This window comes from Ctenopharyngodon idella, chromosome 1 (genome assembly GCF_019924925.1).
Source record: "Ctenopharyngodon idella isolate HZGC_01 chromosome 1, HZGC01, whole genome shotgun sequence".
NCBI lineage: Eukaryota > Metazoa > Chordata > Actinopteri > Cypriniformes > Xenocyprididae > Ctenopharyngodon > Ctenopharyngodon idella.
The window spans coordinates 20,290,822-20,413,103 of record NC_067220.1 but is presented as its reverse complement, the minus strand read 5'-3'; the positions used below and the strand labels follow the sequence as shown (position 1 = coordinate 20,413,103).

The window sequence follows — 122,282 nt, the reverse complement described above, 5'->3', positions numbered from 1 at the left end:
TAGAAATAAAAGGCATTGTTCCTACCCTGATTTTAGCCCTCTTATTTGAACACTCTGTTTTAAGGGGCGTGTCTGCTGTGAGACTTCAGTGTAAACGCCCACTGCTGTGATTGGCTGACATCTTTGCATATGAAATAGCTAAGTATTACTCTCTCGAAAACTTTTAGCACATTTTTACTATTACATCTCTCAAATTTAACTAATCATGAAAAGTTTTGATTATAGTATTATAGTATTAGGTTGCAGTGATGAACATTGTAGCCGTTTAAAGCCATGTTGTTGAGCCCAGGAAAGCAGTAATCTCGTCACTGCAGCAACTTCTGCACACTAACAAATGCTTTCATCATAACTAACAGTGCAAACTCAATGTAACAAAGCGATTCGTTGAATAAAACGGGAGTTTTGACGCAAGTCCAGAACTGATAAACTGGTGCTGTTTGATTGACAGCTCCAGCACGCCCTGTTTGATTGACAGCTCCAGCGATTGTAAAGGGAGCGTTCTTTGGTCGCTTTCTAATCACCATTTAAATAACAGATTATTTTCATCCTACTAAGAGAAACAACGTGAAGTTGACCGTTTAATCACTGGTTTGATTTACTGACAAAGAACATCTGACTGTACATGTATCATTACATATCAGATCAGGCATTAGAATTAACACACTTACTTACATGTTGTTGCACTACTGCCGAGTCCATATCGTAAAAGTCTGTTTGCAAAGCCTGCGCCAAAATGCGATTGATTTACCAAAGAATCCACAGTGAAATGTGCCAAATACAAATAAATAATGCTCAACTGAGACATTCACATTGTTGAAAATTATTAACTATATTCCTAGCATTAGGATCCTCTGAAAGGTAATTTTATTTTTAGTCCTGTATCTCTCTTCTCTCCTCATCATCTCACCAACATGCCAGTGGGCGGGGCTAACATTGCAATGATGAAGCAGGCGTTGATTTCTTCTATGGAGGCAGTGTTTCACCTACTTATGACGTCATAGATAGGCACATTCCAGTTCATTCGCTGGGCCTGGTGTCAGTAAAAGCTTTTATTGGGCTAACAAGGAAGTTTTCAGTTCTGAAACTTACAGGATATTCTTATAGTATGATGATATATCAAAAGATATATATTTCAATTCATGACCCCTTTAAATGATCATTTCTTTCTTTTTTTTCTTTTTTTGACAAGAGCTATTATTGTTTACAATAAAACAGTTGGGTTTATGGACGAAGACAGGAAGAATATAATCATGATTTTGTCCTATATTATCAAAGCTCTCTTTCTCTTCCTCTGCAATGTCTCTCTGTGTGTGTGTGTGTGTGTGTGTGTGTGTGTGTTGTGATTTATGAGGACACAAATTTGTATAATGACATGGGTATAACACTGGTATTATGATGTAAACATGAAATATGAGGACATTTCATGAGTCCTCATATTTAAAATAGCTTTAAAAGCATACTAAACAATGTTTTATTAAAAATGTAAAAATGCAGAATGTTTCCTGTGATGGGTAGGTTTAGGAGTAGGGGTAGTGTAGGGGGTAGAATGTACAGTTTGTGCAGTATAAAAACCATTACGGCTATGGAATGTCCTCATTTTGATAGCAAAACAAACCTGTGTGTGTGTGTGTGTGTGTGTGTGTGTGTATGTCGAATTTGGTTGTGATGTCTGACATAATACAAATTGTGGCCTCTTTCTCTGTCTGTCTTTCTCTCACTTTCTGTTCTGTTTGTTGGTATTCATGTCCATGCACACACAACCGCACAGAGGCTTTTCAGCTGTTCCAAATGTAGCTGTGGGACATTTCAGGGCAGAGGACCATCAGCTAGTGTCTTGGCAGAGTCTGGAGTTGCTGCTTTTCAACTCATTTGACTTTTTGACCATACTTAAAGTGAATAGGACCAAGTATTTATGTGAAAAGGAATGGTAGTTAAGCACAGACTGTTCAAGGACACCTCAGTCATCTCCTGCCAGTATTGAGTATCAAACCCACAACCTTCAGGTTACCAGTCTGACTCTCTAACCATTAGGCCATGACTGTCTAAGGATTAATTATATGCATGTGATATAATGTATAACATCCAATAAAATGTATATGATCTAATAATCTAATCTATCTGGAAAGAAAATAAAATGCATTTATTTGATAGCTAGCTAAATAGATAGTTGCTAAAAACTACTTTGACTTGCCTTGACTCATCTAGACATGATTTCCCTCTAAAACCATCTCCAGTGCGCGTGCACAGAGACTTCTCTGGCCATCAGACAGAAGTGGAGCGCGCAGCGGGAGGCGCAGGTCAGACAAACACTCAGCTCATCCTGAGCTATCCAGACCGCAGGGATGTTTACCATGATGCCATCAGAAGGAAAGGGGGAATAAACGCATAAGTTGGAATATCTTTTTTCATTATTAGTTTTCTTTTTCTTTTTTATGTGTCCCGGGTTAATTTTTTAAAATTTTTATTTTTAATGTCGAGGACTAGAGAGCATTCCAAACAAATATACTTTTCTCTTACTTAATCGATCCTTCCCTTCACTTTACCTACTGTTATTAATCAAAATCATGCCGCGAAAAGGACTGATGGACATGTGGTGGAAAGTAGGGCTCGTGCTGGTGATGTGCTGGGGTCTCACGAGCAGCGAAGCCCGGGAAGAGCACTATAACTCGTCTTCGCGCACCTCGATGTTCAGAGCGCCATTGGATTTTGGCTTCGTGCCGTCGGTGGTGTACGAAACGCACGCGTATTATGAACCGGGTCCCATCGGTGTTCTTTTCCACATGGTCCACGCATTTCTGTACGTGGTTCAACCCAACCCTTTCCCCAAAGGTGAGATGCACACCGGCTTGGAAACACGCAAAAGTTCTCCACATTCTTGCGCGTGTATCAGATTCACATGGAAAACTTCCACATATACTTACATAAGTGTACATGACTTTTAGATAAATTAATATTGAAAGTGCCTGCTTTAGGTTAGTATCAAATGGAAGTCTTGGGTATATCGTATGGCAAGCCGTTTAAAACTTGAATCACTATCGTTGGTAACGTTTAATTGTAAGGAGTCCTTGTTACAGTGTAATTACACAAATATGTACTGAGTAATATTAATTAACAACAGCATGTACTTACTATAGGGTTAATGTTAGGGTTTGGCATAAAGTTCAGTTGCTTGTAATTATGCATAATTTACCGTTGTTACTACAGTAAGTACATGTGTAACAAGGACACTGCAAAATATAGTGTTATAGTCTATCCAATTTAGTTGTACTTGCTAGTCATCTAATAGTGTCTAGTATGTTTTTAAATTTCATTCTTGCTTTTCATTAGATGATAGAAGGCCTACTTATTCTAGCAGTGTATTCAAATAGTCAGTAGTACTTAATTCCTCGCTACTAATCATTATTCCAGTAGTAATAAATATTCTATTGTTCCTGGTAACAAATTACTAATAATACCTGACTAATATTTATTTGATATTAGCAAATTAAATTAGATTGTAAATTAGTAGATATGAGACACTATCTATCCCATTTGTTACATGTAACATATTGTAACTGACTAATTGAATAGATGTTGATTGCTATCGGAATAAGTACTAGTATGTATCTAATTAATGGTAGGTGCCATGTATGACGTTACTATTTAATTCAAAAATCAGTATCATTGAATTATTATTATTTTTTTTTTTTCATTTTGTGAGTGGTTACAGTGTAATTTTGAGCAGTCCTATTCATCAGACAGCATTTACACTGCAAATCATGAGGATTAGTCAGGGGCAGCAACAGTTCTCAACACTTTTGAAGAGCTGCACACATGTAGCACGTTCTTCCTGAATGGACCAGAACACAGGGTCTTTAACTACAGTATTTTTAACCTGACACGCAATGGTTAGCAATGGCGAATTCGGTCAAGCCAGTCGCAGTTAAGATAATTACAGTAATCTGCAGGAAGAGCAGAGAGACAAAACCTGATGCCTTATGTTTTGATTTTGCCAGGTCAATAATAACTATTAATATGCAATAACAGTGAGGCAAAATGGTCTGATTTACACAGACACATATTTTTAGATGATCTGCACTACTAACATAACTAATAGAAGTGAGTTTTAAGGAATAAATGTCAAAACAGCTTGCCATAAATAAATTCATTGAAATAATGTGTTATGATGTTTATTGTTATGCCTGGATGCGCTCAGTGATCTGCTCATGAATCATCATCATCATCCTTTTGCTTTCTGAACCTGCAGAACCTATGTTGTTTTGGAAATTATTCACTGGATAAGTTTGCACTTGTTTATACTGTTTGTAGTAAGCTGGAGATAGGGAGTCTGGCCACTATAATAGCTCTGGAGACTTCATTAATGTACAGATTACCAGGTGTAATTCAAAAAAGTGATGTTTTAATTAGTGAGTTAATGAGTAGTGCATAGACTGGAATTGTGTGCAACATACTGTACCACTGTAATGCAACTGTTACAGGCTACATTACAGTGTATAGTTAGACATGGGTTAGCTGACACACAGAGAATTTGGCAGAAGTCACATTTTTATTGGGGTTGATATTTTTGTACATATCAGCAATATTAATTGTAATGAACTGATTTGTGCAATTCTTTTAGTTTTTGAAAGCCTGTGATAGACTGTTTTAATGGCAGGTTTCACTGTGACAACTTACCCCATATCATATGACAACATGCTATATATATTTCAATCATGACAACTCTCGGAAGATGCTGCTTCTGAATTGCTGTTGTTGTAGATTATTGCTGCTGCTGCAGAGCAAGTACAGGAACTTGCTACTGCCAATACATACGACGATACGCTGCTGCGAGTAAGACAAAATGCTGCTGCACAAATAGCATATATCAATAACTCATAGCAGATCTATACAGGTGGAGCTGGGGAAGGTGGAGGGTTTTAGAGGAACTCTGAAGCGCGCTGCAAACTGCTATAGTGAATGTAACCGGCCATTTAAATGTGTGAGCAAAAAGCTCATTGGCTGCAGATGTGACATAGACCAATCAGCTTGTGCCAGTAGTTAACGCTGTAATTATCCTCAGCCTGCGCCATCAGAGTTTCATGACTGAACTATGTATAGATATAGATATATATTTTAATTAGACTTTATAGTATGTGCCTTCACAGTAATGAAATTTCAAAAATACCTAACCTGAGGTATATTCACTGGAGTAAAAAGTGTGACAAACCTACTACAGTATGTTTAAGGTCAGGCTGTTGGCAGGTGGATTTCTTTGTGAGGTCAGCATGTTGAGCATAGAGGAGCTCTTGTGTGTGTGTGTGTGTATGTGTGTTTTTGAGTAGAATAGGATTGCGCGGTTAAGTCCCTGCAGCCTAACCAATTAGCCGATCTGCTCTATGAGTCACCTGCCCAATCAGGTAAGCTGATAATCTGAGTGCCATATGCTCCAAAGGTACATGCAATGCAAATGCCTGCTCCATGCCTGCAAGAGAACAACCCTCAAACAACCCCAAAATAACCATTTCATAACATTTCTGATTTTAAACCACCGCTTACTTAAAAATAGCACATTTTAAGAAATGGGATGCTGTTTTTAACCTGTAAACATGTGGGTGTGGATTTACAGACAGAAATAGATCAAACACAAGCCACTGACTAACAGATATTATTCCTTCCGCAATCTCTTTGCGAAAGCATTCTTTGCAGTTTTGTAACTTCTGATCTTATAGAAAGGTACTTCTGATGTAGAATTAAGGCTGGATTACTGGATTAAACAGCAGTAACATTGAGCACATGGTTCAGGTTAAAGGCCACTATATTTCTCCATTCCGTCTGTCTGCAACTCATTTTCCAGATAAGTCACAGCTCACAGATTTGAACACAGTTGGAGCATTTTGTCTTTGAAGGAAGAGGTGGATTTATGCTTGATAGACATAATGCAGCTTAATCTAACCGCATTTACGCTGTTTGAGGAATGGACAGATGAAAGAAAAGAGGGATGTGAATATAAACAGTCTAAGTCTAAGGTTTAATCCAGGGACTCCCTCTGTCTCAGCCCAGATAAAGCTTAATATCTCTGATCACTGGATTTAAAAATCTGCACTGTAATTGAAGGACAGGGAGATCAACACCCAGATATGACCCACTTATACTGGCATTGTCTGTGTGTGTATGTGAATTGAATTCTCTCTGTTAGTCAATGGTTTAGTCAATGTTTATGTATTTGTCATTGTGTCATATAATATCATACTATATTGCTGTCAAAGTGGGTCACATTTCTAGTCATAGACATTGCATATGTGCTTCATTTGCTTCATTTGTTTAATGTTTTTGAGTAGCTTGTTGTATCTGTGAGAAAGGAGGGTAGGAAGTGAGAGTGTGTAAAAAAAAGGGGGTGAGGATTAAATAAGAGAGAAATAGGGTTTGGTAGAAGAAGGGAGAAAAGGGGAAAGAAAGCATTAGAGAGGGAGAGGGACCACTTAACTGCCCAACAGCAACACTGTAAGAGGATTAACCATATGCCATTATAACCAGTGATACCCTTTCTTGTTCACCCAGGATTTCTCTTGTTCTCTCGCTCTCTCTTATACACAAATGCACAGTTTGAGATAAAGAGTTGCCATATCTCACATACATATATCTGCCTGCATAATTCTATAGTATATAAACACTTAGATTCTCAACCAACACATGAACCCCCTAAAATTTAAATGCTTGATTTTCATGGTAACACTGTGTATAATATAATATAAGAGGTATAATATAATTAAAAAGCTACAGAGATCAACATTGAACACATTTAAATAAATACATTTGCAATATACTGTATTACATATACTAAAACTGTAGAGATTCTGCTTTGTTCGCAGAGTTATGCCTCTGAAATATTTAAATCTTACTGTTTTTGGATGTAAAAACAATAATATTGTGAAATATGATTACATTTTGTTTTCTGTGTATAATATGGTGTATATTCTGCTTTGTTTGCAGAGTTATGCCTATTAAATATTCAAATCTTTATTATCGCTCAAAAATCATTTTAATATGCTAATTTGCTGCTCAAGAAACCTTTCTTATTATTATCAATGTTGAAAACAATTGTGCAGCTTAATATTTTTGTGGAAACCAAGAACATTTTTTTTTTTTTTTTTTTAAATTTCTTGATTAATTGAAAGTTTTAAAGAGCAGCATTTATTTGAAATATAAATCTTTATAACATTATTAATATCTGTACTGTCACTTTTGATCAATTTAATGAATCCTTGCTGAATAAAAGTATTGATTCCCTCCCCAAGAAAAAAAATCTTATTTAACCCAAAACTTTTGAATGGTAATATATTATAATTGTATCTATAATATATTGTATCTACAGCCTTTTACAAAAACTGCTGAGTCTTTCAGTTTAGTCTTACCTACCCTTACGCAATAAAAAAAAGCTGTGGTTGGTCAATGGTCAGATGTCCTCTTTCTAAGTGGACAGTTCTTCACTACAATAAGCTAGTCAGTGAAACTCATACATATAAGATCAGCCAACTTTAAAGGGTTAGTTCACCCAATAATGAAAATTCTGTCATTAATAACTCACCCTCATGTCGTTCCACATCCATAACACCTTCGTTCATCTTTGGTACACAAATTAAGATATTTTTGATAAAATCCGATGGCTCAGTGACAGTGAGGCCTGCATTGAAAGCAAGTTAATTTACACTTTAAAACGCCCAGAAAGGTACTAAAGTTATATTTAAAACAGTTCATGTGATTACAGTGGTTCAACCTTAATGTTATGGAATGACGAGAATACTTTTTGTGAGCCAGAAAAACAAAATAATGACTTTATTCATCAATATCTAGTGATGGGAGATTTCAAAACACTGCTTCATGAAGCTTCGAAGCTTTACAAATCTTTTGTTTCGAATCAGTGGTTCGGTATTAACTTGCTTTCAATGCAGGCCTCACTGAGCCATCAGATTTTATCAAAAATATCTTAATTTGTGTTCCGAAGATGAATGAAGGTCTTACGTGTGTGGAACGATATGAGGGTGAGTAATTAATGACAGAATTTTCAATTTTGGGTGACCTAACCCTTTAATACTATACAGGTATTGCTTGTGTGTAGCTTGAAAATCGTATAAAATGTGTTTACATGCATAACTTAAACTATCAGGAAAGACCTACTGGGTCAATTCAGTAATTAGCAGAATGAATTCTGCTTTGTAATAACGTTATATTGTTTTGAGCGGGCAGGTATCAGTGACCTGTAGTAAAGCAGTGCTGTTAGTGTTTTAAAGCAGTCTTGGCAATGGCGTTTTGGATCATGTTCTGTTGATCTCCCTGCAAGGTGTAAGGCCAGAAAAAAATACCTGCTAAATTTAGTACAACTGTAAAGAAGTTTATCCTTTTATGCAAAGGTGTTTTAGGGTTAAGTGTTTGTTTATGTTCGTGTGTGAGCATTACAGTGAGCAGTTCACTTCTGCAGTACTTTGCAGAATCGCCACTAGGGGAGGAGACGTTTCATAAAGAATGCTGTAACATATTCATTCACTCATTATATTATTAGATGAATATGGAAATATTGTGTATTACTTATTATATTAGTGTATACTACAGTATATAGAATTCTATATACTAGCATTCTATGTTTGCTATACTCTCTGAACCTAAACTTTCTGCATTTTTATGTTTTCATTAAGATGTTATTTAGTATGTTTATCAAATCATTGTCCTTTTTATTTTATTTTTTATTTATGTAAAATGGTTTGATAAAGATATAATGTCTTAATGAAAACATACAAATCCAGAAAGTCCACTATTGCTATCAGTAACACCCTCACCTGAAAGAGGTGAGGTAAAGACTATGGTTAGTTCAGATCAGGTAAAACGTGATAGATGAGGCTGTGCTGTAGGATATTAGGGTAAGTCTCTTATAGCTTTAAAAAATATGTTATATATAGTACATTATTGTAATATATTGATCTAAATTAATAGCTTTTTATTAGTAGCATTTTATTGCTTTTTTTTTTTTTAAGTCGGCATGAAATGGAAGTTGCAATAGTCCTTTGTTCCCCATTGTGACGTGAGTGAACAGCTTCTTTATCAATAAAACTTAGGGCGGGATCGATTTTGCCCATTGTGAATTGATGTGCACAGATGAATCACTCATAATAAATACTGCAATATTCCATATAAAAATTGAATCCTCAATTTTGAATTTGTGGTGACTTTAAGTGCTTTTTTCACTATGGTCTACTTAAAATACCAAAGTTTGTGTGTGTGTGTGTGTGTGTGTGTGTGTAGATGACTTCTAATGGCAGTCATGTGGTGTATAACCTGGATGGGAGACCTCCTGGGAAAATTAGGTTGCTGCTGGAAGAAGTGTTAGGCCAGTAGGGGGTGCTCACCCTATAGTCTGTGTGGGTCCTAATGCCCCAGTATAGTGATGGGGAAACTATACTGTCCTTCGGATGAGACGTTAAACCGAGGTCCCGACTCTCTGTGGTCATTAAAAATCCCAGGATGTCCTGTAGGGGTGTAACCCTGGCATCCTGGCCAAATTTGCCCATTGGCTTCTGTCCATCATCATGGCCTCCTAATCATCCCCATATATATACTGATTGTCTTCATCACTCTGTCTCCTCTCCACCCCAAAGCTGCTGTGTAGTGGGTGTTTTATGGGAGCATTCCATAGACATACTGTATATTCTATTCCCTAACCCTAAATCTACACATTATTTCTCCATTTTTACATTTTCAAAAAACATCACTTAGTATTTATAAGCTGTTTTCCTCATGGAGACCGGATTTCGGATATTGCCATCTGTATGGGGACATTTTGTCTGCATAACGTAGGGTTTACCATGATAACATGACCACACACACACACACACACACACATCACAATGAAATGTAGGTTGAGCAGATGGTTTGAAACAGATGCTAATGTAGCATTAGCACTGACAATAAGACTCATGTCATTGCCACTGCACTGTTAACATAGCATTTAACAGACACCTGCAGCGCTTTACGCAGGTCTGTAATTAACATTAATCTGTTGTTTTGGCATAACGATGCATGACCAATAGATCAGATAAAGAATAAATAACTATTTGTTTCTTAGAGTTAAACTTTCAACAGCAAACATTTCACTAAGTCTTACTTGCTTTCTCACAAATGTTACACCTGTGGAAGTAAGATGCACAGGGCAGTAGAACTTTCTTGTACTTTGAAAAAAAAAACATCTCCATGAAAATGTTATTTTTTGAAAGTTTCTCGAATTTCCAGTTTATAGTAACCATAACATTTTATTTTCTTCTGCTAAATTTGTTGTTACAGATCTCATTGTTAAGATGGTCCAGCAGAACATGGGAGGAATCAAAGGGGATGATTACAAGAAGGTGTGTGTGTTTGGTTCCTCTAAGGATTTATGTGCTTATATAATGGCCATACTGTATATAATACAATACAATAAAGTAAGATTTCTTTCTCTTTATCTTCGCCATGCTCACTGATGTCTCTTCAACTCTACGACAATGCAGCCAGAGAATGTTGTATTACTATTACAGGTACTGTTTAAAAATGGAAAATTCTAGTGACTTGTCCATGTCCATTACACACTCACTTACGCACTGCCACTCTTTCCATTTTAACTACAAATTATTATTTTTTTTATAGATTTTACTTCAGCTTTCATTTTATTTATTTTTTTAAATGCAAACATTTGAAGTAAAAGTTACTGATATTTGTAAAGAAATAAATAATTTGATAAAAAATTACATTAATTAATTAACAAATAATTTGTACCTGACACATATATATGACATAATAAAACATTTGTCTATTATTGCAGCAATTCAAGCTTTGTTATCTTTATTTGGGGGCTTTGCTCAGCAAATATTAAGACTGATTACAATTAAATGCTCTCCTCTCCTCTCCAGGCTATCTACTATGAGCTCGGCTTCATAGTCCTGACAGTACTGGGAGTGTTGTTTGTGCTGTTCATGCCGATAGTGGGTCTATGTTTCTGCGTGTGTCGATGCTGTGAGAACTGTGGGGGTGAGATGCATCAGAGACAGAAGAAGAACGGCGACTGCTTACGAGGCTTTTACATGGCCACACTCATCGCTACCTCTGTCTTCCTTGCGTGAGTCTTCCTCACCTTCAAAGAGTGTTTGTGACCCTTTATAACTATATATTCCACATGCTTGTAAAGTGACTTGATATGCATAATGTTATAATGCAAGTGCCTAGTTTTGAATTGTACAAATTATATATTTGGTCATTTTGAGATTATTGGCACCATCCAATAATCTGTGCCAGTTAACAGTAGTGGTACTTGTGTCAGTTGGACAGCCTTCTCAGTGGATAATTATGGATTATGGATTTTTTTTTTGTGAATTTCGTAAAAACATATACTTTCAAAAAGTTCTCATTGAATTAATAATTAAATATTATGTATACATTGAATGCTGAATATTCAGACATCTTACTCATTTGACATATGACTTTTTACATGCTTTATAATAGACAACTACACATATTTGAATGCAGGGTTAGTCATGTGGCAGTGGCATTTACAGCTCAGGTGACTGGGAAAACTGTACTTCAAACATACAATTATAAGAGCAGTCAACTATACACTATCTTGCTAAAAGTATTAAGACACCCCTCCAAATCATTGAATTCAGATGTTCCAATCACTTAAATGGCCACAGGTGTATAAAATCAAGTACCTAGGCATGCAGACTGCTTCTACAAACATTTGTGAAAGAATGGGTCACTCTCAGGAGCTCAGTGAATTCAAGCGTGATACCGTGATAGGTTGCCACCTGTGCAATAAGTCCGTATGTGAAATTTCCTCACTACTAAATATTCCACGGTCAACTGTTAGTGGTATCATAACAAAGCGGAAGCAATTGGGAACAACAGCAACTCAACCACGAAGTGTTAGGCCACGTAAAATCACAGAGTGGGGTCAGCGCATGCTGAGGTGCACAGTGGGCATAAGTCGCCAACTTTCTGCAGAGTCAATAGCTACAGACCTCCAAACTTCGTGTGGCCTTCAGATTAGCTCAAGAACAGTGCGTAGAGAGCTTCATGGAATGGGTTTCCATGGCCGAGCAGCTGCATCCAAGCCTTGCATCACCAAGTGCAATGCAAAGCGTTGGATGCAGTGGTGTAAAGTACGACTTCACTGGACTCTAGAGCAGTGGAGACGTGTTCTCTGGAGTGACAAATCACGCTTCTCTGTCTGGCAATCCGATGGACAAGTCTGGGTTTGCCGGTTGCCAGGAGAACGGTACTTGCCTGACTGCATTGTGCCAAGTGTAAAGTTTGGTGGAGGGGGGATTATGGTGTGGGGTTGTTTTTCAGGGGTTGGGCTTGGCCCCTTAGTTCCAGTGAAAGGAACTCTTAATGCTTCAGCACACCAAGACATTTTGGACAATTTCATGCTCACAACTTTGTGGGAACAGTTTGGGGATGGCCTCTTCCTGTTCCAACATGACTGCGCACCAGTGCACAAAGCAAGGTCCATAAAGACATGGATGAGTGAGTTTGGTGTGGAGGAACTTGTCTAACCTGCACAGAGTCCTGACCTCAACCCGATAGAACACCTTTGGGATGAATTAGAACGGAGACTGCAAGCCAGGCCTCCAGTGCCTGACCTCACAATTGCGCTTCTAGAAGAATGGTCAAAAATTCCAGTAAACACACTCCTAAACCTTGTGGAAAGCCTTCCCAGAAGAGTTAAAGCTGTTATAGCTGCAAAGGATGGGCCAACTCCATATTAAACCCTACAGATTAAGAATGGGATGTCATTAAAGTTCATGTGCGCATAAAGGCAGGCGTCCCAAAACTTTTGGCAATATAGTGTATATATTTACTTTTTCAAGTAGATATATACAGTATATTTAAGAAATGTTTAAAAACAAGCAGATCAGTAAATAAATGTGTCAGTCTGTCTGTGGGCCAGTTTGCGTGCAAATGTGAACAGGGATTCTGGTAAAGTACATTATACTTATTAATGTCTAGAAAAAGAACAGAGGTCACAGCACAGGTACACTGAACCACCATCATCCTATCACTGCTCTCTCTCTCTGTGTAATAAACACAAGCTGCTCCACACTAATCTAGTCAAGGCTAGTTACTGGGTCTCTGTGTGCGCTTGAGTTTAACAATCATTAAGGATCCAAATCTGACAGAAAAGAATACATTAGAAAACACCAGTGGTGTTTTCTAATGTATTCTTTCCTGTCAGATTTGGATCCTTAATGATTGTTAAACTGACACTGAAATTTTAGGAAATAGGAAAGATAATTGGAAAAAAGAGACAAATTGTGCATATTGTCAATTAATTTAGTGGTTTGTTCTAACTAGGGTTGCCCCCTAATAGTCGACTAACCATTAGTCTACGAGACAGGGCCGTCGCCAGAACATATAGAATGGGGGGGCATTTTGTTTTCATAGGGGGGCACACATTTGTATGATCTAAGAAACAGACTTTCACCAAAACAATAACATCCTGTATTTATTATTAATGAAATAGACCAAGTTCTACACAAAACACAAGATAGTCGATCCTAATTAGACCAAACTACACCAAAAACGAAACCCTTTTGCATTATGCCTATATACTTTGCAAACACGAGGCACAAAAGCTTTTCAATTCCTCGAACAACACAATAATAAAAACGATACATACCACATAGCAATAAAAATATGTAGCCTACATCTTACCATATTATTGTGTAACAAAGACTTTGGGTGTACTCACCATTAAAATAGTTGAAGGTGGAGAGTCTCCGAGTGATACTAGTCATACTAGCCTACTTTTATTTGTGTGCACTCACAATAACAAAAAAAAATGTGCTTTCGTAAAATAATGAAAGCAAACAAGGTGTGCTTTCTGCCATCTCTGTGAACTTGAGCATGCCCCAAAAAAGAAAAAAAGAACCGAAACTCCATGTAAACTTGCTTCACAGACATGAAAATTATATCTATAGAAAGCGAAATGCCTACTTTTAAATGAATCAATTCAAATGGAAAACATATATTCTCTGATTATGTAATCCGTATGAAACATGTGTAACGGACGTAGGCCAGTAAGAGCTGTGCTTGTGAACCTCACTCCCCTGATCTCATGAGGCGGTCTAGCGACTAACGCTAGAGACTGCGGTCTTTAGCCTCCTTAGAGCACCCGACTCCCGGGTTTCGGCACCAATGTAACCCCTCCTGTTCGAACCACCTGCTCTAAGCAGGACTCGAACCCGGGTCCGCCAGCATTGGTGCCGTGACCCTGATGGGAATGAGGTTTAGGGGGTGAGTGTAATGGACATAGGCCAGTAAGAGCTCCCCTGATCTCAAGAGGCACTCTAGCGACCAACACTAGAGACTGCGCTCTTTAGCCTCCTTGTTAGAGTGCCCGACTCCCATGCTGGCGGACCAGGGTTCGAGTCCTGCTTAGAGCGGGAGGTTCGAACAGGAAGGGTTACACGTGCATATAGGCGCGTCCACAACTGTGGAGATGACGAGTCAGCATCGTCAACTATCAATTAATTATTAAAATGTTAAAGCAATCTCCTTGCTGTTTTCCCCCAAACATTCATAATCATTACTTCTGCCAGAGCACTGTGGCAAGCTTTATGCATGTGCTTCAATGTTGAGTAGGCTGTAGGCATTAAAGGCTCTTTATTTTGATTTATATGGTTTATTCATAAACGTGCGATTAGTCGACTAATCGCTTAAGATGAACGACAACGAGGGCAGCCCTAGTTCTAACCAGTTGATTTGCACCATTGCTAGAGAGTGTAGTGAACACACCTGCAGTGGTCTAGAATGACACACACACAGACACATTCACACATGTGACATTGATAGCCCTGAGTGTGTCCAGAGAGAAAGTCCCCTCTTTATTTCTATACCCCATCCACCTCTTTCTTTTTGCCTCTCTTTTTTCTTTACTTTCTGTTTTTTTTTTCTTCTTTTTTTTTTTTCTGTGACAGTGCTGACAGCAGTTGCTTGGGTCTCAATGGGCATTTGTGAGGCATAGACTGTACTGTGTGTGTGTGTGTGTCTGTGTCTTGATGGACTTTCAATGACTTACTGAGAGGTTTGCAGTAATTGTGCTGGACGAGGCCTGGGAGCAGAGAACATGACTGTGCAAATCTCCTCTGTTTCTTTCTTCACTCTTTTCTTTTTCTCTCTCTATGGCTTCCTTTGTTGAATCACATTTCCCCTTTATTAAATCTTTTTTTTTTTTTTTTTAACTGAGAGAGGAGTGAGAGAGACAGTGAAAGAGGAAACAAGAGAATGGTGGAATGTGGAAAGAGGTTTTTCTGACAATAATCTGTAATCAGATGCCACGATTTAATATGTATCTGCACCACTCAATTAGTAAAGTGTTATCTCTAGATTGTGGCTATGTGAGCACCAGTGAAGTTGAGCATGTGCATTTGCTGATTCATCTCGTTTTGTGTCTCAATGTGACATTATAATTTAATAAACACTTTTGTAAATATTGAACTATTATTTAATAAAACAATTATTTAAATTATTTTTATATTATTATTATTATTTATTTATTTTATTTATTTATTTTGAGTGAGATAGTCTGGAAACAGTACCTTGCTCTACTGTCTCCAAGGAGTTCTATAATACCTGGAGAAGGCTATCTGTTAGCATTCCCATTCATAGCAATGCTGTTGTTTGGCTAGTGGAGGACACTGTGTACAGAAATCTGCCATCTTTGTTCCAGGTTTTTTTAACCAGTCACCTGAGCTGTAAATGTCTCTTGACTAACCCTGAGTTCAAATAACTTTTAGCTACAAAGTATGCAAAAAGTCATATGTCAAATGAGTTTTTGATATCCCAGTGCCTATTCACGATACAGTAGTCAAATAAATACCTGACTTTCTGCATCTGCTAAGATTTGGAAGTGTGCAACCAATGGATACTTGCTTTCCAATTAGGGTCATGAGGGTTAAGAAGCCATCAGATTTGTAGGATCTTTTCAGTAATGCTGACTGGGAAATACCTATCAAAAAAGAAAAAGATTTAAACGTTCTATAATATAATGAAATATTTACAATTTAGGTGTTGCTTGAGAAAAATATTATTTAATGAGAACCCGAAGCAACTTTTGAATGGTGAGAAATATGCTATTTTTGTCCAAATGGTGTAGTTTCTACCATGGGCAAAAAGGCTAAGCTAACTGTGCCATAAACTTTAACCCCTTGAATCACATTACTCAGAAAAGGGTGCGTGTCCTAAAGCTAACTATGGTCGCAAGTTCTGTCGTTACCGACACAATTCAACGGAATTTGTGACCATAGTTGGCTAATGATGCTTTTGGGACGCACCCCAGTTTGGCTGTTCTTAGCATGACAACAGCACCACACTGAGGACGTCTGATATTACTGCATGTCACAGACATCAATATATAGAGCAGGCATACGTGAATTATAAATATTTGTAAAATAAATAAATAACATATATATTTATATAATAAAACAACCATACAACAACAATTCACAAACTGCCTCCCTCAGAGTCATAGGTTAGACCAGACTGTCTAATTTACTTTATTTTTTATTTTTTACTATCTTATTTCTAATTTACTAATTCCTAAATTTGTTATATGTTTCACCAACATAACAGAGTGTCAAATAACAATACCTGCAAGCATATTATTTCCCAAAATATGTATGTGTTGCTTTGTTTACAGAGCGGGAGTGACAGTCGCCTATGCAGCAAACCAGAACATCACATCTCAGATCAAGAGCACCAGACGTCTCGTCAACACCAACATAAGAGACCTGAAATCTTTTGCCAACTACACACCAGCGGTAAGCTGTTAACAGATGGAATGGTAAAAGTGGTACAATTTGTGAACAATGCCAAGAGTATTACATTGTTATTGTTAGCTGAAAAGCTAATAATCAGATTAGCTAAAAAATTGAAATCTGTTGATTCTGTGGGTGCAGATTCTATGACAAACATAGACATATTTTCAAACATTAAGTTTAAGTCTGTTTGTCTTTATACTTTTTTCTTTTGTTTTATTTTCTAGCAAATAGACTACCTGGCTGCACAGTACACAACAGCCAAGAACAAAGTATTATCAGACTTAGACAGTAAGTATTCTCTCTTTCTTCCTCTGGTGTCTCAATGTGAACATACACTAAAGCTCAAAAGTTTGGAGTTGGTAAGGATTTTTTAATTTTTTGAAAGAAGTCTCTTATGCTCACCCAGGCTGCATTTATTTGATCAACAATATAGTAAAAAGAGTAATACTGTGACATTTTATTACAATTCAAAATAACTGTTCTCTATTTTAATATATTTAAAATGTAATTTCCTCCTGTTAAGCAGCCATTACTCCAGTCTTCAGTGACATGATCCTTCAGAAATCATTTTAATATGCTGATTTGCTCCTGAGGACACATTTCTAATTATTATCATTGTTGACAGTTGTGCTGCTTAATGTTTTTGTGGAAACCACAATACTTTTAAAGAATTGAAAATTCAAAAGAACAGAATTTATTTGAAATAGAAATCTTTTGTAACATTGTAAATGTCCCCAACCTTTTGAACTGTAGTGAACTTTATGCTGGAGCTGCATTTAATATATATTTTTAAATTTATTATCAATGTGTTTTTATCAGATATTGGGACTCTGCTGGGCGGACAGATTCATAATCAACTGGAGCGAGAAGTGGTACCTGCTTTAGACAACGCTCTTCGCATGACAGCAGGTGCAAAAACAAATATACATACACACAGAGGCTGAATTTTCTAAGTTCTGTGTATTTAAGCAAGTTGACCAAGACTTGAGATTCAGGATTAAAATCTCTTTTGCAAGAGTGACCTGGTTTAACCCATGATCTTTATGTTGCTAGTATCTTGCTCTACTGTTTGAGCTACAGGAACACCACAAGACACACTCATGCTGATATTATTCTTATTAATTTGTTCCCTTCTGTTTCTGTTGCTTGTGATTTTGGATAAAAGTTAAAGTGGAGGGTGCTATTAAAGGTAAAAGTCAGCGGTTTCACCCATGTGTTTTGTGAACATAGAGATTGTGGTTGTTGTTGTTCGTTCTGTTGTTTTTTTTAAGTATTGTTGATTTAAGCAGTCTTGTGTATCTATATGTAATGCTGCCATATTTTTACCTTTCATCGTATTTTTGTTTTATGATGAAATGAGAAACTAAATTGCTACAGAAAAATCTGAATAGTGGGAAAAACACAAATTTATGTGAATGAGAAAATGGCATATACATAAAACTGTTTTGTGATCAGTTGTGTTATGGGAGTTGTAGTCAGTAGTGTAATCCCTCCCAATGGTTCATTTATTTATTTTCTGCATGTGAGTGTGTTATAATGAAGGTGTTCTGTGTGTGTACAGCCATGCGGGAGGCCAAAGAGTCATTAGAGAGTGTGACCACATCACTGGAGACACTACAGGAAGGGACGGGCAGACTCCAGAACTCTCTTCAGTCTGAACGTGCATCTCTCTCAAACACACTCAACGACCCGGCCTGCTCTAACGGAGACGTAACACACACCTGCGTCACCATCCGTGGAACACTCAGCCAGCTCGCTCTCAGCGCAAACTTTAATGGGGTAATGATTTAGGACTCTTCAGGTGAAATGTCCACTGTGTGGCACTAAAAGCAAGGTTTATTTAGTTCAGTACAGATGAGGCTTCTAATTCTATACCTGAATTTTAAATTTAGTAATTTGTGAATTAATATATAGTCATAGTTTTTCCCATGAGACCTGGTAAAGACTGTATCTCTAAGTGTATCAGTTTGCTTAGTTTAGACAGGACATATTGAGGGCTCATGCATTCACCATGAAATCATTGGGTCTTTAGGAACAATATGTTGGTCTGTGTGGTTTATTTGTGACTCCTGTGTGTCATCCAACAGTTGCCTGAGGTTGAGGCGCCTTTGGCCAATCTGGACGCTGTGCTTGAAACAGACCTCAGCAATATTGTACAGAAGGTCAGATGGGTCTATCTCTATCACGCACCCACTGTTAGTCCACCGTAATGTACTGTGACAGTTTTTTCACCACCTTTTCTTTTTGTTTATCTCTTCAGGGCTACTCTTCCTTTAACGACACACCAAGGTTGGTCAGGGAACAGACAAAAGATATTGTGTCAGGTCAGGGCATTCTCTTTGTTCATCTATCTAGATTTCTACCAAAATGTGTTTCCTTGCTGCCTACATAGGAAGTGTTACCTATGATGCCTTAATGTGGTGCCTTTATAGGTGACTCATTAGGATTTGCAACAGAGCATCTGTCTGTACTCAACATGTTAACTTCATTTGTTCTCTGAAACTAAAGAAATTACAAAAAAACTAAATATTATTCTGTTCTCGTATCTATTCCTATGCATTCTGGAACCTGTCTGTCTGTCTTTTTTTTTTTTTTTTTTTTAAATGAAGCTCTACCCAGTAAGTGTGCCTCCCTTCAACATTAATCCTCACAGAGATGTTTCAGAGCTAGACATGTTAGTCATGTTATGGGAATACTGGGAAAAAATATGTTTCTGTCTCGTTTTACATATTCATATATCTCATCTACATATTCTCTCAAACACATATTCACTTTATCTTTCTCTGTCTCTGTCTGTTAAAGAAGTGAAAGGGCTGCTGGATAGGTCATGTGGGGAGATAATTGGTTTCACAAAGATGTTCCCGGTAGAACCAGCACTTGAGAACTTTACTAAGTTCCTGACGGAGAGCCAGAAGAACATTGAAGCGTACTACCCCCAGATCGACCAGCTGGACTTCTACAGGTAGCTTACTAATTTGAAGCTGACACCACATACACATTACAGATAATTTCAGCTGTCACTCCTTTTCTGAGATGTTATTTATGTGAGTGACAACCACATGATGCAGCCTAATTCAGCATAAAAAAAAATCAAGTTGAGACAATTTCATTTACAGTAAATGCAAATAGTGTGTGCAGAACCAAACTCAACTAAATATTAATGACATATTTAAAAGTTAAAAATATTTAATTTATACACTACCACTCAAACCTTTTAGGTCAGTAAGATTTTTTAAATGTTTTTGAAAGAAATCTCATGCTTAGCTAGGCTGCATTTATTTGATCAAAACTGGTAAAAAAATCAAACAAACAAACAAACAAAAACAGTAATATTGTGAAATAATATTATAATTTAGAAATATCTCTACTGTCAATTCACTTTTTCAAAACTTTTCACACACTGAGCACAACAGCAGTCTATGTAAACGTGCAAATTGGCTTGTAGGTACCTGTAGTTTTGTTGGTGTTTGTGAAAAGAATTTATGTAAATTGAAAGATGTCGTTATTGAATGCATTTTGTGCCAAAGCAATAATAAACAGTGTTGGGGAAAGTTACTTTTAAAAGTAATGCATTACAATATTGCGTTACTCCCCAAAAAAGTAACTAATTGCATTACTTAGTTACTTTTTATGAAAAGTAATATGTTAAATTACTTTTGCGTTACTTTTTCTCACCTGGGCTGGGCTTGTTTGTTTATTTTTTTAATAACAACTAAAAAATTCTATTTTTGGCAAATGTTAAGGCCCTTTTACACCAAAAGTGAAATGAATAAGCACAGACAGCACAGCTCAAACAAACCTTTCAGCTGTGCTGCCATTCTAGATTAAGAAAGAATAGGATAAAGGAGAAGGAAGTCCAACACTCTTATTTCTAAACCTAATCGAAAGTAATTTTTGCTTATTAGTATGGTTGAATTAGATCAATGAAGGTCAGCAGCAAAGACTTTGGTTAATAAAGTGAGATTAAATACATAAAGTAGGCCTATATTTGTGTTATTTAATATGGTTAATTATTACAGGTTTGCATAAAATTCTGAGATTGCATTTCAATGTTTTTATTCATTTTGAGGAATACTGAATGTTTTTGTGCAAGTGAGATGAGTAAATGCATGTTCACATTTAGTCTAGAACTACAATAACCATCATGTTTACACAGCGCACACAACACCTCTGCACTTTATTTCTCTCAACATGGGGACTTCTCTCATTTATTGAGAGCTGTCAGTCAATAAATGTGAAAAGTAACTTCAGTTACTTATTTAAAAAAGTAAATTAGATATTTTGTTGTAAATTGAAAAAGTAATGTTACTTTACTAGTTACTTGAAAAAGTAATCTGTTTACGTAACTCAAGTTACTTGTAATTCGTTACCCCCAACATTGATAATAAATAATCCACAGTTTAGCCTACATAGACTGCTGTTGTGCTCAATGTGTGAAGAGTTATGAAAAAGTGACCTAAGTATTGAGAAATGTGTCTAAACGATTGTAAAAAAAATTCTTTAAAGTATTAATTTCTTTAAAAAAATAAATAAAAATCTTGCAGTGTACACTTTCACTTTCACTCAATATCTCTTTTATCTCTGTCTTTGTGTCTGTAGATGGATAGGGTGTGTAGTGATCTGCTGTATGGTCGTGTTGATTCTGACCTTTAATTTCCTGGGTTTGCTGTGTGGATCATGTGGCTATGATAAAAATGCAACGCCCACCACACGTGGCTGTCTGTCCAACACCGGAGGAAACCTACTGATGGCGTGAGTTACAATGGAAACACCAAAACAACATATACGATAATACTTATCTACACAATACCTTCCCAGAAAGTGCATATCAAAATATATTATTATAGTTAAAAGTTAGATACTAACTTTCTTTTTCTTTTTTTTGGCTCTGTTGGTGATCAGTTCTGTTGGCTTCAGCTTCATCTTCTCTTGGGTGCTCATGGGAGTTGTAGTCACCACATTTGTTGTTGGAGGAAACATAGAGAAGCTTGTGTGTGAACCGCTGGCTAACAGACAGATTTTTAAGGTACTGGCACACTACCCTGTGAGAGACAATTAACAAAAATTGAACAATTTGAGGTCCCACTTTATATTAAGTGTCTGTACCTACTATGTACTAACATTTAAATTAAACATCGATTGTGTACATAAATTTTTTACATTGTACTTATATTTAAAAATAGCTGCATGTAATTACACCTGTAATGAATTTCCCTAATTGCATCTATAATTACACAGTTGACCCTTCCCTTACACCTTAACTCACCCTTAAACATAACCATACCACCAAACCTGTCCCAAACCTAACTTGTGTCTCACTTCAATAGCAGCAACATGAACACAACAAGTACTCTGTACTAAACATTTATTTTTATGTAAGTACATAGCAGTAAAAAGACACCAAATAAAAAGTGTGACCCAGTTTGATTTCCAGTTTAATAATAGATATTAATAGCTTATATGTACAGACACACACACACACACAAAATAAATAAATAAATAAAACTGTACATAAGTAAATCAACTATCTCGGGTCAAATCTTACACGCATGTAAGTTCAGGTGTAAGTACAAACCCTGTGTAGGTTTTGGAAGGGAGAAGAGAAACAGACCGGTATAATCTTACATAACGTATACAACACTGGAGCCCTTGTATTTATGTTAAACTGTGGTTTAGCTAGGAGAGTAAGTGTGTGTGTGTGTGTGTGTGTGTGTGTGCGCTTGAGCAAAAGTTTTAAAAAGGGGGTTGAAAAATCATGGGTAATTCTGCGTTAGTTTCAGATCAAATCATGTACACACGCACGCACACACACACACACGCACACACACACAGGTTTGTTTTGCTATCTTAGTGAGGACATTCCATAGGCGTAATGGTTTTTATACTGTACAAACTGTACATTCTACCCCCCTACACTACCCCTACTCCTAAACCTACCCATCACAGAAAACATTCTGCATTTTTACATTTTTAATAAAACAATGTTTAGTATGTTTTTAAAGCTATTTTAAATATGAGGAATCATGAAATGTCAATCATGAAAACAAGCACACACACACACTTCCATACCTTAAACGGATTTAGAAAAACCTACCTGTGGCTAATGTCCCCCCTAATGTTTAAGGTTATTTGCATGTACTTTTTTTCTATTATTACTATAGTAAGTACATGTTTCATGTTTAACAAGGACAATGTGGTAACACTTTATTTTAAGGTGTCCTTGTTACGTTTTAATTATACAAATAAGTACTGAGTAATATTAAGTAACAACATGTACCTACTATATAATTAGGATTAGGGTTTGTTGCTTATAATTGTGCATAATTTACTCTTATTACTATAGTAAGTACATGTAAGATGTGTAACAGGGACACAGTAAAATAAAGTGTTGCCAAAATATATAATTTTGTTACTTGACAGTCGACAGTTTGTATGCGTTTAATATTAAATGAATAGTTCTTCTTTGGTGGTCACAGAATAAGGAAAGTCATACGAGTTTGCAACAATGCAAAGGTGAAATGAAACTGAAGATAATCTCAGATGTACTGATTAGCATATAGAAAATTGACTCTTTTGAATTTAATTTGGATTTTTTTAATGCTGTGCAGATTATTGACACACCATACATGGTCCATCCTGCCAAAAAGAACTTCCTTCCTGGCATGCTGTTTCAAGATCCAAACATCGACCTTACTATGGGCAGTATGTACAGGTAAGTGAGCAAAGATCAATGCTAAAGATCAATTAGAAGTAGTTATTTTAAATGTTTACTTCACCCAAAACTGAAGATGCTGTCATTAACCTTGTGTCATTCCAAACCCATAAGACTTTCGTTCATCTTTGAAATACAATGAAGATATTTTTATGAAAGATATTTTTTATTTTTATGAAGAGATTTCTGTTTCTCTGCTGAAAGTCCACACAACCGATACTTTGACACAGTTCATAAAGACATCGTAAAAGTAATGAATTGAGCAGTTTAAGTCTTCTAAAGAGACACGATCACTTTATATGATGAGGGTTTTATTAAAAAATATCTTCATTTGTGTTTCGAAGATAAGTATTTGATGACAGAATTTTCATTTGGGGTGAACTATCTCTTTAATTAATAATTTATTTGACACTGGTGACTGTTTGCTCTATGAGAATATTAACATACTGTGTTGATTTACTTCTCTCTTTTTTTTTTTTTTTTTCTCTTGCTCAGAGATTGTTATGAGAATAATGGTTTATATTCAGCACTACAACTGGAGACCAAGTTCAACTTCAACAAGTTTCTCAATGCCACAGTGGTGCGTGAAAAGACAAAAAGCATTTCACATATTTTTGTGTATATCTACGTACTGAGCATGACATCAGTACTCTAACCATGTGTTTGTGATTTCTTAACAGTATAACTTGGAACTGGCCAAGATATTTAATAGTGTGAATGTGGATCTCCAGGGAATGCTTCTTCTGGAACAGGAGGGCAAAGATAACCTCATCGACTTTGCCAACACAGGCATTGGAGAAATCGACTATCAGGTGTATCTAACTGAGGTAACCCTCACACTCTCATAGACACTTACAGGCACAATGGTAGAACACACTTTAAGGATAATTTCATTGACAGGTGAATAAAGGAGTTACAGTTGTGGATCTTTTGTCCTACGCAAATGAACTTGAAGCTCAAGCAGACCAACTGGTGAGTCAAATACAAATGAATCACTTTCAAATGCCAGCCAGTTCATGTCTTGTTTTATAACACGTGAAGATATTGGCAGTTCATTAGATCAGATATTATTTACACTATGTATCAAAGTGAGTCATGTCAGTTAACACTGGGAGGTCAGTCTCTGGAACATTTTGAAACTTTATATGGCAGTCTCCCCTCCAGTGTAGAGGGACACAGGCACTGCATTCATGAGGTGAAAACACACATCTACAGGATGTGTGGTGCTGCAGTGTGTGCATGTGCTTATGGGAATATGACTGAGGGCCTTTTACAGCACTTAAAATGGGCATAAAAAGTTAGTCTGAGAAGTGAGTCTACTTGTTAATAGATATTATTGTTTATAGTTAATAAATCAGTCAAACTCCTTCTCTAGTATTGCAAGTCATTTCCAACACAAAATGATGTTAAAGATGTGGTGAAAATGTTTATTTTTATTATAAAGTATACTGAAAGATAAATGTGTTTTAGGGAGGGACAGTTCTATACATTTTCAATGTATCTCTCTTTCACTTTCTTTCTTAGCCACGTGGGGCTCTTGAAAATGCGCTCAAGGGTCATGCCAGCAGTATCAGACAGATCCACAAAGATCAAGTGGTGCCAATGGAACAGGCTATGGTAAAACACACACACACACACACACACACACACACACACACACACACACACACACACACACACACACACACACAACCATTTACTTAGACTTCTACTGTTTTTATTTTACAGCTAGTTACAAATTCTGTAACCTAACTCTAACCCACATTCTAACACTAACAGAAAACTAAACTGCATTTTTACAATTAAAAAAAATATTTATTTTATACAATTTTACATATGGGGACATCCTCAAAAGGAAGTTTTGTCAGATTTAGCACACTTACGGGTGCAAATTTGTCTCAGAAATATGGTACTTTAGGTACACAAACACAAGCTGGCATATATGGTTTATGGGAAACATAAGCTTGTAATTTTTTGAAATTACAAAAGTTTTAAGCCATTTGGTTTATGAGAACACAGAAAGTTTTATTCTAAGTTTTATTTTTTATTCTATTTTTTATTTGTTTTTCAAATGGAACCAAAGAAATTTGTGAAAGCAAGGGTAAGCCAACAGCTGGTATCATGTGACGTGACAAAACAAAAATAAATGTACTTCTAAAAACGTGTTTTAATAAATGTGGACAGTTTTAGTAGTTCAGAAGTGTTTTGTAAATGTTTGTGTTTGTAAGTCTGTGTAAGTGTCTTCTTTTTGAGTCATTGTGTTTGTACTGTGTGATTTGTCAGCAATTTTTGGTGTGAACTTGTATTGCAACGACTAAAGAATTGTGTTTAAAAAAACACGCTTGAGCCTGACTTACTAAAAAGATTTAATTGAATAAGATTCATAGGAGAAACCAGTGACTCATTGAGGGGTTGACTAGATTGTAAGAGATTTATATAGTATTTATTTATATATTTATTTAAGTAGAATGTGTTTTATTTTCTTGTAGGGCACTCTAAGTCAAAGCATCAAACTGCTTCAGAAAACATCCAGAGAACTACCTGTAAGTCCAGTAAATGCACGCAATTTCATGTACATCTTTCTATAAAATAAATGCCACTTGGTTTTAATATTTAGATAATGCAATGACATTTATACATGGTTAGGAGTGGATAAAGTGTCCAAATAGATTTTAGGGACTTATTAGGGGAATTTTAGGGAATTATTATGTGAATAATTATGTAATATGTCTCATGGTTTTTCCTCTAGATTAAAGTGACAAATGTCCTGAATGCCATCGAGGCAGCAGAGTATCTCATCTCCAACAATGTCTCACATGTGGTCAAACAGGTACAAATATGTTTGTTTCATTTTTTTTTTAAATCTATGAATTTATTAATTTACTTATTATTAATCTTGATCAATAGAAACATAGACTGCAAACAAATCTTATTGATTACTTGTTTTCCAATAAAATAAAATAAAATCTAAACATCATTAAAACAAGATACATTTACTTGAGAAGCCAATTGTATGAGACATTAAGCCTTGTTTTTAGAAAACATTATCTTGGATAGGGTTATTTTTCTTGTTTTAAGAATAAACCAATTGAACCAACATTGTAACAAACGTTGTAATGTGGGAAAAATCATATTAAAATATATTCTCTGAAAACTATGGAAGCCCGTTTCCGCCACAATTGAGTAAAAAAATGATAATTCTGTAAGTCATAATAATGAGAAACTTCTACGCATGCGCAGAGCAGCGGAGTAGAAGGGCGTGGCACGCTAGCGACATACGCTGGTCAAAGTCTCGTAAATGCGAGAACAGCAAACATGGCACGTTATGCAAAACAGTTGTTTTCGTCAAAGTAATCTACAAAGTGCAGTCTATCTATAGTATCATTAAATAACATCAGTTATTATAAATTATCAGTATATCTTCAAAACTTTTCCATGCGCACGAGAAGGTGGAACGCAAAGTGGTTTCCGTGGTAACGGTGGAAACTGTTGCATGAACGCGACGGCTTACAAAACTATCAGATTAACGAAGGAATATGACATGTATTCGTTAAGTTTAAGTGCAACGTCTTCATAAAATGTGTGGGTTTATGTGATAACGTTAACACGTATTTCGCGGATGAGTCTAGGCTATTTGATGCGCAGGTTTGCCTAGACAAGGCGCTGGAAGCGTTCTTTAACAGACTTGGATATGTAGGTGTGTGCTGTCTTATCATTCCTCTATCTGATTGAAATCCATGGATCACCACTCTGTGTTTCTGCTTGTTCATACACAAAAATACAAATGAATGTTACAAATGCATAAACGACTATATCCCGTCTCATAGGCTACTGATAATGTATCAATAATGTTATTTATTTAATGATATTATAGATTACACTTTTGCAGAACGGAGGTTGCGGAATTATCGCATTTGACCAGCGGATGTCGCTAGCGTGTCACTGCTCCGCTGCTTTGCGCATGCGTAGAAGTTTCTCATTATTATGAGAAACTAAGTTATAATTACGAGAAAGTTTCTCATTATTATGAGAAACTAAGTCATTATTACGAGAAAGTTTCTCATTATTATGAGAAACTAAGTCATTATTATGAGAAACTAAGTCATTATTACGAGAAAGTTTCTCATTATTATGAGATACTAAGTCATTATTACGAGAAACTTTCTCAATATAATGAGATACTAAGTCATAATTATGAGAAAGTTTCTCATTATGACTTACAGAATTATATTTTTTTACTCAATTGTGGCGGAAACGGGCTTCCATAGGAAAACAAATCTTACCTTGCACAGTTTTGTTTCTCAAGTGAATTCATCTTGTTTTAAAGACATTTAGATTTTTTTATTGGACAAAATACTAATGAAGAAAAAAAGTATATATTTTTAATAGTTCAGTTTTAAATGCTCTGTTATGTATGTTTTTTAAACAATTTTTGTATTGTTAAAATGTCACAGGAGACTGAAAAATTCATCAAGAACATTATGGGATACTTTTCACAATATACGGAGTGGGTCAAGCACTCAGTGAGTATGCTAAGATATGACAAAGTCCAGCATATTCCTTAAGAGCATAACTTTGTCATGTTACACTGCAACTAAATCAGTTATATACTAATGTATGTCTCTTTATGTGCAGCTGGCAACGGAGGTTGCCCAGTGCAAGCCCATCAGCAACATTGTGGACTCGCTAGAGATCGTAGCCTGCAGCTTCATTGTTGACTCAGTGGTAAGATATACAAAAACGTTTTAAAACACATAGCACATGCAAGAACCCGCACTCACGAGACATCCTGGATATACCCGTGAACATGTGCAGCATATGCATGAATATTCCCTAACACACACACACACACACACTCGGAGAGAGAGAGAGAGCAGAACAAGATTGTCGCTGTTCACACTCTGAGCCCCCAGACGCAGCGGAAGAGAGATGTTATTGTAGTGTGAATGAGTGTGTGTGTGAATGTGAACAAAAACTATGAACTTACAGAAATATACAATCCAAAGGCAAATACACACACACTCACAGAGCTATGTAACTGGGGACTTCCCAAGTTCTGATTTCTGCTGTTAAATTAAAGGGATAGTTCACCCAAAAATTTAAATTGTCATCATTTACTCTTTCAATTTGTTCCAAACCCATATGACTTTCTTTTTTTTCTTTTCTTTTTTTGATCGAAAACACAACTACTCGGCTTGGCTCGGCTCGCTTTACTTTCGGTTTGCTTTTCCATTAGTTAGTACCGCTTTAAAGTGGGTGGGATTATAGACTGTTATACATTATAGACATTATAGTTGTGCCGCCTCTACTGCCGTGGATCCACTCCCCGTCTACCATTGAGTCTGCACCTCATCTACTGACCACGATACAGCCATTTCTTTTTCCAAGTTGCGCGCGTCAGTTGTTTAAAGCAAGTTGTTCCGTGAACAAATGATACTGCAGTGGCTGTTACTGACTATTTAAATCTATCGGGTTTGGTGTCTCGTGTTTCAAATCCAATAGAGTACCTCAGGGATGACGTGTTTTTGTAGGCAAAACCCGGAAGTGAGTTAGCATTTTAGGACTTCCGTTCCAAGCCTCTAAATATTTTCACGTTTTGTGTGACATAAATCTATGACATAAAACACACCAGTTATAACCCACTTGTGATTTTTTAAACCTTTATTGTGTCTTAAAAACGGTGGTTGCTAACAAATTGCTAAAAGGGACTACTTCCTTTGGCGGGGACTTTAGACGTCATCATGACAAACAGGACATTTACACAGCGCAGATCATAATCAGCGAGCATGTTTTTAAATAAAGTTGTTTTTTAAATAAAGTTTGAGGAAGCTTGGTGATGGTGACGTTGATCCGCGACCATGGTGTGCTGTAGTCCGTTTATAGCATACTGTTAGCTTTTTATATCTGACGACTTTATTTAGGCTTCAAAATGTATAAATGTTGTGTTAACTTGTAAAGATTATCTTGATAGACAAAACATGTAAGTGTCATAACCCTTTGTTAAACACAGAGCTTATTTTTTGTGATTTTCCAAAAGTCTATGGGAAAAATGCATAGGCTTTCGATCGAGGGAACCCGTGCGCCACTAACTTCCGGGTTGGCCTACAAAAACACGTCATCCCTGAGGTACTCTATGATGCTGGTAGTGACAATACTCTCTCTGACCTATCAGTGATCTGCAGTGTTTACACGTCACATTTAGTATCGGTACATCTTGCTTAAATAGTACCATCTCAGTTGAATTTCCAAGCGAGCCATACCAATACTAAATGTGACGTGTAAACACTGCAGATACCGTTCCGTACCAAGCCGTCCCATGCAGTGGAAAAGCGCCAAAAAGTGAGCCGTATCGAGCCGTACCATGCAGTGGAAAAGCGCCTTTAGACAGGAAGTTCACAATGCTCTTTTTGATACTTGGAATATAGCACATTAGTCATATGGACTACTTCTATGGTGCTTTTATGTCATGTTTTGAGCTTGACAGACACTGTCAGTGATATTAACATTCTGAAATATGTATTGACATTTATGTGGTAACACTTTACAATAAGGTTCCATTTGTTCGCATTGTTAACATGAACTAAACACGAAAAAAATACTTCTAAAGCACTAATTAATCTTAATGTTAATTTATACATTTACTAATACATTATTAACATCAAAAAGTGTATCTGTTAATATTATTTAATTGACCTGAGCTAACATATACTAACAATGAATAGTTGTATTCTTTTAAATAACATTAATAAACAACAAATGTATTGCTCGTTGTTAGGTAATGCATTAACTAACGTTAATGAGTGTGACCTTATTGTAAAGTGTTGCCATTACTTTCAACAGTATTAAGTTTGGTAGATGGATGTTTACTACCATACACAGAACATCCCTGCAGACTGGGTCAATCCATTTAACACAGAGATTTATCACACCAAGTCAACAAGATGAGCGTTAGATGAGGATAGAAAAAGCATTCACACAAGTTATTTTAATGTTTTTGAAAGAAGTTCCTATTATTAAACAAGGCTGCAAGGCTTTATTTGATCAAACATACAGTAAAAAGAGTTACAGTGTGAAATATTATTACAATTTAAAATAACTGTTGTCTATTTTAATATATTTTAAAATGTAACTTATTCGTGTGATGACAAAGCTGAATTTTCATTCTAATATGCTGATTTGGTGCTCATTATCAATTTTGAAAACAGTTGTGCTGCTTAGTATTTTTGTGGAAACTGTGAAACTGTGATTTTTCGTCATTATTTGATAAATAGAAAGTTCAAAAGAACAGCATTTATTTAAAATAGAAATCTTTTTTAACACTATAAATGTCTCTACTGTCACTTTTGATCAATTTAATGCATCCTTGCCTGAATATATATATTTTTTTAATCTTACTGCCCTCAAGCTTTTGAACAGTAATGTAATGTACTGGCACATATTCTTTTTTCATAAGACACTTTTTATATATGTGTTTAAGTTTTTTTAAGAAACTTATTTATGTTTATGGACATTGAGCTGTTTATGGACATGTATGCTAATGTGTTCTCTTGTGCATTTGTGTGTTTTAGAACACATTCTGGTTTGGTCTGGGAGGATGTTGTGTGCTCCTCATTCCCAGCATTATCATGTCGGTAAAACTTGCCAAATTCTACCGCAGGATGGACACTGAGGACGTCTATGATGAGTGAGTTAACACTTGCTGATTTAGGTCCACCACCACAAGATTTCACTACCTGTCATATGTGAAGTGAAATATGGCCTTATAAAATTTTTCTAAAAACCTGCAACTAAACTGAAAATCTTTTACCAAAATTCAAAAATGATGTTCACTCCACAGGTGTTTGAAACAACCTTATTTCCTTCTTTTAAGAGTCATCTTCTGTCTCTTATATCCTCAACTTCCACTCTTAATTTCCATATTCATCATTTGTTCACATTCTGATGACGAACCACTTCTTTCTATTTTCTTATCTTTTCATCTATCTCATCTTTTCAATTTTTCTTTTTACTTTTCATCTTATAATTGCACCTTCAATACTACATTGAAACCTTCAATATATCTTTATATTCACTCTGTGAACTATTCCCTTTCATTCATACAGCTCATGTTCATTTTACAAGCAGTTGATGTTTACATTTATATTCACTGTTTTACAGTAGTATGGATGTTGTTGTCAGTGGTTATCATAGTGAGCCTTTATATGGCATAAACAACCCCGTGATGTGCAGGTAGAGTTCATTCCACCTCTTCATCTCTATGCATGCTGAAATCAAGTCTTAGCTGAGTGTCTATAGAAATCAATTGTGTGCATGGATGTTTTTATGAGTATGTACTGAATGGACCCTTTTCACAGACTGTGATGAACTTCCATAATTATTAACATCGTGAATCTTGCATCGTTTTTTTTTTTAATATTTAAAATTTTCCTTTTTAAATTAAATGTACATTTATAATAGCATAGATGTGTATAATCGTATTGTTTCACTGGCCAAAGCAAGAAAACAGATGTCATGTTACTATCAGCATTGTTTTTATTGTTGGTGGATCCCTACTTTTTTGATTGATCTGTTATAATTCATTATGAAATCTTATTAAATCAATCAAAATACATTTCATACATACAAAGTCAAATTGATTTATGAGTACATGAAATACTTGCAAATATTGAATAGTGTAATAGCATGACATTCGTTTCACAGCATGCATCTCTATCTATATATCGGCTGCGTCCGAAACTTATTCAGCTGACTTGTTGCCTCGCTACCCTATCAGACAATGACTTTGCAGGCAGCATTTGTACATACACATTTGCATACGAAGGTACCTCACCAAACTGTTTTCGGACAGACTTCAGACTTCTGAGCGTAACAGTTTATTGATCTGCAGCAAAAGAGTGAGCAATAGAATTTTCTCGCTAGAAATGACATCAAAAGAGGGAAATGTTAGTCAAAAACATACATTTACACACAAACTGACCTCCAACCGCGACTTTCAGACGCCATCCTTTTTTTTTAGCTCAACTGTCACAGAATGGAAAGCACAGGATTTGTGGGATATCATAAGCAGGGAATGATACATCTATGCTGCTGTTAAAAATCAGTCAGATGAATGTATCTCAGGAGACAGGAAGTGAAGCTAACATTGGAAAGGGACATACCTTGATGCCTTCCTACCTTGCACTGCATCCTCTGAAGGCAGCATTTTTAAGTTTTCGGACGCAGCCATACTCTGCATGACAGTTTTCTGTGCTTTTTTGGAGCTAAACTAAAGACTCCACTTTATTTTTTCTTTCCAAATTATACTGCCATTCAAAACTCAAAAGGTTTATTCACATATTAACCTGTATTTTTTTCAGTTATCCATCTTATGACACAATGAGGTGGTATCCTCGGGCCTCAGCCCCCCCGAGACAGCCTGACTGGTGACACAAATTCACACACACTTTACACACTTTCACACGGGGTATACAACCGCACATGCAGCCTACAGGTACAAAACCTTTCAACAGTTCATCTGTTCATCCATTATTTATCTTTTCATTGTCCATACATCTCCTCTACAAACACATTTGTTCATGTCAGTGTTCCTCTTGTTGATTCTGCTTCTTTTATTGCTGATGTCTAAACCTTTTTCTCACTTTGTGTTCATTCATTCTTTCCATCTTTCCACTTTTCTTTGCCACACATATTGTACCTATCAAGAATTCACAATTATTTCATGTTCTACAGTCATGTGCATGTGCAGTTACTTACGGATTCTGTTCTGCCACTGGTGTGACACATTCATGTTTCACCGAAATCATTTATGTTGTCACTGATCTTTCACAGTTCTTCCCGAAACATATCACACTGTTTATGTAGCATTGCATGACTTCCTGTCACTCCTGCACCTTTGATAAGTGTTTGCCTGACTCTTCATCTTTGTATAAATTAACTAGAATACTGTCATTTTTGTGGAGTCTTAGTGAATTTTTCTTCTTTTTTTTCTACAGTGGTGCTGAGAACTGGAGCTAAATAGAGCTTAGCAAGGTAAAACAATCACATTTTGTCACAGGTTACAGTATCTCAAGCTTTTAAGGCTTGAATGTTTTTTTTTTTTTTTGTCTAAATTAATGTTTGTTTGTTTTGTTTTTTTATCAGGGATTGTCAAGTCAGATTCTGAGGACGACAAATGAAGACAGGAAAAAAGGGAAATAGTTTTTTCCAGTTTCTAACAGTAAAACATACTCAGACCTTAACCGAAGAATTTCAAGCATATTCTACATACAATTCATCATACATGGTAAACAACGATGTGTTCTTTTTATACACTTTCAACAAGTTTTTGAAAGTTTTGTATGTATTTTGTTAATATCTTATTTTATAAAATGTCCTTTAGACATAATTGTGGGTACATCTAGATTTTGTACTGGTCTACTGTACAGACGATATAAAGGGACAAGAAAGGTCTGCGATATCTGTCTGCGCACTGTGATATTGTATTGATTCTTGATTATGAATCCATGAAATGGTGTTTCTGAACCAAACATCCCAAGTCTGATGGTCAAAGAAGATTCGGAAGCATTTACACTAGAAAATTAAGTACTACATTTATCAAGTTACCTTTTCCATTCTTTTGTGAAATGTTACTTTTTTCTACGTTTTATTGTTCAATGAATAAATCAAGTATTAGTTTCAGAAACGTTTCTTCTTAGTAAAAGAAAAACTATTTGCTAACGTTATGTTAAATGCACTGAAAAAGGCTCAATGTCTTTAAAGACAAATTATCTGAAGCCAATGTCCTAAAAGACTGATTGATCCTGTATGTTTGAAATGTCAGTACTTTTGATACAAGATAATTACACAGCTAAAAACAAAGGTAACACTTTATTTTAGTGTCCTTGTTACACATTACATGTACTCACTGTAGTAACAACAGTAAATTATGCATTTACTCATTTGGCAGAATGCATAATGACATGCAGCTAACCCTAAACCCAATCGTTAACCCTATAGTAAGTACATGTTATTTAATATTACTCAATACTTAAATGTATAATTACACTGTAACAAGGACACCTTAAAATAAAGTGTAACCAAAACAAATTACTATTATAGATCAGTTAATCTTGAGCAAAGATTTTTGTTTCTGTTGTATTTCTGTTTTATTCTTTTGAGTGTCTTACACATTTTTTTGTCCACATCAAAATAATGAAAATAGTTTAATATGTCCAGTGTGTGTAATTTCTTAAAATGCATGTCTCAGTAAAGCATTCAGTGTTCATACAATTCTACATAGTTCTATGTTGTACAAACCAAATGTTTTTCTTATATTCTAACAGGGTTTGTGAATGAAATTCAAACTGCTAAGTTCCATATCTGTTACATCTTTAATTGATACCCAAAAACCCAAACATCTCTCTCATGGCCTTTGTGTGACATGACAGGGCAACATGGGATCCCACTGTAAAATGGAGGCTGTGTGAAATTTATAAAAAAAAAACAAAAAAACAATCAGCTTAGAATGGTTTGTGGTGTCCTTTATAAAAGGCACAAATATAACAACTGGTCTTGGAATTTATTGTGCTTTTGCATCCATTTTAAGAAAGGATTAAAGTATGTTTAAAAGCTCCAGACACCATTCATTGTAACCACATGGAAAATAGTGGCAAAGACATTGTTCAAAGTTTCTTCTTTTTGTGTTCCACGAAATATTATTACAACAAATGCAATAAAGTTGAGTCAGTAAAAATCAAAGTGACTGGATCTCAAATGTATTTTAATTACATTAAGTATAATGGTTATATTTTAACAATTATCAATCAATCAATTTAATTGTGTGCAAATAATAGTTTTATGTCAAATATAACCATGTTCATGTGCATGCATTTACAAAGAACATGTACTATATATGAATGATTTCATCAGGAATGATTTAATTACTTTCTTTGAACACAATATACAAACAAGAGCAGCTAATGAAAGAAGACTGTCAGGAACAGTTTCTTGTATCTTTTTTCCCCTTTCCATTAGTGTCCATATAAATATCCATAGTGAATGTGTTCTTATGCACTTCTGAATCCCACAGCATCACTCTCTCCATCCCTTTCATTTAGCAGTGCTGTAATTCAGCTGCTGATGTTCAGTTCCTCCTGTAGTCTTTGTATGGCTTCTGCCGTAAGTTTGCATGCAGGCTTGTGCTTGGACCAGTGTTTCACCTGACACTCTCTACAGAGAAACACCAGACAAACAGAATTATTAACAATCATATAATCCTGAACAAATACTGACAAAGCCAAAACATGAAAGAGCGATTCTAATGTATTACTCTGCACTTCATCTAGTTTATACATTTAGGACATTAGTATAGTAAAGAACTAATTAGTCACATAAAGGGGTAAAATCTAAAAACAAACAAAACAATACATTTTGTCAGAAAGCCAGCATGTGTTGCTTCACCTGTTGCAGTACCACTCCCCCTGACAGCGGGAGCAGCGTTTTGCACCCGTTCTTCCACAGGCTCCACATTTGGGTTTGTCTGGGATTAGATTCTCCATCACATCCAGATTATATGTTTGCGCCAACCTAATCAGAAGGGCGCAGATAAACAATTCTATCATGACAACTCTCAGAAGATTTTTAGCATGGTAATGGATATGACAATGTTAATGTATTTGGCCTTGGCGGAATAAATCGGCTACGCTGCTCCTGTTGATTATTGCTGTTGTTGAAGATTATTGTTGCTGCTTCAGAGCAAGTACAGGAACTTGCTACTGCCAATAGAAACACAGATATGCTGCTGTGGCATGTAAGACATATGCTGCTTCACAAAGAGCATATATAAAATTAGCCATAACAGATCTATACAGGTGGAGTTGAGGAAGGTATAGGGTTTCAGAGGAACTGCTTTAGTAAAAGCTAACCAGCTATTTAAATGTTAAGCAGCAAGCTCATTGGCTGCAGATATGACAGGAACCAATGAGAATGTAAAAGTTAAACGATTTAAATGTCATCAGGTTGCATCAAGGACCCATCAGCCTGCACCATCTAGAGTTTCATGACAGAACTTGGTATTTATACAGAATATACGCATACTGTTAGACTAAAATTTTATAACTGTACCTCATCTTCTCATCCCTTACAATAGGGATTTCCAGATACACATCAATTCTCACCTGCTAGCTTGTTCTCTTAATTCACTTTCAGAGGGGTTAAAAACATGCGTCACTTGGAATTTGGCTATGGCTTTCCACTTGTTGCTGTTCTCCATCACAATATTATTCCATATCTCTGGCACCTAAATAAATGAGAAAGGTGTTTTGTTTTTGTTCATTTTGCCTTAGGTAACCAAATAGACATGTTCCGATCTACTGTTCAAAAGTTAGGATTGGTGATATTTTTTTAATTGTAACAATGTAAAAGTCTTAACTGTCACTTTTGAACAATTTAATGCATCTATGCTGAATATAAGTATTAATTTATTTTAAAAATATTACTGACCCCAAACTTTTGATCAGTAGTGTACTGTATGTGTGCATTAGCTGGAGTACCTGTTCCAAGATTAGATCTTTTTTAGGGGCCACTGGATCTGTGAGAGCAAGCTGACTGAGGAACTGCTTGAGATCAAGTAGATTTGGTAACTGATCTATCACAACCTCTGTCAAAAACCCACAAAGCTGCACACAGAGTCATATAAAGAAACATAAAGATAGATAACTGGAATTAAATAAATCATATACGGTGTCAAAGAACACGTACATATCCAGAGACTGTATAAGACCTTTAAGGCTATGAGAAAATGTATAATTCAGCATGGAATAAAGTGCCTCTTCTTCCAATATTTTGTGTTTCACATGTATATATGTTTACATATACCCATTTAAAACACTACAGGAACCCTATAATGGCTCAGCCAGCAATGATACTGCCCCAACTATGTAAAGTCTTACCTTTAAAAGTTGTGCTTTGTTAAAGCTATTGAAATCATATTTTCTTTGGCAGTCTGGTTTGAGCATCAGGTTCAGTAAAGCCATCCACACCTGGCCATCATGTTTATTTAACTTTAGCTGATCTTCAGGCAGGACGGGCCTCCATTTCCCCTCTGTGTATTTCTCCAGTGTACCTACATGGGAGAAAAAGACTATGCAGTCAAAAATGTTACTGACCAATCCTACCTTAACAAATGTTGCTGTCCGTCATATTATCAGACAAGTATGGAAGCTTGTTTCCACCATGGAATAAAAAATAAAAAAGGTAATTGCAACACAATTCTGACTTTTTTTTCCTCGCAATTGCATATTATATCTCACAATTCGGACTTCCGGCGATTTGAGTTATATTTCTGCAATTGTGAGAAAAAAGTCAGAATTGTGAGAAATAAACTTGCAATTGTGAGTTATAAAGTCTAAATCTCAAGATATTAACTTTCAATTGCAAGAAATAAAATCACAGTTGCGAGATATACACTTGCAATTGCAAGAAAAAAGTTAGAATTGCAAGTTATAAACATGGAATTGCAAGAAATTCAGAATTGCAAGCTGCAGTTACCTTTTTATTTTTTATTCCGTGGCAGAAATTAGCTTCCATAGACAAGCCTTTGCTCTTTTCTAATGTAAATCTATGGAAGTGTTTGGACAGATTTAAGCACACAATAATTCCAGCCTATATCTGTGCATATGATTTTTGTCAATTAAATTGTGTCCCATTTTATGAGCACTTTTCCTGAAAAAAGTGCTGCTCATAAAACTATTTGATCCATTCCTATCCTATGTGACATTGTGTAAAGCTTGTCTGAGGGAGCACAAAGGGGGATGGAGCTTAGGGTCAATTGCTGGTGTTCTGTAATTTGATCCCTATGTATTCTGATTGTGAGAGGTTCTTGAATGAAAAAGAAAATAAATATATGATCACATATACGCTCAAAACACAAGGGTGAATCTAACCTCTGTTCCAGGGGCAATGTTCCACCAACTGTACCAGCACACAGGGCATATTATGAGTGCACAGCATCCTCGACAGCACACTCAAACTCAAACTACATTAAAAGGGGAAATTTCAACATTCATTAGTAGGCGCATGTATTTAGAGTGTAAATATATTTCATCATTTATTTGTATTTAAATACGTATTTTTAACATTTGTTTTATGTAAAATGTTTACTGTTGTCTCTTTAAGTAACCAGTATTTACCTCTCAATGTGATCAGTGATGTAGCACAGTACTGACAGAGCCTTGATAGAGATTTCAAACTCTAACATGTCACTTTGTCTTTGCAGATCCTGCAACAAACATTGTACAAGTTCTGCTAAATCTAATGTAAATTATGCTTTTGATAATGAGTTTAAATAACATTTGCTGTAATGCTCAAAATGTTAGACGCACATTTTGGTAAAAAGATAACAGCTACGGTTAACTTTTAAGAGTAAAAGCCCGTTAACACCAAGAATAATAACTATAACAATAACTATATTATCGTGCACACGAGCGGACGATAATGTTCTGTTTATTATAAGCGCTTTGTCATCCGCCACTTTAAATGCTCGAGCCCTTTAAAGTAGGATGGATTCTGATTGGCTGTCATTGTATTTATTATTCATCAAAATTGTTCTGAAAGTGTTATAGTTGTGGTATGAACTGCTATTCTTCTATATTTCAAATGATTTTTTCCACCATATCTTTATCGTTTTAGAACCATATCTTTATCGTTATCATTATAGTTATCGTCCTTGGTGTGAACGGGTCTTAAGAGTGTTCTTTACCTGCACAGATGCCGTGTCTGACAGCTCTGTGTGTGTAATTCGGTCCTCAGTTGGGATCTCTCCAGAGACAGAACGTCCTGCCAGCAGTGTGAGTTTGCGATGACAGTAATCAACTAAATCAAGCACACTATCACCAGCAGCTTCACTGGACTCCTGAATGTGTAACACACAAACACACATTAACATTTAGGTTAACATGTATAATGCGGTCTTAATTTCTAGGCCATCTACTTTAGGTGCAAACAATACAATTCTTTTTGTAAAAAAAATAAAAATCTAGATATAAGAAAACCTTACTTTGTGGTACATAATTGTCTCCAGCAGGTTTATAATGGTGGCTTCATGGTGAATCTGAAATTAGGAGAAAATGTAATGACCCAAAGAGACTGGAAGAAAATGTATTTAAATAAGAGCCTGGCATGGTTTTGAAAACTAGGTCATTGGAAGCTGAGTCCACTTACCACCATATAGAGTAGAAATGTGCTTTTTGGATTAAAGTCCTGGAGTTTGCAAATTATGGGTAACACTTTATGTTTCCAGACTTCTGTAAGTATCATTGCATGTATCAGTGTGGGTATCTGAGAAAAGTCCAAAAACAGCAGCTGTCATTCATTTATTCATTTACATGTTTTCATCGGTGTATGCAAAAAAAAAAAAAAAAAAAGTGGGAAAGTGGGAAAGTTGATCAATGATCAAGAGATGATTGAGCACCCTCACACACATATACTTATTGCCATTCATAAATTTGGGGGCAGTAAAATTTATATTATCGAAAGAATCTCTTGCTCACCTAGGCTGCACTTATTTGATCTAAAGTACAGTAAAAACAGTAATATTGTGAAATATTATTACAATTTAAAATACTTTATAATTTATTTAATATTATAACAATAATAACTAATATAATTATTATATATGATACATATATATATAATAAATTATATATATATATATACATATATATATATATATATATATATGTATATGTATATACACACTATGTGAATTTATTATTAACTTAGAAAAATCAATATCATTAGAAAATCAATAATAATAAATACAGTAAAATATTTGGAATTAATAGTCCATTTTTATAATTTATTTGTAATTATGCTCAGTACTTTGCATGAAATTGGTACATTAACCCACTTTCCCAACAAATTACACCGATAAACAATCAATTACCTTTCCAAGAGAAACAAAGAGGTCTTTTATGAATTCCTCCTGATTGGAACTGGCATTCAGAATAGCTTGCATATTCAGCTTCTCAATGAATTCATGTTGGCGAAACCACCTACACACACATACACACACACACACACACACACGACAGTAGTAATGGCATTGGTATCCTAGATCAACGTGTTTATCTTAGTTTACCGTTACTTTTATATTAGATATTCACGTACCTTGGGCTTCCGATATCACGAAGTGACATATTCTCCAGACTTTGAATATATCCTTCAGCTTCTCCGTGTAGAAGTACTGAATCCATCGGTTTTTAAATGTTAAAAATGTGTCGAATGTGAACAATCAGGTTTAAACCTGTCGGCCACCGCTCTATTAATTCTACTACAACAATCAGCGCGGATAACGCCTTCCGTTTCGTCACTATGGTTACAGGTACACACTGAGTGCGGAAGTGACGGAGTTCTAATTACACTGATGTTGGTTGGTTATTTGTATGCCAGAGTTCAATAGAAGATGGTGAAAATTGTATTTCAATAAAAACATTTAGGAATACAAATGCGTTTTCTTAGTTTGTTATTCATAGGCCTAACAACTAAGGTTTTATTATCCCTGAAAAACGTTTATCATTTCACTGATCATTTCAGCCTATTTCTGTTTACTTTTTTTTGTGTGTGTCTTTGACATTTTTTAAGTCTGCTAAATATCAGCCAAAATCATTCAACCAAAATCATTAAATTATATGGTCCTCTTCACCTCTTCACTCTTGTTCAGCGTTTTCATTTTTTTCTCTCAGATGCTAAAAGAGCGCATGATTTCCTGTTATACAAAATGAATGAATAACCTATTTAATGAGGTGAGCATTATTTACTTCATGACTGGCTGTACAGCATTTTAGCAAAATATTGTCCCAAACCTCTTATAAATGCGTTAAATGTTTACTAAGTCTGACTAAAGGTGCCAACAGGCATTAGAGCTGGAGTGACCACCCAGAAACAGTAGGCTAAACACACTTTGTCTTAAATGGGGAGTCCACATCAAACACATGATTATATCAGTATTATTAGGTTATTATTATTATTATCTGTGAAAGATTCTCTTAGTAAATAAAAACTGACCATAAATTCATTTAGTCTAACTGTTTATATTAAACTCATGGTGCCAGATGTACAAAGTGTAAAAAGAATGACCAACTATAGCCTGGCAAGCTTTCTTTTATTCCTACAAAATTCCTACAAAATGATTGCTCTGGTGGACAAAAAAGACATCTGCCTTGCTACATTTTGTTTAAAAAGTTTATTTGAAGTGCAGAAAACTACTCACATGCTGTTAAAAGTTATGATTTACAGCATATGTGTATTGTAAGATAATATGTATGAGTTTCTTCCTTTCCTTTTAGCTTCTAATGTTTATATAACTGATCTCTGCAGTAGCTAAAAGTAGGCAGCCATATTCATTGACTGTCTTTGTTTAAAAATAAAAATTTCCCATGACTCCTCATAAACCATACTACATTTAATTCTTCACGTAAACCAGACACTAACCACAGTGAAGTCGACAAAACATAAATGGGTTCCAGGTGAATTACTCCCCTTGTCTCTTCTTGTGAAACTAAAATGTCTTTGACATCAATAGTCAATAGCCCGCTTATGTTAGCACGTATAAGGCCATGAAGGTTCCATGAGTCTAACCACACCCATGTCCCTCCCTCAAACCATCAACACACACTCAGAGAAGAAACCGAACCACAAAACCACCTACACAAAACACACAAATACCTACACAGTCTCATAGCAATTCGTATCTATTTTATGTTTTGGCAAATTAGAGGCTAAATCGTATGATCTCATTTATACATTTTCGGTTTGCTTACACCTGATTGATTTAAGGGTGGACCTTCAGGCTTACTTTTTTTCATGATTCAGATTGTGAAAATTAATATGAAACTATTTTGTAAAATAGTTACGTTTGTAGTGAGATCAGGTTGCAAATACTGTACCAGACAGTGGACCATGCATTTATTATATTACAGGCATACACTCTTGAAACCACTTACACACTGATCCCACATAGAATAAATTGCTCATATACACACACACACTTCTCTAAAGATTCCTACAATTAGTTCTTTCAGGCACCTCCTGACTGGAGACTAGAGGCCCCCCAGTCTTGATGGATGTGTGCACTCTGCCCTGCTCAAAGACCCCTTTGTGGGACTTATATTTATAAAGCCAGCCTGCACCTTCTGTTCAGTCCCTTCTTACACTTCCATCATGAGAGCCATATGCAGTGCCGCTCTCCTTCTGGTCTGCTTCATTTGGGCCATCAACGCTCAGGCTCAGAACAGCAGCAACCAGGGGAACAGCATTAACCACATCGAGAGCACCCAACACAGCCGACAGCAGCAGCAGCCGAAAGGAAACATCTGGGATGAGCCCATTCGTTTCAGCACCAAAGCAAAAGATACCTGCACCATGGTGATCTCTGGCCAGACCAACTTCACCAAGCTGCGTGTCTCCTGCAAGAGCAAGGGCAAGTCATACTGGTGCGACTTCCTGGGCAAACCGAACCTCTGCAGATCGTACAACAGCAACCCTCAGCACTTCTTCACTCAGATCATGTGGGATATGAGGAAGCTCCACAATGCCTGCCAGGGACCACGAGTGTACAAGCCACAGATGTGCCGCTCTGCTTCGGATGAGGTCCAAATGGCATTCCACGCCTCTTGGCCCAAAATCTCCTTTCCAAAACCAACCCAGGCTTCTCAGAACCAACAAAAGCAACAGCAGCAGGTCAAGTCCAGCATCACCCCTACCAAACCTCCCAGCCACAAGCAGCAGCCTAAACCACAACAACCAGCCAAACCAGCCTCCAAACCAGTCAAGCCCGCCGTTTCCAAGCCTGTTCCACCACGTAAACCTGCAAAGACCATCACAGCGAGACCCACTGTGGCAGAGGAGAGTCAAGCAACCAAGATGGCAGAGGAATACTGCTGGAAAAGTCTCCAGGGCGTCTGCGCATACTTCATTAGCTGGTTTCAGAATTAATTCATCACCACCTTTGGTAAGCACATTGTTTTATAGTATAACTAGTCAATGCTTGTAGGATTGTATGCAGAAACTCTAAATAAAGATATACTAACTATATGAAGTAACTGTATCGGTAAATAAACTGGCTTGAAGCAACTACAGTACATCACTCAGATGCACAAACTGCAGGTATTTTACATAAAACTAACTCCTGTAATTGTTAACTTTGGTTTGAGGACTAGTATTACATTAGTTTAGTGCATCATATAAAAGACTGTGATTCAGAAGCTTTTTAGTACAAAAAGCTGCAACTGTATGCAGTGGAAAGTGAACAGAAAGAGGGGTAGCCACAAAGCTAACTCAATGAAATATTGACTGCTGCTTTACACACACCTGAAGCCTTTCTAATCAAATATGAACAACATATTTATGTTACACCTCCTCAGTTTTCCTAAATAACCCCAATAAAATTTGTTGGAGAAGTAAATACTAATTTCTATTTATTTTTGTTCATATTTTCATCTTTTCTATCACTCTTTTTCTATTCTTTGTAGGTTAACAGTGTCAGAGACTTTCAGATTGTCTGATCACCGGCCAAGTGTTTTCTCAAGGGACCTGTGTGTGTGTTTGTGTGTGTGTGTGTGTGTGTGTGTGTGTGTGTGTGTGTGTGTGTGTGTGTGTGTGTGTGTGTGTGTGTGTGCGCGTGTATGAGATAATGTGATTATGACTGCACTTGTGTGCTTATGTTTGTTTTTCTATGTGAGTCAATGTGTGTGCTAATTGAAAACAAAAATGAAAAAAGAAACTTAAAACGTTGAAAATGTTAAAATGTTGTTTAATAAAAACATATTTCATAATTCTCTGTATATGGTGTCTGAACAAAATCAATGTTACAATTTTTTTTATTTGCCTGCTTACTTTCATATCTAGACACAAAGTACAATACAAACTAAAGGTTCTTTATTGACATCTATGGTTTAAAAGGTTCTTTAGATTATTATCTTATTAGATTATTTTTTCCTAAGAAAAAAATTGTTCTTTTAAGAAGTTTACTTTCTTAATTTTTATTTTGTGTGTGCAGTAGACATGCATTGATGCTCATGAGAACAATAATTTTGATAGGATACATTTTTCACAATATAGTCTCAAGAATAACATGTAAATCTGAATCTAAAAATTGAAATAGCCTCAGTAATCTCATGCAGCAAATAGTTACATCAATTTCCAACTAAATTATTTTGAGAAAAAATCTGGTGCAGATCTAACCTGATTAGCAAAGGTTCTAATAAATTGACCTAAATTAATGCATAGTGCTAAACAAAAATCAAATGTCATTAAAAAAGATCAGCTTTTTCTAGAACAGAGAAAAATAAGGGGTGGGGTGGGGAGTTTCAACGCAAGTATGATTTTTGTTTTACACGACATGTTAGAGCACATCAACAACACTAGGGGGCAATGTTACATGTAATTTAAAAAGACTCAAATAAACTGTTTACAAAACCCATGTGATTAATGGTTGTTTCATGGAAGTGAAGCAATCTGTTAGCATTGCCATTCATCTGACTGGCAGTTAGTCTACTTGGTCAAACAGAATATTTTGAGTCAATCTCCTGAGCTGAGTAATCACTCTCAAGCATCTGATCTGGAAAGTTACCGCTGACCGGCCAGTGGCATCACAAGAACATTCACAGTCACAAACCTTTTATTATTGACTATTCTGAACTGTATCATCAAAGGCAGCAGTCTGGGAAAAATGTCATTTTAAAAGGCCTCCAAAAAGAACCAGACTCTGTGAAACATCTATTGTACTATAATAAAATATTAGCAATTTATTTAAATGTTGCTTGTAATATATATATATATATATATATATAGTGTAATTAAAGGGACAGTCCACCCAATACAGTCAATGGAAACGGAAACTGTTTGGTAACCAACATTCGTCAAAATATCTTCTTTTGTGTTCAGCTTAAGAAAGAAATAATAAGTTTTTTTTTTTCATTTTTGTTTGGACTATCCCTTTGTGACAATAGAAACGGTTGTTTCTATTACTGTTGCAATAGGAGCCTGTCAATGGGGCACTACTGATTAAACCCATGTGAGTAAGTGTAGCATTTGAGTTCAAATAAAGCATAAGAGACCAGATAAAACACCCTTTAAGTCAGGGGTGTCTAAACTCGGTCTTGGAGAGCCACTGGCCTGCAGAGTTTAGCTCCAGCTTACTTCAACACACCTGCCTGGAAGTTTCTAGTATGCCTAGTAAGACCTTGATTAACTGGTTCAGGTGTGTTTAAAAGATTAGTTCACTCCGGAATTAAAATTTCCTGATAATTTACTCACCCCCACAAGCATTTGTGGTGAAAAAGTATATACATATTTTTTTTTTTTTAGAAAATGACTGATCATTTCACTAGATAAGACCCTCGGCTGGGATCATGTAGAGCCCTTTGAAGCTGCACTGAAACTGTAATTTGGACCTTCAACCCACTGGTCCTTGGTGAAGTCCACTATATGGAGAAAAATCCTGGAATGTTTCCTCAAAAACCTTAATTTCTTTTCGACTGAAGAAAGAAACACATGAACATCTTGGATGACATGGGGGAAAGTAAATTATTAGGAAATTTTAATTCTGGAGTGAACTAATCCTTTAATTGAGGTTGGAGCTAAATATGCAGGACACTGGCCCTTTAGGAGCAGGATTGGACGACCCTGCTTTAAGTCATCTGCTATAGCAGGGACTAATGGGGCCATGCTAACAAGAAGCCAAAGCTAAAACCCTAGGGTTACAAAAACAGACTGGATTTTCTAAATTTCACACTGCCATGTCGATCTGTAGACAGCTTCTTTTTTATAGTATATTCTATAAGCCTTTGGCAAACTTCTAACCAAAAGAAAGAAGAATGCTTGTATTTGCATTACAAAGAGCTCAAATCCCTCCAGATCCCTGTAATCAATCTGTTATGTTTTGAATATGTTGCTCAGCTGGAAGATGACATACCTGTCTAACACAACTGGTCCTGTATGTCAGTGTTGCACAATTTTTTTCTGCCTTAAAGTCACCATGAAATCAAAATTGGCAATTCTTTTTATGGAATATTGCAGTTTATTATAAATGATTTATCAGTGCACTTTCATGTGCCCTCATAATATTAAATCAAAATAACTTTCCCTTCCTCTTGCAACCACATCTCTTCTCTTCTCTGATGACGTGTTTAGGGGCGCGAGTGCGGGACAATCTGTCACTCACATGAGATCACAGCAATAGCAAACCTACAACCATCCAACAATCCAATCAATTCCCGATAGACAAATTCCCGATAGTCCTGCACTACATTTTTTCTTGTTTGAGAAGCCGTTTAAAATCTGATTTATGTCACAATAGAAAAGTAGAGACTATCACAACTTCCGCTTCATGCCGATCCCCACAGTGAGGCTCAAGTGCCACTTCAATGACCAAACAATAATTCATACTATGATATATCATTTAGCATTTTCGCTAATATTATTAGTCAAAACCATATATTTTCTGTTTAACAGAGCAACTTTCCAAATACCCCTGGAACCTGGTACACCCTTGGGTACACAAGTACATTGGATATCACTACTCTGTCTTAACTCTTTAACACAGCCCATTCCCTTCCTGTAAATTGGGTCATAGTAAAATGATGTCATGTGAAGATGAGCTCATATCAGTAAAAACAATCACACTCAAGTTCACTGACACAAACTTACCTTTATCAATGTGTGTGTGTGTGTGTGTGTGTGTGTTACATTTACTGATAACCAGCACTGATCTAGAGATAGCTATAACAACAAAGAAATATTCCTTGGTTGTACAATTTCTTCTTTTGATCCTTTGGTAAATAAGTAATGAAGAAGCACAATGAAACTGGACTTTTATGAATGACTCATTGTCATAACTCAAAAACTGCAGCTTGCATATTCCACACAAAACATGCAACTGTAAAGACTTACACATGTAAATGATATTTTAGTTATTTTAGTTAATATACTGTTAATGTTTTTTATTAATTTTTTGAATTTATTTTTATTTTATATTTTCTGTTTTCATTTTAAATATATTTATATAATTTTATTCATTTTTATTTTAATGTTAATTTTAGTACTTCAACTTAATGAAAATAGAAATCTTGCCTTGTAAACTAACTAATAAATAAATAAAATTTATTTTATTTCTGTTAATGCTTATTTTTTTCAAGTAACTAAAATCTTTTAATTAATGATTTTATTTGTAGTTAATGATAATAACCCTGAGTAAACACGTGTAAAGACTAAATGTCTGAAGGACGTGAAAATACAGTACAATGCAAATACATCTTAAATTCTTGGTCATGTTTTTTGTCTCTCTGTACCCATATTTCTCTTCCTCTAGCCCTCAAAAGTGGCCTCCATTCATTAAACTCCAGCAAACATTCCACGAGTTTCTACAGATACACAACACCCTAGGAAGACAAAGAGTCTTTGCACTAGTGTTGTTGCACTAACACTCATTTTACACTAATTGTGTGCAAACAAGATGAAAATGCAACATGAATGTACAGTTAATCATTTTAAAGTACTTTCATTTGATATAGAGAGGAGGAAGCATGGTGGTATGGTCATATACTATATGTTCTGCTATAAACATTTTGTAAGTGGGTCATTGTGAGTGTGCACTCATGTGATGAGGGTGAGGGGTCCCTGTGATTGTGTTTTTGTGGCCTAATTTATAACTGAAATAGCATAAGCATTAGCCCAATATAGCATGTCTAACCATTGTTACATGGAATTCAGGAACAGGTTAGGGTCTTGTGAGGCTCCAGGGAACCAGCTGCTTGGAGGCCCTAGGTTTTACATACTTTTGCATACTTTCATATTTTATTAAAAAAAAAAAAAAAAAAAAAAAAATGCCCGAGGACATAACAGCTTTAGCAATCTTTTAGTTCAGCCCCCTATAAAAATGCAAATATATGAATGACGCAAGCAGTGGATTCATGCACGTATGCAGGAGCACATTTAAGGGCTTTTCTCGTGCATGAGAGAATCTGATTGTGCTGTAGTAAGTGGGTGTGTCACTCAACATATAAATACGACGCGTGACTTCATTTTGACGTAAACTAGTCAGGGAACCTCATCACCATCTGTCCTCATAACTGTTATTGGTAAGATCAATTAACTTTTTGATGTAAATTTAAATCTATTTACTATAAGCCTGTTGCATCATTTTAAATGCAATAAATGACATGTTATTGTATCTCATAATTAATGTTTCTTAGGTCGTTGGAAATGAAGGCAATATCTCTTCGTGGGTCTTTCGCGCTCGTGCTGTTCCTCGCGTGTCTTTCACAGCTCATCTTTACTGCTGATAGCATTAGAGGAGAGAAAGGGAAAGGAAAGAGACAAGAGCGTCGAGGTGATGATAACATCTCGGTATTCAAAGGAAAGTTCACACCTAAGGACAAGGCGCGGTGCTCGTGGTTGGCGCGCGGAGAGAAGGACAAGTACACCATGAATGTTACATGTAAGCCTGGAAAAGGGGATGGATTCACCTGTAAATACACTGCCAAGCCTTCGACGTGCACCGAATATGGGTCTAATTCAGAGGGCTACTGGAAACAGATCGCCAGATCACTTAAAAAGCAGAAGAAACTTTGCAAGGATCCTCGCGCACTGATCCGGGCGGGCATGTGTAAGCGCGCGCCACTGGATGCGCATTTCAAACTCGCCGAAACGTCACAAGCAAAACCCCCCAAGACAGATAAGACACCTATAACCACGAACACAACGCTTCCGGACAATAAGCGCCAGTGCACGGAACGCACTGACCACAGTGAGAACGCCAAAGAGAAGTGTGGAGATTCCTGGGCGAGTTTTTGCGCGTTTATCTTTACTATGATCCAGAGCGGAGACTGCTGAGAGCGCGCGCTTTTACTGACAGCCCCCGGTGTATGTATGTATGTATGTATACGTTTGTTGGTACTTTTGTTATAGGCTACTACTGATATTCAAGTTTTTTTAAAAGATGTAAAACATCATGTTTTTTTTTTTATTGTAAAAACAGAAAAAGTCTACTGATTCTGACAAAGGGGCATGTGGGTCAAGATGCCACCTGGCGTAAGACGGTTCCACCACTTTTAGTTTTTGCCTTGACCACAGTGGCACTAAATGTAATGTCTGAAAGATACCGTTTTTAATGCTGACATTTATTCTAAACAAATCATAATGATGTGTGTATTTATATTATATTAGATATTAAAAGTTGTTATTTATATTTATTAAATGGGAATTTGGTATGAGTAAATTTGTGAGAAGAAAACTTTGTTTGGTTACATTTTATTTTGATGGTCCCCTTTAGATATTCTGTTGACACATAACGCTGCACCTACATATCAACTAACTCTCATTAGAGTATTAGTTTTAGTGTTAGTAGACTTTTAGGGGTATGATTAGGGTTAGTAAAATAAAGGGTTAAGGGTTAGTAGAATAAGCATGTACTTGCAAAGTTACTTAGTAGAATGTCTGTTGGGGGTCCATCGCTATAAAGGGTTAGCAGATATTAAGCAGACATACTATACTCTAATGAGAGTTAGTTGTCATTTAGGTGCAAAGCCAACAGAATGTCTAAAGGGGACCATCAAAATAATGTTATTTTTTGTTTTTATTCTGAGGTGAAAAGTTTAAATAGACCCTTGGAGCACAATGACCCCCTCAGTGGTGTAAGGCCCCCAGTGGCATTTCGTTGCTGGTATTATTCATGATTATCATAAATAAGATATTTTATATAATTCCATGAATTTACATTTTAACAAGTGGCAAGATGTACCCTAACATAATTTTGTGCTTTAATAATAATAATTTGGATCATCCTTCATCATCAACATCATCTTCATCATCATCTTGTACTTATATCCAAATATGGTACACTCTTAAATGTTTGTTTTTTTCATTCAACTTCATTCCACCCATTGTATTGCATTGTACTGTATTTATTACATGCAAAATAAACGTGTTGAGAGACACCCTGCTCCTGTGATATGGCCACAAGATATTTCGTGACGATACAAGCTTTAAATACAGCTTTGAGGCAGAAGTGATTAACAAATATAAACCTTAATTTTAAATGTATCTTCCTGAATTGTTGGGAAGCCTCTGGGGATGTTCTCAGATCTCAATGTTCTTTTTTCTCAGGCTCTCCAAAAACCCTCCTCATACACGCTTCATAAACTTTAATTGTCCATGAAGCAGCAGAAGAGATAAGATTCCAAACAGGTGTCTGTGTGTGTGACATCTGGTGCACCTCACAAAGTGTGTGTGTGGTTCACAAAATGTCCCCACAAAGATGGCAATATCCGAAATCCCATGAGGAAAACAGCATGTTTTTTGAAAATGTAAAAATGCAGAAAGTTCTCTGTAATGGGTAGGTTAGGGGATAGAATATAGTTTGTGCAGTATAAAGCCATTATGAATATATGGAAAGTCCTCATAAAACATCAGTTTCTTCATCAGTTTCACCTCCAGTCTTACACACAGACTCTTTCATGAATCCACACACTTCTGCAAAGATGTCTTTTATCAAGTCCTTGGAAATGTGCTTATGTGTTTTAAAGGCTTGGCTATTGATAGGGTGGTCAGATTCAGTTTAGTATTTAATATGATATGTTATCTAAAGGAACAATGTTTTAGAATAAAAGTATCTTTCTAAAATCAGAATGAATCAAGTTAGATTTGAAAAAGGGGGAAACATAAACCATTTTTACACTAATGCACTGCAGTAATGAGTAATAAGTGTGTGATTGGTTGACAATATTTTGTTCTTATATATTATGTATATAATATATTGTTTATTGTTTTCAATATTTAGTTTTTATATATTTAATTTTTATAGTGTCATATCACCATTTTCTATGACATCTTATGGTAATCTCCTCCGTAAGGAACGCTTACATATTACATATTCGAAGATTACATATTAACCGGGCAGGGAGTCAAATTATGAATACACAAAGTGACAAAGTGTTACTTTGTCTCTAAAACAAATGTACACACATTATAGTCTTAAACTAACCCTTGGCTTTTTGACCCCAAATGATGATTTGTCACATGTGTTGATATGCTGTCATATAATTGGAATGTACTATTTTTTATCTCATAAATCATGGTGACATGATTATGGTCAAGGTTCCCCTTGACAGGAAAAAGGGGGTTTGCAATAATAATAATAATAATTAATACCTACTTTTATTCAGGAAGAATGACTTAAACTGATCAGATTGACATTACAGATTTTTTACATTGTTACTAATGATTTCTTTTTCCAAAAATGCTGTTCTTTTGAACTTTCTATTCATCAAAGAATCCTGAAATGAATCACATTTTCCACAAAACAAAAAACAGACTCAGGCTCAGTTTATGGTCAAGCCCCTCTCTGTTCGTAACAGGGGACAAAGGTTTGCTACATTTTGACTGGATCTTGGTGGACTAACACCATCAAAAAAGATGCTAGGACAACACCCAGACACCTTTTAGAGGGCAAGAAGAAGACCTCTGGTACCAAGCCTGGGAAGGACAGGACTTCTCATTGATTCTCATTGTTCAGTTTCTGCTCTTCACCCATCTATAGACTAACTCCTAAGGTCTTGGTCTGTGACTGCCATAAAAAATTCCTCAGGACCTCCAGATGCAGCAGTAGTGGGTGAAAGAAAAAGATCACAATGATTCATCCAAATCCATTCATAATCATAACTATGTTTGGAAACCTTAAAACTGATGTAAATTACACACATCCATTTCATACTTATTCAGAGAAATAAGTATTCTCAGTGACAGCTATTTGTAATGCAACATCTTACACAAATTCAGCTGTTAATGTACAAATGAATGAATGCATGGCAGTTCAATCTTTTTCCATCATGTTTGGTCTTTATTTGTTTAGAATATTGCCAAAGGTATTCTGGTGGTGGTTTGGAAAGTGGCAAATGCATTGGTAAACTTTAAAGACACTTTAAAGACTTCCAACTGTGTGCTTTATGCAAATGAGTTCCACAGGGGAAAGAAGGGTGGGTCACACTGTGTGTGCCCCCTCTGATGCCAGCAGCCAATTGCAGCACTGGAATGGAGAAGCACCAAACTGCAATCTCCTCCTCATTGGAAAGGGATAAAGTACTCTTTCAACAGACACTCCTTGTTCTGAGTCTCAGGCCTGCGAAGGTGAGACATAACAGATACACTGCAACATTCAGAGCCTCTGGTTCATCTATAGAGACAACAACTGATTCCATGATCTGATCTCTAGAGCTTGTAACAGCAACAGATATGACCACGTACTGAGTCTCCAGCCTGTGAGGAAAGAGACATTAACAAACACTACGTTCAGAGTTTTCGTCCAGTGAGACAGTAACGACTACTCCCATCCCAAGTCTCCATGCCAGAGAGACAAAAACGGGCTGACCAAGTTCTGAGTGTCTGGCCCAGAGAGGCAGAAGATACACAGAGACATTTGCAATAAGGTTAAGCTCAGGAGAGCAAACCTTCACTTCAAGGTTCCTTTTTCTGCATGTTCCAGATTTTAGGACCCATTGGTGCTCCAGGATATCAGCATCCCACAGAGCTTTGTGTTCAAGTTGTTGAAACGGATTCAGCTCCTCTCCCCACTGCATTGTCACCCAGCACAACCAGGGGAAAACATCGCAGCCATCAGACTGCTCAGTCAACAAACGTGGAACATAAATATCACTTTACCAAAACTCTTTCCATTATCAGTATCAGATTTTCTAATTTACATTAGAGGTAATATAGCTGATGCTAGATGCATAATAAGGTTCTTCACCTTATTAGTTTCAGAGAAACAACAATTAATCTTTCCATAAGATAACATAACTCTTCCATAGCCACACCCAACTTAATCACTTGTAATTTATGTATCTTATGCACTTTATTCCTTCATCATTCATAGTATTCATAGTTGGATGATGACATCACTGTTTACTCCAGTGCTGATATAGATAAATTAACTAAATTAATAACTATTGATTTTTACATCTGAATGTTACCATTTCCTGAGGTAAACTGTAATTTATTTTCACTAATTAGTCTATTTTTTATTATTTGCTTCTCTTTTTGTTTGTTAAATAAAAGATTGTTATGGTTATAAATTTTTGAACAGCAAAGAGGTGTTGTGTCATGATTCTGGGTCTGGAGACGGGCAAATCAACGTCTCCCCTAGTTTTTAATGTTCGTTTCTATTTCTGCCCCTAGACCATAAAAATGGAAACGTAACATAATAAAATGTATTTTATTACACTTGTGTCTTCCTTGAGATAATAACACAGAAGAGGCTCTACAAGTCATAAATCTCACCAATCATTCTGATAAATCAGCTGACCAACTCCAGTTTACATTAATTCTAAATAAATGAAAAGCACCTGTTGGGAGTGTTCTCATACTGCCAAAGTAAAAGACATTGACTGGTGCTCTAAACTAAGAGAGGGGGAAGGTGGTCATCTGATGTACTCATCATAACCACACCTTAAGTGACGTGTGATCCAAAAATCACAATGTTAGAAGTGGCGTGAGTACCAAACACTACATTACTTAATGTCCTTGGATGGGCAAAAGTAAAATCACTACAGATGAATGGCATCCACTATCCAGTGGGGCAATCTTTGTTTGGAGACAGCCTTCCCCTTCTGCAGACAAAGAGCTGATCAGATCTTCTGAAGCTCTGTGTGCAGCCAAAGTATATGCACAAAGTTCACACTGGGCACAGCAGAGACAGGGCCGGGTCTCCCTCGTCACAAGAGAGGGCTTGCAGGTTCACTACTTGGTCCCTGAGGGGCGTAGTGGGAACGTTGGGTACCATTTGGGTCCCTAAGGACCTGCCACCCACTGTGTCGTGGTTTGCTGCTATTGCAGTCACATACAGCTTGAGGGTAGAAGCGGACAGCTGCTTCTCTAGGCCTTCTTGGAAGAATGAAAGCACTGACCTGACTGTGCACCTTCATGGATCCTCCCCCCGAAAGGAACACCACATAGCGAAAAGAGGCCACTTTTTAGGCATATAGCTACCTGGTAGAGGGGGCTCTAGCCTGTGTGATAGTGTCTACGAAGGCTGGTGGCAGACCTCTTAATTCCTCTTCATCCCATCCAGGGACCAGAAATGGAGGTCTGGGCATAGGTGCTAGATTGTGCCTGCCCCTGAGAAAGAAGATCCTTCCTCAGGGAGATTCGCCAGGGAGTGGCCAATGCCATCAGCATGAGCTCTGAGAACCAAGACATGTTGGGCCAAAAGGACACAACCATCAGGACTTATTTTTCTTATCTTGCACAGTGTCTGTGCAACGAGGCTCACTGGGTGAAATGCGTACTTGCGCAGGCCCTTCAACGAATTCAACGAAGCTTCTAGGCAGAGGTGAATGGAGAAAGAAGCACAGACACATCCTCTCGGCTCTAAAGAATAAATCTGATTGAGTGGATGCATGCGACTCCTTATACCCATATGACGAGGGAGTGGCATTCAAATTCCACTAGCCAATTCTCAGTGGCTTTTTTTGAAGTATCAGATGTGTTTTATGGGGACTTTCCACAGACATAATGATTTGTATACTGTACAAACTGTATATTCTATCCCCTAACCCTAATCCTACCCCTAAACACAACCTTTTGCAAAACTTTAGCAAATTTTGCATTTTTACATTTTCAAAAAACATCACTTAGTATGGTATTGTTACGTACAGAAGGGAGCGGAGACACTGGTAAGTGTAAACAGAGTTTATTGAAAGACAACAGAGCGTGCAGGCAGAGTGCAGGTGAGTTGAAGCAGGTGGATATGTTGACTGGACGTGATACTGGATCTGATACTTGTCTTTGTTTTCTCAGGGAGCGTGGATGCAGATTGACGTAGAGCAGACGAACACACTGAAACTCACAGGAGATGTGGAGACACAAGGAATCACAGAGGACGCTGGAGTAAGTAGTCGTATAAAGGAGTCCTGAAGGTAAGCATAACAGGTCAGTATGCATTAACGAGACCGGACAGAGAGTGAGTGTTCAGGAGTGTGTTTTATGCTGCTGTGGTGATGAGTGCTGATGAGTGTCAGGTGTGGCTGGTTAATACTCAGGAGAGGGAGTGCGTTGTGATTGGGTGAGTGTAGAGCCTGGCGTGTCTGTGACATTACCCCCCCCTCCACGGTCCGCTCCTGAGGACCGCAGACCCCGACGTCGTGGTGGTCGACCTCTGCCACGAGGAGCTGGTCTGTTGGGATGTCTGGCATGGAAGTCATCAAGGAGACTTGGATCAAGAATATCATTCCTAGGAACCCATGATCGTTCTTCGGGACCGTATCCTTCCCAGTCCACCAAGTACTCTAGGAACCCACCACGACGCCGGGAGTCCAGAATGTCTTTGACTTGGTAGGCCACGCCGTCATCTACGATGAGTGGAGGAGGGGGATCTTCGGTGTCGCCAGGCTCTGTGGAGGGAAGAACAGAGGGATGGTGAGGCTTCAGAAGTGAAACGTGGAACACTGGGTGAATGCGATACTCAGGAGGGAGTTGCAGGTGATAGGTGACAGGGTTGAGTTGCCGGATGATGGTGAAGGGGCCAACGAATCTAGGACTCAGCTTCCTACAGGGCAAGCGCATCTTGATATCCCGGGTTGACAACCAAACCTTCTGTCCTGGTTGGTAGTTGTGTGCGCGGGAACGTCGAAGGTCGGCTGTCAACCTGCGCCTGCGTAGGGCTCGTTGGAGTTGCAGATGCGTCCCAGACCCTCCCAGACCCTCTCGCTCTCCCGGAACCAGTAATCCACCGCCGGGACGTCTGATGGTTCCCCATCCCAGGGGAACAGTGGGGGCTGATAGCCGAGCATGCATTGAAAAGGAGTAAGACCTGTGGTGGGCTGACGGAGAGAGTTCTGGGCGTACTCGGCCCAGCCCAGGAACTGGTTCCAGGAGTCCTGGTGACCGTGACAGAAGGTACGTAGGAAACGGCCGATCTCCTGTATCTTCCTCTCCGTCTGCCCGTTCGTCTGTGGATGGTAGCCAGAGGAGAGACTTATGGCCACACCTAGGAGTTTGAAGAAAGCCTTCCAGACTCAGGAAGTGAATTGTGATCCACGGTCAGATACAATATCTTCAGGTAATCCATAGTATCTAAACACATAGTTGAACATTAGCTCAGCGGTTTCCATAGCTGTGGGCAGTCCAGGCATGGGAATTAGTCGACAGGACTTGGAGAACCTATCTACTATAACCAGCACGCAGGTACATCCGTTGGAGACTGAAAGGTCAGTGATAAAGTCCACTCCTAGGTGTGACCAAGGACGAGTGGGAACGGGCAGAGGTTGGAGTTTACCGGAGGGAAGATGGCGTGGACTTTTGGAGATGGCACATTCCCTGCACCCCTGTACGTACCTCCTGACGTCGGATGTCATATTTGGCCACCAGAAGCGCTGTTTTAACAGCGAGAGGGTCTCGTTGACCCCTTGGGTGGCCAGTGCCCAGTGAAGTATGTGAAGAGTGAATCAAGGGGGTGCGTCGTGCTCGTGGAACATACTTCAATCCAGGGGGGCAACCCGGCGGGATGTTGGCGGAGGCATTGGACTCGGGGGGCGTCTCTTCTGACCAGGAAATGGGACTAACAAAGAGTTTTTCGGGGATGATGGGCTCTGGGTCATCGTTGCTTTCTTCAAGACTGTGAATGCGGGACAGGGCATTGGCTTTTACATTCTTTGATCCAGGACGATAAGAGATGGTAAAATTGAATCTCATGAAAAACAGAGCCCATCTTGCTTGGCGGGGATTCAATCTCTTGGCATCCCGTAAATACCCCAGGTTCTTATGGTCAGTCAGGACCACAAATGGATGTTTCGTTCCCTCAAGCCAATGCCTCCACTCCTCCAGGGCGAGCTTGATGGCGAGAAGTTCTCGGTTGCCGATGTCATAATTTACCTCTGCCGGGTTGAGTTTCCGGGAGAAGAAAGCACATGGATGGAGTTTCCTAGGATTCCCCTGCTGCTGTGATAACACCGCTCCCACTCCGGTGGTTGAGGCGTCGACCTCGACGACGAAGGGGAGATCTGGGTCAGGGTGAGCCAGGAGGGGAGCGGTTGTGAACGCCGTCTTGAGGGCTTCAAAAGCTTGAGTGGCGGCTGGAGTCCAGGACAGAGACTTGGGCTTATTACGGAGGAGGTTGGTGAGTGGACTGGTGATGGAACTGTAGCCTTGGATGAAACGTTGATAGAAGTTTGCAAACCCCAGGAATCTTTGTAATTCTTTTACAGATGTGGGAATGGGCCATTCTTTTACTGCAGTAACCTTCCTCTCGTCCATGCGGACGCCACTGCGATCGATGTTATATCTGAGAAATTGCATTGAGGGCTGATGGAAAGTGCATTTCTCGGCCTTTAGGAAAAGGTGGTAGTCCCTCAGGCGTTGGAGGACCTCCTCAACGTGCTGGCGATGTTCGGCCATGCTCCGGGAGTAGATCAAAATGTCGTCAATGTAGACCAGGACGGACTTGTGCAGGAACTCCCAGAGCACCTCATGCATGAAGTCTTGGAATACGGAGGGGGCGTTGACCAGTCCGTACGGCATGACAAGATATTCATAATGGCCAGTAGGTGTCACAAAAGCTGTCTTCCATTCGTCCCCCTCACGTATTCTGATGAGGTTGTACGCGCTGCGGAGGTCCAACTTGGTGAACACAGTGGTGCCGCGTAGATGTTCCAGAGCTGATGGGACGAGAGGAAGGGGGTAACGGAACTTGATAGTGATTTGATTGAGAGCTCTGTAATCGATGCAGGGCCGCAAGCCTCCGTCCTTCTTCGCCACGAAGAAAAAGCTTGAAGCAGCAGGGGAAGTGGACGGTCGGATGTAGCCTTGTTTTAGAGCCTCGTCGATATATTCCTCCATGGCTTTCTTCTCCGGGACGGATAGGGAATATATTTTCCCCCTGGGCACTGGCTCACCTGGGATGAGGTCGATGGCACAGTCCCATGGCCAATGGGGAGGCAGCTTGGAGGCTTGTTTCGGACAGAAGACATCACTGAAGTGGGAATAACAGGCAGGAATGTCAGTAGAGCGTTTTTCAAGTGGACTTTCCACTGTAGTAGCACAGACTTGGATTTCTTTGGAACTTGGAGAACTGAAAACTGGGAACTCAGGAAAACAGTCTTGGAAACATTGATTACCCCACTTCAGGATCTCTCCTGTCCTCCAGGAGATGGTGGGGTTGTGCTGCTCAAGCCATGGGCACCCTAGAATCACGTCAGCTGTTGAATCCTCCAGAACCAGCACCTGGATCTCCTCCATGTGGAGAACTCCAACTTGGAGAAGAAGTGGTCCCACGCTGTAACGTACTTTCCGCAAGGGTTTTCCAGTTACAGCGTGGATCTGGTAGATCTTCGGCGTGGGGGTTGTCTTGAGGTTAAGCTGGCGACAGAGGGCTCCGGAGATAAAGTTTCCAGCTGACCCAGAATCGAGGAGCGCACTGACTGGAAGACAGAAATCAGCAGCAGTAAGTTTTACAACAATTGTGAGTGGTTTCATCTTATTCATTGTGGGCAGAATGACACTCACCATTGGCCGAACTGGACGAGTGGGGCATTCAGAGATGTAATGCCCAGCACGGCCACAATATAAACAAAGATTCTGGGTCAGCCTCCTCTGTCTAATCTCTCACCAATTGATGAATCCCAAGCGGGTCTTCCAAAAACTTCCTTGAAGTGGGAAATGAAACTCGACAAGGATAATACAACAGGATTATTCAGATTCCAGAGAGGTTCAGCCCATCGAAGCGCCTTTCCATCGAGTTGAGAGATTATGAAGGCCACCTTTGATTTATCATCCGGGTATAAGTGCAGTTGCATCTCCAGGACCAGCGTGCACTGCAAGAGGAATCCATTGCAGTCCTCCGCCAGACCAGTGAAGGGCGCCGGTTTGGCCATGGGACTGGCGGCCGCAGATGGTGAAGGAGATGCAGCGGTGAATGCGGAAGTGCTCGCTGGTGTTGTTACCGTGGAAGTGCTGGTGAATGTGCGTCATAGTGCATCAACCGGGTCTTGAAACGGGTCCGGATTGCTCATGTTGGTTGTTCAGACGGTGTAGGTCCGGTCTTCTGTTACGTACAGAAGGGAGCGGAGACACTGGTAAGTGTAAACAGAGTTTATTGAAAGACAACAGAGCGTGCAGGCAGAGTGCAGGTGAGTTGAAGCAGGTGGATATGTTGACTGGACGTGATACTGGATCTGATACTTGTCTTTGTTTTCTCAGGGAGCGTGGATGCAGATTGACGTAGAGCAGACGAACACACTGAAACTCACAGGAGACGTGGAGACACAAGGAATCACAGAGGACGCTGGAGACAGGTAAGTAGTCGTATAAAGGAGTCCTGAAGGTAAGCATAACAGGTCAGTATGCATTAACGAGACCGGACAGAGAGTGAGTGTTCAGGAGTGTGTTTTATGCTGCTGTGGTGATGAGTGCTGATGAGTGTCAGGTGTGGCTGGTTAATACTCAGGAGAGGGAGTGCGTTGTGATTGGGTGAGTGTAGAGCCTGGCGTGTCTGTGAAAGATATATAATCTGTTTTTTTTATGGTGACCAAAATGTCCCCACAAGGATAAGGATTTCAGATATTACCATCTCTGTGGGGATATTTTGATCCCATAACCTAGGGTTACACACACACACACACACACACACACACACACACACACACACACCTATGATATTGCCAAGAATGCTATTACAAAAGCAAAGCATAAATGACTATTTCCAGCCTCTACTCTGATTACTTAAATCACACACACACCTTTCCTGAAGATCTCATGAAATGTTCCACTCCCACTGAAGTATGAAACACTTAACATTATATAACTAAACCCATAATGAAACTCATTCTTTTCACCAAAAGGCCAAATAATTGCTCTGTCACATGACCGTCTATGACATTTCCTCTAGCAGCAATACTTTTTCTTTCATTTTAATTTCCCATGACCACTTAGACAGACACACACAAAAACTGAACATGCATGTCCATTCTGTGATAAATCCTCAAATCTGGGTGGTCGAGCATGTGTGCCGTAGTGCATGTGTGAACATGTGTAAGACAGCAGATGTGCTCATGATTAGCAGGCAACATAAACAGCACTAAATTGAAAGAGGATCTGTGGAAATCACATACTTAATCTTGTACACATTTACTTCCTATTGACTTAACTTTTATGTTAAAGCACTTTTATATTATGACTTGGCTTTTATATTAAATTATATGAAATATTATCTTAAAAACTGAATTTCTTCTATTATTGAAACTTAAGCTCTGATAGTCTAATCTCCCCTATTGTGATGTATATATCTGAGTGAAATAGCTTCTCGAACAATAATTTATTTTATTTTATTTTTTTTTGGCATATTTCGATTTTTTTAATATTTAGTTTAGAAAGAAACATTTGATCTACAAGAGTATAATCTTTGAATATGATGAAGGTAAACAGATTTGACTTGCTGTCCAAGATAGAGGGCTCAAACTTAAGTGTTAAAGTAACCCAGCTTTATAATTAATAAATGTACACTAACATCAGTTTAACAAAAGTCTAATATGAATACTACCATTTATTAGAATGACCCAAGAACAAATAAATCTTGTGACTATTCGCCTACACAAGAACATGTGAGCATGTTTCTGATTGGCTAATATTATAGATCATATCATGTTCACAACCAATAAGAAATACCCAAAATCTGATAACAGTTACTGCCATCTTCCTCTCTATCTTTCTCACACACACCCAAAACAATATTTATATTGTGCATATACTTTAGTTTGTGCGATCACACCACATTCCAACACACACACACGTAATGTTTACACAGTTAATGGTCAAAGATCACATTGATGTCACCATACAGTTAAGATCAGAGGTTTTTGGACTTTGCCATTTTTATAATTATTATTATTATTTTTAATATTTCTTATCTGTCTGCCAGTGACATTTTATAGTTCAAGAGTTTAGGGGTGGTAAGATTTTAATATTTTTGAAAGAAGTCTCTTATGCTCACCAAGGATGCATTTATTTCATAATTGTATTCATAATTTTGACAAACATTTAGTGCAATTATTATTAGGGAGATCACTGGTTAATGTTTTAAATGATTAAATATTAAGGAGAATCTTTAAGCTGTATATAATATAGAAGTACAGACTCTAATAACATTAGGATCAATTTATAATCTCTTCAAACCAAAAGAACAAACAGTTAGAGAGAAACACAGCGCACCTCTCACAGTATCAAATTCAGTTCAGTGTGTGGGTGTGTGTGTGTGTTAAGGGAATGTTCAAGTCTATTCAAGTTGCAGCTCAAACAGACCCAGGCATTCACTGGAATGGAAAAGACTCTTTGCACACACATTTTTTTGCAAATACGTGTGTGTGTGTGTGTGTGTGTGTGTGTGTATGTTCACTAGTAGAATATCCCTTCCATTCAAAGATCATGTTCTTACATGACTACTGTTGCACCTGGGCTCCGGAAGAGCTGAGAGATCAAAGTCATACAATTTCCGTAAAGGGAGGGGTTTACCTTCACACAAACAAACACAGGCATGAGGACACAACCACATTTTCCACAAATATAAAAAACTAACCCCTGGTTTCACAGATGAGGCTTAAGCCTAGTCCCAGACTATATCTGAAAATATGTCAGTACCATTGTTTTGTCTCAAGATGCACACCAGTAATGTTTTTTTTTTTTCTCTCTCTCTCTCAAAGGCACGTTTATGAAAGCTACTTAAATGTAAACTGAACTAAGGCCTAATCCTGGCTTAATCTAACCAGTCTCATAAAACATGTAGGCCTGGTGTCTGTGAAACCAGGCCTAAATGTTTTATGAGACTGGTTACTATTGCTATACACCTATAGCAAAAAAAGGTTCAGTGGGGTTCTATATAGAACCCTTAGGGTTTTAATGAACCCTTTATGCTAAAAAGGTTGTACACAAGGAGAAAAATATTTTTTCTAGTGATAAAGTATGTTCACAAGCTGCTTAATTCATAAAATTATATCAAAATAAAATGAATTGAAACTAAATCTGTAAAATGATCCCATGATTCACTCAGAAAAAAAGGTACAAAAGCTGTCACTACCCTTTCAAAAGGTATTCCTTTGTATCTAAAGAGTGCATATTAGTACCTCAAAGGTGTATTGGTACCAAAAGTGTACATATTAGTACCTAAATGGTACATATTAGAACCTTTTGAAAGAGTACCGCCCCAGTGACAGCTTTTGTACCTTTTTATCTGAGTGTGGGAACCCATAAAAGGTTCCATACAGTATATGAAGAGCCTGAAAGAACCCTTTAAGATACAACCTTTTCTTCAGAAAGTGTATACTAAAATGTCAAGGTAGTACAATATTGCTTACACCTGAATCTTTGTGCTTCTTTATAATAGTGCTGGGTAAATAGATATGTCCATAATAAACTTTATAAGGATTGCACTTTCACCTTTAAAAAGAAATGAGTAGGACTTTCTTTTTCTGTAATAGATTTTTTTTTATCTTTACAGGCTTAATTTATCATGTGTCTTCATTTTCATTCACTCACACACATATTGTTTGGTGGGCTGGGTTTAACATTCATTGTTCTTTTGTGTTGCTTGAGGTGGCCTGATAGTCCCACCCCTGAATTCAGACAGTCCTATTGGCCGATATGCTCTGAATTCACAACATTTGCTCCTCTCTAATATTGGCTGAGGGTGGCAGTGACATACATAAGGATGATCAAAACTAGGTTCCATGAAACTGATTCAGTGGACAAACTCTGAAGTACACATACACAACCTGAACTAAAGAATCACTATCACCACCGTTTCTTTGAAGACATGTGTGTGAATATAGCGTGTCTGCACTTGCAGGACATTCTCCAATATGCCGAGAAAAATGACAAGCCAAATGTCAATTTTAATGGAAATGTATCTTACAGTACCTAGCCAGGGGGGAAAAGGTGGCATTATGATCCTTACTTCACCAGTATAAACTTGCACAACAACAGGATCATTATTACAGCACATTTCATTTTCTAACGAGAAAAACAGTAATCATGGCATGGTGATTTAAATATCTACATGTAATGTAGCTGCAAACTGGTAAGAATCTAATTCCTTAATTATTTCACTCAGTAGGCTGCATTCTTTCAGCTCATTTTTTTTTTTTTTTTTTTTTTACTATAGCGCCTCCCTGTGGACAATATTGAAGTGCAAGGTACAATAATGAAGTCATGGTACAACAAGCAATGAATTAAGTATTTTTTCACGATCAGTTTTCACTGATACAACACAGCCTACAGCATCAAATAAAGTTTTAGCCTTTTGTTAATTAACAAAAAAAATTGAATTTAACATCAATTTGAAATCTCTATTTTGTGTACCTGAACAGCAAATTTTAATCTCAACTTCATTTTGGATATTGATTTACTCGATATTCTTTCAAGTTCAAAGAGGATAGTTGCACCAGAATTATACACTCCCAGAAAAGAAAAGAAAAAAAAAAGGTTTTAAAAGCTGTCAGAGGGCTGGTGCCCTTTTCAAATAGTACATAAAAGGTATATTTTAGTACTAATATGTACACTTTAGGTCAGGGTTCCTAAAATCTGGTCCTGGAGGGCCACTGCCCTGCAGAGTTTAGCTCAAACCCTGATCAAATAAATTATGTACAAAGGTGAATCTTTTGAAAAGGTTCTGCCCCAGCGACAGCTTTGGTACCTTTTTTTCTGAGAGTGTCACACATCAAAAAACAATTTCAGTAGGTCTTATTGTGCAGCTTTTTTGACTACAGACAAAACAACTCAGTTGCCATCATGTGGTTAGTCACACAGGAGATTGTCTGTTTGCTTTTATCATGAATGTTTATTGTGAACATTATGGCAATGAAATATTAAAACATTTTAGTATTAGCACCTTTTTCTTCAGCTTTTAATGATCGTTAATAACCTTTAAGAGGACAAACTTTCTGCTAATCTTCAATTTCTGTGGGTAATTCTAAATCACTGTGCTGATCACTGGCGGTATGTTTACACTAAAAGTGGAACATTGATGAAATAAACCTCTCAGTGAACCTTTCCTTTCACTAACACCAATCTAGTTTAAAACATACACAGACACAAAAAGCTTAAACAGAAACAGTGAAATAAACTTGCTAATAATGCCAATTATGAGACTGGTTACTATACTATATTGCTATAAACTGAAATATCAAGGTTGTTAATGAGCATACAAACAATAAATAAGTGAAAAATGGTTCAATACATAAAAAAATATTGCTTCATTGAGTACACCTGAATCTTTGGTCTTCTTTATAAGTGCTGGGTTAATAGATATTTTCATAATAAACTTTACAAGGCTTGAATTTTCATCTTTAAAAAGAAATGAGTTTCTTTTTCTGTAATAGATTTCAAGTTAAGGCCAAATCAAGCAGATAAAGTTTATATTTTTCTTTGATTATGGAAAAGAGAAGGTGTTTCATGTATTTTTTTTTTTTAGCTTCTACTAAAATTATTTTTTACTCTAAATCTTTTACACATTTCAGGAACTATGAATGCCAAAATTCGCTTATTTGAATTGAGTAAATCTGTGCTATGCATAGCATCTTCACAGCTGGATAAGAGATCCTTCTATTGATTTGGAATGTCGTGTTTTTGTCATTTGTCCTGAACTGGGTCCAGAAGGGAACTGAGCCCTCATCCCACAAAGCTGCCCCTGGGATAGGAGTCATGGGATCTGACCCAGGCAGAGAGGGCGGCAGGGCTTATGCATCATCACCACCACACAGCAGCAGCAGGGCTTTACGGTAGTCACCTGAGGTATCACCCTGCAGTAAAAGAAAGAGTTTCAGAAGTTTCAGTTTGGCTGATCTGGGTGAACAAGAAAATGTTATAAGGTGTACACCTGTATGCATGAGCATACCTGAATCATTTTGTGCAGAGATGTTGCAAACTTCTTGCGGAATTCAGCACGTATATCCAGCATGTCCACCTCACTGCGGGAAACCATGATCCGGATCAATGTCTGGTCATCAGTGCCTGCCCCCTGCAGGATGAAAGCAGAATTACAGCAACAGGTAAGTTCTTTGAAGGTTATTATAGTTAACTAAAACCATAAAACTATTTTGTTACTTAAAATAAAAAAAACATTATTTAAATATTATTTAATGAAACTTATTTTTTCAGCTTGTTGCCAAAGCAACATTTCTCATTTTTATTTAGTTCAACTTGATTTACTAAAATAATTAAAACTAAACCTGAAATAAAGAATTAATAAAACTTAAGACATAACTAAAAAAAAAAAAAAAAAAAAATTACTAAAACCTAATAGTATCTCAACGATAATAAAATAATTGATTCTTTACTGTTCTTCCCTTTTTTTAATTTTTTAATCAAAGAAATAAATATAAACCCAGAGACAAGTTGTGTTGCAGAACAGAACTGTCATTATTCTCAAATACTGAAACGCAGGCTCACCTTCATGGCATTGTAAAGGCTCTCCGCAAAATAACCTGGTACACTGCGGGCACACTTCACTGATGAGGCACAGAAGAGAGTGTTAAGAGATAAAACAGCTACACAGAGCGAAAACCCAGACTCTGGGCATTTTCACACCTGGCTCGTTTGGAGCATTTGTTTCAGAACCTGGTTTGTCTTCTCCCTTAGCTTGGTTTGTTTAGGCATATGTGAACATGGCAATTGCACTCCAAGATCGCCTGAACGAGGTGGTCTCGGCCTGATTGAAACTGAACTCTGGAGTGGTTTGGTTGAAGTGAGAAAGCAAGTGGTATCATAATTCATAAGGTGATTATAATGTGTTATATAAGCAGTGTTGGATTCTGTGAGTGAGCACATTAGTTATCGCAGTTGAAAACCAAAGAGCGCCTCTTCATCTTAAAATGTTGTGTAATTGCTCCTCTCTATGCATTGCAAAAATGCTGTCTCGAAGAAAGCCTTGATTCCTACTCTAACTGCATTATAAATCATTATAAATCATTATATATATATATATATATATATATATATATATATATATATATATATATATATATATATATATATATATATATATATATATATCAATCACATTTTGGTACGCTTTGAAATGTTCCCTTGTGAAAGCGAACCAAACCAATTCTGTCCCAATTCTACCAATTCCCATATGATATGATTATATGATAATATGATTTTAAAGACAAAATGTAACAAAGAAAAAAATCCAGATTTAAAGTGGCAGATTAATAATAAAAAAAAAAAAATAAATAAATAAAAAAAAAAGATTCTCTCCATTTTGCGCATGGCCCTACCCAGACTTTTTAACTTCCCCTCTATAATAAAATTATAAAAAGTGTTAAAATAAGGATTTTTTTTTTTTGTTGCACTTTCTAATAAGAACCGTTGGTTCACCCAAAAATGAAAATAATGTCATTTATTACTCACCCTCATGTCATTCTACACCATCTAAGACCTTCGTTCATCTTCGGAACACAAATTAAGTTATTTTTGATGAAATCTGATGGCTCAGTGAAGCCTCTATTGAGAGGAAAGCCACCAAACCTCTCAAGATCCATAAAGGCACTAAAAACATATTTAAAACAGTTCATGTGAGTTCAGTGGTTCTACCATGAAATATGAAATACTTTTTGTGCCCCCCAAAAAAAACAAAATAACGACTTTTCAACAATATCTTGTGATGGCCGATTTCAAAACACTGCTTCTGAGCTTTACGAATCTTTTGTTTCGAATTAGTGATTCAGATCTCCTATCAAACGGCTAAACTGCTGAAATCATGTGACTTTGGCACTCTGATCCACTGATTCGATTCGTAAAACTCTGAAGCATTGTTTTGAAATCGGCCATCACTAGATATTGTTGAAAAGTCGTTATTTTGTTTTTTTGGCGCACAAAAAGTATTCTCGTCGCTTTGTAACATTAAGGTACAACAACTGTACTCACATGAACTGTTTTAAATATGTTTTTAGTACCTTTATGGATCTTGAGAGGTTCAGTGGCTTTGCTCTCAATAGAGGCTTCACTGAGCCATCGGATTTCATCAAAAATATCTCAATTTGTGTTCTGAAGATGAACGAAGGTCGTAGGTGTAGAACGACATGAGGGTGAGTAATGACAGAATTTTTATTTTTGGGTGAACTAACCCTATAATTGAGATTCATATCTGAGTGAGAGAGTTGGTGTGTGTGTGTGCGTGCGTGCGTGCGTGTCTTACCCACAGCAAGCAGTACTTCTTGGAGGGTTCCTGAGGTCTCTCTCTGGATGCTCTCCTCTATCTCATAACCTGAGAGCTTCCTATACTCCTCAAACACTGCAGATTAACAGAAAACGAATTAATATCCAAAAACAAAAACAACAATTTAACGAACTACATGCATGCGTTGAACTAACCTCTCCTAAGGTGAGCACTACTACGGTTTCCTAGTATAGTGATGAACTGGCCTTCATCAGTTCCATACTTCTGTTCTCCTGCGGCAAACAGAGCCTACACACAAACTTTAGTCAAACTTTATATGACTGACAAACTGCTATTACATACTACAAGCACTAGATGGCAGCCTTTCACCTCATTTTATAACAAGTCTAAAGATGCTTATTCAACATCCAAACTTTTGTTAGAGAAAGAATATTTTTACAAGTTTTTAACATTTATTTGCAAATATTTAGGGGCTGTTTACATGACACTGTTTTCAACTAAAAACAGAAAACTTTGAATTCCTTTCAGCCATTCATTTACATAAAAACAGCGTTTTGGAAGCCTGAAAATGCAAGCTTTTGAAATCGGGTTTCAAAGTGCAAGTTTTTGAAAATTATACTGTTATTGTCTCCATGTAAACAACAAAAATGCAAATTTGTGAAAACGATGATGACGTGCATGCGTATTACGTGTTCAGTCTATAGGTGTGTAGTGTTTCTTTACAAAGTGATATCGCCAACTACTGGCCTGGCGTGCATAATAGCGTTTTTAGTCGTTTTCGTGGATCCTTGTGAACAGGGATCGTTTTGACAATGTTGTTGTTTGCATGCGAAAAAAGCAAAGGAAAAACCTTTCTGTTTTTAGTACATTGTTGACGTGTAAACACCCTGGGCTTGATGCCAACAAAACTTACACAAACTTACCTGAGCATCACTTTGGATGAGGCCCTCTTGTACACCCGGCTGTCTGCTGGCCTATAGATAAATCATTTAATAGCAAATAAATAAATTCTAATAACAAAACAACCACACTTAAAGGGATAGTTCACCCAAAAATAAAGATTCTTTCATCATTTACTCACCTTCAAGTTGTTCCAAACCTGTATGAATTTCTTTCTTCTGCTGAACACAAAAGAAGATATTTTGAAGAATGTCGATAACTAAACAGTTTTTTTTCCCCATACTATGGAATTCAATGGGGTTCATCAACTGTTTGGTTACCAACATTCCTCAAAATATCTTCTTTTGTGTTCAGCAGAAGAAAGAAATTCATACAGGTTTGGAACAACTTGAGGGTGAGTAAATGATGACAGAATTTTCATTGTTAGGTGAACTATCCCTTTAAGTCTATAACTTTTTACAGTGGACTGAAACTTCCAGTCTTACTCTGTAATAATTATTTACATATACAGATAAATTATTGTTAATTGAAATCTTGTATTTATTTTTTAAAAGATTGTTAATAAACTGCATACTTGTAACAAAACAACCAGCATCCTCTTGAAATGACCTGCAGTGTCACCAGTCACATCTTCCTCAAGGTCATCATTATGCTCTATAATACACATAGACAGATCATCAACACTAAAGAGAGCGGCATTCAACAAACTGCACATATTGCATAACTGGCAAGTATCAATAATTAATAATAAAATAATGCTATATATTATACAAGTATAAATAACTAAGAATAAGATTACTAAGAAGTCAAAGACTTTAATACATAACCCACACCAACACAGTTACCTTGCTTGTATAAACTTTTGATCTCGTTGATTTCATTGGCAGATCTAGATGCCAAGATCTCAGTCAACACTTTCTCATCTGTGCCTGCTCCCTAAGACAACAAATGCAAGGTACAGAAATACACTGATCTCTCTTTAAAATGTAATTAAATTGTATAACAGTGTATTTTACAAGTGTTAATGTCAACAATCACGAACATTAGTATTATTAAAAAAAAAAATTATAGTTATTGATATGTACCTTAATAGCATCCCGCAGACATGTGACCTCAAACTTGATGGGAGGAGTCATCAGAGCTACTATCAGAGACTCAAACTTCCCACCAAGCTCTGACTTCAAATCATCCACCAAATCCTGTACAGAGATGGAAAGGAAGAAGAAAAGTATGTATATTTTTAAGATTTAAATAAATAAATAAATATATATATATATATATATATATATATATATATATATGTATGTTATGTACCCTGCATATATTCAAATAAAACTCTGCAAGATGTCCAGAGTTATTTTTATTTTAAAACATAATTTATACTAATGATATTACCTTTCCATGCAGGGTTTTGAATGCAGCTTTGATTTCTTGGCGCTGTGCATTACTGCGTGCTGTCAACAGCTGGAGAATAGCATCCTCATCAGTGCCTGAGTAAAATAAATAAATAAAAAAATAATAATAATGTTGATTACCATTACTTTATTCTTCAACATAATGAAAAGGCTGATACCCATCTCATACACCAAGATGTAACATTCTGTGATTATTTGTTTATAAGAAACAAACTAATTAAACAAGCAAAACTTACTAATTATTGTCTAAATACAAATGCATTGATTAAATACACAGCCTTGATTATCCAAATAATAATAAATTACACTAAATGTATAAAATCTCTCCTCTTCTACAGCATTACAGATTCTAATTTGCAGTTATACTGGTTATATAGATATAATACTATGTTATTCCATTACAGTCATTCATTTGAAGGTGTAATGATATTTAATGCGTCAAACTGGCATGTAATGTTAGTCAAACTCACCGAGCCCCTTCATGGCCTTGTAGAGAACCTCAGCATCATTATTAGCATTGAATCCACTGTGGGGTTTCACTGTTCCTCTGCCAGCCTAAAACAATTAGAAACATTTTAGATTCATGTTCTCTTTTCTGTACTATGTATACTTCAGGAACTTCAGTAATCTATGAATCATGACCACACCCACATTTCCTCTGCAGCCGAAGGGCTGTCTCTTTAAGAGGCTGTGCATTTAACTTTTACATGCAGTAGTTTTTCCACATGGAAACTTTGAGCAACTACCACAAATCTTCTATGAGTATGTGTGTGGAGGAGACAGAGGAATGACACCAGAATACTGGATGTGGACATACAAAAGATTCATACAAGACCACATACAGTATATAAATTAACATTGTTTTATATATTCAAAAAGTGAAGTTCAGACCTCTATCATGTTCGTGACCTAAAACAGATGCTACAAACTCAAATTGAGGAAGTTATGCAAAATTTCAGAAAAGAACATCAACTGATGTAACCAAAAATCTTGCTGATCATGTGATCTTTTGGGTAAATCACATACTTTTTTAATCTTTCACATAAGTGAACAAAGCAGACAACACACCAACCGTGTCTGTGGATCAAAGGAGTCACAGGAACAGATACAAGCACAGACACTGGTTTGTTCATATCTCAGTTAAGCCCCATGGGTGACAACCACACTACTGACAAAACAAGGCACACAATTACACTCTAAAGCACTTTTCTATACCTTACAGTATCAGTGGAAGCTCAGAACATACTGCAAATCAATAATGGATTTGCTTCTACATAGCTATTGTTTTACACCCATTTAATCCTACAAGACATAGGTTGCATCCAAAATTGCATACTTCCCTATTATATAATAGGCAAAAACAGTATGTGAAAAGACTAGCATGTCTGAATTCACAGTATTCATAAAACAGTAGGTAAAAAAAAAGTACACAGATTTGAAGTTTAAAGGGATAGTTCACCCAAAAATGAAAATTCTGTCATTATTTACTCACCCTAAAGTTGTTTCAAACCTGTATGGATTTCTATCTTCTGTTGAACACAAAAGAAGATATTTTGAAGAATGTTGGTAACCAAACAAATGATGCACCCCATTGACTTCCATAGTACTTTCTCCCATACTATGGAAGTCAATGGGGTCCATCAACTGTTTGGTTCTTTGATTCTTCAAAATATCTACTTTTGTGCAGGAGAAAGAAATTCATACAGGTTTGAAACAACTTGAGGGTGAGTAAATGATGACAGAATTTTCATTTTTGGGTGAACTATCCCTTTAAGTCCCCAGAAATTGTCCAATAAACAAGGTGAACAGGCCTATTGTGTATAAACTGTCAAGTCTAAATCAGCTGCCATCTACCACACAGCTGTTTCTATAGCTTGCCAATTCCTACTCACAGCTTTTTATTAGATAAACAAAATGACATTTTTTTGTTTGTTTTAGAGAAGATATGTATTGTTTGTCTCAAGCCATATTGTTGATGTCTCAGCCACGGGAATGTGTTGAATAACACAGGCCTGAGTGCTTTCTGTGGTTATCTAAGAATGTGAAGCACCAGAGCCAGTCATCCAAAATCCAGCTCCAAACACAAGAGATTCATACTGATGTGTGATAGCAACATCACGCGCTACAGATTTAATTTGTGCAAAACAAGCATTTAAGGAAGAACTTGCAGATTCTTAAGGCATGGGATAGCAACCTTTCCTGCCATCAAATGTAGGCCTACTTTTTTTTTATTTTTTATTAAAGTTCACACCTGTGTCCCTACTTTTGTCAACACTGTCAGATATTTATCACAAAATTTGTAGATCAGCATTCACCTTGAAGGTCCTCTTTTAGATATTTCACCTGAAATTAGTTCAACTATAAAATGTGTATATATATATATATATATATATATATATATATATATATATATATATATTTATTTATATTAACATTTTAGTTAATGGTGCTGATATTTTAACAGTGATAATGATTGATTTTAGATCATTTTACTTTTTTTGTTTAAAAATTTTAAACATTTTAATTTCACATAATGGACACAGCATCTAATACATAAGTGATGTGTAAAATATGATTTTTTGTAAACACCATGGGATTCTGTATGACTGTGGTGACAATTCAATAGATGGAGCTGAAAGTCAAGTGGAAACCATCCTGTAGTTTTGCATTCATTGAAGTGAATGATAATTTATATTAAATATTTTACAAAATGGGCAATGCACCAAAATATTGCTGAATACCTTTTTTGTCCCAGTACTCAAGATTCAGTGATCTGTCATTAAGAGTCAAGTTACTCAGCATACAACAGAATGAACACACACATTTGACATCCAAATTTATGGAAATGAAAGCGACATTAATTTACCTACAGCAACTACTGCCCAAGTGTTTTCCAATCCCCTTTTAACAGCTGAAAATAACTTATTTACAAAGCAACTGCAGCTCTCACTGTGGTATTAATTCAGTGCCCTATTCATATTGACAGTAGGGTAACGTACGACGTTCAAATACCAAGATAATATCATAGTATCTAAATATTACATTAGCCTACTGAGTTTATGAAATATTATTATGCTCCACGTTGTCGGAAACGATCTATCAGTTTGGCTCAGCGGAACAGGGGTGAATTAGAGGAAGAGAGAGGACAGAAAAGTGGAGAAACTGAGATGGAGACAGACAGAAACGCCCTTGGGTCGTTCAGCCCACGCGAATGAGTCATATTTTGAACCCCATTGCAACAATTTTGTTTCTTTCTAACATTAGCGCTTGTTTGTGAAAACTTTGTTGTAGTCGATAGTTAGATCAACAGTTGTTTCCACAAAATCAACTTACTCCCGAAACGTGTCGTCTATATTGTTGGATAATGTAGAAGCATCGTTTTGCTCTGCAAGTAAGTGTTTTACTGCAATACAACTCGAGTAAATGGATTTAGCCTACATGAATCTTGCGCCTTGGAGATGTTTTTTTTATACACAGCTATGATGGGCGTCGACACATGAACTGTCGAAAGTTTATCCTATTCTCAACAGAAGATTGAATATCTTCATAAATAAAGGCGTTGAAACTTAATAGACGATATGCTACAAATGTTATAGACTTTTATTACAACAATAAGATAACTTACCATGTTTGAGATTCACGCACTTCAAAGTGTTTGAAGCTGAAGAAATAGCCTATAAGCGACAAAATAACAGTTCAGTAACAAACATTAACATGTGAATATTCCCTAATGCATAGGCTAATGTGATTATGAAATAATTAAAAGCAGGATTTAAAATGGGAAACACGTTGGAAATGTTTGCAGACAGATAGAATCCTACCTGTGTACTCTATAGAATTTGAGTACAGTCCTGGAAGTTTAAGGATTAGAATTTCTCATTCACTTACCGAAAGAAGAGTTTCCGTTTAAAAGCAGATGACTGCAGTACAAACCGAAGCAGCAGCAGGAATGAGGAATGAAGTTGTAGTAGGAGGATTAAACTTGACTACGATGTGTTGAGCCACACCCTGGCAAATAAGCCAATCGCTGTGACTTATGGGTAGTGGTGTTTTTGCTTTCTTCTTATATTTCAACGTTTCTGTGTTCACGAAAGCAATGAATCACTTCTGGAGCAGGCATTATACAGAAGAACATAGAATATAAGCTAATTAAGCATTCATTAAGCAAACTTATAAACTTTTTTTTTTTGGCATCAGGAGGCTATGGTTTGTGAAATCTGGTGTGATGGTCCCCCACCCTGTTGGTCAACAAACTGTTCCAGGTGCTCTCACCATCTAATAAGACAAACAGAGAAAAACTATTTGCCAAGCAACATATTAAGACTAATCAAACACACAATGATGGGTGTCACATTACACTAATCTAACATTTGATTTGAAAAGTAACCCATTGTTGATTTCCACATGGATGCATGCAAGACTTCAGATCAAATTTCAAGCCCAAACACAACTGCAGCTGCATTGTTTTCTATCTAGAAGGACTTGGCAAGGAATTAAAACATACAGCCCTTTTTTAGCAGTAAAAAAAGCAAAACATACTCCTGTCTTTATCACATTATGACATTGTCTGTAATAACAGTACCATGTGCACATGTACCTTTTATCACCTGGAACATTTATTGCTTGAATGAAATTAAATTCATTGTCATGGTGTTTTTTTTGTTTTGTTTTTTTGTTAGGCCTACTGTGCCAAAATCACTATTTTGATAGGCAATTTTTAATAATGTGCATGTCCCTTTTACATGCAAGTATAGTGAATGGGGGACTGGAGCTTTCAAGCTTGAAAAAAAAGACACAAAAGCATCATAAAAGTAGCCTATAAAAACTTGTCCATGTGCTTTATGTTATGAAACTGTTAATCATTGCGAATGGATCATTGCTTTGGGCCCTGTACATTTTTTAAATATACAGTGGGTACGGAAAGTATTCAGACCCCCTTAAATTTCTCACTCTTTGTTATATTGCAGCCATTTGCTAAAATCATTTAAGTTCATTTTTTTTTCCTCATTAATGTACACACAGCACCCCATATTGACAGAAAAACACAGACATTGTTTATTGACACTTTTGCAGATTTATTAAAAAAGAAAAACTGAAATATCACATGGTCCTAAGTATTCAGACCCTTTGCTCAGTATTTAGTAGAAGCACCCTTTTGATCTAATACAGCCATGAGTCTTTTTGGGAAAGATGCAACAAGTTTTTCACAGCTGGATTTTGGGATCCTCTGCCATTCCTCCTTGCAGATCCTCTCCAGTTCTGTCAGGTTGGATGGTAAACGTTGGTGGACAGCCATTTTTAGGTCTCTCCAGAGATGCTCAATTGGGTTTAAGTCAGGGCTCTGGCTGGGCCATTCAAGAACAGTCACGGAGTTGTTGTGAAGCCACTCCTTCGTTATTTTAGCTGTGTGCTTAGGGTCATTGTCTTGTTGGAAGGTAAACCTTTGGCCCAGTCTGAGGTCCTGAGCACTCTGGAGAAGGTTTTCGTCCAGGATATCCCTGTACTTGGCCACATTCATCTTTCCCTCGATTGCAACCAGTCATCCTGTCCCTGCAGCTGAAAAACACCCCCACAGCATGATGCTGCCACCACCATGCTTCACTGTTGGGACTGTATTGGTCAGGTGATGAGCAGTGCCTGGTTTTCTCCACACATACCGCTTAGAATTAAGGCCAAAAAGTTCTATCTTGGTCTCATCAGACCAGAGAATCTTATTTCTCACCATCTTTAGCAAACTCCATGCGGGCTTTCATGTGTCTTGCACTGAGGAGAGGCTTCCGTCGGGCCACTCTGCCATAAAGCCCCGTCTGGTGGAGGGCTGCAGTGATGGTTGACTTTCTACAACTTTCTCCCATCTCCCGACTGCATCTCTGGAGCTCAGCCAAAGTGATCTTTGGGTTCTTCTTTACTTCTCTCACCAAGGCTCTTCTCCCCCGATAGCTCAGTTTGGCCGGACGGCCAGCTCTAGGAAGGGTTCTGGTCGTCCCAAACGTCTTCCATTTAAGGATTATGGAGGCCACTGTGCTCTTAGGAACCTTAAGTGCAGCAGAAATTTTTTTGTAACCTTGGCCAGATCTGTGCCTTGCCACAATTCTGTCTCTGAGCTCTTCAGGCAGTTCCTTTGACCTCATGATTCTCATTTGCTCTGACATGCACTGTGAGCTGTAAGGTCTTATATAGACAGGTGTGTGGCTTTCCTAATCAAGTCCAATCAGTATAATCAAACACAGCTGGACTCAAATGAAGGTGTAGAACCATCTCAAGGATGATCAGAAGAAATGGACAGCACCTGAGTTAAATATATGAGTGTCACAGCAAAGGGTCTGAATACTTAGGACCATGTGATATTTGTTTTTCTTTTTTAATAAATCTGCAAAAATGTCAACAATTCTGTGTTTTTCTGTCAATATGGGGTGGTGTGTGTACATTAATGAGGGAAAAAAAATGAACTTAAATGATTTTAGCAAATGGCTGCAATATAACAAAGAGTGAAAAATTTAAGGGGGTCTGAATACTTTCCGTACCCACTGTATTTTAAAAATTGTTGTGGGCCCCCCCCACCTTTCACCACTAACTACAGCCCTGGGCAGTTGTTAAGATTTTCAGTGAATAAATCACTACAGAAAGCTTGAAATATAGCAAACACCTTTTATTTACCACTATTATGCTTTTATGGTCTTTCCCCCCCTCATTCTCTTTCAAGAAAGGGCAGGATATTTTTTTTAAAAATCATCTTTTGTTGTCCACAGGAGACAGAAAAGCATATGGGTTTGGAACATCATGAGGGTGAGCAAATAGCCAGAATTTACATTTTTGGATGAACTAGCTGTAATTAAATGGGGCAACATGATGATGACATTTTACATTATATAGCCCACATATGGTTTTTCGATATTCAGTCAGAAAACCTTCTTGTTATGTCAAATAGGTAGGCTATACTCTCACACATACAGGGCCTTTATTAATTATGTAACTCAATCAATATGGCATCTCATGTCTTTGAGTGTGTAAACTGGATTGGACACACAAACATGATTGACAGTAGTAAACCCACTTCAAATTGACATTTAAAACGTATCAAAAAGTGCAAGTCATCAGTTGTAATTTCAGCTGATCCACTCAGGTCAAAGTGGAGTTATGTGAATAGAGCATAGTTGAATTTATAGTCTTTTACTTCTAATTTACGCAGCTTCGAGTCATTAAGTGCACCTAATACATATTTTGTCCACTTTTTAAAATAATCTACTGTAAATATCATTGTTTCTGTTTTTAATCAACTGATTCATCAGAGCTGGAAAACACTGGTAGCTTCCAGAATCCGCCGATGGCGGACCGACCTATTGCTGGAGAATCTGAACCAACTTTTTCCGTTTTTCTCTCTTCCGTGTGGCGTTGACTGTTTCAGACACTCTAAATATACAGAAAAGTTTCACTAACGGGGTAAATATGTGTGCCCGCAGTACAGAAATAGCACGTGTATCTGAGCGGACACCCCTCCGGTTTGTGTAAATGGAATATGACCGGTCGCATATATGATCCTCGTGCTCCCTCAGTCGGGTTTGTGTTTTCTCGGGCGGCGCCTTTCAGAACTCTGAGGAGTGACACTCACGACCGTCTGCTACCATGGAGTGGAAACCGATGGAAATAAACCCGGAGGTTTAACGCTATTTCATGATTTAGCCACGCTAGCTAATTTGTTTGTTGTGCATGCTTTCGTTTTCTCTGGTATGATTATGGCCGACATATTTGTGCGTTTGTATTGGTTTCAGATGCTGAATAAGGTACGTTCGCTGAGTCATAAGATGAGATGATGATGAGACTGTCTGCTGGACAGGTCTGTGGCGTCTGGGGGAACTGTCATGGATCCGAATATGAAACGAAAGGGCGTGGGCCACACATTATCACCTATGCATGAAAACAATAACACGCAGAATTTCTAAATGCATGATTTACGCAATAATTTGTTATTTTGCGTAATACAACAATTCATATAAACTAATTATTTATAAACAGTCGACAATGAAATTCTCCTTTCATTACAAACTTGAATATTTTAGAATATTTTAGATATATTTTATTTGGAAATAACGGGTCTGGCGTAGTGTATTTTTTTGGAAACATTTTTTCTGTATCTCTGTAGGTATTGAGTAAATTGGGTGTGGGCTCGAGTTGGCGTTTTGTGGATGTTTTGGGTCTGGAGGATGAGTCTTTGTCAGGGGTGCCCTCACCCTGCTGTGCCATGATGCTGCTCTTCCCTTTAACGCAACAGGTACGTACGGACGCACGCACGCACATGAGCGCGCACACAAAGCATTACAGTAAACGCGGGCGTGGTCATTTCTCACGTGAGGAATAGATATTATACAAGTAAACCTAAAGACAAGTGGTGTCGTTAAATTTAAAAAGTTTTATTGTAGGAAAGAAATGAAAATTGTCATTTTAGCTTAGATTTTAACATTTTAACAGTTTTAACATTTAAACTCTCACAGAAGGAATCATATTAATTATATAGCTTTTTAACCCATATCCCTCTTTCTTTCAGCATGAGGAATTTCGTTCTAAACAGTCTGTTGAAGACACTAAAGGTGTTTATTTTCTGAAACAAACTGTGGTCAACTCCTGTGGAACTGTGGGATTGGTACATGCTGTGGCCAACAACCAGGACTGTATTGATTTTGGTCAGTGGAGACATGTGCCATGAATGTCTGCTCATACATAACTGATGCAGAATAGAGCTGATGGCCTTGTTGATTTTTAAAAGAAGGGTATTTTTATTTAATTGTATTCAATTTTGACTGGCTAAATAAATCAAGCCAAATACATTCAGATTCCTTAATCATGTTACCCTATACTGCAACAAATTTCATATGCATCACTAAAGCTAAAACACAGTTATGTTATTATAAATCAACTGTATGGTATCTAACCATGATGCCCCCTTGTCTATAGACAATAACTCTGCACTGAAGAAGTTTCTGGAAGCCACCTCAGAGATGTCTGCTGCTGAAAGAGCCAAAGAACTTGAACAAAATAAGGTATTGTAAGCATTCATTAAAAGCTGAGCCACACAAAACAATCTTTGCCAAAAACAAAGATTAACTTCAGAAATGTCACAAAGTTCATGTAACTATTTTAATTTTTGTGCAATATTCAATACCACCAGTAGATGGTACTATTGTATCTGTCACTTACATGAGATCACAGCAATAGCAAACCACAACGATCCAATCAATTTCCAATAGGCAAATCAAGTCCTACTTTTTTTTTTTTTTTTTTTTTTTTCCCCTTTCCTCCTGGTTCTTGAAGTCGTTTCACGTCACAATAGGGAAGAAAAGTCTGTCGCAACTTTCGTTTCATGTTGATTTGACTTAAAATGCATGCAGACTTGATTTGTGTTTTTAAAATGAAGTTAATGGAGTTACAATTTTATTCAGGACATCCAGGAAACTCATGATGCGGTTGCTGATGAAGGAGAATGTCGGGTAAGACGAGACCAAACAACTGACAATAAAGCACAAATACTAGAAGTAATTACTTTGTTAAATAGTCCCCCCCCCCCCCCCCCATCTATCTTATCCTAACAGCCAGAGGCAGACGAAGTCAATTTCCATTTCATTACATTTGTCAATGTAAATGGTCAGCTTTATGAGCTAGGTAAGTGGATGATATGTATTGTGGTGTGTCTGTTTCATTGCCAGTGACTTTAATTTAAGTATAAACTCCTTTTAAAATGTCTGAGATGAAAAAGTGGGTGTTTTGTCACATCAGATGGCAGAATTGATGGACCTGTGAGTCATGGACCTACAAAACCAGAAAGCTTCGTCATGGTAAGCACACATTTTCCTGGGAATGGCCTTTTGTAGTTAATGGCAACTGTAGCATGTTCTCTCTTATGAACTGTTATTACGGTCAAAACCTTAGATTTAGAGCATCTTAAAACAATAAATCATTTTACTGTGACTGAATAACTGACTTGATAATCTCTCTCTAGGATGCGGCAAGGGTGTGCCGTGAGTTTACAGAACGGGAGAAAGGGGAGGTGCGTTTCTCTGCTGTGGCTCTCTGCAAAGCCTGAGAGGAAACGGACCACAAAGCTTGAGCCATGAGCAAAACCCTTCAACCACTTACTATACAGAGCACAGAAACCAAACGTGTATCAACCCTTCATACATGCTACACAAACTGCCTGCTTGCCTGACTGTGAATTAATGTAATTTCCTATTTATTCTAATTTAATTTTGTCTCTTGAATCAATTTCCAACTACTATGCTGTCTGTATACATCAGTGTTAATTAGCTTTTGTTGATGTACATTTTAGTTCTAGTTCCAATATTTTCGGGCACTTTTTGGAATGGGGCAAAATTTTGCAGAAATGTGATGTAAACTCATAAGCTTGGAGGTGTGAGTATGTGCAAAATAAATAGGAGACCAAGAAGGGTAATCCGCTTCTGTGTGTAATATTGTGGCATTCCATGCTGGAACTATCAGACATCACTGATTAGATGTTTAACTTGACATTTAGACAATACGATATGTAGTTGTTAAATATTGATAGTTTTATTTATTTTTTATTAAGATGTGTATATACACTAGTTTAAAAGTTTGGAGTTAGTTCTAAGAAATTAATACTTTTATTGAGAGATGAATTTATTAAATTGAACAAAAGTGACCGTAAATAGATTTAATGTTACAATTAATTTATATTATTATTTTTTTTTTTCTTTTGAACTCTATTCAGCACCGGAAATTGAGTCTCCACCAGAACCCCAAGCAACCCCGTTGGTTCAAACTTTTTGGGTCTCTCTTTAACACCTGATTAGATTTCCTACAAAATTACATTATATCACTTGAGCTAAGTTATAATGAATATTAATGTGTTTTAGTTTGCGTTTTCAACAATCTTTAATCATCTGTTAGTGTTAAATCTCCAAATATCTCAGTTTTATGTGAATTTAATAGATGTAAAGATGTTCAATGAATGTTTTAAGTTTGAGTCAAAGAAATTACATTATTATGGCAAATGTTTTTTTTGGTGTATTATGCACTATATAGTAAGCAGTTAATTACATATTTTAAGTTAATATTGTTTGTGTGTACTTGGTCTACGTATTAACTGTCAGTTGATGGAGACCCGATTTCAATGGAAGACCCAATTTGTCACGACACCTGTCCCATCATCCTGAAGTCAGTGGGTTTTTTTTTTTTTTTTTTTTTGGCTAAATGCTTGAAATAACATCTGTAGTTAAACTATTCTACATTTTATTCTACAACATAAAACGCATCAGTTATACGTCCTTGTGTAAAGACTTTTACTCATCTTTTAGGTGTAGTGGGCGGGAAAAGTGGCTCAATGGACTTTGTCGGGGACATTAAATGTCATCACGTCGAACAGGAAAGTCGTCTACTCACTAGTCCACTTTTACAGCCTCTGTGTGTTTATAATCACTCTCTTGCAAACTATTGTAATTTAAACATTCAGGAAAAAGGTGTTTTTTTGTTTTGTTTTTAAATACTAACAGTTTTGCCGGAAACTTAGGGCATATACACGACAATTATTTACAAAAAATGGTAACGTTTTTCCTTTGCTTTTCTCACATACAGATGACAACGTTGTCAAAATGATCCCGTTCACATTGGTCGTAAAAACAACCAAAAATGCTGTATTATGCTGCCAGGCCAGTAGTTGACAATGTCACTTTGTACAGAAAAACTACGCGCCTATGAACGCGTAATACGCATGCGCATGAGGTCACTGTTTCACAAATTCACGTTTTTGTAGTTTACACAGAGACAATAACGTTATTGTTTTCTAAAACTGCACTTTGAAAAACATTTTCAAAAGTTTGCGTTTTCAGGCCCCCAAAACGCCTTTGTTGTGTAAATGAACGCCCAAAAAACGCCCAGTTTTTGGTTGAAAATGGTGTCGTGTAAATGGCCCTTTACTGATGGCTATGTTAAATTCATGTGACCATGGTGTAGTTCAGTGGAGTTAACAGCCGTTTAGCTTTTTACTTCTGCCGATTGTCTTTTAGGCTACAAAATTAATAAAAGTTGTTTATGTTTTATTAGCAAAATTCAAAAATCTACCCAATCAGCATGAGTGAAGCACTATATATAGACACAGTCGACTCACCCATATTCCTCGACAGTTTTTCTCTTTTTTTTTTTTTTTTTTAAAAAGTGTTCCTCCACCACGCCGTCTCCTCACACTCGCCTGGTTACTTTCCTAACCAGAAATACGGGGGGGAGTAGCTACTCTGGGTTCGGGCCAAATACCGAGCTCGGAGTCCTCTCCTCGGACAGCACGCCAAATACGCATACTATTTACTCTATCCGATTATTTGTAGGCTGTGTGAACTCGTGAAGATTATCATGCTGAAAAAAATATGTAAGAATCATAAAAGTTTGTTTTGTCACATCTTATCATCTGCAATAATCCAAAAGCCAAAGTAAAACTCTAATTGGGTTTTTGTCGAGGGAGTCAGGGTGATCACTGCAGCGCTCTATACGGCTCAGGGGAGTTTGTGGCCGTTCATTCACACGGCAATGGCGTGGAGTTTTTGGAAACAATACTGTTGTCGTCTCCGTCATGAGTATTCAATTTATAGGTGCATAGTTTTTCTTTATAAAGTGACTTTGCCAACTAATGGCCTGGCAGCATAATACAGTGTTTTTAATTGTTTTCGCGGATTCCTGTGAACGAGGATTGTTTTGACAATGGTGTCATCTGTACGGGAAAAATGCAAAGGAAAAACATTTCCCTTTTTTAGTACATTGTTGTTGTGTAAACGTCCCCTCAGACTATGAACAAATAGTAGCCTAGCTTTTTGAATAACAAAGCTTTTTACTTTTTTATTGAGAAAGTGTGGCATGATTTCTGTTACACTATAGTTGCAACCTTAAATAAAAAAAAATGTAAAAATAGCTGAAATATAGTTCTATAAATGTTAAAACTTACAACATGCTTTGTAGCATAGTTTTTTTTATAATAAACTTCAAAAAGCTTTACACAGTTTTAATGCAAGACAGAATTATGGGACCCTCGATTCTGATTGTTCGAGCCTTAACATTCTATGTCAGTACAGCAGCATGAGTTGATATTTGAAATCAATACAACTGACCCTGAAGCCTTGAAGTCTGATCATATGTGCTACAAGCTCTTCACAACTCTCCAATTTAGTAAGTTTAATCAATTTGTCTAATTTGGGAAGTTGTTCTTCAGTCATCAGCATGGAGCAGTGCCTCTCGAGAAGAACCGGGGCTCTTCCCACACACCTGAGGAGATTCTGCGTGCAGGGCGTCTCTTCCATTTAAGACCTATGTGAGCTTTCACAGCTGGCAGCTGTAATCAGGCTGGCTCTCAATTACAGCTGCATCTCTGTGAAAGCTCAAAGATTTGAAAGAGCGCTACCTGAAGTACGCTGCTGTCCTTCCTGACATCCCCCCAGCAGCCTCTGTCTCTTCAGTGGACGTGTGTCTGGCTACTCTGTATCACCAGGAAGAGCCTGTCTCCATTCAGAGCTGCAAAATGCAGGGCTACCAGGATATTTACCGCTTTGTGGTGGACCTCATGTTCAAGACGCTGTGGTCGGCACCGTTTCTACAGCCTTGTGCTGTGAGTGAAGGTCAAGCAGCTTTTGTGGAAGACCCTCAACTGCTCTTCACTGGTGGAGACAGAGCTGCCTGATGGATGAATCCTTATCACTGAGAGCTTCTCCACACCCAGCAGAAGCTTTGCTCCATGAATCCACATAGACATGAAGAGCCCCCGCCTGAGGAACCCAGAAGAAAGAAGCCCCCAGACACCGAGTCATCACAGTGTTACCTGGAGGCTGGAGTATTGCACAGCGGGGCCTACATATGTAAATATTGTATATAGTTATAGAGTTTATATTTATAGATTAAGTTTATAGTTTGTAGAGTTTTTGCTGTGGGACTGTTAGGATGCTTTTGGTGATGTGGTGTTATGAGGCTCCTCCAAGGTTGTTCTAAGCTGTTTTTAATGCATTGCTATGTGGTTGCCAGGATGTTTTGGGTGGTTTCATGTGTGCTGACATGCTTTTGCCTAGGTTTTCTGGGCAGTAAGTTATTGTTTTGCTGTGTGGTTGCTGGACTTTTCGTAGTGGTTTTTTTTGTGCATTGCTATGTGGTTGTCAGGACATTTTGAGGTTGGTTGATATGCGGTTGCTTTTATACAGTAAGGTTAGGGTCCCTAACATGGTTTGCAGTTTGACGTGCTGTGAGGGCTTGTGTGCATCAGTGTTCACACTAAATAAGCATAACCTTTACTCTATTTAATTATATGTAAGTATGAACTTGTGAATTACCTGAATGGAAGAAACTTCAAACTAGTTATAAATGTGGACGTCATTGATGGATCAGTGGAAGCAACAGTACGAACAGAATGAGGAAACACAATATGGTTTAATATTAGTAAATGTGTAAGACAAGTCTAAATTCAGCCAATCAAATTTAAATTAAATGAACATATAAAAGCTTAAATGATTGTATGCATGTGGTAAACATGAAATAAGTCACTTCTGAATTTGTTTCCAAATTTAGGCACGTATACCGATGAGTAGAGCTAAAAGGATTTAAATACAACAATTACAATTTATAACAGGTAAAGTAATCTAAACTTTATAAACCGGAGCCTAAAAAAGCAGACGCTGTGTACACCGTGAACTTGTGCTAAATAATCAAAACGTGCATGTTAAACATAACTAATGCTGTCAATCGATTCAAATATTTTATCACAAATAATCACTGGTTTTGAAAGTGCTGAAATCTGACTCTGTATTTAATTATTTTCCTTTCAAAATGCATTTAGTTCCTTCTTAAAGAAAGAACACAGAATGTGTAACATTTTTTTTTTTTTTTTAATTAACATTTTTCACAAACAAAACCTTGCTAAAACTAAAATAAAAACAAGATTTACTAAAAATTTTAAACTATAAAACACTAAAATAAAAGTAAACTAAAGCAATCACAGCATAAAAAAAAAGCATCAGAAGCTCAAAAATATAACCGTTGTAGGTTGTTTCAGTGTTGTTGCATACAGTAGGTGAGAAAATAATAAAATTATACATTTCAGTTAAGTTTCCCTAGTTCTGTGTCTAATTTCTAATGTCTGACTGTATTATAATATACCTTTATACATCAAGACAAAAGGTAAGATATTGTTTTTTTTTTTCTGTCCATATTAAGTCACTGTGGTCTAATTTTGTTTTGAACCATTTGAACACATTTGAAACATTTTTCAAAATATTTTCTTTCGTGTCCATCAGAAGAAATAAATTCATATAGGTTAAAAGATGTGATTTTACTTTTTGAGTTAACTCCTTAATCTCTTTGAGCTTATCTGTGAGCTTGATTTTCAGTAGGCCAGATAAAAGAGTGGTCTGCTTTTGACTATAAAATACTGGATTCAGCACTCAGTTTTTAACATGATATTGAACTGCAACCCATTTTCAGGGTCAAGACCTACCAGTTATGAATAGTGTCAGAATTTAGAAGAACAAACTTGTCTAAGTGTGTAGTACATTTACATTTATGCATTCAGCAGATGCTTTTATCCAAAGCAACTTGCAATAGAGGAACATAAGCAATTCACCAACAATATCCATTGTATACAAGTACAGGTTTATTAGAAAGCTAGATTAGGAACAGAGTAGAGGTGAAATCATCAGTCTAACTTCAGTGAGGAAAACATCTAACTGCAGAGTGTCGAACTTCACTTACCTGTCATTACGGATGTCAAAAGCTGCTACAGAATGACAGAAGTACGCAGCCATCTAGATGTACAGACAAAGATACTTATATAGGCTACTGTATTAGGGGTGTCGCAATATACCGGTATTGACGATAATCGTGATATTCAAAGCATGAAATATCGACATTGTGTTAATTAAGGTGTGACAATATACCGGTATTGGCGATAACCACAATATTTAAAATGAATAGGACTTTTATGATATCATGACACGTAAATACTCCAGCGCCAGTACCTGGTTGACCTCTCAGGTGGCAGTATTTCACTAGTATTTAACGCTGACACCTGTCAAACAAGAAGAAGACGTAGCGCGCGCAGCTATTCCAAAAAGAACCCTGTCGTCCGAGCAGGAGAGTGAGAGGCTCTGTCCACACCCGAATAAAGTAAGCTCGACAGTTTTTCGGCTTCAAAGAAAACACTCTGCAGAATTTGCCTGGCTACATCAGTGCGAAGGGTGGCAACACCACCAACCTTTTTACCCACCTCCATGTTTATCACCCTGCGGATTACGCCATTTTACAGAGAGTAAATCTGTTTTACTAGTCATGGAATGGGAAATGTTAGGCTATATTAACCTGTTAACAATGATTTTCTGTGTTCATGTATTTAAATAAAGGGTGATTATTTTAATAAGTACCGTGTTTTCTTTAAAGGTCTTAAGCCCTGGACCCAGCAAACACAAACGTTCCCCTAACGTTCCCGTTTGGTTATTTTTTTTTTGGGAACCAAATAAGAACGTTCTGGGAATGTTCTCTATTGGTTCTTTTTTTGCAACCTAAAGAGAACGTTCCCAGAATGATCCCTGCAGGTTATTTTTGGGTTTTATTTTTATAACCTAAAGAGAACCTTCCCAGAACGTTCCCTGCAGGTTATTTCTGGGTTTTATTTTTATAACCTAAAGAGAACCTTCCCAGAACGTTCCACGTAGGTTATTTTTTTGTTCTTTTTTGCAACCTAAAGAGAACCTTCCCAGAACGTTCCCTGCAGGTTATTTTTATTTTTAGATTTGATTATAACCAAACTATTGCAGATGATAGACCAATAGGCTACAGAGATGATTAAAGTGTTATCTTTCTTTACTGCGTGCCTCTGATCACGCGCTTCTCCAGCACGCGCTTCTGTCTTCCACGGAGAGCCGCGCACTCGCGTAATTTAAAAATTAACGGTCATTTCATTTTACTGACTGACTATAACGTTTGTTTATCGATCTCTTTATTGAATAATTATTCATAATTAATATATGTACGAGTGTAAATAGTGTGATTTCAGAGACATTTGACACGTAATTGAAGACAACATTATGTTAACCGAGAAGTTTTTGTTTACCGACCAAAAGAGAGCACGTCCCGCTAATTCAGTGGTAAGAATTAATGTAATGTTATCCCAGTTAAAGTCACATAATTGTTATAAATTTTTTAATGTCTGTGAATTAAATTAATTTTTAAAAAACCCATATTGTGTTGAAGTCATTGTTTGTCGCTAAAGAAACGTAAAATCTGCTTGTAGTACAGTGTCAGTGATACAATTTACGAAATCTTACATATTAATGCATAAATTCGATCTTATTTAATCCTCCATAAGGATTCCGTGCCGCTTATACCATATGGGACGCGGAGTGCTGGATGATAACTGACGTACAACAGGGTAAATTATATCGGAGTAAAAAGAGGTTAGGGGAACGTTCCGGGAACGTTCTGAGAAGGTTAGGGGAACGTTCTATTTACGTAAAGAAAACTTTCCTGGCTAACCAACAGAGAACGTTATGATGTATGTCCTGGGAACGTTCCCAGAACGTTCTGGGAACCATAAACTAACATTCCCAGAACGTTCTGGGAACCAAAAATTGTTAGCTGGGGATACACTGCACGATTTTAGCAATCCTATAAGATCATTACTTTATCACACTGTGCGACATGGATCTACTAAACTTGGGTACGACATGCATGTAGACTGTACGATGATGACACCTATTGGCTCGTAGGCTACGATGCAAGTTTCTATAGAAGAATAAAACGTCATCAGCATGCGTTGGTGGTAAACAAAACACAATGTTAAATCACACTTTGGCAGTTGTAGTTTTTATGTGTGCTGAAAATAAAAAGGAAGCAGCGAAAGAAGAAGGGAAAAGAGCTTGAGGTAAGCAGTTTTAAGTTTATCGCCATGTCGCTTTGATTACATATCGCATTTTTATTGACTGGTCAGTATACGTAGGTCGTAGCAGCAAACACACTGTGCGATGATCATGTTGAAATTCAAGATACACGGGCATTTTTGCCCCGACGAGTTTTTGTCATTAACTTATCATATATGATGTACAATATCACACGAGCAAGAGTGCCATGCAACAGACAGAAATGTTTTTGTTATACTGACTGAATCCGCGTTTTGAACGAATCATTTAGTTAATGATTAAATGACCGATTCAATAAAGACGGTCACTTGCTTCCTTCCTTCCTGAATGAGTCATTTGAACAAATCGGTTGAATGAATGAATGAATGAATGAACTCATTAAGACAGTGACTTGCTGCCACCTACTGGCAGTTTAGTTTCATATTTAAAGTACATTTTAATTAAAAAGTTAAAATTAGAAATAATTCCATATTTAAATATTGAATTAAATTTATGTAGACAAATTGTAAATGCTGTGTGAATTAATTAATGCCACTTCTCATTCTGTGTCACCTCCGTATTGCAAAGATGGATTTTGTTGATAATGAATTAATTTGATTGGTAACAGCCCTAATATATAGGCTACTAGGCTAGTATTAATTTTTATTTCTTCAGGTCTTAAAAAGGTCTTAAAAAGCCTTAAATTTGACTTTAAAAAATGTGCAGCAACCCTGAAAAAGAAAAGCTAAATAAAGTAAAAATTAATTTGACTGATACATTTTTTCCCCCCCAAGGATTCTATAGATATCATGATATATCGATATTGTGAATTCTTTTGGCCACAACAACCGTGGTGTGAAAAATCTAATATCGTGACAGCCCTATACTGTATATATAAATATATATACACAGACATACACAAACACACACACACACACACACACATACACTATACTAAACATATAGCCTACATTATTTAAAAAAATAATTGTTTGAGTAATTATAATTATATATAAGCATAAATAGGCTTGTCTGTGGATAGACAGCTCAATAGGTTTACAAACACAGCTTCATCTACTCACTGGAGACAAACCAAATGGCACCCTTGGACTCACCCTCAGGGAGGCCTGCTAAGGCCAGCTACCTGACAGCGAGCCTTACTGCTGGGAAGTGCCCACCCTATTGGGGACTCACTCTCCAGAGAGGCCCGCCAGGGCCTACTATCTGATAGCAAGTCATTGCTGGCTGCCAAGAACCCAAATGCAGGGGACTTGCTCTTCAGGAAGGCCTGCTAAGGCCAGCTACCTGATAGCAAGTCTTCACTATCAGAAAAACTGTTACACAGCGCCTACAGTCCTGGAACCTAATCACATTGCCAGAAGCAGTGTACTCACTAAAAACACATTTTACCCTTTAAGCAAGGGGAGTACAGTCTTATGCTGCCATGCTCTGGAGGAGGCCTCACCAGGGCCTACCACTCCAGACAAACACGGGCGTCAGCTCATGGCAATGCTCTGGCTTCAAGGGAGCATACTTAATAACCTGACCGGAGTGAAGCCTGGAGCCCTGATGGTGCAGGGCAGATAAGTACAGAGCTATAAGCGAATTACTCAAATAAGACCTTAGTCTTATTTATCTAAGTTTTAACAGGGGAGTACTATCAGCATGACCCTGAGAATGCTACAGGGTGGAGGCCTACCTGTGGCACTCTTACCATGACAGAATTGGTATCTGCACTCAGCCTTAGGGGAATGAAGGCCTTTTTCTTAAAAAGCCAACCACATTCAAACCAACACTTGAATGTCAGTTCAGTGGGCTTAAGGGAGAGCCTAGGCTGGAGGCCTAGCTATTAGCTAGCTTCTGAAGAGCCACAGCAAAAACGCACTCTATTCACAATGTGAAAGGGGCCTAACACCGCCCAGGAGACAACTGCACCGGGGAGGCCTATGTTAATAGCCTGCGACCCTAGCCGCTATCCAACATGCATTTAGTGCAGAAAAGGGGCCAGCACACAAGCATAGATCTACCTGAGGCTCATAAAGAGCAGCAGCCTCTATAGAACAACTCTCAGTATCGAGAGGAGACATGATCTCTCAACCCATATAAACAGCTAAGGTGGCCTGAATTTACACTGAGAGCCAACGCACTGCTGCTAACTATATACAGAGCTCAGAGAAGTGATGCTTACCCAGGTAAACAATGTCAGGCGGCCCCGTGAGCCGACGCTAGAAATTTTGATCTATCTGAAGTTCAAGCACTAGTCTCTTGCACATCAACTCTCCAAGCCTTATATGAGAGGAGACCAGCTACTCTACCATAAGGTGGCTATCAAGGCCCGACGAGGGCTAGACAGAGCGGCGGCCTCAAAAATACTTCCGTTCTGGGAGGAAGCCAACTCATTCAACACAGCAACTACATTCTCTGATGGGTAGCTGAAATGAGTGGTGGCCTCACCAGAGAATTCACAATAGACAAAGCCAACACACTCACACAAGAAGACCAAACGGTACTTCAATATCGTTCTAGCCAACCTACAATGGGAACTTCATGGCCCTAATACATTACTAGTATCACTAGGTAAATCCCCACAAACTCTATACAGGGAAGAGTGGCCTACAACAAATACTATTTGGAAATTTAAAATAGCACAAAGACCTATGCAGTTCAACCTGCGGTCTGCAGAATGGAGACCTACCACCATAGAAAACATGGGGTCTACCACCCTTTCAGGCCTGAAAGGGCACTCTCACTGTCAAAGCCAAGGCGGACCATCAGAAAACACATAACTCATCATAGGCCCAGCCTCCGGCCTGATGTAAGAAGCGTCTGGGGGGAAACTCAGGAGGAGAAGGAAGAACAGAGAGTAGTTCTAGTCACCTTTGGAGGGAGGCAATCCATCACCGACGCTGAGTGCGTCTGAGCTGGACCACCTCCCTCAAATCCTTCTTCTTTCTACGTTCCCACAGACTCGGATCTCAGTGGTATGCATGTCTTACATGCCGTTGACCGTGCCTTTGCCTCTCTGAACTTCCCAACCACCGCTTCTACGCAGGTGGCGAAAAGTTCAGAGGGCGAAACCGGCGCATCGAGGAGAAAGCCCTTTTCTTTCTCCCTTAGGTTTGCCAGGTTCAGCCACAGATGTCTCTCCATGGCCACCATCGCCGCCATCGATCGACTGATCGCGGCAGCAGTCTGCTTGGTGGCCCGGAGAGTGAGATCTGTGGTGCGGCGCAGCTCATCCACCACTTCAGGGAAAAGGCCCTGCCCCTGATCGAGATCCTTCAGCAAGTCCGCCTGGTATGCCTGCAACACCGCAATAGTATGCAAGGCAGCACCAGCCTGACCCACTGCATTTCATGCATTCTGACTTATTTACACTGTTAAAGAGTTGGATTCTCTTTCTAAACATGGCCAAAGTTTCAAAAGTTGGATGTATAGCGGAGTATTTCTGTGCCAAATACACTCTATCAGAGTTCATACATGTTTCAGAAAGTTTTTTTTTTGAGTATGGCCCTGTATTACATAATAATGATTGGAATTCCTTGTGTGGGCACTTCTCCCGGAAAAGCGTGTGCACACACATCAACCAGAGTGAGAGCAAGAGCACGCCCATCAACATCCTTCGTTCGGGTTATGGAAGTCATTGGCAGTGCTGCACAGGACTTGCTCGAGAAAGAATTTATCACTTTGTTTTAAGACCATGAAATCAACAATGTCAGCAAAGAAGTGTGTTTTTGGTTGTGAGGGAAAGATAACCTTGCTTCTCAAAGAACCCAGCGTTAAGTGGAGCTGAGAGATTTGTGCTCACGCATTACATTGATTCGCTCTCGACATTTGTCATTAAAATAACCATAGAAACTGCCTTAAATTAACTATCAAAATAAGGATAAAGTTGTGTCTGAAAGTTGCAATCACTTTTTTATTGGTTAAAATGAATGGAGAATATGTTGTGTTTTCCATGACTGCTCGAGCCCTCAGGATTGGCGCTTATGGTTAAATAAACAAGGCCCAGTTCGACGCTGGATTTACAGATCGTTTGAAACTGAAAGATGGAGTGGTTACAGTGGTAAAAGATCCCGGTCATGAGTCGGAACCGCAGGTGTTGAGTAAAACTGCATCAGATGTCTGTTTTTTTGGCAGTCGGCAGCGTGTGCATATAATGTAAACAACACAAATGTATAATGAATCAAAAGTTATCCAGTACGGAGCTCCGGACATGACATGCAGGAAAAAAATAGTAGGCTAAATCGTGCGCATGATTTACTAATTTGTTCCCTCGATTTACTAAAACGTGCGCACGATTTATAAATCGAGGGAACGAAATAGTAAATCGAGCGAACGAATTAGTAAATCGTGCACACGATTTAGTAAATCGAGGGAACGAATTAGTAAATCGTGCACACGATTTAATTTTTTTTCTTGCATGTCATGTGCGGGGCTCCGTAATCCAGGGATAATGCAATGGTGTATTGCATGTGTTTAAATACATTTGTTTAACTGATCATTGATCGCTTCGCTACGCAAAAGCTGCACGTGCTCGTCACTCTTTAGCTTCACCCACGGCACACCTCCAGGAGCTCAGCTGTTTTCGGAAAAACTCGGTACAGCGTATCTATCTTTTATAAATATGATAAAACTGTTAACATGAGATTGGCCGAAACTGTGTGTGTTATGTACCCTTTAAGCATGATGTTACTTTAAGGGGCTTAGATGGCAGGGTCAGAGCTTTCAGTGTCGATGCCTGCCCCAAAACAAGATAGTTCACGAACGTCTCGTCAGGCATTGACACATACCCATATTCACCCAATCCCTCAACAACAGCAAAATTAGCCCGCTTATGTCGATGAATGCAAGCTGAACGTGGGTTCTTCCATGCCTTCTCGATCGCAGTGTGACAATCAGGAAGGAATGAAAGGCTCACTGGAGCTGGAGGATTATGGCCAGAGAGAAACCGAACATCGAGCCGACCGCACGCGGTCTCTCTCTTAACGCGCTTCCATGGCAACTGTAACCTGCCAGCAGCACGTTCCATAACCTCCAAAAGCTCTTCACACGTGGCAGGGTGTTTTCTTCTATTTTACTTCACAGGGTGGCTGTGAAGATTCAGTAAACACACCCTCTCTATCTTCATTTGCCATCTCCTGCTCTGCTGGAACTCGCTGCTGGACCTGAGGATGCAGAAGACAACACATCATCTACCAACAACTCACTCTCATTAGCCGCTGAATCACGCGAGAGGTTTACTTTCTCGAACTCTTCGGCAAGCTCCATCTGGGAGCCCTATGATCTGAGTCTCTGCTCTGCCTCAGAACGAGCGGGACCCGAACCACCAGACCCAGATGCTGAACTCTCCTCCCTCAAGAAGAGAGCCAGGAGAGAGCGGAGCGTTCTCAGAGGAAAACGCTCACAATTGGCATAGGCAGCTCCCTTGAGAACAGTAGACGCACAGTTCGTGCGTGTCATTAGGTGTCAAATATCTGGGACACGGATACACACACTTCTGAAAACTAGTCTTCTCTGTGCACTTCATATTGCCAGCGATCACGCCTCACACAAACAGTCCCTGAAGATGAAAAGAGGATGACATGCTCTCTAGGCGCCCCTTATATACTTTCGGGTCGCACCTTGATGATGCCATGGACTGTCGCCGGTCAATACAATTGCCGTGATTTGATAAGCATTTCAGACACCAGTTCACGCAGAGGCATTCCCCATAGCATTTCGACGCAGTACGAGTTCCCTTTTGAAAGGGAACTGAGGGTTTGTTAATAGAAAAGGCTTGTTTGAAATAGAAAAGAGCCACTTGAGTCGAAACGCAAATTTTGTATCTCTGTCGGTAGAATTTGAGAATAGATGGAGATCTGTTTCCAGTCTGTGAAGTAAAATAGAAGAAAACTTAACTCAATATATTTTTTTTAGCATATACATTTAGTCATTTTCACCCTGACACATTATTTTAGTCAATGAAAAAGTGCCAAATTGTAATAGACCTGTGAACAAATAATATATAACATCAAAAACGTATCAATATATATCTGTGGAATCAGATTTGTGCCTAAAGTATTGTACATAACTGAATGTACTCCAACCTCTGGAATGATCCAGAACATGGCAGTCCCACATCTAAGGGCAGCCAGTAGCTGCTTGCATTAAGTTCAAATTTCTTTAATTTACAGGGAACAGTTTTCACAGTAGTACTGAGTTAGCCATCTGCTAACCCATGTCACGTCACAAATCTGACTTTATTCAAAATTATTCACGGTTAAGATTTTGTGAGTAAAACAGATGTAATTCCACTGAAAGATTCCAATAGGGTCTGGCTGCAGACTTGCATTAACTTGCACTTTCAGTCATATTGTATTGACAATGTTTGAATAGCCACTAGAGGGCGACATTGTAGCGTGAATAATCCCTCAATACCATTAATTTACTGAGAGGTTATGGTGCAAGGCACAGAAAGCCTTTACATGGATCTAAAGAATTTCAAGTAAAACATGGTGAAAGTTTACCATTAAGTTATTTAGAGAATGGAGGAGAACATTTGTATTTATGCTGGAAATGATTAAAACAAATTAAGTTAATCTATACCTACTGTTTTGCCTTTCTTATCAGTTTGAATAACTGTAGGTAAGTGTGAGTTTAACATTATGCTTATTGTTATGTTGGTACAATTAATTAATCTCTTGAGCTTTTTAATTTGAGTTCTAATCACTTTTTGGATGGTATTAATCATTCTGTTTTATACTGCAAGCTCTCAGCTGTTTTTTAATGAAGAATGACCTTTCTGGTGCATGATTCTGAAGAATCTTGCTTGATTGCTGCCCTTGAGGCGGAAGCCATGAGGAGACAGCAGCGGGTACTGGGTGAGAAAAAGCTGTGCATGTGTGTGTGTTAGGTGGTATAGGGCCAGTTTGGATAGTCTGTAGGCTAGAATGACTTAGTTTAATTGACTGAGCTTTTGAGATGATTAAAAGCTCCTCGATTGAAAACCTGGATGGCGCATCATGCCTGTACTTGTTATGCAATCTGTCCCCCAAAATCAGACAGCCATGAAACAGACACTGGGACAGACTGTGCAGTGACATCAGAAAATGAACATAGACTCCTGGGAGCATTTGTATCATGATGTGATGCTCATTTGTTGTCCTATCTATTCATTTCTTTTGTTTTTTTTTAAATAATTAAAAACACAATATTAATAGTAATAATTCCGCTTCATACAAACAATGAATTTGATATACCTCTTAATTAGCATATTTTTAATTTCTGTATTAATTTCGATTTTTTTTTTTTTTTTTTTATGTGCATACCTTAAAAACTGCCCTGATAATAGTCTCATTATTTTGGAATAATCTTTTATTATTATTTATTCTAAAAAAAAACCTACTTCACTGCCTATTAATATTCAAACTCTCACTGAAAAAAAAAAAAAAAATATGTGGCACAACCCCTTAAAAACAATAACATTTATGAATTATTTATTCATAAGTTTTGTAAAAATGTGTATACTCACATCATAATTAAATTGTAAGGGAAATTTTTTACATGATTGTTACATCACATGACATTTTTAAACATTAAATTGAGAATTGAAAATTTGTCTTTGAATTTTTTTCAAAACCATATGAAACCAAAAGAAATACAAAAAAAAAAAAAATTCTAAAAACTTGATGTCACGTTGGCTGTGTTAAGCACACGACAAGAAGTCATTTATTTCAAACAAACACGCAGGAGATCTCAGGAGCAAAACTATAGAATGCTAATCACATAAACGCAAACGAGAACTGACAAGAAGAAACTAAAACAAAAGGCTTAAATACACAGGGTTTAAAGAAGAAACTAAATGAACAACAGGTGAATTAAAAGTAGTTCAACTAAGGAGGGAGGGTGAGGAGGAGGATGAGGGGCTAGTGAATGACAGAGAACAGGAGGAGATGATGGCGGGAAAAACCAGGGTGGTGATGTTGGTGGGAGGAGCCAGGGAGGAGATGAGAGCAGGAGGATGATCCACAGCCAAGCCAGGATCAAGGTCCATGGCAGAACCGATGGTGGGAGGTTGGGTCAGCCCTATTGCAAGGACAATAGGAGACCCAAGTGGAGCCGAGAAGCCATAGAGACTTGGCAACACTGATGGTTCTGGAGACTGAGGCGAAGCCGCAGCGTCGAGCATCCGAGGTGGAGCCAGGGTTCCAGAGGACTGATGCGGACCCGATGGGACTGAGGACCAAGGCAGAGCTGGAGGGAAGGCGGAACCCAGCAGAGGCGAAGGGGTGGAGGGATGAAGCACAGCTGAAGGCCCGGAAGTCCATGGCACAGGCAGAGCGATGTCTGACCAATGTGGAGCCAGAAGGACGAGGGAGCCTGGTGGATTCAGGTAAAGACCCTAGGCAGATGCAAGTTGAGGGGCTGAAGGGAACCAGTGGAGGCTGGCCAAAGGACTGTCTTTGGTAGAGAAGGTGGGAGAGGGAGGCTGGGTGGGATCACTGGAGATGCAGGAGATTTATGACCAGACGAGACAATGTAGCCAGCTTGCACACCTGATCAGACCTGTTGTCAGGCTCAGGCTCTGAGGTGATGGTTGGCTCTGTCACTCTCTCTGGTTCTATCATTCGTGGCAGACTCAGGCTCTGTGTCTGTAGTGGGCTCTGGAGAATTTTGTGTAGTGTCGGGGAGGCGTCTGGCTGGGCTCTGGGTTTGGAGTGGGGCTGGCTGGGTCATCCTCCAATGGGCAGACTGTGAATGCAGACCCTCAGTTCTCTAGCACCACTCCACAAACTCAGCAAATGTTCCCCTAGGAGCATCACCGGGCAGGTGTGCCTTGGTGTGCTTGTTCAAGCTGGTAAAATAGAACATGCACATCTGGGAAGTCAGTGAGACACGCCAGTTGTAAGAAGCCTCAGTTCTTTTTTGGTTTGCTGTTCTTGCTCTAAACAGAGCAGCCGGATGTCCAGTAACTTCATACGTCACGTTAGCCGTGTTAAGCACATGACGAGACAAAGAAGAATCCAAAATAAACAGACTTTAATCATATAATCCAGATCTCAGAAGCAAAACTATAGAACGCTAACCACATAAATGCAAACAAGAACTGACAAGAAGAAACTAAAACACAGGGTTTCAATAAACAGGGGTTAACAAGGAAACTAAAAGAACAGCAGGTGAACTAATTCAGTAACTAACTGGCACACAATAGGAAACTAAATCAGCATACAATGACAGGGAGAACAGAAACAAAACAGAACCAAAACACAATGAAACTAAACATAACTGTTAAACTTGACACATTTGTTTTAAACTATAGTTGTTGTTTTTTTTCATTTTCTTTATCGTAGACACTCCTATGTGTCATTAGTGCCATTTTGCAAAATCCTATTTAAACAAATTATTATTTAATAATTAACCTTCAGAATGAGAATAAAAATGCAAATTATCTGGAAAACCACCTAGTGCTACAGTACTTGATGCAATAGTAAACGTTTTATGATCATGGTCATCTTTATGATAAAGAAAGAAAATACACAATGAATTGGTGGCCATTGCTAGTTTAAGCTGAAGTGAATGGGCAATAAGAACACAGGCCTCCTTCTTCAGGCAGAGGTAGACTGCGAGATGGTTCACAGTCCAGAAACAAAAGGGCTGGTCAGTGCTTTGAATGAGTTAGTATGAGTGCTCTGACTCCAGAGGATAAGAGACAGAGAGTAAAGAAGGATGCTAATTAAATCTAACCCCACCTAAGGGCTTCATACTGACCTCATATGTCAGTCAAGAAGGAGACATTGGGAGGCTGATTCAACATTTTCAATTATATAATGCTGCACTGGTCTGTGATGACTAGCCTGTACTAGAATGCACAAAATTCCCATTGGATTTTGTAGTGCTACTTTTGGGTGTTACCTCAAGTAACATGGTGATTTGTTTGAAGGCACGACTTTGAGCTGAGTGATGTTAAAGGGATACTTCACTCAGAAATGATAGTTCTCTCATCATTTACTCACCCTCATGCTGTCCCATATGACTTTCTTTCTGCAGATGAACACAAACAAAGATTTTTGAAAAATAATCCATCTCTGTGAGTCCATATAATGCAAGTCAAGTGCATGGTCCCCTCAAAGTTGATGATTCAAAAACACAAAACGAACACAATGGTAATCCATACACCCCAGCTGATGAATCATTAGTTGGTTTTTCACTGTTTTATAAACGATAAGGAACAGGCTCCCGTTATATTTCCACTTAAGCTTGGTTCGGCACGGCATGATTACAAACCATTCTTGGCCTGGAATTCTCAGCACGGTTGGCTTAAAATAAATATCTGATCGGTCGCTATTTACATCTCATACCATCCGTAAACTCTTGCATTACCAAGGCAATGACTTACATTACATTCCAAAGAGCTCTGTTATAAGCCCCACAGTGGAAAATGAAACCATATCCATACCGGCTGGGCCGGAACGGTACAGAATGGAATACTAATATATTTTTAAACCATAAAACATCACTTCCGGCCAACTGTCATTTGTTCGTTTACTTGGCTTAAACGTCAGCACATTATAAAGCATTTGTGTGGTTTTTGAAGTGTCAACTTTGAAGGGTCCATCCTCTTGTAATATACAGACTTACGATGGATTATTTTTCTAAAAATCTCCGTTTGTGTTCATCTTAAGAAAGAAGGTTATGTACATCTGGCATGGAATGAGGGTGAGAAATTTAAATCAAAGAATACCCAAAAGATCAATAATCATTCAGTACAATTTCTTTTACCACCAAGTAAACTGCATTCAAATAGAATGGAAACAAATGTAGTTAGCAATACAAGCTAATTCAGCACTTAAATTTTCATCTATTTTCTTTTAGGTAAATGTATGTGTTTTTTTTTTTTTTCTACTAATAGTAAATATATTGCCATTTGCTAGCATAAGTTGCCTGTAAGTTTTGAAACAAATTTGAAATAGTCACAAAATGTGGATACAGTTTTTTTTTAATTGCTATGACTCACAAGCCATTCTTGGTGTAGTATAAAGAAAAGCCTAGTTGGCATCTTTTTAGATAATTTTCTAATGTTGCAACTTGCAAAAGGGCAAAAGTCATCTGATAACCTGCCAAAACCAGTAAAGAAAGTAACTTAAAGTCATGACCTCACATTAAATGCCAGAAGTCACTCAGTGGAGGTTTCTTTGATTATCTGTCGAGCCTTGAGCAACTCTTGAGTAACTTCTTGGCCCTAACGCTCAACTTTTACATTATTAATAAAGCAATAAATCTGAATGTCATGTTCAGTTCAACTTTCTGATTTTCATTCTGAAATGAAAAGCAATTGTTTTTTATCGAAGAACATACAGTTCATGAAATTTCTGGAAACATAAAAAAATAAACTGTGGTTAATTAATTGAATATGGTAATAAAAATGTTTATTTAATTACAGCAGAAATATGAAAATATGGCTGGGGTGGCTTTGAATATTGTGTTGGATAATGGTGGGCCTTTGAATAAAAAAGGCTGAGGACCTGTTTTAGAGCATATCTGCTATCTCTAGAGTACCAGAAGCTCAACTCTTTTGAGGTCAGGTAAATAGCTGCGACACACTTCATATTCAGCGGAACGTACCACTACACTTCCCACACAAAACGATTTGTGATGTAGAGACCACTTTCCATGAGTCAATACAGCTTCTTGATTACATCTCTTTTTCTCTCTCCCTGGTTTCTCATTCAGCATTTTTGATTTTCTAGAGGGCAAATGTTGACACTGACTAAGTAAAAAATATGGTTACTTGCAGTGCAGTGCAGTGCAGTGAAACGGATATGAAACGCATACACGTCAGTGAATGGGGAATGATAAGTGCAGAAGGGTGCTATCATATTCAGCACTAATATAAGAGCTAAAGGGATTATACATCAAAATGAATGAGAAAGAGAGTCTGTCTTAAACATTCTTTTTCAAGCTCTTTAGCTCTTTATCCATATATCAATGAAAGATGTTTGCTCAACTTGAAACCTTTTTAAAGTGTTAAATGAAGATCAAGTGGGTTTTAATTGATATGCTTAACATAATGCAGTACCCTGTAACAGCTTTTGAATCAAATTAATTCTTGATTAGATGAATTTATGTGTTAAAAGTGTCTCTCATGAATAAAAATCAGCTAATGAGACTAACAAGGTTTGTTCAAGGGGACTAAATCTCTTAATGGGCTCTGTCTTAATAGTGAGTGCTCAGACTCATTTCACTGGTTAAATAGTCTATACTTTTCTGAAGTGTGTTTGTGTGTTAAGGTGGTGTTTGTTTGTTGTTGTTTTTTTCTTTTCTCATCTATTGTGTGCATAATCAGCTAGGATTTATATGTGTGTTTAACCAGGTTTTAATATGAACAGAAAATGAGTCAGGTAGGGGTTTGATGCAGTATATAGAGTACATTTTATTGATGTATTCTGTGAAAAGTGTTACTCTCTCTGTAGATGCCACAGACAGATAGACAGACAGACAGACAGATGGATAGATGGATGGATGGATAGATAGATAGATTTGTTTTCTCCAGATTTGTATATGTAATGCAAGAAAAGTATTTCCAACTGACTAATGGAGGCACATTTATGAGGCTGGATGTAAATGGAATATGGATAAATAATAACTGGATATTATCTGGATATGAGAGTAGATGGGCGCAGAACTTATTGATTGCAAAAATGAAAACACTGACTAAAATATGGGAAGGTCTGTCAGATCTTGTGCTGTTCCTGCCTGTGTGTAGCACCTACAGCTCTGCATGTTCTTCTGAAGAATCCCAATGGACACTTTTCACATACGTGATTCCACAGTTATTAACATTGTATATCTAAGAAAGTTTTTATATTTTAATTTTTAAGGAACATTTAATATATACTTATATACTCATGTACTTTGTGTTATATTGCTGTGACATTAAATTACAGAAATACAACGGCTGACGGAGTGATAGCAAATTTGACATCTACAGTGCTAAGTGTAAATGAGTACACCCCCTTTGAAAAGTAACATTTTAAACAATATCTCAATGAACACAAAAACAATTTCCAAAATGTTGACAAGACTAAGTTTAATATAACATCTGTTTAACTTATAACATGAAAGTAGGGTTAATAATATAACTTAGAAAACAAAAATTTTCAGTTTTACTCAAATTAGGGTGATGCAAAAATGAGTACACCCCACAACAAAAACTACTACATCTAGTACTACATCTGTGTCTCTCTTCTGACCAACATAATCAATTTTTGTTTCCTATTTTGTATTGTCTTTTTTATATTTTGCTATTGGAGCAAATGGAAATGGTTCACCACTATAGAAGTTTACCCAACTATGACAACCTCTGCCTCTGAGAACCCCAGAAATGTGAAAAAGATCCATATTAGAGAGCTTATTTTTCACGTCCCCGATCATTTCAGTCCATCCTTCACAGTTTGTGTGGCACATTTTACCATAGATTTTTGTGAATCTGTCTTAATTTAAAGTAGGCTTTGCAAAGTAAATGAAACTAGTTAGTACTCAAACTTAATGTTTTTGTGAATACTGTCTGAATTAGCTTTAAGTCACGTTCTTGCTTCAGCCTCTAAAACCATCTTACCCACAATGTTTGATCCTCTTCAGTCTAAAATCGTGCATGGTTTTGTGTGACTTCTGTTTCTCCGTCTCCCACAGTGCTCACTGTTGCTAGAATAATCACATTAACCACAGAGTGCCATGTGCACAGATGCTGCATACTCACAGAGCATGTGGCTGTGCAGCTGAGCTTGACATTTGACTCAACTCAACTCCACGACAGTGCATTTACATTTGCCACATTCCATCCGTCCCCACTGGGCAAGAGGAGACAACAAATTAACACAGATTCCCAGTGGTGAGCCAATGAGGCAGGAAGAGAACAACATTATTGTGAAATGACACTGGGGCAACAGGGGCATATGTATCTGCATTTCTGTTGTTGTACTGTTTTTAATGAGGAGATAAAGATGGAACACATGGCTTAGCTAAATGCTGAAGTAAACTAATAAATCGGGAGTGACTGCGTAAGGAACAAAACATAGCAAAGACATCCTCAACAGAACTGAGTATTTGGTGGACGAGGAAAGGGAAATGTGTAATAACCTTTAATCATGTGCTTTGGATTTGAAAGCCTTACTTTGATCAGCTCACTCATAATCCCCTGGCCACTGGTTTCTGTGAAGGAGCTCCATAATCTACAGCTCAGCTGTGCTTAACCACTAGAAGGATGCAGTTATAGAGCACTGAAAGGCACAGTACATCTATGAACTTGCTAAAAGTAAAAGTGTGTATAATGCATTATGTAGTTTAGGCATCTCAATGATGTGATTCATTGTTTGTCCTGTCTACTAATTTATGCAGAAATGCAATCCATATATACAATGTCTTAAAAAACACCACTTTTAATGTCATGTTTTTAATTTCTTAATTTTGATGGAACTGTCCAAAAAAAAAAAAAAAAAAGTATGAAATTTTCGAAAGGAAAACGTTAAGTGAAATATTTTATATCATTTCTAAGAAAAGTATACATTTTTAACAAAACTGCTGTACTGTATTTATATTTGAAATGTGGTGTGACCAACAAAATCATGTTGTGAAACGAACATGCAAAACAAAACAAAAGAGAAATGATAGACGCAAGGCAAGTTGTAAAGTGTCATGTGATCCTACTTGATAAACGTGATTTATGAAGTACTGTACAATATGTTCCTGCTTGTTGATCCTGGAACAACATTCCAATCAACCAATCAAATCTGAGGGACAAGTTTACAGTTTATATCAAGTTTAGTCTTACAACCAGGGTTAGGTGCTTCTACATCAGTGTTAATCACCTATCATTTCCTTCTGATTAGGGATACGTTGTTAGGTTTAGGGGTAGGGATACAGTTAGGTCTAAATTTTCGGACAGGAATGTTGTTCCTGGATTAACAAAATATTTTGATCCAGGAACATGTTTTAATTGGCAAAATCACGTTGACCAATGCGACTCCCCGCAAAATTAATGATTTATTAATGAATAATTCTTGATATAAATCAATTCATTTAAAATAACTTTTATTAAAATTAGAATTATTATTTTTTAAAATAATTATTAAAATGTATATAATCACAAATGTTTGAGGTGTGAGGAAATACAGTTTACTCGACAGTTACATCACATGAGTCATCACATCAAACCTTTCTTGAAAATGTCATGAAAGCTTTTAAAAACCATATAAAGCCAACATGAATGAACATTAAGAGTATTTTTTTTAATAATATGCCATATGTTATAAAATGGATTTATCCTTTTTCATTTTCTTTATCGTAGACACTCTTACGTTATTGACCCACATGCTGCTATAAGCCACCCACTCACTAATTCAGTCAATTTGTTATATTAAAATTGTAATGTGCTTGTTTGAGTGACTCCACTGCAGGCCTTAAAACCCTACATGCACAATCACAAGGGAAGACTATGGTAGCTCAAAGCTTATAGACAGGCTTTTGATGGTTTCTCCAGTGGCCATTTTGTTGGCGGGTAGAAATATAAATGCTATTATTACCTGTTCTAAAGGAACAGGCAGCTTAGGTTTCTATCATATAATGCACCATGCAGACCACATAGTATGTTGGAAGGCATTCATCTCAGTGACAGTTGCTCAACTGGCACAGTACGCAACCTGCTTGCTGCCATCTTTGCTCAGGGGAACTCAGTTCCAGATACCTTTTTTTTTTTTTTTTTTTTTGAGCCAATCACCTGAGTCATAATTTGGATGCAGTTAATTACTCTGGATTCACAGTGAAATGATTTCATGGCAACTCTGATGGTGCCACAAGTAAGTGACCAGCATGGTCTCCAGTCCTTCGCTAACAACTAGCTTAGCTGTAGCACAGAAGACAACAGACATGGACAAATATTCAATTCCATGCGTTTAAAGAGATATTTTACCCCCAAAATGAAAAATATTTCATAATTTACTCACCCTATTGTTGTTTTCAAGTTACTAAATTTAAGAATTATTATAAATAATATTTGTTATTTTTATTTGGAGTTGTTGTTTTTTTTCTCTTTTTCCCCTGGCACACAAATTGTTATCAAAAAGTCAATTCTCCTATTTTTCATATATTAAAATGCATGTACATATTAAGTCAATGTTCAGTTTTTGACTAAACCACCACGTGTTAATAGTTTGTCAACATGTTTTTCTGCTCAACAGGAGATGCTTATTTTTATCTTATTTGTAGAGAAAACAGCAAAATTGTCACTAAATATGACAGTTGAAAAACACACTTGTGAAGTTTTACTCTTTCAGTGTTTTTAACATTCATAATTAAACACTAATATTTGTCAAATTGGGTGAAGATTGGGTGAAGTGTGCTACAATGATGGCAAAACAAACTAAAAAAAAAAAACGAATACTTAATTGGAGTAATGGGTAATGACTTTTATTACTTTGGGCAACGGATTTAAAAGTGTTGTACTTTCTTGTTAGATATGATGACAGAAAAAGATGGTTTATTGGAGAGAAGGTTTCCTGTAGGCATAATAATCAGGTACTTTCTGTTAAGGGTGAACAAAATCTGTGAGAATTGTCATAGGATGATGTCACTGTGCCTTAAAAATCAGGAGAAGAAAGAAAGAAAGAAAGAAAGAAAGATTTTCTGTCAAAAATCACACATACCCCAGCCCAACTACCATAGCCAAATTTAAAGCAAAGCAGTGCCAAAGCTGGCATTTCTATGACAGAACATACCTTGTGGCCGGGTGTGTGTACATTTGCATATGTGTGTATGACAGACAGTGTCAGAGACAGTCCCAGTTATCCTCTCTTCATCTCAGAATTGCTCTGCACTGCCCCTGAAATGGACTTTGACCTTTGGAAGAGTAGCGGTCAGGGCTAAAGCTTTCCACTGTCTTTGACCTTGTGATTTTGCTGCCACTTTCTTAAAATAATGCCGCTGAACAAGCAGAATCACATTCAACAAGGGAAAAACACACTGGAATGACTGGATGTCTGCCTTTAAAATTGAAGTGTGCGATTTCTAAGACACTATTGGCAGCAAACAAAGTTGCAAAAACAACTGGTTTTGAACGAGTTTTAAACATTTCCCATCTAGGCATACAGGTAATAGCGTCTCAAACTCATGCAAATTTTCAAGCACAGGGTATAAACTCTTAACAACAAAAGTTACCACAAATTAGTCAGGCCGATAAATAGACACTCATGATCATAAATCACTCACCTGAGATGACAACCAAAGTGATTTTATGTTTAATTTTTATTTATTATTATTATTTTTTTAAATAATTAGCGTTTAGCTGTCAGATATTAATAAAACAAACAGATTGCAATTTTGTTTGCTGCCGCTAATGGCACAAAATTCACACTTCATCTTTAAGGTGTTACGCCCCTTCAATCACAAACAATCTTTCAAACAAACAATCAAGCAATCACATGAAACACTTTTAAATCACTCAAAATCACTAATATATTCCAAATACTAATTAACAAGATTGAAGGCCAACACAGCAAGCAAGCAACAAGGCTGACGAGAGAAGTGGTGACAGGATGTTTCATAGGACTGCAGGTGTCAGCTGACCAATCGGGTGTAGAAGTAATCAGTCTGCCCTGCCGAAAAATCCAGCATAAACCATCATGAATTCCATGTTGGTCCAGGCTGGTTTGTGCTGTTTAAAGCTTGTATAGTGTTGGTATAGTGCTGGTCTGGCTGGCGGACCAACATAGTTGCTGTTTTGTAAGCAAAACTGAGCTTGTGTGGCTGGTCTCCAGCTCTCCTACTTCCTTGCTAGAGACCAGCAAACCAGCAACCAGATGCCCCTTTGATCACGAAAGTGAAAGTGCCCTTTGCAGTCGTATCAGTGCCCCCGCGTTCCCATTTCTCCCCACCGGAACGCGATTTCGGCGGAGGGAGAAACCACAACCACCCACCCCCTGGAACGCGGTTGCGCCCCTGCCCTCGCGGAGGTCTGTGCACGCCACTGATAGGAGAGGAAGAATTGTCTAAATTTGTTAAATCATCATAATCAACAGCATGTATGTTAGACCCTATACTGACTGAGCTACTGAAAGAGATGCTTCCGGAAGTCATAGATCCTCTTCTTAATATTATGAATTCATCATTAACAACAGACCAATCTTGAATCTGCCTTTCCTTTCAAAAATACTAGAAAAGGCAGTATCCTCACAACTATGTTCCTTCTTAGAAAGAAATGGTGTCTGTGAGGATTTCCACGATTCCAGGATTTAGACCAAATCATAGTACTGAGACTACTCTCATTAGAGATACAAATGATTTGCTACATTTGCTGCATTTGATACTATCGACCACAACATTCATTTGGATAGACTCGTAAATTATGTTGACATTAGTGGAATTCCATTGGCATGGCTCAAATCGTACTTATCTGAGCAATATCAATTTGTAGCAGAAAATGAAGAGGTATCATATCAATCACGTTCAATATGGAGTACCACAAGGCTCAGTACTAGGATCATTGCTTTTCACCCTGTACATGCTACCCTTAGGAGATATCATTAGAAAACCTGGTGTTAATATCCACTGTTACGCTGATGATACTCTATATTCCTTCACGGCCTGACAAAACATACCAACTCACAAAACTAAAGGAATGCATAGTCTATATAAAAAAAAAGAAATGTATGACTAGTAATTTCCTAAAATTACTACTAAATTCTGAAAAATCATAGGTTTTAGTTATTGGGCCAAAAACCTCTGCACACAATAACCTAGAATACTCTCTAACACATGATGGCTGCTCTGTCAAGTCTTCATCATCAGTTAGGAACCTGGTGTGTTATTTGATAGCAATCTCTTTCATTTGAAAGCCACATTTCTAGTATTTGTTAAACCGCATTTTTCCATCTTCAAAATAAATCTAAATTATGACATATGCTCTCAATGTCAGATGCAGGAAAGTTAATTCATGCATTCATGACTGCAAGGCTAGATTATTGTAATGCTTTACTGGGTGGTTGCCCTGCATGCTTAATAAACAAACTCCAGCTTGTCCAAAATGCAGCAGCTAGAGTTCTCACTAGAACCAGGAAGTATGACCAATAGCCTGGTGCTGTTAACACTGCATTGGCTCCATATGTAACATTGCATACATCTTAAATCCTGCTGATTACTTACAAAGCTCTATGGTTTAGCTCCTCAGTACTTGAGCGAGCTCCTATTGCATCATAGTCTTTACGTTTATTGCAGTCTCAAAATTCTGGTCAGTTGATAATACCTAGAATATCAAATTCAACTGCGGGCGGTAGATCCTTTTCCTATTTAGCATCCAAAATCTTGAACAGTCTTCCTAGCATTATTCGGGAGGTAGACACACTCTGTCAGTTTAAATCTATATTAAAGACCCATCTCTTTAACCAAGCATATGCATAACACACTATCACATTTCTGTAATTCACATCTGTTAGGGATTATTGGGCTGCATAAATTAGGTCAGCCGGAACTGGGAACGCTTCCCATAACATCCGATGAACTTGTTACATCATAAGAAGAATGGCATCTACGCATATATTAGTCTCTCTGTTTCATCCTTATCCCAAAGTTTTTGTAGTCAGCTGGATTCTGTCCGTATCCAGATCAGATGGTGGACATGCACCAAGTGACGCCCACAACAGTCCTTAATGTCAGCGGAGACCATGACAACTAGAGTGTGGGCACGTTCTCTGAGAGGTTCTTGGAGGCCCTAGAAGCAATCCAAGGTCATGAACCACTTCCTGCCCAGGCGTGCCAGAGTTGCCTTTCAGGGCTCAAGTTATAAAGCTGCAAGAGTTTGCTCCGGAAGGGTCAGAGATCGCAACTGCCTTGCTGCTGTGTCCTGTACATGCGTTGCATGTTTATATTGAGTGTTTCAGGCTGGTTTCGTCTGTCAAAGCAGCTCTTCGTCTGTTTTGGAGGCCATACCAAGGGACATTTGCCTAGCTGCAGAATGATCTGCACAGCATACCTTTGCAATGTCATGTGAACCGAACTTGAAAGGAATATCTCTGGTTACCTAACGTAACCATGGTTCCCTGAGAGGAGCGGAAAAAATAGACATTGCGTAAAATGCTGTGTTCCAGTCTCCAGAGCAGGTGTCTAATAGAAGACTATTAAATCTTTAGTCAAAAGATTCTGAGGTAATGACGGTCCAGCAACATGCTATATAAAGGATGGCTCTGCCCAATCGTCTTTGGCCAGTAATTCTTCTGAATCAGGGCTTTAGTATTCTAGGAGAAAAAGGGTTTCCCCATAGTGCAGCTACTGACGCCATGTGTTGTTCCCTCCTCTCAGGGAACCACGATTCACAATTTCACACTTACATAAAATCAGATATAGTATAAAATATGCACATTTGGCATGCTGGCTGGGATAGGAATAATTGAGAGTGAGGAGTTGGAAGAGGGATGCTAGAAAAACTGTCGTGGAACAGAGGTAAGTCGGCTCTATATATAAGCCTCCTCTTGAACTGATCGGGTAGATTATCTGAACGTGCTCCTCTCGAACTTTGTTAATAAAACATATTTTATGTTAGGTAATCAGAGATGTTTTCTCCGTTCTTTTGATCCGGATAAAAACAGTAAATGATACATTTAGTCCTGGTTTGCTTAGTGTTCACACTGTCATTTTTAAGACTGAACCTAAAGATACAAAAAAAAAGAAAAAAAAAAAAAAAAGAGAGAGGCTTTTGTATATTTTGCGACGGAACTAACTCAACATCCAAAACAATGCTGTTTGCTGGGCTAATTGTGCTCGTTCTATGTGCCTATATATGCTGGGATTTTTACCAGCTGAGAACTGCTGAAGAGCTTATAAAATGTGTAAAAGAATCAAAACAGCACCAGGAATTCCACCATTGCACACACAAACAAAGATCTGCTGCAAGGAGACAGCATTTCCGACGCCTGTACCGAACTGTAATGGGCAATGTAGCACCTATAATGAGAAAAAACAGGTATTTTTTGTGACATCATGTCCTCTTTTTGGTTCGTTCAGATGTCTTTGGTCCTTGTTTTTATATTTCGGTCAAACTGCAACAGAGTTTGTTGGGAAGTGAACCGAGACCTAGTTTTTCAGAGGTCTCGGCGCGCTTGTTTGGTGCCCACCAGGGTTCGGATGGCAGCATTCACACCATAGGTGGAAGGTGAACCAACTCCAGGGTAGGGCTAAGGAGATTGTTTCCCCTTTAACAACATTTTCAAATTTAAATTATTTGTGTTTGAAGTGTCTACGTTCACAAAACGCTGTTAATTTTAACAGAAAAGCAAGAATACTGTATCCGGGATATTGCATGGCAGAAAGCGTGCAAAGAGCACTCACTTTATCATCACTAAAAAGCTGTCTCTCATCTTAGTTTATTGTGATCTCACAAAGTTCCGTTATGATCAATGAAGCTGACTGCACAATGAATCTCTTATTTACAGAATTACTTGTTGTAATGAGAGGATTTGTGAGAATCCTGGATTGTGAATACTCTCACTGCTCCAAATGCTAGAGTTTTTCTTCAGTGCTAACTTAAACATCCCTGAATTCATGCTTATTCAAATGAACTGCACTAACAGAGCAATCGCACCAGAGTTCGTTTTCATTTAACCAAACATGCAAATTTTTGTTCCTACAGCATTCTGAATTATATATGTTGTGCCACCTCATATGCTCATAAACTGACCACAGTGTTTGTTTTTATTGCCCTTGAAGACAGATCATATACTTAAACCATTAACTGTCCCCAATATCTTGAACACAATACACACTTATATCAATAACAGTTGTGGAAATGTTATGAAAAGTGTGTGCTAGTTGCCAGAGGGGTTGGATGTGGAGGATCATGGATCAGAACTGTGGTCTCACCTCTATAGATAACAGCTGTTTGTCTTCCAGAAAAAGAATACAATTGGCACATCTAATGAATCATCCCTGGCCCTTGTTTTAAAATCTGTGTCCATCCCCTATATATTACAGAAATCTGTCTCTCTCACACCTTTATAATGCCCTTCAATCACTTTTACTGTGAGCCACACAAGCAGAGAGGTGATCCAAGTCCATCATGACAGATTGGAATCTCCATCATCCTGTAAATGAGAGGTGTGTGTCTGAGCACAATTTCCGCTACAATTCTCTGTCATAAACCACCTCTGCACCTAATATGGTATCCAAGCCTTTGAATCAAATTTTAATGAGTCAATGCGAAACATCTGTATGTGTTTTAAAGTAAAAACAGATCAATGCATAATTACAGTACATGAGGTGCCGTGGAATAAGGATGTTGGTAAACTGATAATGTTAACTGCTTTTAAAGGAATTTTCTTCAAGAAGTTTCCTGGAACAGTGAGAATAAAGCTGAATCTAACCCTAGCCTAACCTTAACCCATATTCCCCTATAGTTTCACAGACAAGGCCTAGACTAAAATGCATATTTGAGCTGATTTAACTGAAAGCAACTTGTACTGACATATTTTTTGTCAGTGCCATTGTTTTGACTCAAGATGAACACCAGTAATGTTTTTTTCTAGAGTATGTTTATAAATGCTATTTACAGTATCTTACAGAAGTGAGTACACCCCTCACATTTTTGTAAATATTTTATTATATCTTTTTATGTGACAACACTGAAGAAATGACACTTTGCTACAATGTAAAGTAGTGAGTGTACAGCTTGTATAACAGTGTAAATTTGCTGTCCCCTCAAAATAACTCAACACACAGCCATTAATGTCTAAACCGCTGGCCACAAAAGTGAGTACACCCCTAAGTGAAAATGTCCAAATTGGGCCCAATTAGCCATTTTCTCTCGCCGGTGTCATGTGACTCGTTAGTGTTACAAGGTCTCAGGTGTGAATGGGGAGCTGGTGTGTTAATTTTGCTCACTCTCTCATACTGGTCACTGGAAGTTCAACATGGACCTCATGGCAAAGAACTCTCTGAGGATGTGAAAAAATAATTGTTGCTCTACATAAAGATGGCGTAGGCTATAAGAAGATTGCCAAGACCCTGAAACCGAGCTGCAGCACGGTGGCCAAGACCATACAGCGGTTTAACAGGACTCAGAACAGGCCTCGCCATGGTCGACCAAAGAAGTTGAGTGCACGTGCTCAGTGTCATGTCCAGAGGTTGTGTTTGGGAAATAGACATATGAGTGCTGCCAGCATTGCTGCAGAGGTTGAAGGGGTGGGGGGTCAGCCTGTCAGTGCTCAGACCATACGCCGCGCACTGCATCAAATTGGTTTGCACGGCTGTCGTCCCAGAAGGAAGACTCTTCTAAAGATGATGCACGAGAAAGCCTGCAAACAGTTTGCTGAAGACAAGCAGACTAAGGACATGGATCAGTCAAGCATGGTGGTGGGAGTGTCATGGTCTGGGGCTGCATGAGTGCTGCTGGCACTGGGGAACTACAGTTCATTGAGGGAACCATGAATGCCAACATGTACTGTGACATACTGAGGCAGAGCATGATCCCCTCCCTTCAGAGACTGGGCCGCAGGGCAATATTCCAACATGATAACGACCCCAAACACACCTCCAAGACGACCACTGCCTTGCTAAAGAAGCTGAGGGTACCTAAACCCTATTGAGAATCTGTGGAGTATAGCGCAAGGTCTCTAACATCCACCAGCTCCGTGATGTCGTCATGGAGGAGTGGAAGAGGGCTCCAGTGGCAACCTGTGAAGCTCTGGTGAACTCCATGCCCAAGAGGGTTAAGGCAGTGCTGGAAAATAATGGTGGCCACACAAAATATTGACACTTTGGGCCCAATTTAGACATTTTCACTTAGGGGTGTACTCACTTTTGTGGCCAGTGGTTTAGACATTAATGGCTGTGTGTTGAGTTATTTTGAGGGGACAGCAAATTTACACTGTTATACAAGCTGTATACTCACTACTTTACATTGTAGCAAAGTGTCATTTCTTCAGTGTTGTCACATGAAAAGATATAATAAAAATATTTACAAAAATGTGAGGCGTGTACTCACTTCTGTGAGATACTGTAGATATCCTAAGGTCTAATCCTTGGACTTAATGGCCCTGTCTGTGAAACTGGGCCATTAAGTCCAAGTTGTTATTTACCTTATAGTACTTTCTTGTATAGGTACACTGTAAGTGCACATACTGGAAAATCAAGCACATCCACACTTTCAATGCATTTATTTATTATTATTAATGACGATTTTACATCATACATTAACATTATTAATACATTATCACATTGAAATGATCATAAACAAACATGAATTGACAATGAATAATAGAATATTTATCAATAAATATAAAAAATAATTGTTAGTATGTGCACTATTAACTAATGTTAACAAAATTAACTGTAATTGTCGTGAAGTGTTATCATACCATTAAAATGTCAACAAACATTATGACATGTCTTATTGGATTCTTTGCGTGAGTGCATTAATAAACTGATAAATCTCTGTATACTTTATTTGTTAACTACTCTCAAAAAACCATCATACTTCTCTTAAACAAAAAGCATCATAGAAATCCTCTTGAAGGATACCAATTCTAAATTAGGCTACAATCTAATGCATGTTTATAGATTAGATCCTCTGGAGGCCAAAGATGTCAGTTTCTGTTAGCTTACTCAATACTAACAATAGATGTCTTAAATTTGAGTGTTCAGTGACACAGTGAAACATAATGAAACTGTATTTACTGTACAGTATATGTGGAAGTGTGTGTGTGCAGTGTGCAGTGTGCAGTGTGGAGATTTTCTATGCTGTGAACATGATTCTGCTTTTAACAAAGCAGACACTGGCCTTTTAAAGCCTTAACCCTACTGTCTCTTTTAGTATTTGTGTGTATGTATGCGTGTGAGAGAGAAAGAGCAGGCATCTGCAGAAACATCATGCCCATTCAAACAGATGAGACATGCCCCTCAGATTTTTGAGTCAAGTAGATTTTGAATGTAACTATAAAAGAAAGGCATCTTTGTATCTAAAATGTTGTGGCAGAAATCATCATGTACATTTGGTGAGTCAAATCAAGTTGCACATTCTGCAGATCATTTGCTCTAAACTAAATATTCTATTCTATCAACCTTCATGTGATGTGAAACTTTTTTCCTGTTATGCAAAACAAGTTATCAAAATTTTGTAAACCTTTGTAACTATTTATTAGGAAGGGATTTGAACCCTGATGTCATTGTATGCTAATTGAAAACTATGCCACTAGACCACTGGCCATTTTATCTCTCACCTAAGCCAGAACCATAACTGGTGTCACAGAAAGGATTTCGGTGTTCGAATCCCGGTTTTGAAGCAGTAGACTTTTAATGGAAGGACAGAACTCTCTCAGGTTTCATTAAAATATCTATATATCGGTTTGGAACAACATAAATGATAACAGAATTTTTTTTTTTGTGTGTGTGTGTGAACTGATAAATAGGAACTGATTACCAGAGAATTCAAATATTCTGAATCTCTTAATAATCATATACTTTTGAGTCTGCTGATAGTTGAGTTTTTGTTTATTTTTGTTGGACTAAGACGAAAGATTAGGCTGCCTTTAAATATACTGTCTAACAACATGATGTGGTGTCCCATCAAAAAGAGATAGATAGATAGATAGATAGATGTTCAATAAATTCAATAAAACTGTTCAATAAATTACCTGTTAACAACCGTTTCCCCCACCTCGCACGGGAAACGGCGCGGTCCGTCACGTGATTCTCCAGGAGCGATGTCCCATTTGAGAATGTATCTCTATTCTCACAGATCCTTGCACTGCATCCGAAGATCACTCAGACAGGAATACATCAAACAATAACCTAGTGCAATAGTATAAAAATGTTGACGCTACCGAAGTTTGTGAGATAAAAAAGCAGAAAAAGCAGATGTGTGTGTGTGGGAGATTGAACAGTCCCATCAGAGTAACGATAGTATCAGTTCGCTTCATCGCTTAAAAGTTGGAGCCGGTGTCTACTGTCATTTATTTTCGTGTTGTCGAGAAACGTGTTTACAAATGCAACAACGGTGTTTCTTGTTAAGATATGTGTACTGACTTGATGAATGTCTTAAACGTGCTTCAAATGTAAGCGCGCGTAAGCTGACTGGAGTCTGTGGACGGGCTCGCGCTTCTCTTGCCGGACTGGAATACACTGTATTAACGCGAGCAAAACATCTGTCGATGATTGGGAGACGGCTGCTGAATACTGAGAGAGGAAGAGCAAAGCCTGGAGCACAGAGAAAAAGCCTCGTATAGCGTTAAACACACGACAGCGCCCGTCCTGGAGAGGACGGAGGACTCCTGGAGGGTGATAGTGGCCGTAGACTGGACATCACTGTGAACCTTCACCCGGGGCAGAAAGAGAGAGAGAGAGAGAGAGAGAGAGAGAGAGTGATGGGCACCATGATGGCATCAAAGTGGTTTTTATGTCCCTGTCTGATTTGGCTGTGCGTGACAAGTAAGGCATAGTTGTTTTTAAATAACACCTTTTTTAATTTATTTTATTTTTTATAGTTTGATTTATATATTTAACATATATTTAGTAATACAGGAACTAAGCATGCAGTACTTTTTATTACAGACATAGTAACATGGTGTTTTTCTTGATTCTTTGCTCTGCTCTCTCTCTCTCTCTCTCTCTCTCTCTCTCTCTCTCTCTCTCTCTCTCTCTTCCCTAATGGATGCATGAGTTCATGTGGGACACATGTGTATGGAAGACTTGTTGATTAAATTTATTTGTGTTCATTGTTCAATAAGTAGGTCAAATACTATTCTTTTGGTTTCCATGTTTCTGAAACTTCACAGAGGTGATTTGTAGTTTTTATGCTGCTTCAGAAGACCTGGAATATAGTGCTTGAGATGTATGGACTACTTTTGATGCTTTAATGGGACTTTTTGTCATTTTTGGAGCTTGAAGCCCCCTGGTCCCTATTCACCATCATGAACATTCTTTTACTTCTCCTTTTGTATTCGCAAGAAAGAAAATCATATATGTTGGATTTTTTAAAATTTATTTTTAATTTAACTTTTGAATCACATAAGCAATGAGTTTGATTTTGTCAAAAAATATGTTCAAACACACATACACACTACATGCAAACATTTAAAGCACCTTTGTAGATATTGTTGTGAAAGTATTTGAAGTTAAGACATTTTTCATGCTGAAATATTTCTCTTAGGTAGTCCATATGTCCATAGACCCTTGTAATATAAGTGGAAGTAAATTAAGTAAAATAGAGGTAAATGGAAGAGCAAATGTTTTCACAGCATTCCTCAAACTGCAAAAGATAAAATGCACAATTAATGAACTAAGTTTTAAGTGTCACATTTCAGTCCAGATGAAGATAAAGATGATTCAAAAAGGTTACAAAACAAAGTAATTATTTATTAGAACAAACTCGCATAATCCAATAGCAAGAGGTAGTCAACGTACAGCGTGTAAAGACATAAACAATACCGGACAAATAAAAAGAGCACAAGGAGGAACTTAAATATGCAATGGTGATGAGCTAATAACAAACAGCTGTGATAATTAATGAGTGTCCATGGAAACTAACAAATGGTAGGAAACTTGAACAAAGCAAACTGACGTTAAACAAACTAAAAGTCCATGAGAGTGAAACATAACATAGGTGGGACTTTGCACCATAATAGATGAAGTGAGGGAGGGGGGGTGAGGGCTTTGAAGAGGGACGAGGAGTGGGCGAAGGGCTGGATGAAGGCTGACATGCCGGCAGGAGAGACCAGGGTGGCAATGATGAAGGTAGTAGCTATGGAGGAGATGATGGTGGAAGGGCCCATGGAGGAGTGGATGGTAGGATCCAGGGAGGACCGGATGTCTGACGAGATCCCAGAGCGACCCAGGAGACGACTATGGAGGCGACCCATGGCGGCAGTGATGGAGGGATGATCCAAGGTGGTTCTTTAGCTCCGACCAACAGCACTGATGCCTGGAGATGAAGAGGCCCAGGCGGAGTCCATGAGACCGAGAGACCGAGTGACAATGAAGGACAAGAAGAGGCACAGTCCTGGCGACGAGTGGCCGAGGTGAAACCAAGGGGCAGAAGGACCAAGGCAACGCCAGTGTGAGTGAGGACCCCGGTGAAGCCTGAGGGATGGAGGAGCCTGATAGAGCCGTAGGGGTTGAGGAATGGAGCACGGCAGACAACCCGGAAGTATGTGGCAATGATGGGGTGACAACTGACCAGGGCGAAGCCGGTCGGATGAGGGAGCACAGTGGAGCCGAAGGGAAGACGGTCCCAGGTGGAGCCAAGGGGGCAAGGAGCCATGGTGGAGCCGATTGGTCGACGGCCTGAGGTGGAACTGAGGACTCAGAGGGACAAGGCAGAGCACGGGACTCCTCACGGCAGGGCAGAGCTGGGGACCCAAAGCCCCAAGGCAGGTCAGGGCTGCATGGCAGGGCTGATGGTGAGGGGCTGAATGGAGCCAGCGGAGGCAGAGCCAAAAGAAAATGGCTGGCTTCAGTGGAGTGTGCAGAAGAGGAAGGCTGGGCGATGAAGCAGGCTCTGTGATGGATAGAGCTGGTGGTGACGAAAAACACTGTGATGGACAGGAGTGGTGGTGATGACAAACTAAGGCTGGACAGGACCAGCGGACAGAGGCTAGACAGAACACAGATTAATGCAGGAGGGGACTAGTGATAGAGAAAGTTTGTGGGTTGGCAGGGTGGAAAGCACTGCATCCATTTCCCAGTCTATCAGCCATCCCTCTGTTTCCAGTTCCACTAAAACCCCCACTGACACAGATGTAATAGCTGGCTCACACACCTGGTCAGCCGGGGCCTCTGGCTTCTCTTCCGGGATGGATGTAGCTGCTGGCTCTGGCTCCTTGCTGGGCATTGACTCAGGCTTAGTCTCCGTGGCGGGAATCAGCTGGGTGATGAGCCGGCGTGATGAATACGATCCTCAACTGGATGGAACTGGAATAAATACTTTGAACGTTGCGATCCCATCGGACTTATGATAGCTACCTGAATCGTAACAAAGCACTGTTCGCCAGAGAAGAACTGGCCCCCCGACTAAGCCTGGTTTCTCCCAAGGTTTTTTTCTCCATTTTAACATCTGTTTGCCACCTGATGTCACCTGTTGGAGTTTGGGTTCCTTGCCGCTGTCGCCTTTGGCTTATAGTTGGGGACACTTGACATTTGATATTTAACAGTGCTTTGATCTGCCTGCATTGACACCATTTTCTTTAAGAGCTGCTGTGCAGCCAAAATTATATACCAGTTATCACTGTAAAGCTGCTTTGACACAATCTGCATTGTAAAAAGCACTATATAAATAACGGTGACTTGACTTGACTTGGGTCTCTCGGCCTGTGGTGGGTTCTGGCTCCTTATCCTCAGTGGACATAGGTGCTGGGTCTGGGGTGGTGACGGGTGGTGAGTGGGCTGGACGCTGGTGGCTGGATCCTCTTCTATATTGCCCACAGTAAAAGAAGATCTGTCGACCCATAGGGTGAAGTTGATGTACTTGGCCATTGTCCAGTAGGAGTTTCCTCGCGGCATTACCAGCTGGATCTCGTCGTCAAGTCCGATCCAAAACCCCTCCATGACTGTGATGTCGTCCAAAGGGCAAGGTGGCTCACGCCGACGAATTCCTCCACATACTCCTCCAAACAACGGCCAACTTGGAAGATAAAAAAACTCCACTGAGTCCCAGGGCAGCTTTGAGGTGCCACATTAAAGGATTAGTTCACTTTCAAATGAAAATTACCACATGCTTTACTCACCCTCAAAGCCATCCTAGGTGTATATGACTTTCTTCTTTCTGATGAACACAATCGGAGATATATTAATAAATATCCTGACGCATCCAAGCTTTATAATGGCAGTGAGCAGGATCAACGAGTATGAGCTGAAGAAAGTGCTTCCATCCACATCCATCCATCATAAACAACATATACTGTATATATATATATATATATATATATATATATATATATATATATATATGTATATAGTAGTGTAGTAGTGTGTTATGGTTATGCCTGTGTAATGTTATTACTATACTGTGTGAGAAGTAAGAGCACTTAGCCCTTACTAACATCCATTAACACCAGAGCAAGCATGACAAAAACACACAACCTCAGTTCACAGGCAGTTCACATAAATTACAGCCCAACCAAATAGCCACAAACACACATAAAAGTGTAAATTCTACACTGTAAAATCTACACAGTTTATTTAATTGTCATGTCATACCTCCCAGTGGACTACTTATTTGAAACAGTATTCTAAAGTGAAAAACATGATAATTCTCTAGCAATAACTGAAGTCATTGTAAGCTTTTGAGGTTTCTGTTAGGATTTCGAAAGTAATAACTCAAGTGTTACTACATCCTTTTAAAGAAATTACTGGCCATTTGGATCAGTATTCTAAAGTGAAGATGACAGTAACCCACTTGTAATGACTAAAATGCTACCAGATCTGTCAGAAGCAATTACTATCCAAAAGATAGTAAAGATAGTTTCGAGATCTCTTTCGCACTTGAACAAACAATAACACACAGAATTATGCCAAAATGCCCGTTTTGTCGAGTATCTCATAAGAGCAGTCTTAAATGAGTTAAATAACCTGAGTAATAACAGAATAAATGAGTTGTGAGAAAATTAGATTTGCGTCAGATATGCGTCATGTTCCGCAGCGGCAGGTCTTAAAGTCACAGTAGCCTAATAAACCAGTTCCCCTGTGATATCTGTTATTAATGTTAATCAAAGAACAAAGGTAACAGAGAAAATTGTAGCTTTAACAAGGATTAATCTATATTTAATTTATAAGTTATACAGTGAAGACTGTAAAGTGTTTGATAACTTTATTCAATTTCTGTATATTTCCTACCTGTTAGACAGGTAGGAGGGCCACAGGTAAATATGACATTTATAATGGGTTTATGTGAAGATTGTTTTAAGTTTACTTAAATTAAAAGTTGTTATTTTTTAAAAAGACTAATAAATGTTAAAATTGATAGATTTCAGTTATACTGTAATGTTGAATGTCTATAATCAATGTTTTTAAAAAAAATCAATTTTATAGAGACATCAGTATTAGTATCAGTGATACTGGCCTTCATTCATAAAAAGATGCCATTAAAGAAATATTTAAAATATACTGTCTTTAAGTTGTTTCTACATTAATTTGGAGAGTAACTGTGAAGTACAATATAAAAATATTAAAAACTCCAATGTTTTTATTCGTGACTAATTACAGAAGAAATGTGTGATTAATTAGTTAAATTTTTTAAGTGACTGACAGCACTAATTTTAATATATTTTAAAATGCAAAGCTGAATTTAGCTATCATTACTCCAGTTTTTAATGTCACATGATCCTTAAGAAATAATTCTAATATGCTGATTTGGTGATCAAGAAAGATTTCTTTTTATCATCGTCAGAGCTGTAGTATGCCTTCAAGAGTTTCTGACACTCAAACAATAAGACTTTACTATGAGCTTCGTTAAATTTGCGGTGCCCTCACAAAGGACCGTCTAGCATCAGGCTCGTTGTTCTAGGGGTTTGATTCTCACTTTGGGTGTGAGAGGTGTCAGGTTCAAAACCTGGACAAGCCCTGCGATTTTAGAATGAGTGGCAGGAGCAATCAGTCGGATCCTACCTCTGCAGCACTGAGCCAAACTCACATGACTGTGAAATCCCTACAGCGGGTTGTGTTCATCTGTACTTCAATGTAGCCAAGATTCAGCAAGATGACAAGGGTTTATTATATGTTGAAAATGGTTTCATTAGAAAAAGTCTTACTGAGCAAAACCTTTGAATGGTATTGTACATGGAACAGTATGATTCTACCTTGGCTTTGTTTGGAACAGACAATATTGTGTCTAAAATGTAATATAAATTGTAAAGTATTAAATTCTTGTTTATTTATAAACATGCTCATATTTTTATAAGTGGTTTTGGGTACCGATTACTGCATTTGAATTCACTGAAGCTCATATAGACATTGAAAGACTGACAAGTAGAATAAATAAAATGAATATTAGGCTTTGAATCAGATGCTGCTGCAGATGTTTTTTAAACATGTTTATAAAGCACTATGCCGGAAATGGTGGTCACACACAGATGGGTCTGAGATTAGAGGTAATAGGTCTGACACTCATTGATTGTCATTCCAGAGTTATCTATGGCTTTTGCATGGGAATATCATCATTGAAGACTGAGTTACACACACACACACACACACACACACACACACATATACAAAAAACAAACAAACACATAAACTGATATGAAGTGGATCTGGACCTTATGTTGCTTAAGGGGAAGGCTCTGCATAGCCACAAAAGCTCAAAGGTGTGTGTGTGTGTGTGTGTGTGTGTGTGCACGTGCATTTTTGTGATTTATGAGGACACAAATTTGTATAATGACATAGGTATTACACTGGTATTACTACGTAAACATGAAATATGAGAATATGAGTCCTCATATTTAAAATAGCTTTAAAAACATACTAAACATTGTTTTATTAAAAATGTAAAAATGCAGAATGTTTTCTGTGATGGGTAGGATTAGGAGTAGGGGTAGTGTAGGGGGATAGAATGTACAGTTTGTACAGAATAAAAACCATTACGCCTATGGAATGTCCTCACTAAGATAGCAAAACAAACCTGTGTGTCTGTGTGTGTGTGTGTGTGTGTGTGTGTGTTTCTTCTGGTGTGGAATGGATCATACCAATCGAGTCTGACACAATCTTGGATTCATGATGGAAACCAGGGGTGTTTGTGTGTCAGTGTTCTGTTTTGGGAGGAGGAGCAGAGTCACTGGAGATCTTATCCTACATGCAGTGGGGAGGAAATGGCGTGTGTTTGTGTGTGTGCATGTACGTGTGGTGTGTGTTTTTTGCTACAGTCTTGGCAAGTCATTGTTTTGCCATGTCATTGGCACACTCCCTCCACAACATTGGTGGGCTTATGAGTTATGATGGGATAAGATGCATAGTAAAATTTTTCTGACATGTTTGTGTTTTTGCTCTGCAGTGAAAGCAGATTACATGCAGCTTAGCAGACATTTTGGCCTTTCTCAAAAACTCAAGAACTATATATATAACTATATAAACTGTCGAGATATAGCACTGCTTTGTGACTTTGTGTCTTTCCATGAATATTTGACATTTAATGACACAATTTTAAAAGGTTTTGGCAAACAGGCATTAGATACAAAGCTAGAACAGCCTTGACGGGGTCATATCATATGTGTATTTTATTTCTTGTGATTCACTTATAATTCCATTTCCTATTATTTTTTTGCCAAAAAAGTCATAATTTAGTTTATTTATAGTAATTTATAAATAGTCAATTTAACACAATAATGTGCTGCTCAGACTGTTGAAGGATTTCCGAATGAGCTGTTTTTTTTTTTTTTTTTGCTGTTTGCTTTTAGTAAATGGTCTTACAATCTTTGATCAAGGAAAGTTTGATTTGTCATGATATGACCCATTTGCAATGTACTGATCTTCAAACATTTCTTCCCCCCCTCCCCGCCATGTGGATCTGCTTTGTGTATGTGTGTGTGTGTGTGTGTGTCTATTAGTGTGTCTTGCTGCTGATGCTGAGGAGAGGCTGGTAGATTTTCTGCTTGGTCCTGAGCGCTACAATAAACTTATCCGGCCTGCGGTCAATAAGAGTCAGCAGGTCACTATTGGCATCAAAGTCTCTCTTGCACAGCTCATTAGTGTGGTAAGTGTTTATCATACACACAGACACACAGCATCCACAAAATATCAGAGCAAAAAACTACTGACTCCAGACTTTTAAACAGTAGTGTATAAAATAGTTATATTTGAGACATCTTAAATATAAAAAATGTTTTTGACCCCAAACTTTTGAATGGTATCCAGAGCAACATAAAAAAAAAGTTTATATTAATATGAATTTAAATATTAAAAATGTATTACAAATTTAAATAAATATTAAAAATGTTCTGGCTTTAAAAAGTGCATCTAATATTCATGTCACAAGCACACAATTGCATTAGAGCTGTGGTGCAGCAGCAGTAGCATGTCCTTGACACATTAGAGACTCAAGGTACATTCAGACTGACAGGTAAATTCACTTTGACACTGTGTTCTAACCAGGCATAATGCCACAAAGTGACAAGCAACAAAACAATTTGTTTCTATATTTGTCCTGTTACACTGTGTATCCCTACCCACTGCAAAATCTCATTTATTCAACTCTGTGCTTCAGACAGCTGTATATTAAACAGCAAATACATTCAGACTGACTTACACTCATTGTGAGGATGCTGGAACCCTGCCGTGTCACGTCTGATGTGCTCACATGGGTGATGCAGGTTTGAGTCTGGATTGTGTCATATCCTGATCCCATCATATCCTTGTCACACCACCCAA

General features: G+C 37.8%; 7 protein-coding genes across 10 annotated transcripts in view; 5 read left to right on the top strand and 2 right to left on the bottom strand.

Moving 5' to 3' along the window:
• Nucleotides 1-2,263: 2,263 nt before the first annotated feature.
• Nucleotides 2,264-35,269, top strand: prom1b (prominin 1 b). 3 transcript variants are annotated; one of them, XM_051862559.1, is made up of 27 exons: nucleotides 2,265-2,829; nucleotides 10,309-10,370; nucleotides 10,512-10,538; nucleotides 10,911-11,116; nucleotides 16,697-16,817; nucleotides 17,042-17,105; nucleotides 17,637-17,726; nucleotides 18,379-18,596; nucleotides 18,905-18,979; nucleotides 19,078-19,141; nucleotides 19,620-19,779; nucleotides 21,417-21,569; nucleotides 21,720-21,843; nucleotides 23,426-23,529; nucleotides 24,025-24,109; nucleotides 24,210-24,356; nucleotides 24,430-24,501; nucleotides 25,054-25,146; nucleotides 26,019-26,072; nucleotides 26,279-26,359; nucleotides 27,984-28,052; nucleotides 28,165-28,254; nucleotides 31,098-31,213; nucleotides 31,687-31,758; nucleotides 32,886-33,019; nucleotides 33,522-33,558; nucleotides 33,670-35,269. In XM_051862559.1, exons 1-25 carry the CDS (start codon nucleotides 2,565-2,567, stop codon nucleotides 32,953-32,955), a joined length of 2,682 nt encoding a protein of 893 aa, XP_051718519.1. In that variant the 5' UTR covers nucleotides 2,265-2,564; the 3' UTR covers nucleotides 32,956-33,019; nucleotides 33,522-33,558; nucleotides 33,670-35,269. The 3 variants fall into 3 exon arrangements, with proteins under 3 accessions (XP_051718592.1, XP_051718519.1, XP_051718684.1); XM_051862632.1 differs by lacking the exon at nucleotides 10,512-10,538 and having other exon boundaries at nucleotides 2,264-2,829; XM_051862724.1 differs by lacking the exon at nucleotides 31,687-31,758 and having other exon boundaries at nucleotides 2,269-2,829.
• A 19-nt stretch (nucleotides 35,270-35,288) lies between these two features.
• Nucleotides 35,289-40,868, bottom strand: zmynd10 (zinc finger, MYND-type containing 10). The gene is made up of 12 exons (XM_051863101.1): nucleotides 40,675-40,868; nucleotides 40,451-40,559; nucleotides 39,727-39,843; nucleotides 39,563-39,616; nucleotides 39,266-39,418; nucleotides 38,697-38,785; nucleotides 38,451-38,542; nucleotides 37,458-37,630; nucleotides 37,059-37,184; nucleotides 36,684-36,805; nucleotides 35,968-36,093; nucleotides 35,289-35,736 (listed from the first exon to the last, which is right to left on the bottom strand). The coding sequence occupies exons 1-12, from the start codon at nucleotides 40,758-40,760 to the stop codon at nucleotides 35,637-35,639; spliced, it is 1,347 nt and encodes a 448-aa protein (XP_051719061.1). The 5' UTR covers nucleotides 40,761-40,868; the 3' UTR covers nucleotides 35,289-35,636.
• Nucleotides 40,869-42,133: 1,265 nt separating this feature from the next.
• On the top strand, nucleotides 42,134-43,500 carry fgfbp2b (fibroblast growth factor binding protein 2b). The gene is made up of 2 exons (XM_051892481.1): nucleotides 42,134-42,238; nucleotides 42,610-43,500. The coding sequence occupies exons 1-2, from the start codon at nucleotides 42,134-42,136 to the stop codon at nucleotides 43,498-43,500; spliced, it is 996 nt and encodes a 331-aa protein (XP_051748441.1).
• Nucleotides 43,501-48,119: 4,619 nt separating this feature from the next.
• fgfbp1b (fibroblast growth factor binding protein 1b) lies at nucleotides 48,120-50,501 on the top strand. Its single transcript, XM_051863660.1, has 2 exons — nucleotides 48,120-48,644; nucleotides 48,759-50,501. The coding sequence occupies exon 2, from the start codon at nucleotides 48,769-48,771 to the stop codon at nucleotides 49,396-49,398; it is 630 nt and encodes a 209-aa protein (XP_051719620.1). The 5' UTR covers nucleotides 48,120-48,644; nucleotides 48,759-48,768; the 3' UTR covers nucleotides 49,399-50,501.
• Nucleotides 50,502-64,351: 13,850 nt separating this feature from the next.
• On the bottom strand, nucleotides 64,352-74,060 carry anxa5b (annexin A5b). Its single transcript, XM_051863527.1, has 13 exons — nucleotides 73,924-74,060; nucleotides 73,661-73,709; nucleotides 70,506-70,590; nucleotides 70,016-70,110; nucleotides 69,706-69,819; nucleotides 69,466-69,556; nucleotides 69,195-69,274; nucleotides 68,644-68,694; nucleotides 67,915-68,008; nucleotides 67,739-67,834; nucleotides 65,989-66,047; nucleotides 65,435-65,557; nucleotides 64,352-65,339 (listed from the first exon to the last, which is right to left on the bottom strand). The coding sequence occupies exons 2-13, from the start codon at nucleotides 73,661-73,663 to the stop codon at nucleotides 65,277-65,279; spliced, it is 954 nt and encodes a 317-aa protein (XP_051719487.1). The 5' UTR covers nucleotides 73,664-73,709; nucleotides 73,924-74,060; the 3' UTR covers nucleotides 64,352-65,276.
• A 3,484-nt stretch (nucleotides 74,061-77,544) lies between these two features.
• Nucleotides 77,545-80,476, top strand: uchl1 (ubiquitin carboxyl-terminal esterase L1 (ubiquitin thiolesterase)). Of its 2 annotated transcripts, XM_051907557.1 has the most exons (9): nucleotides 77,545-77,691; nucleotides 77,805-77,816; nucleotides 78,176-78,304; nucleotides 78,578-78,713; nucleotides 78,985-79,070; nucleotides 79,470-79,517; nucleotides 79,620-79,689; nucleotides 79,804-79,862; nucleotides 80,027-80,476. In XM_051907557.1, the coding sequence occupies exons 1-9, from the start codon at nucleotides 77,659-77,661 to the stop codon at nucleotides 80,108-80,110; spliced, it is 657 nt and encodes a 218-aa protein (XP_051763517.1). In that variant the 5' UTR covers nucleotides 77,545-77,658; the 3' UTR covers nucleotides 80,111-80,476. The 2 variants fall into 2 exon arrangements, with proteins under 2 accessions (XP_051763517.1, XP_051763518.1); XM_051907558.1 differs by lacking the exons at nucleotides 77,545-77,691; nucleotides 77,805-77,816 and adding an exon at nucleotides 77,828-77,869.
• Nucleotides 80,477-113,696: 33,220 nt separating this feature from the next.
• Nucleotides 113,697-122,282, top strand: part of chrnb5a (cholinergic receptor, nicotinic, beta 5a) — a 17,419-nt gene continuing 8,833 nt past the window's right edge. Inside the window, exons 1-2 of the mRNA XM_051905380.1 lie at nucleotides 113,697-114,359; nucleotides 121,463-121,608. Of these exons, the coding sequence (XP_051761340.1) occupies nucleotides 114,296-114,359; nucleotides 121,463-121,608 (210 nt within the window). The 5' untranslated portion in view covers nucleotides 113,697-114,295. The remainder of the gene's footprint in view (nucleotides 114,360-121,462; nucleotides 121,609-122,282) is intronic.

Excerpts from the sequence above, each read along its gene's own strand:
- prom1b (XM_051862559.1), top strand. The coding sequence starts at position 2,565 with ATGCCGCGAAAAGGACTGATGGACATGTGGTGGAAAGTAGGGCTCGTG. Across the intron at positions 10,539-10,910 it reads ATGTTGTATTACTATTACAG|GCTATCTACTATGAGCTCGG; the intron begins GTACTGTTTAAA and ends TCTCCTCTCCAG. Across the intron at positions 26,073-26,278 it reads AAACATCCAGAGAACTACCT|ATTAAAGTGACAAATGTCCT; the intron begins GTAAGTCCAGTA and ends TTTTTCCTCTAG.
- zmynd10 (XM_051863101.1), bottom strand. The coding sequence starts at position 40,760 with ATGGATTCAGTACTTCTACACGGAGAAGCTGAAGGATATATTCAAAGT. Across the intron at positions 40,560-40,674 it reads CGTGATATCGGAAGCCCAAG|GTGGTTTCGCCAACATGAAT; the intron begins GTACGTGAATAT and ends ATGTGTGTGTAG. Across the intron at positions 35,737-35,967 it reads GGGGAGTGGTACTGCAACAG|AGAGTGTCAGGTGAAACACT; the intron begins GTGAAGCAACAC and ends GTTTCTCTGTAG.
- fgfbp2b (XM_051892481.1), top strand. The coding sequence starts at position 42,134 with ATGAGTCTAACCACACCCATGTCCCTCCCTCAAACCATCAACACACAC. Across the intron at positions 42,239-42,609 it reads AACACACAAATACCTACACA|AGGCCCCCCAGTCTTGATGG; the intron begins GTCTCATAGCAA and ends ACTGGAGACTAG.
- fgfbp1b (XM_051863660.1), top strand. The coding sequence starts at position 48,769 with ATGAAGGCAATATCTCTTCGTGGGTCTTTCGCGCTCGTGCTGTTCCTC.
- anxa5b (XM_051863527.1), bottom strand. Across the intron at positions 69,820-70,015 it reads TCAAAACCCTGCATGGAAAG|GATTTGGTGGATGATTTGAA; the intron begins GTAATATCATTA and ends ATCTCTGTACAG. Across the intron at positions 68,009-68,643 it reads TCATCCAAAGTGATGCTCAG|GCTCTGTTTGCCGCAGGAGA; the intron begins GTAAGTTTGTGT and ends GTTTGTGTGTAG.
- uchl1 (XM_051907557.1), top strand. The coding sequence starts at position 77,659 with ATGGAGTGGAAACCGATGGAAATAAACCCGGAG. Across the intron at positions 79,071-79,469 it reads AAGAACTTGAACAAAATAAG|GACATCCAGGAAACTCATGA; the intron begins GTATTGTAAGCA and ends AATTTTATTCAG. Across the intron at positions 79,690-79,803 it reads TGGTCAGCTTTATGAGCTAG|ATGGCAGAATTGATGGACCT; the intron begins GTAAGTGGATGA and ends TTGTCACATCAG.